Here is a 125,590-nt window from a genome sequence, read left to right as displayed (position 1 = left end):
CAATTTTGTGGGGATTGCCTGAGGAAGTGGAAGGTGCTGGATGGAGGGGGGCAAAGGGAGAAACATCAAAACAACTGTAATAGCATAATTAATAAAATATAATTAAAAAATTTCTGTATGCAACTTTTAACTTTCATAGGAGTGGTTAATATTTACATGTGCTTTTATTCATATGGAGGAAAAAATTGGTTTACCTATTTGTACTTTAGTGACTGCAGTTTGCCAGTAAGTCAAGACCCAAGAAATCAGCCCTTCTCTTCTTGTGGACCTTTCTGAAATAACACTTCTCCTTGATTTGTTAATTACATCATTGTCTGACCTGCCTCTGAATGGCATTCCTTCCTGCTTCTGAGCTTTGTTGTTATGCTAGACAAGGGAGAGAAGATTATTCAGCAGGGCTGTGTGGATAATTGTGGGAGGCAAGGGAACCATTGATTAAAAAGGGGGTGGGAAGGGCATATGGTGATGTCAAGGATGGAGCTACCATGATGAATCTAAAATTACAATGCCAAAAATATCATTGATCTGTTCTTCTCTCACTCCTATCTTCTTTGATGTATGTTTATTGTTAGGAAAGGTCAGAATGGATTTCCTCTTCTTGAGCCTTACTCTGTGGTGGTAATGAGAATATAAAAAGAAGGCAAGAAAAAAGAAATATGCTTTTTAGAAAAAGGATCAGCATTTTGCCAGTGTTAAAACTTGATATCCCAGATGTTCTCTACTTTATAGTGTTTAGAGTTAGTTTATCACAATGTCATGATCTTTGTTCACCATGATATCATATCACTTTCCATAAATTTCACCTATATATTTTGAAGGAAAAATATAAAAATTGTATCTTCCCATTCTCACCATAAAAATTGTAACTATATGTGGTGATGGATTGTTAACTAAGTTCTGGTAATCATTTAACAAAATATGTATAGTAAGTCATTAAGTTGCCTACCTTCAACTTACATGATGTTCTCTATCAACTATGTCTCAATAAAGCTGGAAAAATTAGATCTTATTAAAATGGTTTTAACAGACTTTATTCATACCCTAATTTCAAATAGCAAAGATATTGTTTAGAAAAAACTTCTTGCTGATATTGAAGATGCCCATCCTAGTGGAGATACATTAGAGTATCGGTTCCATTTTAAAAGATAATGGCCTTCAAGTTACAAAATTATAATATTATTGTCATCCTGGAAACTGATGAGACAAAGATGTTACAACTAAGGAATTAAAGACTGAAGTTTTTTGTTTATTTTTTAATTTCTTGATTTACTCTAAATGAAGCTTTGAAATAGTGGGGAAAAGAACAGAATTTGTCTTTTATCACATGAGGCACAATGATGCACAGTATTTTTCTTTTTCTTTTCTTTTTAATATGCTTTATTGATTATGCTGTTACAGTTGTCCCAATTTCTTTTCCCTTTGTTCCCCTCCACCCAGTGACCCCCCCCTCCCTCCAGTTGTTCTCGCCCCCTTAGTCCATGCCCATTGGTTGTGCATATAGTTCTTCTAAACCTCTTCCTGTCTACTCCACTGCCTCCTACTATGCTTCTTAATTCCTGTACCATCTCCCTCCCTTTCCCCACTTCTCCCTCCCTGCTGACCTCCCCCCATAATGTTCCCCGTACCTATAATTCTTTTTCCAACTCTCGTTGCCTACTTAGTTTGCCTTTGTTTCAGTTCCCTAGCTTCTGTTGTTTGTTGTTGTGATACAGTTTTCATTTTAATGTTCATAGTTTTGATCCTCTTTCTCCTAGTCAAGTCCCTTCAACATTTCATATAACAGTGGTTTGGATATGATGGACTCCTTCAGTTTTACTTTGTCCTGGAAGCACTTTCTCTGCCTTTCTATTCTGAATGACAGCTTCACTGGATAGAGTAATAGTGGTTGTAGGTTTTTGTTTTTCATTACTTTGAATATTTCTTGCAAGTCCCTTCTTGCATGCAGAGTTTCTTTTGAGAAATCAGCTGATAGTCTTATTGGAACCCCTTTGTACATAATTCTCTTCTTCTCTCTTGCTGCTTTTAAGATTCTCTGTTTCTCCTTAATTTTTGACATTTTGCTCATAATGCATCTTGGTGTGGTTCTCCCTGGGTCCAGGTTTTTTGGAACTCTCTGTGCTTCCTGGACCTGTAAGTCTACTTCCCTCCCCAAGTTAGGGAAGTTCTGCTTCATTATTTTTTCACATAACTTTTCAATTTCTAATTCTTCTTCACCTTCTGGCAACCAACCCTATGATTCGGATGTTGGCCCACTTATAGCTGTCCCATAGGTTTCTGAGACTCTCCTCATTTTCCTCACGTTTCATTTCCTCTTTCTGAACTGGTTGACTGTTTGTTCCTTCCCTATGTTTCAATTTGTTGATTTGATCCCTGGTTTTCTTTCCCTCACCACTAGTTTAGTATGTGTTTTCATTCATTTCAGCAGTACTAGCCTTCATTCCTTCCCTGTCTTGTTTAAGATCTGCTTTTAGGTCTGTAAGCATTTTTATAATCAAAGCTCTGAACTGTGCCTCAGAAAGATTTCCTATCTGCTGCTTAGTTAGAGTAGATATTTGCTCTCTGGTCAGTTGCGTCACCGGGATCTCTATCATAATCTATGCCATCCTGACAGTTTTGTGTTTTCCTTTGCTTCCTGGGTGGCGCTGTCACACTTCCTACGCTATAGGGGGTAGAACCCTGTCCACTCGTCACAACCAAGCGACCCTCTCACCACGCTGTGGCATTTTCTGTGGGGGTGGGGGTTCAAGATGGATTCCTGCCATTCACTCTCTGCTGAGAGACCAGGAGGCTCCTCCTCCATCCTCACCCACTCTGGGCCTTACAGTCCAAGGCAATGGGGGGGGGGGTCTGACTTCCCCAGCATTGGAATCGCTAGCTGATGGGTTTGGTCTGCAGCGGGGGTGTTCCTCAGGCACTTCTCACCTCCCCTTAAATACAGGTGTCTGTGCTTACTGCTGTCTTGCCACCATCGTTGCTGCTGCCGCTGCCAGCACAGCTTGACCTCTCCACCCCGGTTTCGCCACTCCTACTCATTCAGATGAGCACCACTTCTTTATAACTTCATTATGTTGGACTTCCATTTATTTTCTGGAACTTCTGGTTATTTCTGGTTTTGTGGTAGTTGTATTCCTTCTTAGTTGTGGAGGCAGATGGAGCATGTCAGTCTAGGCCTCCATCTTGGCTGGATGTCTCCTGTGTGTCAACAGTATTTTTCAACAATGCTGCTATTTCACAAAGCCTGTGTAGGTGAAGATTTACTTCTATCACATCTAAGAATTAAGCATTTCTTGGGTTTGTTTATTTTAGAGAGTAGTTTCCAATCTATTTTATTTTTTTTAAGTAATGACAGTGTTTCTTATGTGTGATGCCATGTATTTACTCATTGGCCTTGAGCACGGTTCTTTTTAAAAATAATGAAATAGATATAAAATATGCTTGAGTAATTGCATTTCTCTGATTACTAGTGAGGCTATGTGTCCATTTGTTCTTGCCCTCTCTGCACAGATATTTGAACTGTTTTTCTGATATTATTGGATGTGCACAGGATCATCTAGTCCTTGAATGACCAGAGAGTGGATCAAAGGTGTGACTAGAACCACAACACTGACCAGTATGGAGGTCTGTCATAAGTCCTCGCCTCACTTAACACCAGCCAGCTGATCTACCTTTCATTCCATACTGTATTTAGGTTAGAACTAAAGCAAATGGTTGAAGAATGTCTGCACCCTTCTAGACTCAGTGAGTATGCAAGTCAGCAATAGCTTCTGTTGAGAACATAATCCAACAGCTAAATAAATCATTGTATTAGGCAGAAGTGCCAGCATCAATACAATGCTAATTTTCAGATTGTGTTGAGTGGAAGCTGGTTGCCTGACATGTCATTCTTTATTGATATTGTGAGAGCTTTCCTAATAACGTCTTTGGATCATTGTTTCTTTCTGCTCTACTAGAATATTGCCTTCCTAAGAATCTCTCATTATGCAAGGCAACACTTAAGCTGTACCTTCCCACCACCTACCCTTCCTGAAAAGGTAGCTTCCTCTTGTAGTCATGCATTTGAATCTGTTATTCCAGCTACCTCACAGGGATGACTCATTGTCTTACATGGGCATGTAAACATTTTGAGAGTATCTGTGTATCTCCCCTTCTGTTTTGTTCCTTGTTCTTGAGTAACTCTTAACTTTCATAGCAGAGCCTGGAACTAAGACCTCACTACAGACCAGTTGGATTTTTACATACATTAATGTTCTGTTACATGAGTAATAGCCAATTGATTCATTTTGGCATCTTTCTATTTCTCTTAGTCTTTTTTATTGTGCTTTACCAACTTACCTAAGTTTTAAAGTTTTTGCAGAAGGTTGAAAAATTCCTAATTAACTAGATAAGTATCCTAATAAAACATAATCCTTTGGAACCATGTTATCTTTTTGTGTAATGGAATAGCTACTATGATTTTATGTAGTGAAACAGGCATAAATACATTAGTTAAAACTACTTTGAATGTTGGCTCTCCCACTCTCTGTATTTTCGGAGCAGATTGCTTTTTCAGGCAAATTTTCTTATACATCCTTTGCTTCCAACACCGCTTCTGAAGTATTCCTTTCTTTGACAGCTCCAATGAAAATATGAGGGGGGAAAGTGGCCTTCCTGGTTTTCCCTATCAGATAGTACTTGCTTCTCATATAATGAACATTTTTAGAGCAAGAGACACTCAGAGTAGATGGAACTGCTGATTCCCCTTTCCTGGTAATTTAGTGCAAAATTAGATGCGTTAGAATGGTTTTCTTCCTTGCTTGCTCCAGCCATTCTGTCCTATTATGTGATTATAGTTAAGCAGGTGATAATTTTACAACTTGGGTGAAGTCTGACCCTCCTCACCCCACCCCAATTTTATCACCTACTTGAGAAAGTTAAAATCTGAAGGCAGCTGTCTTCTTCTTTCCTTCCTTCTTCCCTCCCTTCCTTCCTTCTTTTTTTCCTTTTTTCCTTTTTTCCTTTCTTGCATTCACTGCCAAAAATTATTTTCTCACTGGGTTCCTCATGCCCAGTAAGATGTATCACATTTGTAATAATGGTAAAAGTAATTATAATCATTCTGTTTTAAATCAAGCAGTAGAGTAGAACATTGAAATGATTTTCTCATTGTAGTTAAAATGTGAAATATGAGGCAAAACAAGTTGAGTGAGAATGACTTAAGGGCTCTCTGGAAGGAAGACTTTTCTGCCAACTGGAGGGAAGTGGTGAATTGTCACTGTACCTATGAGCCACATGGTCTTGTGAAAGGGTCAGGAGGAGTTGTGAGTGAGTTGCCAGTCTTCCTGTGTGTAGCCCCTCTGAATCTCATGGCATTTATTAGTAATCTGTGTAGGATGTGAGTTTCTACTATTGGTAGTTTCAGTTGTGGCAACTGGTGAATTTTAACAAGACATAAATGAAGAAACACCAGGACACTGTGGAGCCAGCCATTCTCAAACATCTCAAGTGCGGGAGAATTCAGGATTCTCCTGATTATTGCTTGAAGTGCTCAATTTCTTTTTCTTTTTCTTTTTTTTAGTATATTTTATTGATTATGTTGTTATAGTAGTTCCAATTTTATTCCCTTTTGCTATCTTTTGTCCAGTACCCCACTTCCCTCCAGCAATCCCACCCCCCTTAGTTCATGTTCATGGGTCATGCATATAAGTTCTTTGACTTCACCCTTTCCTATATTATTCTTAACATCCCCTTGTCTATTTTGTACCAACCGGTTATGCTTCTTAGTCTCTGCACCATTTCCCCATTTCTCCCCCTTCCCCCTCCCAGCTGATAACCCTCCAGATGATCCCCATACCTATGATTCTGTTCCTATTCTGGTTTGCTTAGCTGGATTTTGTTTTTATTTTTTAGATTCAGTTGTTGATAGTTGTGAGTTTGTTGTCATTTTAGTGTTCATAGTTTTGATCTTCTTTTTCTTAATAAGTCTCTTTGACATTTCATATAATAATGGCTTGGTGATGATGAACTCCTTTAGCTTCACCTTGTCTGGAAAGCACTTCATCTGCCCTTCCTTTCTAAATGATAGCTTTGCTGTATAGAGTAATCTTGGTTGTAGGTTGCTTTTCATCACATGGTATACTGCTTGCCAGTCTCTTCCTGCCTGCAAAGTGTCCTCTGAGAAATCAGCTGATAGTCCTATAGGCAACCCCTGGTAGGCAACTCTCCGTCTCTCTCTTTCTGTCCCCAGAACTCTGTCTCTATCTTTCACCTTTGGCATCTTAGTCATGATGCGTCCTCGTGTGCTCCGCTCTGGGTCCAGCTTGCCCGGGATCCTCCGTGCTTTCTGGACTTATATGTCCATCTCCTTCACAAAATTTGGGAAGTTTTCCTCATTTTTTTCAATTCTTGCTTCCTCATTCTGCACTGGTTGACTGTTTTTTTCTTCCTTATGTTCCAAATCATTGATTTGAACCCCGGTTTCCTTCCCTTCACCATTGGTTTTGTGTGGATTTTCCTTCGTTTCACTTAGCATAGCCTTCACTTCTTCCCTTATGTGTTTACCATACTCAAGCACGTCTGTCAAGCCTGTGAGCATTTTTATCACCAGTGTTTTAAATTCTGTGTCTGTTAGGTTGGCTATCTCCTTGTCACTTAGTTCTCCCACTAGAACCTTGATCCGTTTCCCCTTTTGGGCCATACTTCTCTGTCTCCTCATTCTGACAGGCTCCTGTGTTTGTTGGTCTCCGCATCCCAGGTAGAGCTGTTGCTCCTGTTATGTTGTAAGGGGTGGAATCTTAGGGATTCATCAGTACAGGGCGACCTGTTTCACCACATTATGGTGCTGTATGTGGGGGAGGGGTCTGACAGGGAACAATGCCACCTGCCCAGCACTCGCCTCTTTTTCAGGCACCTCTCCCACTTCCACACCAGACTGGCGCCCCTCTAGCTGCTGCCCTGGCCATTGTTCCCAGAGTGGGTGGATCTGTGGACATTCTAGGACCATGGGGGCCCTTGAAACGAGTGGACTCTGCTGAGTCCAGCAGTTTCTCCCTCCACCCCAACCCCCACTGGTCTGCACAGTCAGAAGCAATGAGGCTTGATTTTCTCCGGTGTTCAGACCATGAACTGTGAGGTCCAGTGTGTAGCTGGGAACGCTCCCCAGGTGTCCCTCCTGACTTTTTTAGATGTGTTACTCTACTTTCCACTGGCCTGCCACTGCTGCCGCTACCATGCCTTGTCCTCTCCACCCCGGCTCCATCCCTCCTACCTGTCTGGATGAGTATTTCTTCTTTATATCTTTGTTTGCTGGACTTACATGTAGTCTGATTTTCTGGAAATTCTGGTTGTTTCTAGTTTTGAGTAGTTGTATTCCTTCTTAGTTGTGGAGGGAGACATAGTGTGTCTTTCTATGCCTGCATCTTGGCCGGAAGTCTGAAGTGCTTAATTTCTAATGTATCAATGGTGAAAGGATTTTTTGTTTGATATTCTTTTTTCATGAAATGCCTACCATGTGTCATTCAGTTTTAAAATACTCACTATTGATTTTACCCAGAGTGAAAACCAAAGTGCTGTTTTTCAAACTGTGCCTGGTGAAGCCTTCAGCCTCTGTGATGGTGCTGGAGAGGGTCAACGGCACTGAGACTGGGCCTCCCAGCGTTGTTTCAAGCAGATCTTGTCTGCCTTTATCTTTTATACAGCAGTGTTTACTCAAGCTTTTGTTTTCATAAAATTCCATTGCTTTAAAAACATTTGGAAGCCATCACTTTAGGGAACTGGTGTTATTGTACTCAGAAAAATAAATCACTTCTTTTTGAAGAATTATTTTAGATTGTTCATATTTCGAAGAGGTGAAATATTGACTTCTTTCCTCTCTCTCACTGAGTCATAAGTACTGCTCTGATTGGAATGCTTGGAATTTTTTAAAAACAAAACAGATCTTTGTTTTATAAAAAGTTTTGTCATGAAATATTTATATATAAATATAATTTTAAAATTTATATATATTTTAAACCATTTTATTGAGGTATGATTGACAGACAAAAAGCTATACGTATTTAATGTATGCAACTTGATGAGTTTGGAGATAAGTATACACTCGTGGAACAACATAATGCCTGTCGTTAAGAATACTGTCGTGTATACTTAAAAATTTACTAAGAGGGTAGATTTTATATTCAGTGTTCTTATGACATACCCAAAATAATGACAAAGAATGCACAAGGAAACTTTTAGAGATGATGGATATATTTATATTTTTATAACTTTGATTTCAAACTGTAGGCATGTAACTCACAAACCAAGGAGTAAAAACATAAGTATATGGTAAGAGACAAGGTTATGTTTCAGATGGCCTCGAGTAACACAATTTCTAGGTCTGCCTTCCAAAGAAGACTATTCCTAAGATACACCTTCTAAAAGGTATTCAATTATGTCTACATTTTTGAGAACATTAAAAATTTGGCCTGTTTAATGTCTCCTTCAGAAAAATAATGTAGGTTGAAACTGAGAATAATTGACTTTCTTGAAGAATACCTAGATCTCTTACTGAAGAGTTTCTGCTCAGCAAAAGAAAACATCAGCAAGATGAAAAGGAAACCAACCATATGGGAAAACATATTTGCCAATGACATCACAGACAGGGGACTGATTTCCAAAATATATAAAGAGCTGATACGACTCAACATCAAGAAAACAAACAACCCAATTAAAAAATGGGCAAGGGACCTGAACAAACACTTCTCCGAAGAGGACATACAGAAGGTCCATAGACACATGAAAAAATGCTCAACATCATTAGCCATCAGGGAGATGCAAATAAAAACCACAATGAGATACCATTTTACACCAGTCAGAATGGCCATCATCAACAAATCAACAAGCAACAAGTGCTGGCGAGGATGTGGAGAAACGGGAACCCTACTGCACTGTTGGTGGGAATACAGACTGGTGCAGCCACTATGGAAAACAGTATGGAATTACCTCAAAAGATTAAAAATGGAACTGCCTTTTGAACCAGCGACTCCACTACTAGGATTATACCCGAAGAATCTTGAAACACCAATTCAAAAGAACTTATGCACTCCTATGTTCATTGCAGCACTGTTTACAATAGCTAAGTGCTGGGAACAACCTAAGTGCCCATCTGTAGATGAGTGGATCAAAAAACTGTGATACATTTACACAATGGAATACTATGTAGCAGAAAGAAAGAAGGAACTCCTGCCATTTGCAACAACATGGATGGAACTAGAGAGAATTATGCTTAGTGAAATAAGCCAGGCAAAGAAAGAAAAATACCATATGATATCACCTAATACAGGAAACTAAAGAACAACACAAACAAAAGAACTTAATAGAACAAAGAGCAGAATAGCAGTCAATAGGGGGAGGGGAGAGGGAGAGAAGGGGGATAAGTAAGGGAAGGGTTTAATTAAAGAGCCTGTATAAAAGACTCATGGACATGGACAACGGGGAGGGATATGATTGCGGGAGAGGGGGTGGGTTGGGTGGGGGAGAGAAATTAGGGGAAAAGGGGACAACTGTAATTGAAAAACCAAAATAAAAAAAAAAAAAAGAATACCTAGATCTCTTATTAGGTAGAAACAGCAAGACTTATCTATTCACAGCAGCTTTCCTCAGATGGACTCAGAAGTATAATTGACATTTATGGTGTGGAATGGTTCTGGCCTGTATCATTTCCCATCTTTCCCGCTTAGGAAGCATATACAGGCTACATTTCTTCTTGTTGTTTGACTTTGACTTTGACTTGGGATTTATCTTTTTTAGGGGGGAAGATAATTCACAATATGTTGTGTGAACAGTATAAGGAAAACAGAGATGAGAAGACAGCAGTTGGGGAAGATTGATGAGCCTCTGTGTGCTTTGGGGAGTCTTGGAGAAACAAATGGGTGATAGTTTTCTAAGCATAAACTGGGAGGAGAGGAGAGGTAAAATTATTCATTTTTACCCCTAATTTACCTGAAGGATAATTTTTTTAAACTTCAAAATCCTGAATGATATACAGGTTGATTTGAATTTAATTTGCTCTTGAATGATAACTCATAGTTAATCAAATAAGAACACTGTGTCTTGAACCTTATTGGCACTCTCCCAAGAGGTATCCTATTGGAAGCCAGTTGTTGGTTAGCATCCTGTTTTTGACCATGTCTTCTACTACTGCTCACAGAGTAGGGAAAAATCTGGAATAATTCATGTTACTAGAGTTAGTAACTTGACAATTTCTGGTATGACATTGAGAAAGTGCAGTTACATATCATAGATTTTTTTCTTTCCAACTGATTTAATTTGGTTTTCCCTCCATTGTTTTAATACTTTTTTACCTATATATTGAGACTTAAGCAACTGTGGGGCCATGTAGCAAATGCTGATCATGTAATTTCTTTTGCCTCAAAATTGGGAAGAAAAATTCTGGTTCTCATAGGGAGAAAAGGTATTTACAATGATTTCTATAGGAAAATTTATTAGAATTTGCCATATTCTTTTTAAAAATGTAAGAACTTTGGGATATTGCTTATATTTAATCAGAATGTGAATTTTCTTGATATGAGATATGAGTAAGCTGTGAATATACAGGAAGATTATTTTTACATTTATTTTACCTCTTTTAAAGATATTCTGAATAAAAACAATCTAGTGGAAGGACTTTAGTTATAATTTTTATTTTTCAGTGTAGAAATATTCTTTCCTATGATATGCTCTCTACAGAGACAAATTTTATTTTTGTACAGTTTTAGTGTACTTATCATAGCTGTGGTCACGGACTTCACATTTCTCTCTCTCCCTCCACCTTCCTACTTCCCTCTCTGCCTACTTCATCCCACTACATAATATTCACTTGTGACGTGGCTCTGGTGTAATGGAGCAGGTACTGGGCTTGGCCCCAGAAGATGGAGGTTTGAGTTTTGCTCTGCCATATCCAAACTCTGAGAACTTTGGCAGATTACTTAACTTTCTAGGACCTCAACTCATCTCTAAAATAAGGAAAATAATTCTTATGGTTGCAAAAGAAAAATGAAATATCATACACGAAGGAACATAATACTAACACCTACTGAAAATTTTATTTGAGTAAAATATACATAAGAGTTTCAGCCATTTTAAGTGTATCATTGAGTGGCATTAAATATATTTACAGTGTTGTACGACCATCACATTATCCATTTCCAGAACTTCTCCAGCATCCTAAACAGAAATTCTGTAGTCATTAAATAATCATTCTCCATTTCCCTCTCCTCCAGCTCTTGGTAACCACTTTCCTACTTTTTGTCTGTATAGATTTGACTGCTATCGATATTTCACATAAATAGAATCATATACCATTTGCCCTTTTGTCTCTGGCTTATTTCATTTAACATAATGTCATCAGGGTTCATCCATGTTGTAGTTTATCTCAGAGTTTAAGTCCTTTTTAAGGCTGAATAATACTCCATTTTATATTTATATTCTATTTGGTTTATCCATTTCATTCATTGATGAACATTTGGATTGTTTCCACCTTCTAGCTAATGTGAAAAATGCTGCTGTGAACATTGGTGTGCAAGTATCTATTTGAATCCCTTCTTTCAGTGTTTTTTTGGATATACATCTAGAAGTGAAATTGCTGAATCATACAGTAGTTCTTTGTTTAACATTTTTGGTGACATCCTGTTTTTAAATATTTTTTGAATCTAGTGAATTGATTGTAGTCGTGTGACTCCTAAATAGAATGTTTGTTCACAGTGGTTATTTTATTCCCATAGTTTATATGACATGAGTCAGGACAGTGAGGTCACCTTAAATTTCAGGACTCTAGGAACACCTTACCAAGGTGGCAAGCTCTCTAGCCCATGGTTTTCAGAAATGTATTCACTGTATGCTTAGAGATCATTGAGGGTGAGGATTTAATCTGTTCGTTTCCAAATGTGTTGGTTAAACATTAGTTGTTTCAATGACTATAATATTTTCTGCTTTGCACTTTTCTGCAGGGATTAAGGAAACTAAGGAGGCTGAAGGTGGATGGGCTCAGTTGGTAGGCTGCATTATCTCACCATGACTGCTGAAAATTCAACACCTGGAGACCTGGCTCTGTCTCCTCTTGTCACTTGCAAACTCTGCCTGAGTGAACAGTCTTTGGACAAGATGACCACACTCCAGGAATGCCGGTGCATCTTTTGCACAGCTGTAAGTTTTCCTTGATGCTTTCATCATGAGAAAATACAGAGGGAAGAACTGTAAAGGTATAAGATACATTTTGGTGGCTTACTGAGAAGCCCAGTTTGCTACAATATGATCCTACTTTGGAGAGTAATTCCACATTTGGATTTGTTTCTGAATATTATCTTGAATGATAAATTCTGTATGTATACTGGTTTTTAGGAAGAGTGTACTTGGTGTGTAATTATTTGTTGGATAAGCGGAGCTTTTCTGTTCTTAAAGTTCTAGCTAAGAAACTAAATAGAGACATTTTTAACATGCTTTAGTTAACTATCATCAGTAAGAAGCTCATGGGCTATTTTGAATGATGGAGAAATCAGGTAGGGATTTACTGAATTTTCTTTCATATACTTGCTCATCTCCTACAAGGCACAAAGTACAACTGTTTTACTTTGTTATATCTCCTTTTCTTTTTTGAAATTTTCACAATTTGCTAAAGGTTGCTTATCCCTCATAATAGAGAAACACTATAACTCTGCAGGTGTGGGCTCGCCTCTTTCAGTTTGACCCTTGGTATCAATGCTGGTTACCTTCATTGCATGTTTCCCTGAAGATTAGTAGGTTAAGGTATAGAACTAGGAAAAGGATTGATGACTTCTAAGTGACTACAGCAGTATGAGCCCAGGTGACCTTATTCAATTTTTCATTTATTCAAACATTTTTTGAGCTTCTACTATATGCCAAGCACTATGCTGAATGCTGGGAATATAAAAATGAATAAAATACTTTCCACAGGGAAGATAGACACATTGAAGGAGCTCCACTAGAGTCTGGTGAAATCAGGGATGGCTAAACATGGCATACCATAAGAGCACCCACTTGGGGCTGGGAAGGTGGGAGGGACCTCCGGTGGTAGTGATCTCTGAGCTGAGGCTTTTAACAAGAGCTTACAGTAGGATCCAAGATAGCAGAGGAGTAAGTGGAAGCTACACTAAACTCCTCCCAGGAACAATCAGGAATTATAACTAAATTGTAGAGAAATCATCCAGAATAATCAGCTGAACACTAGCTGAAGAGAAGCCTTATAACCACGGACAGACAGAAGAAACCACTTTACCATAACGTGACAGGTAGGAAGTGTGGAGACGCAAGAGGGTTGTCTGGGCTCCCATAGATGGAAGCTGAAGATCTGGAGGGATATTTCAGTAGCTGGGGCGGGTGAGGGTTCCCTCTGAGAAGTGTGGTGTCTAAACCCCAAGCTGGGCTCCCCAGCCTATAGCACTAGAGCCAGAAAGAAACCCAGATAACATCCAGCTGTGAAAAGCAGCAGGATTTCTGTCTGCCAGGGAGAGATGGCCAGAGATGTGGAGAGCCTTTTAAAGGGCCAATGCATAAAATTTCGTTTGCAGCCACTTACCCTTGGTCTGGCAGAAGGAGGGCAGTGTGAACTAGAGACATTTGAGGGGAGTCTGAGGTTGATGGCTATGGGGAGAGAACTGAAGGAATAGCTGCCAGGATCCCTGTACTGAGTCATCTCCCATACTGCAGGAGCCATCTTTCTCAGACAGACCACTCCCCCTCCAAGTGCCATCAGCCTGAGGGGAAGCAATAGCCCTGACCACAGGAATTACTCTGCCCCACCCTGGCTGCTGATTACAGCTTGATTAGGTTAACAACTGATCAGTTTAATGACTCATTAGTTTAACAACTAAGGTAGGAAATGCAAAGAGGCAGCCAAATGGGAAGACAAAGAAACAGACCCCAAATGAAAGAACGAGTGAATTCTCCAGAACTACATAAAATGGAGGCAAGCAATTCATCAGATAGAGAGTTAGAGTAGTGATTATAAGGAAACTCAACAACATGCAAAAAGACATATAAACTGTAAAAAAGGACAAGTCAGAAATAAAGAATGCAATATTGGAAATAAAGAATACACTGGAAGGGATAAACAGTAGGTTAAATGAAGCAGATGATCGAATAAGTGTTTTGGAAAATAAGGTAGAAAAAAAACACCCAGGCAGAGCAGCAAAAGGAAAGAATTTTAAAAAATGAGGAGAGCTTAAGAAACATTTTGAAGCACATGAAGTGTAACAACATTCATATCCTGGGGATACCAAAAGAGGAAGAGAGTGAGCAAGGCATTGAGAACTTATTTGAAGAAATAATGACCAAAAACTTTCCTAATCTGGTGAAGGAAAAAGTCACACAAGTCCAGGAAGCTCAGAGAGTTCCAAATAAGTTGGACCCAAAGAGCTCTATACCAAGATACATCATAATTAAAATGACAAGCCTTAAAGACAAGGAGATAATCCTGACAAGCTACAAGAGAAAAACAGGTAGCTACAAGGGAGCACCAATTAGAGTGGCATCTGATTACCCAACAGAAACATTTCAGGCCAGAAAGGAGTGGCGTGAAATATTCCAGGTGATGAAAAACAAGGACATACAACCACAGCTACTTTACCCAGCAAGGCTATCATTTAAAATCAAAGGAGAAATAAGGAGCTTCCAAGACAAGAAAAACCTAAAGGGGGTTTGTTAACACTGAACCAGTACTGCAACAAATGGTAAAGGGCTTGCTTTAAGAAGAAGGAGGGAAAAAAAAGAAAGAAAAAAGAAACAGAGGAAAACAATCTAACAATAAAATAGCACTACATATGTATCGTATCAATAATCATCTTAAATACAAATGGCTTATGCTGCAACCAAAAGGCAGGGGGTAGCTCAATCGGTAAGAAAACAAGCCCCATATATATGCTGCCTCCAAGAGACCCATCTCATATTGAAAGATACACACAGACTAAGAGTAAAGGTTTGGAAAAAGATATTTCATACAAAGGGAAAAGAAAAAAAAAGCTGGGATGGCAGTACTTATATTTGATAAAATAGATGTTAAAACCAAGGCTATAGTAAGAGACAAAGAAGGGCACTACATAATGATAAAGGGAACACTCCAAAAAGAGGACATAACTCTAGTAAACATTTACACACCCAACATAGGAGCACCTAAATATGTAAAACAAATACTGATGGATATAAAGGGAAATTTCAATAGAAATAGTCACAGTTGGGGATTTTAACACCCTATTGACATCAATGGATAGATCTTCCAGGCAGAAAATCAACAAGGAGACAGCAGCCTTAAATGACACACTAGATCAATTGGAATTTCTTGATATCTTCAGAGCATTTCACGCCAAAGCAGTAGAATGTATACATACATTTCAAGTGCTCATGGAATGGTTTATAGGATAGACCACATATTAGGATATAAAACAAGCCTCATATATTTAAGAAGGTTGAGCTGGTTCTTCGAAAAGTTAAACAAAGTTGACAAATCATTAACCAGACTTATCAAGGAAAAAAGAGAAAGTACCCAAATAAATAAAATCAGAAATGAAAGAGGAGAAATAACAACTGACACCAAAGAAATACAAAGGATTGTAAGAAAATACCATGAACAGTTATATGCCAACAAACTGTACAACCTGAGCAAAAATGGATAAACTCCTAGAAACATACAATCTTCCAAAAATAAATCAGGAAGAATCAGAGAATCTGAATAGACAGATTATACCTAGTGAAATTGAAGCAGTAATCAAAAAACTTCCAAAAAACAAAAGCCCTGGATCAGATGGTTTCACATGTCAGTTTTACCAAACATTCTGAGAACTAACACCTCTCCTTCTCAAACTATTTCATAAAATTCAAGAGGAGAGAAGGCTCCCACACTCATTTTATGAGGCCAGCATTATCCTAATTCTAGAACCAATTAAAGACACTATGAAAAAAGATAATTATAGGCCAGTATCCCTGATGAACATAGATGCTAAAATCTTCAACAATATATTTGCAAACCAAATATAGCGATGCATCAAAAAGATCATACACCATGATCAAGTGGGATTTATTGTGGGAATGCAAGATTGGTACAACATTCATAAATCAATAAATGTGATTCACCACATAAACAAAATAAAGGATAAAAACCACATAATCGTATCAATAGATGCAGAAAAATTTTTTAATAAAATCCAGCACCCATTTATGATCAAAACTCAGCAAAAAGGGAATAGAGAGAACATACCTAAACATAATGAAGACCATGTATGACAAACCCACTGCCAGCACTATACTCAACAGACAAAAACTACAAATATTCCTTTTGAGATTGGGAACAAGACAGGAAGTCCACTCTCACCACTCTTATTCAACAGAGTACTGGAAGTCCTAGCCACAGCAATCAGACAACAAGAAGTAAAAGGCATCCAAATTGGAAAGGAAGAAGTAAAGCTGTCTTTATTTGCATATGACATGATACTATACACAGAGAAACCCAAAGATTCCACCAAGAAATTACTAAAACTTATAAAGGAATTCAGTAACATAGCCAGATACAAAATTAATATCCAGAAATTAGTTGCATTTTTATATCCCAATAACAAACTAACAGAAAGGGAAATTAATGGTCCCATTCACAATTGCTACAAAAAGAATAAAATACCTAGGAATAAACCTAACCATGGATATAAAAGACCTGTACTTGGAAAATTATAAGACACTGAAGAAAGTGAAGAAGGTACAAATAAGTGGTAGCGCATACCATGTTTATGAATAGGAAGAATCCACACCATTAAAATGTCCATACTACCCAAAGAAATCTACAGATTCCTATCAAGATTCCAATGATGTATTTCACAGAACTAGAACAAATATTTCAAAAATTTATATGGAACCACAAAAGGCCCTGTATAGCAACAGCAATCCTGAAAAAGAAGAACAAAGTTGGAGGAATCACGCTACCTAACATCAAACTATACTATAAGGCCGTAGTAATCAAAACAGTCTGGTACTTGCATAAAAAGAGACACATGGGTCAATGGAACAGAATAGAGAGCCCAGAAATAAGCCGACACCTTTATAGTCAATTAATATTTGACAGAAGCAGCAAGCACATACAGTGGGCTAAGGATAGTTTATTCAATAAATGATGTTGGGGAAATTGGACAGATATATTCAGAAAAATGAAACTAGATTACCTTCTTACACCATACATAAGAATAAATTCAAAATGGATCAAAGACTTAAATGTTAGATCAGAAACCATAAAAATTCTAGAAGAAAACATAAGACATTGCTTGTAGAAATTTTTTATTGGATATATTTCCCCAGGCAAGGAGAAACAAAAGAGAAAAAAAAATGACTACATCAAACTAAAAAGTTTTGCACAGCAAAGGAAATCAACAAAATAAAAAGACAACCCATTGAATGGGAAAACATATTCACTGATACCTTTGATAAGGGGTTAATATCCAAAATTATAAAGTACTTACAAAACTCAACACCAGAAAAAATGAACAACACAATTAAAAAATAGGCAAAGGACCTGTATAGACATTTCTCTGAAGAGGACATACAGATGGCCAATCATATGAAAAGATGCTCAATTTCACTAAGCATCAGAGAAATGCAAATTAAAACCACGATGAGATGCAATCTCCACCTGTCAGAATGGCTATCATCAATAAATCAACAAACTATATAAGTAGTGGTGAGGATGTGGAGAAAGGGGAACCCTTTTGCACTGTTGGTGGGAATGCAGATTGGTGCAGCCACTGTGGAATGCAGTATGGAGATACCTCAAAAAATTAAAAATGTATCTGCCTTTTGACCTAGCAATCCCACTTTGGGAATATATCAAAGGAACCCAAAACACTACTCGAAGGGACATAAGCACCCCTACATTCATTGCAGCATTATTTACAATTGCCATGATATGAAAGCAGCCCAAGTGTCCATCAGTAGATGAGTGGATAAAACAACTATTGGACTATTACACAATGGAATTTTACTTGGCTATAAAAAAGAAGAAAATTTTACCCTTTGCAACAGTATGGATGGACCTACAGAACATTGTGCTAAGTGAAATAAGCCAGTCAGAGAAAGACAAATACCATATGATTTCACTCATATATGGAACCTAATGGGCAAACTGAATTAACATGCAAAACAGACAGACTCATAGATGGAGAGCAGATGACAGGTAGTGGCGCTGGGAGGTTAAGGGGTGGAGGGATTGAGCAAAAAGGAAAAAAGGCTCATGGATAATAACAGTGTGGTGATTGCGGGGGGGGGAGGTGGGGCATAAGGGGACTAAATGGTAGTGGAAAAAATACAATAAAGATTAAATTTAAAAAACCCAAGAAAACAAGAGATTACAGACTGATGCCCATGGACCACATTTGGCCCCAATACTTTTTGTTGTTGTTGTTGGATTGAGAAATTTAAAATAACAAATTTTATAAATTTTTCATGAAAAAATGAAAAAGTAGTAAGATACAGCTACTCTGGACCTTTGTTCATAGGCCCAGGAATAGATGATTCTTCCTTCCTTTATGTTTGTGTCTCTTTCCTATATACGAGTATAACTGAGTCAACAGCACTTGAAAACTACGGATGGGTTGGCGAAGAGTCAGACAGGAAGAGTGCTGGCATCTGAGAAATTCTGATGCCTAGATTCAGTATTTACCATTTATCTTTCCTTTGGTAGGCCTTGTATGAGCATACTGTTAATATTATACAGTCAGTACAGTAATCACCAGACAAATGAGGGTTTAATGCCCTGACTCTGTGAAGGACATTGAATAGTTTAGTTATAGTGATCAGTGGCTAAAACAAGGGGAATGATGAGAAAGGAATCATTTAGGAAGTAGAAGCATTTCTAAAGAGGCATGTTTATTACCAATGTTAACTAAGCATTTTTTTTTTAACAGACAAATTAAGGTGAAATAAAGCTTATTCCATATTTCTTTGTTGATTTAATCAATGCAGCACATTTTCAAGCTAATTTTACCAATTTTCTTTAAAAACTTTTGTTGTTGTTGGAGAGTTAGGGTAGGGAGAAGCCTTGGAATGACTTTTAGGTAAAAAGGAAAGTGACTGAAATCCTTTTCATGTGTTTTGAACTCTAGGATCCAAAGATGGCAAAGAATAGTATTGTTTGTTCATTTATTCAACAAAAATCTAGTGAGCAGCATCTGTATGCCAGGAACTGTTCTAGGCCCCAGGATTGATCAGTAAAAGAAACAAAACCAAGTAGAGATCCTTCCTGTTATCAGAGCAAGTTATAAATAAACAATAAACATAATGAATAGGTAAGTTATAGTATTGGGTGATAAGGGCTTAGAAAAGAAGCCTAGTAGGAAGTGAGGAATGTGGGGCAAGGGGATGTTACAGTTCCTGCTGGTTCTTGCTCATCTTGTCAGTGTGTGTTGCTTTATAGGAAGTGAGGAAATGGTCTTGTCATCACAGGGCAGCTTGAATTTCCTTTGGTCTTGCTTTGTTTCTGAATGCTGTGCTTCAAGAATGATTATTTCTCTGACTTTTCCACAGATGTTTCAGACCCTTGCTAATCCTTGAAACAAATGAGTCAGAAGCAATGTTTGGTTAAAGGCAGGATGGAAATTTTTGTCCAGGTATTACTGATTTTCAAAAGCAGGGTATGGGATTCAGTTTTTGCTATGAGATGTAATAGTGCAGAATTCAAGTTTGTGTATTAGTGCTGGGTAAAGAGTACAAAAGCAAGGTTGTATTTCATATTCAGAAGGAACTGACACTGTCATATTGTTCAGTAGATTTAGTTCCCAATTAAAAACAGCACAACTGCTTCTTGTATCTCCTTCAGCAATTTAGAGGTAGGAGTGAGTACAGTTAGATCTTTGTGTCATCTAGGTTCATACTTCCTTATTGTTGGGGAGTGCTCAAGAGCAGAAAATCAAATGGCTTGGTATTTTTGGTAACCCTCCAACTTTGGAACTTCTTGTACCTATGAACATTGGAACTTTTTGTACCTATAAACATTAACCTTGCCTGGCTTCCTGATACCCCATTTTCTATGATCAGCTAAAATAGTAAGCTGCATGTGTTTGATTACGTTAGTGTCTATAAATTTGCAATTGATACCAAACTCACCTGAAATACTACTACTTTTATTGTTGGAGCTTTTATTTCTTCTTTTAAAAGAATGATTTAAAAATGTGTCTAATCTTCCCAGATGTTAATCTGCACTCAAATTAAAGAGATCAAATGTGTTTTCAAGGCTGAAAAGGAATTTGTGACTAAATTGTGCCATATATTACTAATTTCCAACTTTATTTTATTTTTTAAGTATAATTTATTGATTATGTTGTTTCAGTAGTTCCAATTATTTTCCCCTTTGCTCCCCTGTGCGTAGTAACCTCCTTCCCTCCAGCAACACCCCCCCCCCAATTAGTTCATGTCCATGGATCATGCATATAAGTTCTTTGGCTTCACCCTTTCCTATATTATTCTTAACTTCTCCCTGTCTAATTTGTACCAACTGATCATGCTTCTTAATCCCTGAACCATTTCCCCATTTCTCCCCCTTCCCCCACCCAGCTGATAACCCTCCAAATGATCCCCATACCTATGATTCTGTTCCTATTCTGGTTTGCTAATTGGATTTTTTTATTTTTTAGATTCAGTTTTTGATGGTTGTGAGTTTGTTGTCATTTTAGTGTTCATAGCTATGATCTTCTTCTTCTTAAATAAAGTTCCTTTAACATTTCATATAATAATGGCTTAGTTATAATGAACTCTTTTAGCTTTACCTTGTCTGGGAAGCACTTCATCTGCCCTTCCATTCTAATGATAGCTTTGCTGGATAGAGTCATCTTGGTAGTAGGTCCTTCCTTTTCATCACATTGAATACTGCTTGCCAGTCTCTTCTTGCCTGCAAACTGTCTTTTGAGACATCAGCTGATAGTCCTATAGGCACCCCTTTGTAGGCAACTCTCTGCTTCTTTCTTGCTGCTTTTAGGATTCCCTCTTTATCTTTCACCTTTGGCATTTTAATTAGGATGTGTCTTGGTGTGGTCCTCATTGGGTCCAGCTCGCCCGGGACTCTCCATGCTTACTGGACTTGTATGTCTATTTCCTTCGCAAAATTTGGGAAGTTTTCCTCCATAATTTTTTTACATAAGTTTTTATTTTCTTGCTCTTCCTCTTCTCCTTCTGGAATCCCTATGATTTGGATGTTGGCACGTTTAAAGTTGTCCCAGAGGTTCCCAAGCCTCTCCTCATTTTTTTCAGTTCTTGTTTCTTCGTTCTGTACTGGTTGACTGTTTCTTTCTTCCTTATGTTCCAAATTATTGATTTGAACCCCAGTTTTCTTTCCTTCACCATTCCTTTTGTGTGGATTTTCCTTCGTTTCACTTAGCATAGCCTTCACTTCTTCCCTTATGCATTTGCCTTACTCAAGCATATCTGTCAAGCCTGTGAGCATCTTTATCACAAGTGTTTGGAATTCTGCATCTGTTAGGTTGTCTATCTCCTCATCTGTTAGGTTGGCTATTTCCTCATCACTTAGTTCTCCCACTGGAACCTTGACCCATTCCCGCTTTTGGGCCATACTTTTCTGTCTCCTCATCTTGACAGGCTCCTGTGTTTGTTTGCCTCTGTGTCTTAGGCAGAGCTGGAGTCACTCCTGTTATGTTTTAAGGGGCAGAGCCTTAGGGATTCATCAGTACAGGGAGACCTGTTTCACCACGTTGTGGCGCTGTATGTATGGGAGGGGTCTGACAGGGAACAATGTCGCTTGCCCAGCACTCACCCCTTTTCCAGGCACTTCTCCCACTTCTGTATGGGACTGGTGCCTCTCTAGCTGTTGCCCTGGCCATTGTTCCCAGAGTGGGTAGGTCTGAGGACGTTCTAGGACTGTGGGGGCCCTTGAAACAAGCGGACTCTGCTGAGAGATCGGCAGTTTCTTCTTCCGCCCCAACCCCCACTGGTTTGCACAGTCAGAAGCAACAAGGCTTGATTTTCCTCGGCGCTGGGACCATGAGCTGTGCGGTCTGGTCAGGAGCTGGGAATTCTCCCCAGGTGTCCCTCCTGACTTTAAACTGCGTGACTGCATTTTCCGCCAGCCTGCCGCGGCTGCCACTGCGGCTGCTGCCGCTACCACCACACCACGTCCCCTCCGCCCTGGCTCTGCCCCTCCTACCTGTCTGGATGAGTATTTTTTCTTTATATCTTTGTTTGCTGGACTTCCATGCAGTTTGATTTTCTGGAACTTCTGGTTGTTTCTAGTTTTGAGGTAACTGTATTTCTTCTTAGCTGTGGAGGGAGACGCAGCGTGCCTGTCTACACCTCCATCTTGGCCGGAAGTCTGATTTCCAACTTTAAATATGATTGGATGACATCTCTCAATTATTAGTTGGGAAAGACCATGTATTTAAAATGGTTTCATTAAGATAGTCCCTCTCTTCCCTTCATTAGGGAAATGTCCAAACATAATGGTCCTCCTGCTAGGTATGGTGCTATACTTCAATATTTTCATAGATTTACTCAAGCTTTTTATACATTCAGTACTAGTCCTGTTTTCCCTAAGATGTATCCCTGAATATTTGTTGTTAGGTTATAGTCTTCTCATTTCCAAGATCAGTGTGCTCTGGGATTACAGAATAGACAGATGTGGAGTGTCTGACTGGACCACTGGATGTTAGCCAGCTCATCCCCTGTCTTTAGGGAGACCTGGCTATTAAATAGACATCCCCTAACCTGTGTGGTCCATGAACCTGAAGCTCTGTTCAACAGAGATATTCCTTGAATAGTGTTCCATGTGTAAATTAATTTGTGTAAATTAATTTGAAAAATGGTATGTTCTCTTTTCCTCTCTTGGAGGGACCTAATGTATATTTGCATTGTAGGGGCTCTGTGAAATAGTGTGATTAAGGGGAAAGCAAGGGGACCCTGTTTAATTTCTTCTGAAGCATTTCCATTTGATCGTACCACCGTTTTTTTAGTGGAATACCTATTAACTTCCCTATAACTAGAGCTCTGAAGAATGCTGCTTGAAATTATTCTATGTTGGTAATTCTTGATTTAAGTGACCTCTAGAGAAAAGACTGTGATGAACATTGCTTTAAATAATTCATCAATGTATTGAGTTTATTTTTAAAGGGAACATAGCACATTCTAATTGTGAAGAAGGTTTTTGTTAAACTGTTTGCTTAGCTTAACTATACAGAAGAAAGTGTAGTATAAAGCGAGGGAAGCCGAATTTGCATGGCAAAAATGGGCATAGCTCTCACTAGCATCACTGAAGTTACAAGTCATTAGGTGTATTTTGAAGCCACAGAAGTTAATATTTGGGAGTTTTGGAGAGAGGTGTTACAAAATTACTTGTTTTTGTATTTGAAGGTTTTTGTAATTTCTCAGAGATGTTAGTCTACTAACTAATGATATACAAACAGTCTCTCTCTCTCCCTCTCTCTCCTATTTAAAAAACCCAAATATGAAAATTCAGATTTTCCTCTTCCGGTTTCTGCAACACACTTTTTTTCAGATAATACCACACAATTATAATTCAAGTGAAAGAAAAATTCACAAAAGCCAGTTATCAAAGGAGGGCAAATTTGTGGGTTTGCTCCCTTGTGAGCAATATTTGCCTCTTAGATTTATTTTGGAAGCTATTTCTGTCAGCCGTGAATTAAAGAATAAAGAAAACACAGTTGTTTCTTGTTTTTATAACCCAGATAATTTCACCTGAAAAGAGTTGGTATGTTGGGCATGGCCTATTTACCTTCCAGATTAAAGACAGGATGTGCTGAGCAAAAAGAAAATAAAGTCCAGCCATATTCTTGCCTTTTTCCATTACATTTTGTTGGCTCAAAGTAGTTAGAACTCCTTTTACTATTCATTTCTCTGAGCCAAATGGATTTTCCAATGTTTAAAAAAGTGAGAGGAAATATAAAACATTTCAGACCAAGCCCTTCTTTTCCTTGGGGCCTGTTGGGTGACCTTTAAGAAAAGCCCATATATGGCCTGGGAGACATTTCAGTTTGGGAGGATTAGCACTGCGTGCGTGCTGTGCATGCATGCGTGTATTTGTGTATGCATGGGCACACTTCTGCACTCACGTGGTTGGTAACTTTCAAATGAAGCAAAGAATCTGCAGTGGTTTGTTTCTGGATACTGATATCTGTATTAGGAGAAAGAAATGCCAGTTTTCTCCTTCCACCTCCATCTTCTCTCCCAGTGCAGCATGATGATTAAGAGTGCAGATACAGAGCTAGGAAGACCCAGGTTCAAGTTCAGCCTTGATCATTTAATGGTGTTCCACTTTAGGTAAAATCTTTGGCTTTTCTGAACCATTGTTTTGTCACCTGTAGGATGGGACGAGGGGAGGGATGATGATACCTATCTCAGAGTGTTGAATGAGGCATCAAATAAGAATTCCAGTAAAGTAACTAGCTCTGTGCCAGGACCCTAGTAAATGGCTTTGTTATTCTTTTCTTTCCTAAGTTCTGTCAGGATACTGAACTGTTCTGTTTTCAAAAATGTTTTAGAGAAAGAAAATCCTATAAAAATCTTGTCTGGCTTCTTCATTAGCTTTTATAACAAGGAAGTTATATAGGTGGTTTCAACCTTACTACTATTCTGAAATACTTGCAAGCTAGCGATTAGTATAGAGAGAATTTCTCCGTGAGAGACTAATGGTTGGGTGTTTCAACTGAAGATCTTGAAGTTGGGTTTACAGAAAAAAAGCACAATTTTGGAAGTGAATAGATGAGCACATTTCTGATTATACGTAAAAGACTTAAGAGCTGTTTAGCCCCAATAAGAATTTAATAATATAATTGCTTGTTGGCTTGATATGTTTGGTCTAGTATCATTGCGTTCTGTTTTTGTTGTTGTTGTTGTGTTTTTTTAATTGATAACTCTCTGTAACTGCAAGAAATAATTGAGGCATTTCACTCCAGCGATGTCACAGAATAATTCCTTTCTCTTCTGGTCATGTGACCTATCAACCTGTCCCAAAGCTTTAAAATTCTCTTTATTCCCATGTCTTCTAGTCCTGTTAAACAGACAGAAGTGAATCCTGCCTCTCTTATTCTGTTGGCTTCTGGTACTAAAATATACTGGCTTACAAGGTTAGCCTTGTGCTTTCCTTGGGTGATCAACATTGAGTCAGTGAATTTATCTTTCTCTTTGTTTATTTGTAAATGACTGTTATATTCATGGATCACACGTGTTGAGTTTTAATACAATGCTATGATGGCTTTGTGTTTATTAGTGAAGTCACTGGTTTAAAATACAAAATCTGACACTCTATTTTTCCATTGGTGATTGAGCTTCTGCAGGTCAGATAGCTTCTGAGAAACAGGAGCAAATTATAAGAGCATGAGAAATGGATTAGAGATGAGTCAAGGAGGAGCTGGCTTCCTGGACCTATGATCTCATCCATGCCTAATGCTCACCACTTATTCAAGGAAAGTGGTGAAAGGTGGTGAGAGAGGAAAAGAGCAGCAAAAGAAAACCATGCTTTTAAGGCCAGATGACTTTGTCATAGCATCATAGTCCTAGAACTGGAAGAGACCTTAGCTCTTCTAGTCCCCCCAACCTTTCTAATGAAAGAAGGCCTTTTCCTGGATGCCGGTATGGTTTGGCATTTAAGAGAATGGGCATCAGATCTGGTTGCCTGGGCTGCATTTATTAACAAATATTTATCATGCTGTGTGTAGTTCTGATGGTTAAGATATAGTGGTGAACAATTGGATCGAGGCCTGGTCTTCATATAGCTCAAATTTTAGTGCAAGGCATGGATATTAACAAGTAAATACAGAAGTCAGATGATATATACTCTGAGGAAAAACAAAACCAAGGGAGGGGAACAGTGTGGTGGTCCTCGGTTAGGGGTGTGCATAGTGTGTTCAGAGCAACGAGGCCAGTGTGAATGAGTGCATATGTGTGTGTGGGGGTGTGCCCTGGGGTAGCAGTAGGAAATGAAGTCAGAGAGGTAGTGGTATTGGTGTGTAGGCCTTGCAGACAATGGTAAGAATTCAGGCTTTAGTTTGATATGAGAACAGAAGCCTTTGGAGAGTTTTGACCCACAAAGTGACATTATCTAACGTTGTTTTAAGTGGATCACTGTATTAGTAAGGGTTCTCCAGAGAAAGTGATCCAATAGGCTTTGTATTTCCAATATGAGGTATGTAAGTACATACATAAAGGAATTGGCTCACACATTTGTGGAAGTGAAGTCGCACAATCTGCTGTTTGCAAGTGGGAGACTCAGGAAAACCAACGGTGTAGTTCCAATCCAAGTCCTAAGGCCTAAGGATGAGGAGAACCACTGGTGTAAGTTCCAGTCTGAAGGTGGAAGACCAGTGTCCCAGCTCGTACAGTCAGGTAGAGAGTGAATTCTCCCTTCCTTGCCTTTTTGTTCTATTCATGTCCTCAACTGATTGGATGAGGCCCACCCACATGGGGTGGACGAAGTCTGCCTTACTCAGTCCACTGATTCAAACACTAGTCTCATCTGGAAACATCCTCACAGACACACCTAGAAATGTGAAATCAAGTATCTGGGCATCCCGTGTCCTGCTCAAGTTGACATCTAAAATTAACCATCACAATCACCCTGGCTGTTCCATAGAGAATGAACTAAGAGGAAAAGGGTGAAAGCAAGGAGACGAGTTAGTAGGTTAAGTATAATAATTCAAGCCAGAGATGATAGTGGATTGAACTAGCAGGTGATAGCTGTTAATGTCTTTGGATAGTCTAAGTCCTTATTTTATTTCTTAAAAAAAAAAAATAAAATAAAAAAAAAAAATATATATATATATATATATATATATATATTTATTTATTTATTTATTTATAGAGAAAGGAGAAGGGCAGGGGGAGAAAGAGAGGGAGAGAAACATCAATATGTGGTTGCCTCTTGTACATCCTCAACTGGGGACCTGGCCCACAGCCCAGGCAAGTGCCCTGACTGGGAATCGAACCAGCAGCCCTTTGGTTCGCAGGCTGGTGCTCAATCCACTGAGTCACACCAGCCAGGACTAGTCTTCATTTTCTTTTATGTAAGATAAGGTTAATAATAAATCAATGCATATATAGAGAAGATTGCAGTAGATAATCTAGATAAAGCACTTAATACCTGGAATACAACTGGCATGTATCCCTCTACTGGTTGTAGTGCAATCATCTAGATTTTGCTTGAAAACTTTGAGGATGGGACATCCCGTAACACTGGTTATTCAGTTACTGGAAACTCTAATTCTGAGCTATCTATTCTTCTACATTCATTTGAAACATTTCTGTGTCACTCCTACTATTAGTACTAGTTCTCTCTAGAACAAAATTGGTTGAAATCTAATTTTTTCTACCCATTAGCTCTGTATTATTTGACTTAAGATCATCTTTCTGTTAGAGGGCAAGGAAAAGAGGACCATTAAAAATTCTCCAACAATGCTTCATCCAATGTGGGAATATTAATAAATAGAATTTTATTCCTCCACTCTTTGCGCCTTTTGTTGACACAATTCTTTTGGAACAAGCTTCATTTGTACAATGTTCTTGACCTTGATCATAGGTTGAACAAGTACCTCAAGATTTTCTATATTCTCTTAGAAAAGCATTTGATATCAGGGTAAGAAGTGTGGTAGTATAATAAGGAACATGATTTAATTTAAATATTTTTCTCAAAGAAGGTTATAAAAAGATGGCATGTTGGTATTCTGTGTTCGTGTATTCTGAAGACTTTTTTTGAAGCATATGTTGCTTTTAATTCAGTTCTTCAAACTGTTTATCAGAATGTGATAGGCTTGCCAAACATGCAAACCATAACCAGAAAGCAGGCAACAGTTGGTATACAACAAGAGAACTTTCCCTTACATCCACTGAATGAATCACCAAACTTTAGCTATTTATTTTTTTGAAGTTGCACTTCCATTTTAATTTCCTCTAAGTCTATTTCTGTCTTGGTTCTGATTCTGCTCTTCCATTTGGTAGTATAATGTAGCAGCCACTGTGCTGACTCTGTATGTAATGCATAGCCAGACTGGCTCTCGTGTGGGAAGCAGACCCTCTGATAGAGGAAGTGCTGGGTGCTAGGGGAGCATATGGGAATCCACTTACCATAGACTTGCAGAAGTCAGCGAAGATTACTGGGGGGCTAAGACCAAACGCTGAATAGGAGATTGCTTGATGGTGGTGTTGGTGGAGTTGTGGATAGTAAAAGTACAACAGGGAGGAAGGGCAGCCACACGTGAAGGCACAGAACCGAGGAAGGGTGACCTACTGAGGAACCGGACTGAAGGACATCCCTGGAACATATTGCTGGAAGTGTGGGTGTGCGTGGGCATGAGCCTGGAGAGGCAAGCAGAGACTAGATGGAGGGTCTTGTGTGTGATGTTAAATGGCATCATGGAGCCACTGGAAGGCTTTATTTGGGAGTCAATAGGAGAATGGCTTTGGCATAGGGTGGAGAATGGTCTGAAAGTGGGCAAAGCTGGAATAGGATGAAGGAATTGGGGTGGTGAGGCTCCAGGAACAACACCCTCATCAACATATGCTTTATTTGTTATTGTCGACTGCAGTTTTGAGGTCTGGAATATTTAAATTATTTTCATGTCTCCAATTTCTCCTCCTTTCCATTTAGATACTAATGTCAGATTTCTTAAAAATATTTCTGTCAAAATGCCACTACTATTATTAAGGACTCATGTGTTCCTGTTTGAATCATATTCCTTAATGCTGACATTCACATTGCTCTATGAGCTGTCTGTCGCATGATCTTTATCCAGATCATCTCCTGCTACCCTACATGTGAGGTATCTCATACCTTCATTGCTTTCCTTCTTTCTGGAAAGCTACTCTTTTCTTTCCTTTTTACTCCACCTGCTCAATTCCTAAGGATGCCTCATTGCCTGGTCAAGGCAAACCACCATTCATTCAACAAATACTTATTTTGACAGGCAGAATACTAATGAGGGGGGGGGATTGGGGGATTTATTGGTGAAAAACTCAAACATCATTCTTACCCTGGTGGCATTGGCTATCCTTGTGTAAAATTATCATCTATTCTCTGAAAGTATTTAGCATTTAAAATCTAATTAAATATATTTTATACAATTATCTTTATTGCCATATATTCTAGCTGTTTACATAAATTCGTTTTATTTTTCCCCACATAGAGAGCAAAACCCAGGAAAGCATTAGGCATCACTAATGATCATTGTTCTCATAATAATAGCAACAGCATTTAACTTATTTAATGGGAGGTATTGTTTTAGGCATATTTACTCATTTCATCCTATAATGACCCAAATGGGTCATTCAAGAGTATCCCTGTTTTAAAGACCATTTAGTAGATATACAGTAGTCACTCATTTACTTAATATAACAATTTTTTGGATTTGTATGTTCATGTTTTGAGGCCCACTCAGCCATCCCAAGAAAACCATTCACCTATTGTCAATTTCCAAGAGTACTTGGGGCAGTCAGGGGGGACCATACCAGAACCAGAGAGAGCTACTCCAGTTAACTTCTGCTACATCTACAAAGTTTGCGCTGATTTAAGGGTGGGGTGCATAGGGTTTTAGTTCCTCTGTTTATCTCTTTGCAAGTCAAAGGAAGCCAATAGGCCAATGAAGGTCCCAAGAGAAGAGTCAGAAAGAAAGGCTACATGGCTCAATCCTCTCTTTAGTCCTAGACTGAGACTTTAGCTAAATACAAAGTTTTTGGTGACCAATTTCATGTACGTGAATGGAGGTAGAGAATTTAATTAGAAATATAGGGAAACCTCTCTCATTTATATTCCTCCCTCCTATCCCTTGTTTCCTTGCTTCTTTTTAAAGACTAATTTTTAATTATAAATGTAATACATACTGGTTTTAAAACAACATAAAAGAAAAAGTCTCCAAAGTATTGATGATATAAACAGTTCACCTGTACCCCCTTCCAGACTCTTTCTCTGTGTATAAATAAACAGAGACATATGGATGGATATGTATTTACACACAACATGTAATAGAGAAGTGAGATCTTTATGTATAGATACTACTTTTTAAGTCTAGTTTTACAAACTTAGTGTATTGTGGACATGTTTCTGTGTAAGCATATACAGACCTACCTCCCCTGCCTTCCTTTTTTAAGGGTTGTGTAGTGTTCTGTGGCATGGCTGTATCAACATTTATTTAACTAAGCCCCTCCTAATCAGTGGACTGTTACCAGTTTTTGCTATTAAAAATGCAAATGTTTGTACTTCTATAAATGTGAAAATACATTTCTGTAGGATCAATTTCTAGAAATGGAATTCCCTAATCAAAAGTTGTGTTCGTTTTAAATTGATAGGTGTTGCCGAATTGCTTTCCCACAACTGTCGTGTCCTTTTAGCATTCTCACCAATAGCGTGGGGAAGTCCCCTTTGACACTCTGGGTATTTGCAAATTTTTCATCTTCTCTAATCTGGTATGTGAATAGAACATATCTCATTGTTTAATCAATGCTTCCTTTTTTAACGAGGAAGCAAATTACAGCAAAACAAACTCATCTCATGACTCTTTATCTTTAATGCAATATATGCTATGTCCAGTGCCCGTACAGTTTCAGCTGATTTTACATGTCAGTGTTCACAGTACTGTCAAGTTAGAAAAGCAGGCCACATCTTAAAAAGTATATTACGCATAGGAGAGTGAACGAATGAAAAAATAATGCTCATAATGGTGGTCTTAAGGCTGTGTGAGATGACAAATAGGGAAAGGAACTTTAAAAAAAATTTAGATAAGTGGAAGCCAAAAAGATTGTGAGCTAACTAGAAAATTTGGTTAATTCTAAAACCCCATTTTTTAAATAATTAAGTTCATCAAGGATTGGTAATGTTGTAGATTCCAGATATGCACAGCACCTCTTGGAATCAGGCTAGACACAGTCAATGCCTCATTTCCATGGAAATAAATAGCTCTGTGTTAACTAAAAGCCTCAATGGTTTTGAATCATTTCCCATTCCCAATAAGGAGGTCTTTTTGGTTGTGCCCTTCTGAAAAGTATCTGTGAGTTATTAGCCACATGAATGTAGGGTTTTTATTGAATTTCTTTGACCTTAGTTTGTTCATTTATTTTTAAAAAATCAAGGAAGGACAAGTAAGAGTATGTGAGTACCTACCATGTAATATGTATTATGCACGAGTACTACTATTTTTCCTCTTACCCTTACCGTCCAGTTTACAGATAAGGAAACCAATGCAAAATTAAGTTACTTGCCCAAGATGCCCTTAATTCCTACATTATAAGGTTGTTTGAATGAAATAAGAACAGCCTCTGTGAAATATGTAATATACTGCCTAATTACATGTTCCCTACATTTTTATTTGTTAGCATGAACACTGGATGAGCCTCATATGAGGTTTTTATGATCCTTCCTATAGTTTCTCACTCTTCACAATGGCCTGTATAATGCAGACTAACAACTGGTTTTTAATTACATAAATGTTTAGTCAATTCAAAGAAGATGTCAAGAGGAGCTAGTTAAAATTTCAAGGTGTTTTCCAGAGACCAGAGAGTATGTAGTCCAAATATACTAGTGGCCATATCCCAGACTGAAGGGATTGAGCAGTGTGCCATGAACTTTCAACTATGTGACTTCAGGCAAATTCCTGATAAAACCAAGGGCTGAGAGATTAAGAGTTCTGCATTCCACACCTGGAAGTTCCCAGTGAGCTTTGCATATATTCAGATGTAGAAACTGAAGCCAAGGTTCAAGCCCAGACCTCCTGGTTCAAAGACTGGTGCTGTCTCACTGCCTACAAGCGTCATGTTAGTGGCAGCTACTGGCGTTCACAAAAGGACCTCAGTCTCACAGTTGTTTTCAAGGAGTCTTGTGTGCAGATGGTAATTACTAAATGGGTGACTAAAGCACACGGATCTTTACAGCGACTGGAAAGAACATTTTATAACTGTCATATCTGCTTTTCCTAGGTAGTGAGGTAGATACAGATTGTGTTAATATGGAATGGTGTCTGATCTTCGAAAAACTATGGTTTATGGTGTTGATAACATTTAGAAGGAAAAAAGTTACATTTTCAAGCCGCGAAGATCTCTATCTGTGTTTTGGTTCATCTCTCAGGAGATTCTGATGCACTGGTCTAGGGTATTTTTAGAGCACTGTATTGGTGAAGCACAAATGAATTACTGTCATGTGCTGTGAAAGACATATGCCCCCTGTCTCTTCTGTGACCACTGACACACATTTCTGAAACAACTGTCATATAGCTTTGACTCAAGATCTTTGCCTTGATAGTCTAATTTGCTATAATATGGTGCCAACTCACAACATTTGGAAAGTGGCAGTTCCAGGACAGTAACTAGGTTAGATTTTAACAAGACAGTCAAGAGCAGTCTCAGATATATAAGCCTGTGGATTTGCTAAAAGAAAGAAAAGGAAGACTGGTTCAAATTATGGCAATTAAAATGAAAAAAAAAAAAAAAAAAAGTAAGCACTGCATACAAACCCTCCTGATTTCTAGAAAATTGCTTTTTAGAAAATTTCAAAAACATTTACATTTTTTTCAGTATAAAGCATTGAGGGGAAATTATGAAGTACGGAATAGTTGCAGTCATGTTCCATCTAAATTATAACTAGAAAGATATTCTGATTTTGCTATGAAGTAATTGAGTTAAAGCATTTCAAATTAATTTTGAATAAAACAAGATTTCTCATATTCAGTGTAGTGACTCTTCATCATTGTTTAACTTCTTCTGCTTTTTCAGGGCTCACATTTCTTATTGTAATCAATTTTCTTTTGTAAATTCAGTCAAGGAGGAAGTTTGCTTAAGGCTTATGTCTGTTCTTGACTCATGGACGTGGACAACAATACGAGATGAATTGTGGGAGCAGGGGCTGGCCTGGGCGGAAGAAGGCAGCGGGAAAACCTGGGACGACTGTAATCGAATAACTATTAAAAAAAAAAAAAGACACGTCTATTCTAAACTGACGATACTTGGTTCCTAACCATAACTCCATGTGGAGAAGCAATATCCTCTTCAGGAAACAAACAGCATTACTGTTGTCTAATGGTCATTGATGTGAACTATTTTCATGCTGGCTTTATAGGTTATATACTGTAGGGAAAAAATATAGTTAATTATGAGTTAGCTTTATTCTCTCATTTATATAGTGTAAATAGTCTTTAAAATTTCAAAAATTTAGATAATCATTAATCAGTGTTGCTACCATTACTTTTAATTAATAAGATTTTATTTCACTATATTTTATTTAAACCCTAGCTTATGTACTAATACAGAAAATAGGGTTTTATATAAAATACACAGATACTTTTTGCTTTAAGGATCATTAAAATCTGAGATTTAGTGGTGTATTTTTTTTTATATTTTATATTTTAAAAATTGTTTAACAATTTGTCATGACAATTTTTCAAATACACAATGAAGGGGAAATAATTTTAACAATGATTCTCTATATTCCTACCTCTTCTTAGATTCTAACATTAATTTTTTTTACTCTACTTGCCTTATTACACATCTATCCATCCATTTATCTTTCTATCCTTTGAATGGTGTAGTTTTAATAATACTCACTGTGAATTCTCTAGTAAAATGTTAAGTGCTACATTCTCTAGGGTGTTTGCTTGGATTAGTGAATGGTCATATTTTATGCAGGTAATTTACATAATCCTACATCATGGCTGAAAGAATTTCCTGACCCTTTATGAATTTGGGGTTTGAGGTTTGTTCCATTCTTGTTGCTGAAACCTTATGTGTGTTCTGAGAATCAGAAGAGCTGCCTGAGCATTCAAAGAGGGACTCTTCAGGTGCGCAGGAGGAGGAGGAAGGAAGTGATAAATGACCTCAGTCCAGTTTAATCTGGTGTGTGCTTCTTATTGCCAGCCCTGGGCCTGTTGGCAGGCGCCTCTGGGCCAGTTGAAGGCTGGCAGTTCTGAGGTCTGATGTTTTTTTGGAGGAAGTGGAAGGGTGTAAACTTGGCAAGCCTTTTTAAGTTTTCTTTCTCCTGAAACCGTCAGTTGCTTTTCTGAGTAGACTGTGTGGCACTATAGCAGCTGGCACAGGTGGATTTCTTTGGAATTGTATACGAATTAAGAATTGGGGCCTCCAAGAAAGGCAGCAAAGGGAGGACAAAAGGAAAAGCCTCTGAAAGGTCAGTTGAAGGGTTACTCAACTCGGTAACTATGGTGTCAGAAGATCTTCCCAATGCTAGTGCCTGCTCCCTGCTGTGATTGAAATGTTCTTCTAGTTTAGCAGATTTAATTAGCTTTATTGTGGGCACTGGACAAGGCTGAAACATTTCCAATGGATTTCTCTTCAGAACTATTTCTGTCACTAAGTTTCTTAATTTAGTTGTTACATGATCACTTGAGATAAAGATAGAAGTGTTTGATCACCCTTGCGTGGTGGGAACTGGAGTACTTTTGAGTGGGGCCCAGATTTAATTTCCCATATTGAATGACTGTTCTCAAACTTACAAGGTGGATCTGGTACCCTTATCTAGAAAAAGTAATGGCACTACTTCGGGTCAAGTATTTAAAGGATCTCAATCAGAACTTTAAATTTTGCCTATATAATTTCCTCCTTAAACTTCCTTTACTCTTTCTTCCAGAACTAACTGAATAATATATTCTCTATGGAAACATTGGTTAGAAAGGAAACCTTCATTTCTATGGATGTTATGCTTCTGAATATTACAAAATGACTTAAAGTCAGTGATGATGGATACATCTCCCTTGATTAGACTGGAGGGCACTGATGGTACTGAACTAGTGATCTCAGACCTGGTTGCACATTGGAATCATTTTGAGAATTTAAAAATACTGATGCCAGTTCAACAAGGTTGCAGGATGCAAAATCAGTATACAAAACTGACTTAAATTTCTATACACAAGCAAATAATAATATGATGTCGTTAAGACAACAATTTCATTTACAATAGTATCAAAAGTACTTACGAATAAATTTAACAAGAGGACACTTTAAGAACTACATAACGTTGTTGAAAGAAGTGTATGTGTTACCAGGCAAAAGGGGGCTCATTCACATGGCACTTTGGTGTAAGACCCAACAATTAGTGTTGAGGAAAACAGGTCTTTATTTACAGTATTCCAACCTGTGGTGGGGGTGGGTAGGTGGGGGGCACAGGCTGGGAGCACTCCTGCTCGGAGCCCTGTTCTCCCACAAGACCCAGCACTTCCCTTGCTCCCCAAAAGGCTATAAGCCAAAAACATGCCCAGAAGTTCCCCATTCTTTATCTGTAAGCTCTCTCCTTCAGGATCTGGGGTACGATGTCCATATAACAGTCCATATAATAGTCCAGGAAAACATGTGCCGTGTTGCACTGTATTAGGGTGAAGTCCAGGAAGGCACAAGTCCTAAGAGAGTCCTTTCTGCATGTCCCAAGTTCCAAGAGTCCAGAGAGAGTCCAGGTCTGCAAGGCGAAGTCCTCCGCAGCCTCTGAGTCAGCTGGAACTCGCATGATCAAAGCAGCAGCATGCCTACTTTCCTATTAGCCCAGGCCGCATGGTCCTCTCCCATGGTGGACCAGCTCTTCCACAAAGCTGCCTAGCTGCTACATTTTGACTTTCTCTTTTACACACCAGACCTCATGGCAGGCTGGTGCGGTCCCTCTGCAGTCTTTTCAAATTGCACGGCCCAGCGCGCCACATGGTTGCCACCTTTTGTTCTGCCTGGCTCCTTTCCTTCTTTCAGACTGCACGGCTCTCTCTTTTCCTTTCAAAACTGCATGACTCTCCCTACCTCCTTTCAAACTGCGTGGCTCTCTGCGAAAAATGGCTGCTGCCTTATTTTTAAATCCTGACTGGGGCCTGTGATGCAGTGAATAGGGTGACCAATCGTGACCACCTGCAGGAATCTCATCCAGGACCCCTAAGCTTTTTTGTCACCATTATATGACCAAAATCCCTCCCATCTCCTTGGAGGGGTGGAACAGCCATATCCATTTGCATAACTAATAAAGTAGCTACCTGCAATAGATACGCAAAGTACCTTTAAAAACTGCACTGTCTCCCCTTCCTGCATCCCCAAAACCATGGGCTGTGGGGACTTTTGGGGACCGCTATTACATATGGAGAAGGTGCTGTGACTGATCAAATGTGTCAAAAGTAAGGATCAGTCCTACTTCAGTTTCTTGGTACTATTGATTGACATTTTGGCCAAATAATTCTTTGCTGTGGAGCTGTCTTACGCAGTGGAAGATGTTTAGAAGCATCTCTGATCTCTACCCACTAGAAGCCAATAGCGGGAGAGCTGGCATACTCTAAATATACAAATCCATAAAGTTATTGGTGAAAATAAAAGAAGTGTCTTATATTTTACAGGAAAAAACTAAATGGACTTTTTGGCCAACCCAATACAACTGAGGCCTAGTTGTCATCTCCAGGGAGGAAAGGCCAGGGGAGCGGAGGTTACCCTGTGGGTGAGGTCCTTGTTTTTCCCTCTACCAGGCACTGGGGCCTTGCTGGGCCTCCCACTGTCTTCCACCCTGGTGACCATCTGCACCAGGCTGTAAATTTCTTGGCCATTGTGTTCAACTGTCTTTCCCAGTTTCCCTATTCCACTTGCCAAGGCATTTTCCTTGCTTCTCACTATTCTGCCTCAATGCCACTATCTATTTGGAGACAGCATTAGATCCCACAAGTAAGGTTCAGTCCTACAAGATCTGCTCCGTCCCCACTTCCAATGGCAGTCACAAGCCCAGGTTGTTAACCAATGGGCTGTCAGTCAAAGGCTCCCACTGCCCCTGCCTTGGCTTGGATTAATTTCCTAGAGCAGCTCACAGAACTCAGAGAAACATTTTATGTACTAGATCACTGGTTTATTATAAAAGTATATAACACAGGAACATCCAGGTGGAAGAGGTGCATAGGTCAAAGCATGGGGAAGGGTGTGGAGCTTCCATTCTCTCTCCAGGTGCACCATTCTCCTCAAATCTCCCTGTGTTCACGAAACAGGAAGTTCTATGAGCCATGTCCCTTTGGGTTTTTATAGAGGCTTTATTACATAGACATGGGCAACAGCAGACCCTCCATATCACCCTGCCCAGGCTCTGTAGCTTCAGCGTCATCGCAAGATGTCGATTCAACACGGGAGGAGACAGATACCATGTCACTCCCGAGTCGGACTGCACAGCCATTCTCGACGGTGCAGATAGACTCTTAAGAAGCTACACCATCGTCTCTCGAGACGGACGGCTGCCGATTACATAGACATGTCTGATTAAATTATTGGCCATTGATGATCAGTTCAACCTCCAGCCCCTCTCCCCTCCCAAGCATTCCCAGGGTGAGAATGACTATTCCAACCCTCTAATGACAGGTTTGGTTCCCCTGGCAACCAGCCCCCACTTTGGTAGCCTGGGGCATTTCAAAAGTTACTTTGTTAACTTAACAAAAGGCACTTCTATATCTTTGACCACTTAGGAAATTCCAAGGGTTTTAGAAGCTTCCTGCTAAAAGTGGGAACAAAGACCAAATATGTATTTCTAATTATAAATTGCAGTATCACAGTTGCCCTTCCCAATAGTGTGCCATAGTTTCCAGTGTTTCTTGTCCATAAAAACATCTGTCTTACATCCTTTTCTCAGGACACTGCCCTCTGCTAGGGAAATGGCCTATCTAACCTCCGAATTAAGTCCTCCTGCCATAATTACATGTGAATGGTAATAGGATCATTCTAAAAGCAAGGTGCTAATTAAAGCAATCTAAAGGCTGAAATTTCTGGGGATGTTGACAGGGAGAATGAGAAGACGTACGATTTGGGGGAGCACATAATTATATATACCTCATTTTTGAATCCTAATTATAGTAAGTACAGTCATGGAAGGATTTTAAGCAGGTGAAAAGCATCAAATTTAGATTTTTTAAAATTTTGTTTTGCCTGAAGTGTGGAGAATTAATTAGAAAGAGGCAAAAAAAGATGTAGCAGGACCAGTGAATGGGCTAAGGCAGAAGCCCAGCTAATAGGGAGCCCCAGGTGGCCTAGGGTCGTGGCAGAAGAGATGGAGATGAACAGTCCTAATTAGTCTTTAGGAAAGGGATTAATAGGATTTGGGGATTTATTAAGTTGTGCAATAATACGTTTTGTAGAACCTTCTACATAGTTTTCTGGGATCCATCAAAGAACAAGGCAAGGTCCCTGTCCTAGCTGAAGTTCTAGGGGGGCAACAGGCAATACACAAGTAATATTAGGTAGTGGTAAGTGCTATGAAGAAAAATAAAACCAGGTGAGGAAGCTGATAAAGGAAGGAAAGTTGGCCTCTTTAGCCAGGGAAGGCCTATCTCAGTTTGACCTGTTGAAGAAATAGTGCGAAGGCTCATATTCCCAGAGTAAGGGAGAATAGTGGAAATGAACCCACAATAGTAGCTAGTAGTTAGAAAATTTAGGCCATTGTGAGCCATGGTAAGAAGTTTGAGAGGCACTCTAAATGAGATGCACATTCATTGGAAATTTTGAGCAGGAGAATAAGATATGATTTATATTTTTAAAAGATGTATATATTGCCCTGGCTGGGTAGCTCAGTTGGTTAGTGTTGTCCAGTACACCAAGCTAGCAGGTATGATCCCTGGTCAGGGCACATTAAAAGATCAACCAATGAATGCACAAATATTTCTCTCTTTCTACCCCCCTTCTTCTCTCTCATCCTCTCTCTCTAAAATTAATAAATAAAAGATGTGTATAAAGAGCACCCTGGCTACTGTGTGGAATATAAGCCAAGACCAGTGAGGAAACTATTGCAAGCGTCCTTGAAACAGTTGGTGATGATTTGAACTGCAGTGGGAGTGGTGAGAAGTGATTAGATTTGGGGCATGTTTTGTTTGTGGAGTTTGAGGAAAAGAAGAATCAAGGATGATGGATTTGTTTGTTTATTTATTTGCTAAGCAACTGGGTAATTGGTTCCATTTATGCCTCCCCCTAGAATCTGGGAAATACATTCTCTGCATTACAGAGCAGAGCAGGGAAATGGTTATATCTAGTCAATGAGGTGACCAAAAAGTGCAAAAGGAGAGGAGGGTTTGGATACCATCCTGCAATTACAGCATTTACCGGTTAGAGGAAAATTAAAGAGGTTGAGAAGGAATGTCCAGAGAGGAAGGGATGGAATGAAAATCAGAGACGTGTGGAATTCTGAAGGCAAGGGAAGAGAAAATTTCAAGAAAGTGGGTATGGTTAAGTGTGGCTGAAAGGTCAGGAAGGAAGAATATGTGTATTGGGTTCAGTGAGGTGGAGGTTACTGGCATCTTTGGAGAGCCACTACAGTTCAGTTGTAAGGGTGGGGCCATGATGGCATTGGAAGGAGTAAGGGCAGACAACTCTTTTAAATATTTGATGATGAAGAGGAGAGGAATGAAGAGTGAGTATCTAGCCAGGAAGAAGAGTAAGGGAGGGCTGTGCTTCTTGGCAGTTTTTATTATTTTTCTTTAGGATAGTTTTGGACATATTTAACTGCTGAAGAAGGACTCAGTAGATAGAGAAAAATTTCAAGATGCAAGAAAGACAATAGATAATCAATTGGGTAAATATCCTGGGAGGCAGGAGGAAATGGGAACTAGATAATAGGGGACTTGGCACTGGAAGGCAGAGTTGGGTCTTATGTGTCAAAGGAGGGGAGGGAGGAAAGCTGCAGGTGGAGTGGGTTTATATGATTCAGTGGTTGGAGCTGAAGGACTTTTCCACAAAGCTGGTAAGTGGGAGATTCAGGCTTCCAGCTCCCACAGAGTCTCCACCATGTGCCAGATCCTGTGGTAGAAAAAGGAATAAGATATGATCCAGACCCGGAAAGAACTCCTGGGTTATTGGGGAAGCAGCCTAGTGCACAGTCACCTGCAATGCAGGGTGATAAACACTGCACTGTTGACATGTATGACATACTTAATGGTTAACATCTGGTGTTACCTAAGTTGATGATGGAAATGTTGGAAAGTAGGGAGGAAGAGCTGAGTCTTCTGGAGAATTGGAGGAGGGGTATGTGATTGTATAGTTTATAAAATTCTCTTTGCATAGTTTGGTATTTTGATAAATCTCCAAGGGAAAATGTTGTACAACTGGCTGCACTGCCGCTGAGAATCACAGGGTTCTCCTCCTTTTCTTGGGTTTATCGAGTTTTCTTTTGAATGGGAAAACAATTGGAACCCCAATCCTGAGCTGTTTTAAAATTACTTTTATTATAGTCTCACTTAAATGTAATACAAGGTACAAGCACATTTAGACTTCTGTCTCTTAAATGAGAACATCAGAATAAGTGTCTAAGCTGCATGTTAACTAACACTGTAGACCAACAATATTTAAGTTAACATTAATGTGATGGATGATGTTTAGTTTCCACAAAATCACTTTTTACAGTTAGGCTCAGAGTTTGGTGTGTTCCAGTGAACAAGTGGTACTTTAGTGATCTGGCCACTTTTCCGTGTTGGAATCACTGAAAATCTAACTCCTTGAGGTGGGTCAAAGTATGCTTATAAAATATTAAATAAAATGGATAAAAACCTTGCTATGGAGAACTCATGGGCTCCCAAGAATACATGCTTGTACCCAGTTTGAAAAGTACTGTGCTGGCCGTGCTGTGAGAACAGATGGGCTGGGCGTTGTGCCAGACTGGGGGACAAGACAGGAAAGCCTTTCTGAATAAGAGACGCTTAAGGAGGAGGACTACAAAACTAAGGTTTGCCTATCAATCCCGTGATGTCCTGTGAGGTTGGCAAGGGGGTATTAAGGTGATGTCCATTGCTAGTAATACCATATTTGTGAAAAGCCAAGGTTTCTGAAAAGGGTTTTACAATAAAAAGTTTAGGACCATACTATATACCAGGAAACAATTTACCATCTAGCTATAGATTATTGATTTATTTGAATTTTTAAAAACCATTGTGTATTTCCAAACCAGGATGCTGTTGGTGTGTTAAAAGGCATTTGAATTATGAGAGAAGTTCCATCCTGAGTTTATTAATAATTTAATTCAATAGCATCCAACAAAGAAGGCTTTATTCTTGGATCATGTATAGAGATCATAGTCCGAACTGGAATAAACAAAATATTGGCCTAAATATAAGATGTTATTTAGAACACTCTTGAGACACTATGATGTAATTGTGTACTGAGACAGAGAAGTGTTAGTCTACATTTTATTAAATATTCACTTTAGTGTATAGCACTGTGCCAGGAAGATATAAAACAAACTTTTAAACTCAAGGTACTTTCCCTCTCATCACCTTCCTCTCCATCTATGACTGAGTTAGGAATGAGAAACCCAAGGTCAGTAGTTCACCAACTCAGCTTCAATCCATGTAGTCTGCCAGTCTTTCTTGGACCTCAGAACCCCAGCATCTGCATCCAGAAGCAGCCAAGAGCCTGGGGATCAATTTAAACTTTCAGCTAATGGTACATATTACCTCCTTCCTCCCAAAAGTACATAGTCTCCTCTTACCTCCCAACCCCACCTTCATGAGACTAATTTCTGGGGGTCATATCTGTTAGGGGACTTTCTTCTGCATGCCTGCCTATACTTCAGAAACATCTATTCTATGTTTTGCATACCTCTTTTCACTTTTCACTGTATTTTCATGTGTTAACCCTCATGAGGGACTGACCATTTCCCTGAGAGCAGGCTTGGCAGGCGATGTTGCTTCATTTCATTATTAAGAGTGCTGTAACTGGAGATATTAATGACTTTCCTAAGATGCCAAGGAAAACTTTAGAGCTTGTTCTTCAATTTTAATTGTTATAATCCAGTTCCCTTGACTATTTATTGTAATGTGTTTTTTTTTTTCTTAGAGAAAAATTTTTAAGAAAGGTATAATCTAGTGACAGAGAATGAAACTTTATAGTGTATATATATATGTGCATATCTATATACATGTATATTATTCTTGGATATATCTATTAGGAGCTTTGTCTAAATGTTGTAGGCCTTTTTGCCCTGTCCAGCTAATAGATGAGAACACCTATGAAAAATGCCCTTTGGTACATTGGAAAATAGCGCTCTTCAAAGGAGTCTAGGAGAAACCTCTTTCTGAGAGGTTCCATAATACATAATTTATAGACTCTCAGGGCTGGAAGAGACCATGTAAGTCATCTAGTTCACCAGGTGTTTAGTGGGTAAATCCTTGGTTGGATCCCATTTGAATCCTTGAGGGTTCTGAAATGATTTTGAGGAACAATCCTTATTATACATAATGCTTCATGGCCTAAAAATTGTTATATTCTACCAAACTAATTGAGATGTTGACTCTCCAAAAGAAAAGTTGTTTCTTTCTTTAGTCACCAGGATATTTGAAATATTCTATTTGTAACATTTCCCTTAGGATATATTAGCTGTTATGAAAATTGCATATTTAGACGTTTGTTTAATGTTATTGTTTATTGGATCAATATGACTAAACGATGTTGTTCTTTTTCTCTTTCTGGGTTCCTCTGTCTTTATTTACAAGCTAGACACCAGTTTCTCTCAGAATTGTTAACCATTTACTTATGTCTTGGTTCGTATGATACGTAGAGGGGTTCATGTGAAAGTTTTCAGGCTTTTTTGTGCCTTAGAGGTTTGAAGAAGAGAGGGCAAGTTTGAGATTAAAATTTTAGTGCAAGCTAATAGAAGACATATAATAAATGAAAGGTACTTGAAAATATAATAAGAAGCAATAACTAGAGCTAGTTGTTTTCCCTATTTGCCTTTAAATGGAAATGCAAGCCCATAGGGATGGAGCGTCAATACCTGTGCTAGAGCATTACTTAGCAACTTGCACTTACAAATCTCTTTCTTGAAACAGTGTTTCTTAGAATTAAAAAAAAGGGGGGGTATATAAAGATGTATATAATTACACCCTGTTGCTGGTGTGTACAGCTATAACTTCTCTCCTAAAATTGTGGGTCATGCAATATTATGGCCAGGAGAGTACGTGTGGGAAGCTTAAAATTTCATTGGATTTATGTATTGTGGTTGCAGTGTACATAAGAACATGACATTAGCAAATAGAACATTCAGCATAATCCCTTGGAAAAGCTTAAATTCACCTTTACAAACTTGCAATATAAGTGGAAATGAATTTTCGTTTAGTGCCTATAAACACTCACATAGTCTTTTTAGTTCCTATTTAATTCTAAGCTTTATGTATAGACCCAAACAGCTCTAAGGAGAGGCTTGGTGAGAGTTGTGTAGGATGTTCTGTTACAAATATCTGTCCGTCTGTGGAGCTTCTCTCCCAGAAGTGGCGTCACTGGTCCCCTGCAAGGAGTGGAAAAAAGGATAATCTGAAAAGGTCAGAGGGGTAAGTTTTTCATGGAAAGTCTAAGACAGGTGAAGTAGAGTAGAAATATGACCAAATAATCCTATAATTTGCAAATTTCCAAAGGGCTTCCATATACAAAATTTCAGGCTTGTGCTTGTGTGGGTGGGTGTTTTAAACCCTGTTAAGTAACCATAACAGGTATTATTGTCCCCATTTTAAAAATTAAGGGAAGCAAGTCTGGGTCATAGTTTATGCAATTTTCCCATTGTCACCTGACAAAGTGGTGCTGGGGCTGGAGCCCAGATATTAGGATTTGATGTTCATTTTCTCAGACACTTTCCCCTTGAGCCTAGACACCATACGTTTTCAGTCTTTCTACTTAACTTTCGAGTGACAGCTGGAGAGATCAAGGCAGTACTACTGGAAACTGGGTGGCAGGTGGAAGGCTGAGAAGTCCTTGAGAGCAGAGTTGGGTGGACAGGCCTTCACATGGCTTATTCACGTGTGCCTTGCTATGGCACCTTTTGTGAGCCACCTTTGCTGTTTCCCTCAAGGTTTGCTGCCCATTGAAATTCTTCCCCATATTTCCTTGCTGCTGCTCTCTCCTCCTCACCACTCTTTCTGGTACTGGAGACCATGTCTGGCACAGGAACTCCCGGCAAGAGTGATTGTTCACCTTTCTCTGGAAAAGGAAGGTGAAAGTTAAAATGTGGTATATAAATTGTAGTCAATTGTAAGGGAAGAGTGACTTAAGAAGACCCCTGCTCCCAGGTTTCTTTTATTCTCCAATTCATATTAATCATCTTTTATTCCCCAGTTCACACTGAACTATGGGCACTTTTCTGTGTCTTTAAACATCATTTGAAAATATTTTTTCATGATTCATCAGATTTTCGTTGCATGAATTTAGCACAATTTGTTTATGTGGTCTTTTATTTTGGATATTTAGGTTATTTTCTAGTTCTTTTTTTTTTTTTTTCCCCTATAATGAGCATCATAGAAAAAAATGGACTCCTTAGAGAACAGAATTGGAATTATTAAGTATTTGAAGATATGCAAATCTGGTTTAAATGGTTTGCCCTTGTCATTGATTCGTTAGTACATTGTGGCAGTAATTTCAGTCAGATGAATACATGATTATGTTTTCTGAAATACAATTTTGATATCAGTTTTATTTTCAGATGGGGAGAATGAATAAAGATGCTAAATGAAAGGAATAAATTTTACAATTATGTCATCAATATCCTTACCATAAAATTTACTTAGTAGTTAGGCTTTTATAAAAGGTTGCTGCAACAGCAATATTTTTTTTTCATTTCTTTACATATTTTCTTTTTTTAAAGTATGTTTTTCTGATTATGCTGTTATAGGTGTCCCAGTTTTTTTCCCTTTGCCTCCCTCTTCCCGGTCCCCCTTCCCTCTAGCAATCACTGCTGTTAGTGCATGTCTTTGTGTCGTGCATGTAAGTTCTTTGGTTTCATCTTTTCCTGTGCTATTCTTAACATTCCCCTGTCTATTTTGTATCTACCAAACATGCTTCTTGATCCCTGCATGATTTCCCCCTTTCTCCCTCTTCCCCCTCCCAGCTGATAATCCTCAAAATGATCCCCATGCCTATGATTCTGTTCCTATTCTGGTTGTTTGCTTAGTTTGTTTTTGTTTTTATTTTTAGGTTGTCATTGATAGTTCTGAGTTTGTTGTCATTTTACTGTTCATAGTGTTGATCTTCTTTTTCTTAAATAACTTCCTTTAACATTTCATATAATAATGGCTTGGTGATGATGAACTCCTTTAGCTTTACCTTGTCTGGGAAACACTTTATCTGCCCTTACATTCTAAATAATAGCTTTGCTGGACAGAGTAATCTTGGTTGTAGGTCCTTGCTTTTCATCACTTTGAATACGTCTTTTCTGTCCCTTCTCGCCGCAAAGTTTCTTTTGAGAAACCAGCTAATAGTCTTATGGGAACTCTTTTATAGGTAACTCTCTTCTTTCTCTTGTTGCTTTTAAGATTCTCTCTTTATCTTTAATCTTTGGCATTTTAATTATGATGTGTCTTGGTGTGGTCCTCTTTGGGTCCAACTTGTTTGGGACTCTCCATGCTTCCTGGACTTGTATGTCTGTTTCCTTCACAAAATCAGGCAAATTTTCTTTCATTATTTTTTCACGTAAGTTTTCAAGTTCTTGCTGTTCCTCTTCTCCTTCTGGCACCTCTGTGATTTGCATGTTGGTACATTTAAAGTTGTCCAGAGGTTCCTAATCCTCTTCTCATTTTTGTGTTTGTTTGGTTTTTGTTTGTTTGTTTTTTTGCATTCTTATTTCTGATCCTGGTGAATGTTTATTTCTTCTTTTGTTCTAAATTATTTATTTGAATCCTGACTTCCTTCCCTTCACTGTTTTTTTCTTTTTTCCTGTAAATTGTTCTTTATTTCAATTCGTGTATTCTTCATTTCTCACTGGATCTTTTTTATGCTGTTGAGATCCTCACTAAGTTTCTTTAGCATCCTTATAACCAGTGCTTTGAACTCTGCATCAGATAGATAGCTTGTTTAGCTCTTTTTCTGGAGTTTTGATCTGTTCTGTTATTTGGGCCATGTTTCTTTGTCTCCTCGTTTTGACAGCCTCACTGTGTTTGTTTCTATGTATCAGGTACAGCTGCTTTGATTCTGTGTCTTGATAGTGTGGCCTAATGTAGTAGGTGTCCTGTAGGGTCCAGTGGCACAGCATCCTCTATCACCCAAGCTGGGTACTCAAGGTGCACCCTTTGTGTGGGCTGAGTACACTCTTCTCTTGTAGTTGAGTCTTGCTTGCTGTTGGCAGATCAATGGGAGGGATTTACCCAGGCCTGTCAGCTGCAAGGACTGGCTGTGACCCCTGACCACCAACCTCAGCCCTCTGTGGAGGATCAGCTGTGCAGGGGCTAGGTGGTGGTGCTCCCCCATGGTCTGTAGCTGTCCACTGGATGCACAGGCTCTGGGGTTTCCTGGATGGTGCAGGTCAAGGTCAGCCCTCACCTGTGTTTTGCCCGGGGCACCTGCCTGAGCTATAAAGCAATCTTAGATGGCTGCTACTTGTACTGGGCCTGGAGATTCCCAGGCAAAGCCAAGCTGTGAATCTAAGCTGGGTACTTTGCTGCTATTGCCAGGCCTGGAGCTCACTGAGGCCAGCTGTTGCTTATTTGAATTGTCCCACAGCAATATTTTTAATGTAGCAGGTTGATACCCAAATGTATAAATTAAAAGATCCAAATATTATTATAAATAATGATCACTTTGTAAGAGTCATTAATTAATTGACTAGCTATGTATTTTTGGGGTATCTTCCTCAAACATTAAGCTTGATTTTTTTCCATCATGCACATAGAAAAGAGCTTACCAGTTATGAGCAAATTAGTAGAAATTGAAAAGCCAACTTATAGTTTTCTTAAGAGCTTTATCTTCTGAAACTAAGGCCTTCAATTTCCTGTGGGCATGTGGGATAGGTTAGGAGGGAGGAAGTAGGATAACTGATTTCCGTAATGGTATCAGTTCCTCTCCTACCTTCTAAATCTGACTCACATCTTTACTCACTGCCCAAGAATTCAGGTGCAGCAGGCAATGAGTAGATCAAGTTTGTCCTTAGTATTTAAAAAATATACATTTTATTTATTTGTTATAGAGAGGGGAAGGGAGAGAGAAAATGAGGGAGAGAAACTTTGATTTGAAAAAGGATCATAGATCAGTTGCCTCTTGTATGTGCCCCAACCAGGGGTGAAACCTACAACCCAGGTAAATGTCCTCCTGGGGAAACTAACCAGCACCTTTCTCGCTCTGCGGAACAGCGCCCAACCAGCTGAGCCACACCAGTCAGCACTGTCCTTAGTGCTCTTCCTCGTCTCTTCTCTGGGTTTCCTTTTTCCTATGAGTTTCTTTATTACCCAGGTTCTACTCAAACCTCATCATAGCCTTCAGTAAAGACCCGTAGTTTTGGACAGGTCTTATTCTCCCTAATTGTTTTTGATAATTATCTCTCCCAGGTGTATTTGCTGTTAAGGGTGTTCCTGGATAAGTCCGTGCCTTAATTCCATTTTGTTTCCGTTTGGCTAGCTCAGCACAAGGGTCATAGTTCTACTAGGAAAACTTTGAGGGAGAGGACCACTATATAAAAATTAAACTGGGAATTCACATGTTTTTTCAGAAAAAATAGAAAGAAGGATTTTGCCACTAGTGCAAGAGAGTGTTTGGTTTTTTCCCAATCTGTAGTGGATAAAATGTGAGCATAGAGGAATTTGACTTGCTGCCTTGAATAAACTCAGTATTCTTAGAATCAAGTCATACAAAATTGCCCGTCTCTGCATTCTTCCCAAAGTGATGGCTTTTAGTATTCACACTTGTGATAACTTATGCATCCTCAGTACAAGAGCCCCAGGACTGCCAAGTGAGGAAGAAGAGGCAGTGGTGGTTTTGTAACCTTTGTGCTACTGTAATATGGTGGATAATAGTCTTTTTTCTTCTTAACTTCTAGTGCTTGAAACAGTACATGCAGCTGGCAATCCGGGACGGATGTGGGTCTCCCATCGCTTGCCCTGACATGGTGTGCCGAAACAATGGGACCCTGCAGGAAGCTGAGGTATGGATGAGTGCTGTGATCTTCCTCTCTTTCGTCTTGGCATTATTGCTTAGGATCTTGACTATGCTTCCCCAGTAGGGAGTCTGGAAACAAAAGATGGAGGTTAACTTTTTAAAGGAGTACTTCATTGCTACACACCTTTGGATTTTTTAAAAAATATTTTATTTATTTATTTTTAGAGAGAGGGGAAGAGAGGGAGAGAGGGAAAGAAACATCAATGTGTGGTTGCCTCTCATGCACCCCCAACTGGAGGCCCTGCCCGCAACCCGGGTATGTGCCCTGACTAAGAATCGAACCTGTGAGCCTTTGGTTCACAGGCCGGTACTCAATACACTGAGCCACACCAGCCAGGGCTGGATTCTTTATATAAACCGTTAAAGTTGCTATTTACCTCAGTTCTACTTATAAATGCTATCTGAAATTAAATTTACTAAATGTGAGGTTTGGAGGCTGAATAGTGTGTGGTCTTATGAACTTCCATACTTCTGAGATAAACAGATAACAGATTAGCCACAATTTTAGACAGACCATAAACTAGTATTTGGGTCTATGAAGGTAGCCTGAGTTGAACCATTTCCAAAGAGCAGAGAAAGGCCTTTCATTTGATCTTTATCAGGCATCAGAAATATCTTTTTTTTTCAGTAACTTTTTTCATCATTTTCTTAAGACGATAGCTTTTCTTTGTTTCTTCAATCCCTGAGCAGTAGCTTGCCCTTCAGTCTGCTTTTAATCTTCAGAGCCTGCTCATGGTAAATCAGAAGATAACCAACTCTTGTCCATTCATAGGGAGTTGGTGTCTCAGAGAGGCCCCAAGAAACCAATGAAATAATTTGTTTATTCAGCAAACACAGCACACCTGCTGTACATCAGGCACTCTTCTGGTGCTTTCATAGCCAGTACATATACTATTTAATCCTTCCAACAAATGTATAAAACCGAGGCCCAGAGGGTTTAAATAATTTGCCCCAAAGTGCATATTTTAAGAAGAAGACGAGTTAGAAATCTAATGCAGTTTTTTCTGACCATCACAGTTATATGGCTTTGAGAGTGAAACTAGGTAGACAGATAGAATGTGTGATAAAGGACTTGCCCACTGGAAGCTGAATAGACCACATGTGTGTATAGATTATGTATATATGTATGGATTATGTATGTGAGTGAATATATTTGTATGTGTGTGTTTATACATGCTTTGTTTACAGATACATATACTCTTAAATATAATTTTTTGCTTTAAGCAAAGCAGTCAGAAAGATGTTACAGACCACTTCTAACCGATGTGCCTCTGGATGTTCTGTGTTCAGCTTATGGAATATCACCTAAGTGGTACAAGTGAGCTTCCAGTATTTTTTAGGGAAGGATCAAAGGAATACATAATGATTTTGAAGTGATTCATTTTAGAGCAAAACATGAAATAATTAATTTTTAAAATAAAAATATAATATTCAATATGTAAAGGTGTGTTGAGAAATATTGCTTTTGTGTGAGTAATGGGCAGAAGGAAATTAAAGTGGGGAAAGATTAGGTTAGTCACCAAGAATACTGTTGATCTATGCAACCCAGAAATAGTTTTTAAAATGAGATTCAGGTATTCAGGAGTATGTTTCTCTGCATAATCCTTCCAAGAAAGATGCTTCCTTTTTGACTTCTGATGTTTGATCAGTGAACATGTGTTTATTAAGAGTGCACATTTGTGCAGGCCGGGGTACAGAGGTGAGTAAGACAGGCCTGGTGCTCTGTCCTCATGGTAGCTTCTGATCTAACAGAGAGACATAAACTGATTATAAAAGTGAAAAGCATAACATGGAGTCAGTAGCAAGAGCTGTGTCTTATAAGAAATCTTAATTCAAGTATGCAAAACTTATTAAACATAAATGAATGTATGGTTTGGTGAAGCTTTAAAAACAAGCCTTTGTGCCCTGGCTGGTGTAGCTCAGTGGATTGAGTGCAGGCCTGTGAACCAGGGTGTCACTGGTTTGATTCCCAGTCAGGGCACATGCCTGGGCTACAGGCCAGGTTCCTCATTGGGGGTGTGTGAAGGGCAACCACGCTTTCATGTTTCTCTCCCTCTATTTCTCTCTCCCTTCCCCTCTTTCTAAAAATAAAATAAAAAATATATATTTAAAAAAAAAAATAAGCCTTTGTAATTAATCAGTTTTATATTCTACACCTGTGCTATCTGATCCAGTAGCCACTAGCTTCATGTGGCTATTTACAATTAAATTAATAAAAATTAAATAAAATAAAAAATCCATTCATTTGGTTGCACTAATCACATTTCAAGAACTCAGTAGCCACACATGGCTTGTGACTCCCAGATTGGACAACACAGAATAGAACATTTTCATCACAGCAGAAAGGTCAGTTGCATAGTGAGTGTTGTCCTAGACTTTTTTATGTGAGTAGTGACCATTAGCCATTGACACTTTGGATATCAAATCTTAGAGCTAATATGTTCAGACAAGTGAGGGAAGGCCATCGTTAGTCTTACAGTTCTCTATAACAGAGCTTACTAACTTTACTGTTCTTCTTAGTGTAGACATTTTCTTTTTGTGTTCCCTGCAGCCATCCTCTCCTTTTGAATCCTTACCCTTTCCCCGCTGCACCCATTCTCACTCCACTTTCCTAGTTCTCATTCCATTTATGCAGTTTTATCAAACAATTTTACTTGTAGGCTGTATTAAAACCAAGCAAACCTGTGGTGGTTCTTAAAAATGACAAAAGGATATTTGAAAAAAACACCAAAAACCTGGTATTTGTTAAATTCTCCCAAGTCTGTTTCCCATTAGATGAGTAAGAAGTACACCGGAGTGTTACTGTACCTTTCTGTACATATTGGGCTTGCTAGGAACCTGACTGAAGATGGGCAGGAATATATCACAATCATGTCTTAACCAACTTGCCATATATTTTTCAGAGTTAAAAAACAAAACAAAACTGTGATGGTGGTGGTGGTAATTGTCTCTCATTTTGAACTGAGAAATGAATAAAAGATTATGATGGAGATATTGGTGGCTTCCTTAGTTTCTATGGGACTATTCCTTTCAAAGCAAATACCACATGCACACATGAACTTGAGCTGTACCTCCTTCCTTTCTGACTTGCTTTACATCCAGCTTTCCTCCTATATAGTTATTATTATAATATAGAGCTCTTAACCTAAATATTATTGAATATATCACAATGGGGCTTATCCATATTATGCTTGACTGGATTCTATCTCCATGAGTATTTTTTCTGCCTTTTAAAAAAATGTTGAAAAAAGTGGGACAACTGTAATACAAAAAAATAAGTAAATTTTCAAAAATTTTGAATTCTATAGGTAATACATGACTGTACTTTGCTTATTAAAAATAATTCTGGTTAAGGCTTAAGTTCCCTTTGTCTTGCTGTTATTTATGTTATAATATATGGTTCTTCATAATTTATTGTCTTTTAAAATGCTTGTAATTATAACATTTCTTCATCTTCAAAGGATACAAGGAATTCAAGCTCTTGCCTCCGAATGCTTCCCTGCGTGGGTCTAGTTCACACCATTGGCTGGTGCTCTGTCTTCTGCAGGCTTAGGTCCTGCCTGCCTCCACATTGGCTCAGCTGTGGCTCTGCCTCATTTATCAGGAATAGCTTCATCAGAAAAGCATTTGATGCCCAGTTGCAGTACTATTTTGCTCATGTAGGAAACAGTGGAAAAGGCAGCTAGCTTCCCCTTCAATGTCAGGGATGCTGCGGGGAGGATGTGCCTACGGAGGATTTGTGCCTCTGGAGGTGCTCACTGGAGCCAGGGAAAAGTAAAGCTTTCCTCCCTTGTGTCATTTGGTACTTTCAGCTGTTGCTCTGTGGGGTTTTTCTGATATACTTGATCCAGGGATCTTGTCCAACATGCAATTATGAAAGGCAGGACACAGATGGTTTGTTCTGATAGCATTACTTTAGTCAAGGCCTTTGCGTGGAGTTAGTACATCTGGGCCGTGTAAACTTCGAGTGCTGGGCACATAACTCATTTTGGTAGTACCTACTCGAATGGCTGGAGAAACTGAACTTCATCTCGCTGCCAGCTGGCAGTGGAAAGTAGGGAACAGCTTCTCGCCCACCAATCTGCCTTTCAAGCCCTGAGGCATGGAAGTGACCAGCTTGCCCTTTATTGCTGGTGCCACAGTGCGCCCCAGAGGAAGGATGGGTGCAGCTGGTCTTGCCAAGAATGGGGCTTTGGAATTCTATAGGAAGGGATTTAGGATGGAGTACTCTAAGCTTCTTCTTTAACTAAGGCAAATGTAAGAAGACCAGGCAGCAGTGGGCTGAACATGTCATGTAGCAGTGCACAGAGGCGTAGCCCTTTTGCCCTAGGTGAGCTGAGGGAGAAAAGGCGGGCGAAGATGTGGGAAGCCATACTGATATCTCTGTCGAAGGGGTGAAAAAAGAATAGCAAATGCAGCCCTCTGCAGGGAACTATGAAGGTTCCTGGCCCTGCAATTCCAGGTCTCCCCCGTCCTTCACTTTTCCGGTGGCCCTGCCATCTGGCTCTCAGACATTCATGTTCTCTTTGTTTCTTCAACCAGGATTTGATACGTAGTATATAGGTAAGGAGGTGAGCTTGGTTTATTATACTCAGGTGAATGGGTAAATGTGCCATTTTTCTTTTTCTGTTAAAAAAATACAGTTCTTATTTTCTGCGTTGAGATGGGAGACGTTCTTAGTTTCTGTATTATTGTGATAAGTCACTTATCCATGAGACTAGTACTATTTCTCTTGCCAGTATTTTTGCAAGTCATAGCACCTCAAGATCTGCCAAAACCTTGACATGCTGTAATGATCTACTAGAGGTCAGTTCCATCTCCAGATATAGTCATCTGTTGTATTTCATGCCCAGCCTAGTTCTTTATTAATTTTTAAAAGCAACTGTAACAGAGGTATGATTTGAAGGGCCAAACCTAAGTGAAGTCTGGGGTGTTTTTTCCCTTCTCTCTTGGCTTTCCAGAACTGAGGGGAAGTACTTTCCTGGACTCAGTCCCTCGCCTCTGTGTTTGAACCATTTCACTTTCCTAACAAAAAGAAAATATATGTTGTATTTATCCGTATTTCTTATGGGCACACATACCACTTTCAGAATAAACGCTTCTGTAGCAAGCAGGCTCCACTATCTGCCTCCTTTATTTCTGTAGTGTTTGCAGGGCTAGGTGTTTTGTTTTTTTTTTGTTGTTGTTGTTTTTTTTAAATCCTTACCTGAGGACATTTTTTCATTGCTTTTAGAGAGAGAGGAAGGGGAAGAGAGAAACACTGATGCAAGAGAGTACCATCAATTGGTTGCCTCTCATATACACCCAGACCAGCAATTGTACATGCACTAGGGATCAATCTGCAACTTAGGTATATGCCCTGACCAGGAATCAAACCCACAACCTTTGAGGTTACAGGATGATGCTCCAACCAACTGAACCACACCAGCCAGGGCTGGGCTAGTTTCAATGTAGGTGATGAGGTTTGCTCAGATACTATGGTCATAGTTAATAATGGTAAACGGAGTGTGCCTCATTTTTCATTTCTTCTCACTTTTCATTTCTTTTCATTTGTGAATGTATCCAGTTTACTGTTATGTATAGCACTTAAAGTACCCGGCACACACAGGTAAATGAGATCTGTCCGGAAAAAGTCTAGCCATTGTTAATATAACAAGAACTGTTTTGTGTGACATCTATGTAACCTAGTAGCTAAGGAGAGTGGACTGCAATGTGACTGTGTGAACAATGGCAACTTCACTGTACTAGTGAGTGGGGGCTATAGACACTGTTGAGTGAGCATGTGTACTGTGTGGCTGTCGCATTCAAAATGACTGAGTAGAGCAACGAATTTGCATCATATTTTGCATTAAGCTTGAATATTCCTCAGCTGAAACTATTCAGATGGTTCAGAAGGCCACAGCTATGGACAAGTGGTGATTGGCAGCTTCATCCCAAAAATGGGCCCACTCATGCCCCACATCTAATGCATAGTATTTTGGCTAAACATGAAATCACCCAGGTGACTCAGCCCCCCTCCAGTCCAGATTTGGTGCCATGTGACTTCTGGCTTTTCCCAAAACTAAAATCATCTTTGAAAGGGCATAGATTTCATACTGTCAATGAGATTCAGGAAAATTTGATGGGACAGCTGATGGTGATTGGGAGAACTGTGTGAAGTCCCAAAGTGTCTACTTTGAAGGGAACTGAGGCATCATTGTCCTATATACAATGTTTCTTGTATCTTGAATCTTCTTCAATAAATGTCTCTATTTTTCATATTACATGGCTGGATACTTTCTGAACAGACCTTGTATTCTAACTTCCCTGGTTATGTTCCACTATAGGAGGAGTAGAATGAAAAGTGGAGATGTTCAGCAGAGTAGTAACTGGGTGCTTAATACGTATCTCCAGGTTCTTTTTTTTTTTCCTTAAATCCTCACCTGAGGACATTTTGTCATTGCTTATTTTTTCTTTACAGAGAGGGGAAGTGGGGAGTGGGGGGAGAGAGAGAGAGAAACATCAGTGTGAGGGAGAAACATCAACTGGTTGCCTTCTTATATGTGCCCCGGCCAGGGATTGAACCCACAACCCAGGCATGTGCCCTGACCAGGAATCGAACCTGCGACTTATTGGTCCCAGGATGACACTCCAACCAACTGAGTCACCTGGCCAGGGCCCCAAGTTTGTTTTTAAGGTCATTTTCATTGTTGATGCTATTACCCATGTTTCCATTTTTCCCCCCTTTGGCCACCTCCACCCAGCCCCACCCCTCTTTCCCAGGTTCATGGTGATTGTAGGGAGTCAGTAAATTTTTGTCGTTATTGTTCTGATATTATTGCTGTTCTTTTATTAAAATGAAACTGAATTTCTTTTTTCTTTGAATTAACTTATTTTCTTTTTGGAAAGAATTTCTGGAATGACGAGAAAGAAGTGTGGTCTTTCATGCTTAGATTGGAGGAGATAGAAATTTTTGTTTAACAGGTAGATTAGTACAAATTTCAAAGGAGAAATAGCAAAATATAACTTTAAGTTAAGGGTTTTTTTAGTAGTTAATCTGAGGGAAGTGGTCTCTTGATAGATGAGTGGGTACTTAAATATCTTTGTTTCTACTGCTTGAAGATGGATTTGGTCATAATGGATTGGAACCCAGTAAGTAAAATAGATGTCAATAGTCCATATTGACCTAAATAAATAAATGAATAAACAAATAAATGGGGAAGAAGGGACAGCCCTTCCTTATAGTAGAATTCTAATGAACAAATAGAGATGGATATAGAAAATCATCGATATAAGAATTAGTGGGCAAAGGTATGATTAGAAACAGGATATTTGCAGAATCTCCAAATTTCTCTCTACAAGATTACAAAGGGTGGAGCAACCTGGCAGATACTACCTTAACTAGGTTAGAAAGTTAACCAGTAATGAGACAGGTTGTCATCATTTACCTCCCGATGGCCCAATTTCAGTTCTGTGATGTTCTTGCCAAAAGTGCACAATCTCAAACTAATCATGAGAAAACATCAAACAGACCCAGATTGGAGAGCATTGTACAAAATAACTGATCTGGACTCTTTAGACATGTCAAGGTCATGAAAGGCAAACACAGAATGAGGAACTGCCCCAGAGTAGAGAAGGCTGAGGAGACAAGGGAACTGAACGCAAGGTGATGTCTTGAACCAGATCTGGAGTGAAAAGGAGGACATTGTGGGTCAACTTGTGAAATTTGAATAAGGTCTGAAGACTATTTAATTATTTTATATCAATGAAAATTTCATTATTTTAATAACGGTGGTTGTGTAAGGTGTTAATATTAGAAGTTGGGGGAATGGCATTAGGGAACTCCATCTAATTGTTGCAGCTTTTTGTGAGTCTGAAATGATTTCAAAATAAAAAAGTTAAAAAGGAACATTCTGGTATGATTGAATGATTTGGAATTTCTTTGTTGGCAGGAAGAGGATAATTATATACCATAAGATACCTCTCATATGTAATCTCTTATTCTCTGGGATTTTCGTTTTCACAATTAATTTTAGAGGCCTTCTGATTTCCTGTAAATTTTTTTTTTTTTTTAAGGAGTAGCCCTTTAACCTGTTGCCTGATGGAGCCTTCAATAACCATCCTAAAGCATTTATTTCAATTTTACAATTGTGAAAGACCTTGAGCAATAGCAGCATAGTTCCAAATGGCAGTGGAATGGGAATTTAATACTTCGGTTCATGTTTTTCTTTTTTTTAAATCTAATTCAGCTTTCTCTCATCGAAAGCCAAAGTATGATAGCAACATTTCAGAAAATTATCTGTAATCTTTGAAATCCAACAAATGATAAGATCTTTTTTTTAAAAAAAGATTTATGTCTATTAGTTGTCTCCCCACTCATTTAAGTTCTTTAAGGGCAGCTTATGTGTCCCTTTGTTCATTTGCATCCGCAGGCATCCAGCCAGTGCTTTACCCATAATAAGCTGTCAACAAGTCTCTGGAGAAGATGCAAGTCTAAGTGGTGGGGGTGGGGAAGAGAATGGTATTCTTGGAGGCTTCTCTTTATTCCAGAGGTACCAAACAGAGGGAAAGTGATAGATACACCTAACATTTTGTGATCACAAATTTCAATAGAGAAATTGATTTACCATACAGACCTTTTAACTGAAAAAATAATAAATAGGAGATTCAAAGTAGAATGAAAGGCAAAAAATGTTAGAGACATCTGACTTTCCTGTTGGCAGCAATATGTCCTCTATTGAAAATTTAACGTTAAATGTCCATCTCTACTATTGTTGGCTTTTTGCTGTATTGATCTCTTGTCATGGTTCACATTAGCATTCATCTGTATCTAAAATATTTATCTCCCATTTGCTTTATCTCTTTTTTAAAAGATTTTAAATTTATTTTTTAGAACAAGGGGAAGGGAGGGAGAGAAACATGGATATGTGAGAGAAACTGATTGGCTGCCTCTCTCATGTCCCCAACTGGGGACCTGGCCCGCAACCCAGGCATGTGCCCTGAATCAAACTGGTGACCTTTCAGTTCGCAGGCTGGCACTCAACCCACTGAACCACCCCAACCAAGGCTTGCTTTGTCTTTTATAAACTCTTATTTGGCTTAGCTGTTGTATAAATTGCTTGTCATTGGAAAACATCAGACTTTTTAGGGGTTGATTTTGAGGGGTTTGAAGAAGGTCTTCATCTGTCCAGAAACAATTTTAGATGGTGTAAGAAAAGTACAGAACTGTCCTGTAGAATAAAAAACCTCAAATAGCTTTTTTGAGGGGTGGGGGAAGGTGTTAAAAATTGATTGCTAGAATATCACTAAGGTCTCTTGACCCAGATGATATCTTCTCCCAAGTCACCTTGACCCAAAAGTTGAAGCAGTATTAGATTATTTGTACTCCACCTGAATAAATCAATGACTAAGTCAGGAACTGAACTCTGATTCCATAATGCTTCCCATACCTTCTGTCTCCAAATGCATTTTATTTGAGGTGTCTTTGTCTTTTAGGAAAGATGTCCAGGTAGTATTATAACAGATGAAAAAACAACAACAACAACAACAACAACAAAAACTGGCTTTCAGTAGAATAAACCCTACTTTTAAAAAATTATGTTAAAATATACGTAACATAAAATTAACCATGATTTTTAATACTGATTGCTAAGGAGGTTTTATATAAGGTGCCAGATGTTTTCATTTTCCCCCAAGCTTGAGAGAAAGGTTATAATTAAATTATGTTTTACTACACTTTACTTGAAATGGAGAAGGCAGAACTTGCCTCTTTTGTGGTTCTTCATATATTTAATTTCATTCATTGGCAAAATAAATTTTTTTTTGTGAGGGGGAGGATTGGATTTGAATACCTTCTTAAATGTATTATATTTGTTAAGTACATTTTAGCTGCCTTAGTTTTTCTTTTTTTTATACTCCAGTTTTCTCAAAGCACACTTCTTTCCCTTACTTGCAAGAACTTCCACCTAGATATGTTTTATACCAAAACATATACAATGTTTTAGAATCAAAATTACCAAGGTGTGTCCTTTATCAACTTGTTGAATGTCTGAAAGCCTAATATTAAATTCTTTGATTTTTCTTAATTGTAAATCTTTTAAACAATTTCAATATACTTACATGTTGACATCAGTGGAATTATTATTTTTTAGAATGCCAGCTTAAGAACAGTTAGCTTTGCCTGCATCTGACTTTGAAATGCAGCTTAAAAATGATTAATCTGAAATGTCATTTGGTTAGGTGTGAATTATTGTTTATGAACCTTTGGTTTACATTGCCATCTGAAGTGGGAATGGGAGTTTAGCCACAAAAAATATCAGAGGCATTTCTTTTCTATTAGTACATGGACGGTAATGCATGATTACCAAGGGCCCCTTGAAGCTGTTTTTGTCAGAAGATAATGATTTTTACTTTGCTTAGAAGGTACCTACCATTCCCTAAGTATCAAATGAAGTTTTAATAATTCCTGAGGCATATCTACCTGACCTTAGTATTTAAGGGTTCTAAAGCCAGAACTATAATCTTTAAAAAATTTCTCAAATGAATCAAGAGAGAAAAAGAGCATTTTTCATATATGCACACAAATAATTTGGGAAGTCTAAATATTTCGTAGTCTGGTCTTAGTAGCCACTGATCAAAGAATAGAAGGTGATCAGTGAGTTCTGTAACAGGTGTCTTGAACAACTCCTAACCATGGCAGATGATGGGGGCGATTCGGGGATTGCTGCTTGTGTTACTGCATTAACAGTGCAGAGACAAAGAGGTTTGCAAACAATTTGTGTAGAGAAGATGCAGTAAGCCAAACAAGGAGAGACTGTAAGAAAAAAACAAAACAAAAACGCTGGTGGCTTGGGCCTCATGGTGACTGAAATCTCATCTTTATAATGTGTCTGGTTTTCAGATTGCCTGTTTGGTACCTGTGGATCAGTTTCAGCTTTATCAGCGGTTAAAATTTGAACGAGGTATGTATGCACTCTTCTTTATATCCCAGGGGTGAATGCGGTTTTTACACGTGTCGTCTTTCCACCAACCTGCGTGCAAGATTAAGGCAGCTGTGGGCTGTCAACAAAGCCACAAGGGTGCTCAGAAGGGGGAAAACTAATTGCAACATACAATTTCAACTTTCTGAGCCTCAGCCAGAAAAAATACAGACTAGCAAAAAATAAAACTTCCCTTATATTGGCTGTTTTGTATTTTTAATTTGGCTCATGTGAGAGAGGTTCTGCAGAAGTTGGATAGTTTCACAATAACAGAACTATTACAAAAGAAAAGTAACCCTGAGAATGGGCTTTACTTCCAGTTTTCATACTCCTGAAGATCACTCTTAAAACTTTAATCAGCTCAAACATTTTTACCGCTTGTTATAATATTTACCGTTTGTTCTTTTGGCATTGCCTTTGTCATTATACTGATGGCTGAGTGTATCATTTTAATGAGATTTACAATGTTTTGGATTAATTTTCTTTCTGACTTTGGACTTGGGATAATTTATATCGCTTTTCTAGTTATCCTGCCTTTTGGTCTGTAGGAATTATATTTTTAACTTCTTTTGGCTTCTCATAGATCTTTTTTAGGAGCCTTTTCTTCCTGTCATACCCTAACGTTCTTGAACGAAATGGTCTGTTTCTTTGTTATCTGCGAATTGGAGAAAGAAATTATTTCCTCTAGACCTTTTAGGACTGGTGTAGTCTCATTGAGTATATAAAATAAACTAACCTAGCATGAACATGCAGTTTTCTGATTGCTGTCTTTTTTATCTGGATTAATAAAGGCTAGAGATGGGGGCGGGGTGGACGTTTATCATGTCTCAGTAAGTTTAGTAAATGTGATTTACCTTCATTTCATTTAATTTTTGCAACACTCTGACATGTAATTCTTACATGAAGAAAGAAGGAGAACCATGCAGAGCATGAAGGGGTTAAGAGTAGGAATATTTACTTGCAGGGGAGTCACAGGATGACATTCACTACCACGGACCAAGATCTGGCTCAGTCTCATAGGCTCGTATTTTTCAGCAAGCCCAAAGCAGTTTCATCTCTCAAGGGTGGGTCATTTAACTAAATTTATAGTACAATATTGATAGAGTAAGGTAGAATTTACTAAAACAATTCTTGGGCTAGACTATTTAAAGATGCCAATGAGGCTAAGAGGTAGAATGTTGTTGAACATAGAATCAGAACCAGTGAAGTCAGAGGAATTTTAGATTTCCTGATGAAGACATAGCCAGATGTATCTTGTCCTAGGGCTTCTGAACTAACTAGAGAAATTACTGATGGGTAGTTTATATTAACCCACCCTAATCTGTCTACTTGGGATGATTAGATTGATGGGATGATTAGATTGAGCATTATAACATCAGATGATGGTGCATTGGATGTGACAGCCAAAGATGACAGATCCTGGGGTCAAACCTCTGCCCAGCCATTCTCCCAGTTTATTCCAATATCCCCCACTATAAAAATAAATGACTGTTGGAAAAGAGACATTTGAAGTATTCACCCACAGACGGACGTGGTTGGTAGTGAGTGCCATGACTTTGGACCTCTTGAGTGGACAAGGTAAAAGATTTTCAGGCTTATGTGGTGAGACCTGTATAGTCAACAGTGCTCCTTAGCAGCCAGGGCTCAGCACTCCTTTGCCCCATATATACCTCTCTCCTCCCACCAACCACCTCCTCCGCTGCCCCATCTTTTAGGCCTTATTACTCATTGTTTACATTTTAGGAACATAGCTTATTAGCTAAAATACCTTTTTGTAATTACACAAATTCTAATAGTACCAGGAATTATAAAGCTTTCTATAGGTGATGTTCATGGATGAATATTAAAGTTTCAGTTTATTTAAAAGAGCAGAGGCAGGATGGACAGAGGAGGGCAAAGTGGGGAGGGGGGTTGGGACAACTGTAATAGAATAACAATAAAAAATGATTAAAAAAAAAAAGAAAGAGCAGTGGCTAGGGCCTGGGTGGGAATGCAGGCTTGACCACTTACTAGACGTATGACCTGGAGCAAGTTCCTTAATTTCTGCACCTCAGTTTCCTCATCTTTAAAATGGGGTTTAAAATGTCCCTACACCGTGGGGTTGGGACAAGGATTAGGTAAATTCATACATGTAAAGCACTTTCTGTGAATGCGTCCTGTGTTTTAGTGTTCAAAATATTAACAGCTCTTGGTAATAAAAATACTAATAACTTCAAAGTACCATCTTTTACAATAAAGAATCCTCAGTGATCTTCTTTTTCCTTTTTCTTGAGACAAGGTAATCATAACATTCTCTGGGAAATATACCCGTATTGAAATAGATATTGCAATTTTTTGTCAGTGGGATTAGAACACAGAAACTAATTGACCACATCCATCTTTTCTTTACTTCCCTTTTTTTTGGTGTACATTCTATGGGTTTGAGCAAATTTATAATGATATGTATAAATCATTATAGATAAACTATGTAGCCTTCTCTGTTTGGCTTCCTTCACTTAGAATATGCATTTCACTGCCACATATATCTTTACAGTAGAAATAGCCTTGCTATAGATGAGGTACGCATGAAAAATCATTGGCCAAGACTCTCACAGTTTGTTTTGTGACTGCAACTTTTTAATGTTCTTGTAGTGTTCATCTCTATTTGTGATTGGCTTATTTCTTCATTAGATATGATAATGTTTTTGATTTGGTTACAGTCAAGTTGGGTAGGCTTTGGAGCCAGACTGTCTTTTATAGGTGGTCTTGTATATCTCTGCTTTGATGCATTATAAGGTGACCACATAGTCTTACTCATACATGGCATTTATTTATTTTTCACAAGTTCTCTGTAAATGCCCTACAATAGATTCCCATGAATTGACAATTGATTTTATTATTCCTTTTTTATAGACACAGAAACTTAAAATTGGAGAGGTTGAAATTTGCCTAGGATCACATAGACTGTGTCTAAGTTTCTTCATCTATCAAAATTTTTTAAATTCTATAATTTTTTATTGGGGTAAATATATATAATGTAAAATTTACTATTTCACTCATTTTAGGTGTACAATTCAGTGTCATTGAAACATTCACAATGTTGTACAACCATCACCACCATCTATTTATAAAACTTTTATTACTATAGGTAGAAGCTGTAACCATTAAATATTAACTTCTCACTCCCCTCTGATCCAAGCCCATGGTAACCTCTAATCTTTCTGTCCCTATGAGTTTTCCTAGTCTAGATAATTCATATAAGTGGAATCATACAATAAGCCTAAAATTCCTTTTGTCTCTGGCTTATTTCACTCATGAATGTTTTGAGAGTTCATCCATGTTGTACCATATGTTAGAACATCATTTTATTTTGTGCTCAATAACATTCCATTGTATGGACATACACATTCATTGTTGATGGACACGTGGGTTGTTCACACATTTTAGCTATTGTGAATAATGCTGCAATGAACATTGGGGCACAAGCATATGTTTGAATCCTCTTTCAATTCTTTTGAGTATATAGCTATGACTGGAATTTCTGGGACATGTGGTAATTCTGTGTTTAGTTTTTGAGTAACTGTCAAACTGCAAAAATCTAAGTTAATTATAAATTTAGACATTTTAATTATTTTAAAGTATGGAAGTATGTTCAATTTATAAGTACATGTGCTAAATCCTGTGACCATTTGGTTCATCTCCCTCATTTCATAACAAAAGGAATCTCAGACCCAGAGACATTTTGATCTTAGGTGATTTTGGAAGGGAATTTGTAATCATGTAATTCCTCATTATCACCCATTATAAGTAATTTTATTAGAAAAAATAGACATTTCAAGTAAGATTAAATTTATTTTAATACAGTGCTATATAATGCAATTTACTTGATCGGGGTACTTTAAGTTGTATACCTCATTGTTACATAGTAGACTACATATTCACCTCAAATTCAAGACTTACTAGCTTGTAGACTTTGAGCGTTGTGCCACGAAAACATTTTATGTGAAACTGTTTTGAAGAGGATCTTGGGATACAGTAAATACAATCTTATAAATGGGTTAAATGACCAAGTAGCAGAAAATAACACTCATTGGCTGGGCTCTGAGATAGAATTGTAGAGACTGTTGTTGCTCTGACAAATTGCAGAATCAGATTAGTGGCAGCCCTATATCTTAGTTATAAAAATTATTGTTAGTTTTGCCCAATTCTTATTGATTACCAAGTTCTTTTTTGTTATTAGTTTGTCACTCAGTGTTTTTTAATTATCCTCTGCTTTATGTTGCATACATAATAAGCTTGCCCTTTATGTCCTTGTTTTCATCTAAGTCTTTGTGAGGAAGAAAATCTGTTGAATAAGAACGGGCCCAAATGATCCCTGTTTATACAAAACACAGACACGCTATTTAGAATTGATTGGTTATTCTATGAATATACTCTGCATTCATCTATGACTTTCATTGGCTACTGCTGTGTGTGTGGCTTACCTACTTTCTGAGTCAGTCTTCCAATATTCACAAAGATAAGGGACCATTAAGTCTGGCATGTGTTAGTGATTACTGCTTTCCTTTCTGCTGGTTCTCAGTCATGTGCCTGTTGATTAATGCTGGAATTTTGTTTTACTCTTGTTTCCAGAATCTACTTTTTCAAAACAATTTTTCAAAAATTTGGTTAAGATTATCCACCTCTAGTCCTTAACCCCATTTTTTAATTTTTGAGACCCTGTTTTATTTACTTTAACTGCAAGTTGCTTCAGTTCCTTGGTAGGGTAACATGTCTGTTCCTGGTTAGTTGTATCATCATGTAGTGATTAAAAACACATACAAACGTTTTAAGTGGCATAGTGTTCTTCATAAATACATGAAGTAAAATAGGAATTTCTTTTCCTGTTATCTGCTAATCTTTCCATATTCACTCCTGTATTCAATATATCTACTTTTTTTATGCACTGAATATTTGTTATACACTAAGTGCTAAGTGCAGGTCCAAATGCTGGTTTCATCTTTCTTTGGAAGTCCTTTCGTTCTCAGCATTTTTCACAACCATCCTTTCATTTTAAGTCTTAACATTTATGATATGGCACTTCAAGTTTCATCTCACTCTTTTATTTGTCTTGGGTGAAATGCTTCCACCCCATCTTTTGTGTCTGATCACTAAGGTTTTGTCTCATCAGAGCTCCCTGTGTGGGTTTTTGGTGTCTTCTTCTTCTTCTTCTTTTTTTTTTTTTTTTTTTTTTTTTTTGTGAGACTGTGGTTCTTAATGACCTTATTGGTACTTCAGGTATTTTTGTTTTTAACATCTCCCCTCTCTCATTAGCCATCTTTCTTTTCATAGTTGCTGATCACAAGCCTGTTCTGTGTGTGTGTGTGTGTGTGTGTGTGTGTGTGTTTTCTTTTTTGAGCTTGCTTTTCAGGTGTTTTGTGGTAAGTGAATGATTAAGTCTAGGGTTTTCTTCCTAAGCTATTCTGCGCTTTTGGATGATAACCCTTTCTCCTCAGCTTCTCACTTCCTTTACCATCCAGTTCTTTCTTGGTGATCAGTTTTAAATCTAAAAGTTCCCTCTAGATGTTTCTTTTTTCCTTTGAAAAACAAAAATATCAGTAGGCAAAGACATTTATCAGCATGGAGGACAAAATTTCTAAAGGGGACTCGAATGAGAGGCACAATTTCAAGTGTTCACCACTTCCTCTGTCTACTTCCATTTCCTCATCTGTAAAATGGGGCTAAAATGGGATGACTATCATAGGGTGGTTGTGGAGGATGAGTCAATATTTGTGTGTTGGCCACAGTGTAGATTAAGTAACTTATTCCTGCTATTGTTGTTGTTGTTGTTAATCATTACCACCACTAAATCTTACCTTTTCCCCAGCTTTCTGAACTAAACTAAGAAAGCATCTTCCAGAATCTAGATCCTACCTTGGACTGAGTGTATAGCACAATATAACTTCTGTTTTCTTTACAACTTAGTCCAAATCTTTTTCAGCATATTTCCATCCTTGTTGTCCTAGATTCTAGAGTTATAAAGAAACTTGATAATCAATAAAATTCCCTTACAGCACCCTATCATATCCATTTTCTTCCTACGGTATACTTTTACTATAAGCATGAATCCACTTTCTCTGACTGCCTCCAAGATCATGACTTGCTGAGAAAATGTAGTCAAAGTTACTGCTTTGAAGAGAAAATGTTCCCATGGTGATAGTGGAAATTGAAATATGTTTAGTAGGACGATTATATTTTGACATAGAGAATGGTATTCTAGGAGTAATAAAGGCCTGATCCCAACATATACTCACTAACCCCATTGTGCAAACTTCTAACTTCCGTGCTACTAATAAAACAGTGTTAGGCTAGATAAACTAAAAGAGTGTTTCCAAGTTTGAAATTCTGTGGTTCTCTTCAGCTGTCTTGAGAGGAATCCCTCTGCTGATGCCCACATCTGTGTAAGTGTATTTCCTATAGCAGATGTTAATTCTGATCAGCTTAATTTAATTGCGTTTTAACTGTCTTCAGAAGACCTTTGTTCTTTGAGATATCAGGAAGCAAATTAACTTTGGCACGATTAAAAATGAAGTGGGTCATCAAAGTTAAAAGTTTGATTTATTTTAGCAGATAATTAAATTAGCTTGGGTGCAATAATAAAAATACAATAATAAAAATTCATGTGATACCTTATTGGGCACAGCTTCACAATGGTTGAGGATGACAGAGAAACCACACATGTGAGTTGAGAGAATATACTGCAAAATAAGAAACAAACTCCGCATAAGTGATACTGATAGTTCCAGGTGGGAAAACCAACGGTCCTTGAGTTCAGTTTTTGAAAACTGAAAATGGTCATCAGTTTCAGATATGGTCTTTAGGTCTCATGGAGGTTTTATTTTCTTAGAATGTTTCTACTTCCTAATAATTTTCAGAATACAGAATTTTATAAAAAACAGTTTAAATATTGTTTTCTGCCATACAGATATTACATGAACAAGCAGAGTCTTAAGATAAAATAGTCAGTGGGCTTTACTTCAGTAATCAGTTCTCATTTTCATAAGTATATCTCAGTGCAAATCTGAATTTGTCTTATCTCTGGTGTAAGTACGTTACAACTAATCACTTTTAAGTTGTGGTCATATTAAAGTGTTCTGGATGCTGTTAGTTGGGGGTTGATTTACACAGATTCCTGGTTTCTCTTTTTTTAGATTTCTGAACTTTTCCCCATCTCAATGATGAAGCTTGCATCATTGCCAATGTAGAAGAAATTAGTTAAATGTACATTAGTTCATTTTTCCCCAACTTTGGAAAATAAACATCAAGGGGGAAAAACTAGACTTTAAATGTTTTGGATAAATGTACATTTTGTTTGCTAGGCCCAAAGCCAGGAGGTAGAATTGAATTCAGCATAATAAGAAGTGTTTTGAAAATACCCCATTAATCCAATGGAACACCCTTTCCCCTCAACCTGCTCTCAGATTTTTGGCATGGATGTGAGAGTAGGGAGAAGACAGCTCTTGCACATGCTCAGTGATCTGGACACTACCCGGTGTCCATCAGTCTGTTCCCTTTGGTTTGGGTTTTGTGAAGTCTTGTTAGCTGCCAGGGCTGGCCATGTCTGATGCCCCTTCAGCATTTTCTTCCTTTTCTACTAATCTGGCCTATAGGACCCTCTTGTAGAACACAGTGTTACCTGAGGTATGTAAAGCAAAATTATACTGTTGGTGGCATATTAGAACTATAATAATTAAAAATAAATAGAACAGGAACTTCTGGCCAAGATGGCAGCCTCGACAGATGCGCTGGGTCTCCCTCCACAGCTGGGAGGGAGTGCAACTGCCTCAAGGCTGGGGATGGCCAGAGGTTCCAGAGGATCAGACTGCATGGCGGTCCAACAAACGAAGATATAAAGAAGAAATACTCATCCAGACAGGTAGGAGAAGCGGAGAGGACGCAGTGTGGTGGCAGCAGCAGGAGCAGCAGCGGCGGCGGCAGTGGCAGTGGTGGAACGCGCAGTCACACATTTTAAAAAGTAGAGAGGGACACCTGGGGAGTGTTCCCAGCTCCTGACCAGACCCCAGAGCTCACTGCCCTAGTACCAGGGAAAATCGAGCCTCATTGCTTCTGACTGTGCAAACCAGTGGGTGTTGGGGTGGAGGAAGAAACTTCTGGTCTCTCAGCAGAGTCCGCTTGGTTAAAGGGCCCCCATAGTCCTAGAACATCCGCAGATCCACCCACTCTGGGAATGACGGCCAGGGCAGCAGCTAAAGGGGCACCAGTTCCATACAGAAGTGGGAGAAGTGCCTGGAAAGGGTGCAAGTGCTGAGCAAGCAGCATTGTTCCCTCCCCCACATACAATGCCACAACATGGTGAAACAGGTCATCCTGTACTGATGAATACCTAAGGCTCCATCACTTAAAACCTAACACGAGCAACAACTCTACCTAAGAAACAGAGGCAAACAAACACAGGAGCCTGTCAAGATGAGGAGACAGAGAAGTATGGCCCAAAAGGGGGAGCGGATCAAGGTTCCAGTGGGAGAACTAAGTGACAAGGAGATATCCAGCCTAACAGACGAGGCAGAATTCCAAACACTTGTGATAAAGATGCTCACAGGCTTGACAGATATGCTTGAGTATGGCAAACGCATAAGGGAAGAAGTGAAGGCTATGCTAAGTGAAACGAAGGAAAATCCACACAAAACCAATGGTGAAGGGAAGGAAACCGGGGTTCAAATCAGTGATTTGTAATATAAGGAAGAAAAAATCAGTCAACCAGTACAGAATGAGGAAACAAGAATTGAAAAAAAAGAGGAGAGCCTTAGGAACCTCTGGGACAACTTTAAATGTGCCAACATCTGAATCATAAGGGTGCCAGAAGGAGAAGAGGAAGAGCAAGAAATTGAACGCTTATGTGAAAAAATAATGAAGAAAAACTTCCCAAATTTGGTGAAGGAAATAGACATACAAGTCCAGGAATCACAGAGAGTCCCAAACAAGCTAGACTCAAAGAGGACCACACCAAGACACATCATAATTAAAATGCCTAAGGTTCAAGATGAAGAGAGAATCTTAAAAGCAGTAAGAGAAAAGCAGAGAGTTACCTACAAAGCGGTGCCTATAAGACTATTAGCTGATTTCTCAAAAGACACTTTGCAGGCAAGAAGGGACGCAAGAAGTATTCAATGTGATGAAAAGCAAGGACCTACAACCAAGATTACTCTATCAAGCAAAGCTATCATTTAGAATGGAAGGGCAGATGAAGTGCTTCCCAACAAGGTAAAGCTAAAAGAGTTCATTATCACAAAGCCATTATTATATGAAATATTAAAGGGACTTGTTTAAGAAAAAGAAGATCAAAACTATGAACACTAAAATGACTACAAACTCACAACTATCAATAACTCAATCTAGAAAGTACAAACAAAATCCAACTAAGCAAACCAGAGTAGGAACAGAATCATAGGTAAGGGGATCATTTGGAGGGTTATCAACTGGGAGGGGGAAGGGGGAGAAATGGGGAAATGGTGTGGGGATTAGGAAGCATAATTGTCTGGTACAAATTAGACAGGGGGATGTTAAGAATAGTATAGGAAAGGGTGAAGCCAAAGAACTTATATGAATGACCCATGGACAGGAACTAAGGGGGGCGGGATTGCTGGGGGAAGCAGGGTACTGGGCGGAGGGCAACAAAGGGGAAATTTTGGGACTACTGTAACAACATAATAAAATATACTTAAAAAATAAAATAAACAGAACAACTCTTTTAGCATTTATTGACTTATAACTGCTCCTCTTTGGGTGGGGCTGAAGGGTAATCTGAAGGACAAATGCCTTTTCTGTGTGATCTGGCCAGACTTGTCTGTCTGAATTCTTGTTCAGTTGGGGAAAGCTCTTCTCCAAGAGACTCCACGGTGCCCTAAAAAATATTCTCTGGGTAGTTGTTTCTGTTCTCTGGAAATATCTGTATAAAAGACGGAACAATAGGGAATCTTACCATTAATGCTACCACTATCTTTATTACCAAAAGGAATTTATCTACAGATGTAATTTTTAACTCTTTCATTATGTCATTTCTTTATTTAATGACATTTACTACATTCCAGGCATAATTCTATGTCCATGTTTGTCAACTGGGATGACTGTATCCAACTGCATTTCTACAAGAAAATCTTGACAATTTTGCCTTCAAAATGTGCTCCACATTTTCAGTACTTCCACTTCTAACATATAATCCAGTGTATCACCTTGGGTTGGATCACTACAATAGCCTCCTAATGGACCTCTCTGCTGCTACTTTGTGCCATTACCATCTATTCTTTCTACAATAGCCAGAGTAATCTCAAAACATGAGAATCCTACCATGGCCCTCCCCTCAATGGCTTCTTATCACACTTAGGCCTTATCATCACAATCTGTGATGGGGCCCTTGACTGCTATTCCCAAATAATCTACCATGACTCTCCCTCTGCTATTTATCTCCTGGTAAAGTTGGACTGCTTTATTACTTATGTAAATCTCTCTCTCTCTCTCTCTTTTTTTTTTTTTTTTTTTTTTTGCATTATTTGGACAAAAGTGGGGAAGCATTCAAATCAGAACCATGCATGAGTTGGCTGCTTATTCGTGGTTCTAACATATAGACTTACATTTATCATCAGACTTTGAAAAACCTGTGACTTAGAATGGGTACCAAGTAGATATTTGATCTGGGAGTCCTCAGCTCTAAGGTATACACCAGCCTTCATTTCTTTGGGTGTAGAATTTGTGAAACAGTTATAAGAGTTTGGATGAAAACATAAATGGTATGGAAATACAAGGTAAGACCTCAAAACATATGTGTGTGACTGTCGCCTTGACTTTCTAACCAGCCTGTTCCAAAGTTTTAGGGATCTTAACAGTCCATCTCTCTTAGGGTCTCAGGATCTATGAATCATAGGTTTCCCTTTTCTGATTATATTTGGTCCATCATTCTCCAATTCCTGTCCCCCAGAATTAAAGAAGAAAATATGTTTAAGGATGCTCTTTTTGAATGAAAACCTAAAATCATACATCCAATTGTTACATTTTCTAGGTGAGACATTAAAGGAGACAGCATTGCCTGGAACATTTCAGGCTTTGTCCCCCTGATACTGAATTTGAAAAATTATTACCCTTAAAACTAAGCTCATATGTAATACTTTCATTTCCTTTTTGCACTACCCCTTGGGTTTCTTTGCCTATTGGGTGGAAATTTTCAAGAATCACAGACCTTAGGAGATTTAAAACTAGAATCTTAGCAGTTCAAAATTTGCAAAATACAGGATGGGCCTAAAATAGGTTTACAGTGGTTCGTATGGAAACTAATACAATAGCTAATAAATAAAAATATAAGAATAAACTCTGTGTTTCACATACTCACAACTATAAACCTACTTTTATCCCACCCTGTATATTGGTTCAGAGAAAAAGGTGCTGTTTTACTCCTCAAATAATGTCATTTTTCACATCATAGGCTCCCTTGAAGGTCATATTATATGATAAGAACATGGGTCAGTTGTTGTATAAAAAATGGAACACTGAACAAGATCTGTAAACATTTGAATAGAGAGTCATCCACCACCACCCCCAAGCCTTTGTTCTTTTCTTCATGCCACATGGATCTAGCCAATGATATACCTGACAAAACTGACATATTATGGCCTGTGAAAGTTCCTACCTTTTGTTTTAGGGTATGTGGCTTTTTTACAAATGTCTCTAAGTGACATAGTGGTAGGGAAGCATAAGATCCAAATTGACAGCTTATCTAACTTTTTGGCTAAGCCATACCAGACACTGTTTGATCCCTAAGTTATTTGATTATTCCTTGTTTTTAAAATAATTTCTTTCTAAATAGCAGAGGAAACCTCACTATCTAGTGTCAGTGCCTGGAAGGACAAAATCTTTTGTGAATTTCTTTTTCTTTTTCTTTGGTAGATTCTTCATGTCCAATTTCCTCCAGGATAGTACCCAAAATAATTATAGAAAGGACTTGACATTTTTGTATATTTTGAGTGCTTAAAAGAAAGAAATATCTCAAAAGAGCTGCAAATTTTGGTTAATGTAAACACTGCTTATTTGTTTATAAGGGCATTAATGGCCTATTCCATTAGTACCTACTCTGAAAAATGTGGCAGGGCTGAGTGACTTTGTAGGTTTGGATCCACTGTGAAGAAATCACCACCCTTGGTTGTACTGAACTTCCGTAAATGTTAGCTTGCAGAAGAGAATAAATAAAGAGGAGAAAGCCTCAACTTTGAATGGAAGACAGATAGACCATCACATTTTCTTTCTTTACGCTTTAGAAGTTCACCTGGACCCCTACCGAACGTGGTGTCCCGTCGCAGACTGTCAGACAGTGTGCCCCGTTGCAGCAAGTGATCCAGGACAGCCGTTGCTGGTGGAGTGCCCTTCCTGCCACCTGAAGTTCTGCTCATGCTGCAAGGATGCCTGGCATCCCGAGGTCTCCTGCAGAGACAGTCAGCCTATCATTTTGCCAACAGAACATGGGTAAGAAGAAAAATGTGGTATTTGGGATTATTCACCAGTTTTCTCAGAAACATGAAATATGTTGCTTGGAGAAGGAATTATCTTGTGATGGAATTTAGCGATTTGTTATTTCCCTGCAGCACTTTGTTAACAAAGAATAAGCCAGAAAGCATCTCTAGGGGGGTTTTAGTTATATACCCCAGAGAGTCTTTCAGATACAGCCGAGATTAGAGTTTGTGTAAGTCTTGATTTCTCTTTAGTTAAAAGAGTCACATGGTCCTCTGGTTCTCAGTTGGAAGTCATAGCTTGTCCACAGCCATTTGCTTGGGTACCATACCCGTCAGCTGTTGACATACCTTGTTCTTTCTGCTTGCAGAGTGTGCAGCAATTATTTTCTTACCTAACTAAATTTTTAGCTCATGAGGTGTGCCAATCATATCAGAGAGAATATAGCAGTAGAAACAACATCTCTTTAGTGTGGTACAGTGCTGAATTCATAGGTACTAGAGAAAAAGAGCTTATCTCTCAATTCTTAATGCTTTGAAAGGATGGTGCCGAGGTTGAGATTTTGTTATGATGAGAAGCAATTAAATTTGTGCCTTTCATTAGGGAGGGTTTTTATGGCAGCAGCAGGGCCCAGAGTGAGAGACCTTTGTGTTTGATCTCTTGCTTTGCCTGAGGCCATGGCTGTTCTGCATCAGCAAGAACAGAAATACCAGTGTTGGCTTAGTCACCCAGTGCACTCAGCGTGTGTAGAATCATTCTCAGGAACAGTAATTTACCTGGCTATGATTCTGTGCTTGAATCTCAGACCAAACAAACCAAGAGGAAAAACAGATCCAATGCACGTGGCAGGCCTGTGTCCTTTTAGCCAGTACCTCCTACATTTTCACTGCCACTTCAGCAAGGTCCCCGGGCATCACAAGACAATGTAAAGATCCCAGGGAGAGAAGGACTGAGTTCTGACATTGTCACTTTGCATCCCTGTGACCTCATGCAAGTCACTCAGCCCTAGGGGATCTCTATTTGAAAAAAAGAGGGGAGCTAATTAAAATAGTAACTATCCCACTGCTATGTAAGGTTATTGGAAAGTACCAAATTCTATCATAGTTTTTACAACACTGTGAAGGGGAAGTCTCTGTTGGCTGGTGTTTTTGATGAACGGTAGCTAAGTGCAACCCAGTACTATGGTTCACCTAGCCTTCCTCTCATCCCACTTTTCCCGCTTATTGTCTGTCCCTCTGGGCTGTGACCCGTATTGGCCTATCCATCTGTTTGGAATAGGTCTTTTCAATGACATTGGGCATTTACTTTAATGTATTGATTATTGATTCCCCCCGGCCTCCTCCATTTGTTTATTTGAACAGATCATTAGATGGATTATCTGTGCTCCATTAGATCCTGAGCTAGTTTTCCTGCTGTATAACAGACTTCTTGAACTTTTTATTTAGGTGTGTGTGCTCAGGGAATGAGATACTACTTTGGCAAAACAATGAATTAAATCAGCTGTGGAAAAAATGATTATATAATTCACTCAAAGCCAAAGATAAATAAATTAAGCTTTTTTTTGGTTCTGAGTTATCTGAGTAACTAATAATCACCGTCTCTCCTGTTTTTAGCCCCACCCTTTTCCCTGGGGCTGAATGAAGCACAGATGACAGAGTTCCCGACCTACCCCTCAGGAGCCATAGGCATTCCATTGGCGACCTTAAGATTGAGTCTGGAAGAGCATTATTTAACTATTAATTGTATTCAGAACACTCTTAGCACAGCTCTGGTTAGTGTACACCCTTGTGGTTCTAGCTTTAAAAAGGAAAGAATTCAAGCAGCATTCTCCATCCTCACTGCATCATTTCTCATCCGCTTTGCTCCTAGGACCCTCTTTGGAACAGATGCAGACGCCCCCATCAAGCAGTGCCCAGTCTGCCGGGTCTATATCGAACGCAACGAAGGCTGTGCTCAGATGATGTGCAAGAACTGCAAGCACACGTTTTGCTGGTACTGTCTCCAGAACCTGGACGTAAGTTCCATGTGGAAGACGCTTCTCGAGTCGCCTTTCTCCATACTGTGCCCATGTCCTACAGGCTTTCCTTTCAAAATATTCAGCCTGTTTTGTCCTGCCAAAGAATTTATTTTTCTTAATGAGACTTCCTGAGACTGTTACTTTAGATATCTGTAAAACCTCTCTTTGATTCCCTTAGGTGTGTCACCTTAGCTTAAAGGCAAGCATTTGTTTTAGGGACATTTCCTGCTTTGGGGGCATTGTCTCATTCTATTATGTAAAGGACTGTTAGCTATTAGTTTTCTGTTGCTCTTGTAACAAATGACCACAAACTTTTAGCTTAGAATGACAATTTTATTATCTTTAGCTCTGTATCTTAGAAGTCTAACGTGGATCTCACTGGGTTAAAATCAAGGTGTCCTCAGGACTGTATTTTTTTTTTCCCCTGGAGGCTTTAGGGGAGAATCCATTTCTTGGTATTTTCCTGCTTCTTGAGGCTGCCTGCATTCCTTGGCTTGTGGCCTCTTTATCTTCAAAGGCAGCAGCATCACATCTCTCTGACCCTTCTTTCATAGTCATAGCTTCCAGAGCCATTCCCTCTGACCACAGCCCAGAAAGCTTCTCTGAGATTAGATTGGGCCCATCTGGGTGTGAGAAACACTCACAATAAAAACCCTGGGACACAAGACTTCAGTAGAAATCGAGGCGTTGCTTATTCACAGGTCTGCAGAGCTGGACACACAGCCAAGGCATGTGTGCCAAAGCAGAAAAAGCAAACTGGTTTTATACTAATGCTAGTAGCCCCCATACCTCCATCTTCCCCTTTTGTCTCTTACTGGATACCGAGGAGTTACAATCTAACACAATTAACTAAGGGTAAGGGTAATTTAGTGAGGGGTCTGTTTCCAGCTCTCCCTTGCCCTGTGTTTGGGTTTGGTGATAAAGCTGTCCCTAGCTCTCCTTTGAAGAGTCCACTTGTGTTTGGATGTGGTGATAAACCTATCTCTGGCTCTCCTTTGAAGAGTCCCAGAGTCCCTGTGTTTGAGTTGAATATCTTCCCCCTTTGATCTTAGAGACATTTGTGATGAGCTTCGGAATGTTCTTTCCTGACTTGTATGCTGATATTTTCTTTTGCTTTACTGTTGACTCAGAGACCAACCCCCTAATTCAAGATTCAGTTACATTTGTCCTTTGCTGTTAATTATTTTCTATTGGTTTGACCCAGTTTCTTTGTACCTTAAATGGGCAATACAAGAGAATCTCCTCTATCTCGAGGTCTTAGTTTAATCACACTTCTAACCTCCCTTTTGCCATGTAATGTAGTATTGTCACAAGCTCTGGGGAAAAACCATGGGCATCTTTAAGGAAGCGATTATCCTGCCTACCACAATTAGGTTATTTTCCTCTTTATGAACTTAAAGAAAAGAGCCGTTCAAATCAGTGGTGTCTCTCAAATAACTGCCTCATTTATTGGCATGACAGAGTTATTGCTACTGTTTTGTCAGGGTTCTCTTCTAGACAAAGAGGTCTCTGGTCTCATTGTTCCTTTTCCTAACCATTCATGAAACACGTCTTCCCTAATTCAGGTGTAGTTTCATTCAGTCCTGTGCTAGGGCTAATGGTAACCTCAGAGTTAAAAGGTGGTGTGAAGGGTTTTTGAGAATTCATTCTTCTGTTTTCAGTTATAATGTTTTAAAGTTTGAGGTAGCCTAAGTTGTTTATAGATATTCCCTATTTTGGCAATTTGGACCTATAAAATATGTCCATATCAGTGTAAGCCCTCAGTCATGGTTGGGTGATCATTCTTTCCTCAGCTTTCCATTTTAATTGCTCAGTTTCCTTCAAGTCAGTAAGTGAGTCTTGTAGTGCTTTAGTATCACACACAGCTGGGGAGTGAGTGTGCATCTAACATGGGATGCATACTGGCCGCCATGGGCCTGGTTTTTAACTCAAAATTCGATAACTTGTCTAGGCTGACATCTATGAGTAAGAATCTTAATCAGTTTTATGTCAGTGTTTCAAGAAGAAGTATAAATTGGGGAGAAGAATATTGACATTTTAGACTCTAGAAGCTTAGCAGCTCAGGCTGAAAGAAATGTTTTCATTCTTTTAAAAAATTCTATTATAACCCTTGAATTACAATTATGTTTGATAGTTGAGATATCTCATAATTCTAAATGAGTAGTATTCTAGATGAGAATTTGACAGATTGTACACCCCACATGCTTTACTAATGGAAGAAATCTTTTTTCGTTTTCTTTCAGGTTTAACCAGAATATCAGTTAGGTTCAGATCCACAAGCAGGCTGAGCCCATGAGGTTCTCTTTAGGAAGCGAGAGTGTAAGGGATACATATGTGCACCAGAGCCCTCCATACCCTGACCGAAATGTGTTTGTGGTATGGAGTTGCAAAGAACATACTGTACTGTCACTTGTACTGTTCTGGGACTCGAGATGAAATGGGACAGATGTTAGTTGACTGGATACACAGCATCTTTTTCTGGTCATTGTTTTCTGAGACCTCATTTTCTTGGTTTTAGCCAGGGGCATTGGGTTGTTGGTAATGACATTTTTCTATAGACAAGTGTTCTGTGTCAGATGATGGTGTTGATCCTTGTTTATAGGAAAGTTTTAAGGCATGAATCTAGGAGAAAGGTAATTGTCCAAAAGCCAGGCCCGAGATAGACACCAAAAGAGTGATTCTGAGTTTTTCTCAGGCATTGAGTATGTTCCTGCTTTGAACCCCATCCCTGCTATTTCAGAGGATGAGGTATTCTTTTTGAGGGGGCATGGTAAATGCTTTTTAAACCCAGCTTTTAAATGGCATCTACCTATAGCCTGTAAACAAATACAGTACACATGTAAGTAAGAGGCCCTTAGATTAGAATTAATGGAAAAACTAAAGAGACCTTTGTACACTGGCACCTCACAACTGAATGCCAGGGGGCCATGTTAGAGTCAGAGTTCAATGAAAAACCAGAAGGACTATAGCTCAACTCCACCTGCTGGGATGAATTTCAAGGCGGATAATTTTTCCACTTAATAGATTGGGTTATAGCAAGGCAACAGTGTAGTTGTTATATTCACAGATTGGCTGAAATAGTAGAAATAAGTGTCTCTTCTGGGTGTCTCCCTCCCTGTTACTGTAATTAGTAAGATATGTTAGATTACAGGTGGTTACAAAGATAAGATTATTCATAGAGTAATAAATGTCTACAGTTAACAGAGCACAAACTTATAAAATTTGCCTTTTTCCATAATGTGCAGAGTATCATAAGTATGTTCAAGAGATATAGTCAACGGACTTCAGTGGTAAGAGAGAATTTGCAAAGAAAAAACAGTCAAGAACAAAACCCAGAGCAGGAAGCTGAATACAGATAAGAACATACAAAAGACAGAATCATAATTCTTCTCTGATTATCCCACATAATAGATACCCACAGTTAGTTTACCGCCTTTTATGTATCTTAAAAATTAACACTTTGTTACCTGTGTACAAACTTTTGAAAAGATGCATCATAATCATGAGACAAGCAAAAATTGATTAACTTAATAGTAGCACTAAAATCAATGAAACTGGTAACATTTTGTGTACTTTCATATATACTTTTGCGCATGAGGTCTTATAATGTCCCTAAAACATTTTGAAAGGAGTTCTTAAAATTCCCACAAAAATCTATTTTATAGTCATTTCAGATATAAAGGAAAAAAGGCCCAAACTAGAAAATAAAAGTCAAAATCTCACAAAGTGACTGAAAATCCATGAATATATGTGATATTCATACGTTCCCTTAATGCTTTATCAAGTGCTATGTGAGGTAATTGCAATGCTATCCTGAAACCAGTCTCATTAAGGAGGTGCAGCAATGCTATTGTAATTCTAGAATTAAAAGCACTTATTCCATATAATGTGCGTTTCAGCGAGGTTGACATTTACTTGATTGGACTTGTCGGTGTCACCCTGAAGTTTTATCAAAGCTTCAGGACAAACCTGAACTTCAAAAGTTCAGAACTAATAATGCCACAAACAGTTATTCCTTCCAATTTCTTACAGGGAGTAAAGGATATACTTGAGCTGTCCTAAGGCCACTTCAGCCTAGAACAGTATTGCCTGGAAACGTTGGCACGTTCCCTTGCCAAAAAGATCTCCATGAAAACCTAAGGTGTTTGGGACTCACTAGGTCAAATAAACAGGTTCCACTGGCATACTAGCATACATTTTACACCTTCAAGACACAGCTTTTCCCAAACTCACTTGACCTTGCCAAAGAACACCCAGAACCACCACTGGGTCCCAGGACACTAGTTTTTTATGGAACACAGTTTGAGAAATGCTGTTCTAAAGTAAATAGTCTAAAGTAGTGATTCTAAAATCATAGTGAACATCAGAAACACATGGAACGCGTGTTAAAGTGTAGATACCATACCCTACTTCAGAGGTTTGCATTTGTAAGCCACTCCAAGTGAAGCTGGTGGAGGGAGGACTTTGAGTGGTGTTCATCTAGACAACGCCCCACACAAATCTCAGCTGCAGGAGGCCCTCCTATGGCCTCTGGAAAGGTGGGATTTGCCACAGTCAGCTGCTCAGATTAACCCAATGACATCTGAGAAGGTTCCAGGGCACCTTGGGGGGGGGGGGAGGGGAGTACTTGACTTGACTCCTGGCTCTGCCTCTCCTCACCAGGTGACCAGGCAAAATGACTGCATCTTAAGAGAGGAATAATAGCAGTTCTGTCTCAGGGGATCTGTGAAGCATAAAAGAAACTACCTAACAAAAAACCATCATACAAGTGTTATTAATCAGAAGAATGTGTCAGTCACAGCAGGAAAATCCCAGATGAGTTTTCTGTCTTCTGCCACTGCTGAGCCTTTAAGAAAGCACATTCTGGCAGCTAATGAAAAAAAAGACGCTAAAAAACAAAGAAAACTGCAGTGAGAGGGAGATACATAGTGGGTTAATTAATTTAAAAGATCTGATTGTTCAAAAAAAATCAACTCACAAAGCCCTTAATTATGCTGGCTCTGAGACAGTGTTTCAAAGTTACAGTCTGTTGATCTTTGAACACACTCCCTCTTCTATTCTATCATGTTTTTCATGCTGGTTAAATTTTAACATCAAGAGAATGTGAAAAAAATTCCTCCACTCAAATACATATGAATCAGATCTAAAAAATTTAGCTGAGATAGTTCCAATCTTATAAGCTAGCACCGTGGGAGGATAAGGTGTTCTTAATCTTCTGCCTTGGGAACGCTGGCTATTTGTGCCCTTCAGTTATCTTTTCTCTCTCCTCTGACTTCAACTTCTGCTCACCACTCTCTAGTCTCTCACTTATCCATGCATTCAGCTGTGTCCGGTTTAAAAATGAGTAACACTTTCCTCAAGCCTCCGTATTTCCCTTACTGCCCTTCTGTTTCTCTCCTCCCTCTTGCAGCCAATCCTCCATAAAGCACAACCACCTGTAGCTATTGACACACACTTACCTCCAGTCATTGCCACGTGCTCTGGTTGCCACTTCGTCACTCCTGACTGTGTTCTTCCAAGGCTTCAAGTGATTTCTTTTGGGTAAAATCCAGGGGACACGTAAATCCTCATCTTCCCTAGATTCTCTGCTGCCTTTGACATCTGAATCACCTCCATTTCAGTGACTCCATCTCTTCAGGTTTCCCTTTTATATTTCTGGCCATTTCTCATTTTCTTTCCCAAGCTCCTCCTTGACCCGTTCTTATGTCTGGGTTCAACAGCTTGTTTGCCTCTCCCTAGGATCTCATTTACTTTTCTGTTTTTTTCTACCCCATGTATGCTGATCCCCAAGCCTTTCCCCCAAATCCACATATATGTAACCAGCTGCCTTCTGAACAGTACTGCTTGGATGTTTTAAGTATCTCTCAAGTTCAGTTTGTCCAAACTGTGGTCATCACTTCCCAACAAAATCCATCTCTGTGTTGTCATTTCTCTCAGCAAAGCCATTACCTTCTGCCCAGTGACTTTCCCCTAACCTGCGATCTCTCCCTATTTCCCCACCTGGTTAGTTACCTTCTTAATACCTCATGGCTGTATTTTCCTCTTCTCCATCTCCACCACTGGCATTGTATCACCTTGTTGACTACAGCTACCTTCTAGCTACCTCACTCATGGTCCTCTCATTCCATATCATACCTCAAAGGTAATTGGCCAGGCCATTAACCTCTTTTAGACTCAGTTAAGAGTTTCATTGATTAGGATATGTTTCCACTTGGTGATATATAAAATTACTGAGATATAATCTAAATTTTTTGGGGGGGGTAGCACATAGCTGATGGGCTTGTAATTCCTAGAAGCTGTTATTAATATCACCAGAAAGAGCCTTTGCTTCCGGTAAGGTGACCTGATGTGGTTAATATCCATCTCCTAATTCAAAATGTTTACCAAAACCTTACTCTTTGTTTTTCAGAGTGACATTTTCCTCAGACATTATGACAAAGGGCCATGTAGGAATAAGCTTGGCCATTCAAGAGCCTCAGTGATATGGAACCGAACACAGGTACCCTGACCTTAAAAGGAGCATGAGATAAACCAGACATACGATGGCTTAAAATGCCTGCCTATTCATACTCCTTACCCATTCTAGCCTGGGAGGTTCTGGGAGTTCTGGGGCAGGGCTGGGGAAGAGTAATGGACCAATTGCCTGGAGTTAATTGATGAGCACAAGACTTCTGCACATATTATCAGTGACTTGCAGATTGAGGGCAGATGCTCTTTCCTCCTGGGGAAAAAAAAAAAGGTAGAAGGACTTTCCTAAAGCCCTTTGCGGCATATTTGCTATGAAAGGCAGTGCTCTAAAACCCGATAAGCCCTTGCTGGGGCTTAGATCCTTCTGTACATGCCATTGTGTGTTTATGTGACAGGTTCAAAGGGAGTCCTGGTTTATTTTTAATAGTGTCTCATATTTATTGAAAGCCATGTTCCTTTTGAAGAAGTCAGTGTTAATAGCCTAGTAATTATTATTAACATCCCTATGAGACTGTTGAGGAAACTCAGGTAGAGAGAGAGAGCCAACACCAACATTTCAAGATTATGTTGAGCTTGTGCCAGAGCCTGAGTTAGCATTTGGTTTGTTCTCACCTTTGATATAGTCTTTGGTGTTGTCCTGGTTTATTCAGTTCAGACCGTTGTTGGGGACCAGATAAAAGGTCCCATAATTGTGACTGTTTTATGTGCCTGAGATGGTATCTTAGTCAGTTCAGGCTGCTATACCAAATTACCATAGACTGGGTGGCTTAAACAACAGAAATTTACTTCTCACGGTTCCGGAGACTGGAAGTTCAAGATCAGGGTGCCAGGAGGGTTGGGGTTGGGTTCTGGGCTTGCTGGTTTACAGATGGCCATCTCCTCATTGTGTCTCACATAGCAGAGGAAGTAAGCTCTCTGGTGTCTCTCCTTATGAGGGCACTAATCCCCTCAGGAGGGGTCCACATTAACATACTGGGAATTAGGGTTTCAACATGAATTTTTTGGTGGGGGGAAGCACATAGTTGATGGTATAGTGTACATATAGGAAGATTTAACTGCTAAAATAGTTTTGTTTTTCCTAAACTTCCAGGTAGTTGGGATTCTTGTGGGGTTGGGCATCATTGCCTTGGTGACCTCACCCCTGCTACTTCTGGCTTCCCCGTGTATAATCTGTTGTGTCTGCAAGTCCTGTCGGGGCAAGAAGAAAAGGCACGACCCATCCACAACCTAAAGATCTCTGTCTCTGTGTCCGTGTGCCACCCATGTCTTATACATACAAGACAACACAGTGATAAAGCCCCACTTAGTGAACTCACCTCCTTTTTCTTGCCAAATTTTGGAAGTGCCTCTGTGTCCAGACTTTGAACTTGCCTGCCCGCCTGTGGCATCAGAAAAAGCCAAGCACTGGTGTGCATGTTCCTGTGTAAAGAGAATCGGGTTCTGCAGTCCAAGTTGTGTCTGTGGAGCATATCAGAAGCTTCGGGTTCCTGGGAAGGAACTAACACGTCATCATTTTATCATCTGAAGGATCCCACTGGACTCTTCAACTTCCAGCCAGATTCAAGGAGCCTGAGTGGACGTTCAGTATAATAAAGGTGTTGTCATGGTTGGCAATATACATGATCATTGAGAAGCTACAGTCTGCTCTGTGTTGATTTGACTACCATGGGAAATGTGGGGGAAAACCCATGGATAAGACTCTTTCAGGGAAAATTCTCATAAGAGTGATAAAGCAGGCTGCTTATCTTAGGAGTCCACGTGGTGGCTCTGCCTCTGCCAGCTACTGGGTTTGCTTTCCCAGCATTCCCGCAGCGACTTGGCAGAAACACAATGGGTTTCTCCTTGTGTGATCTCAGCTTCAAGCAGGAAAAACGTCTGTGCAGAGGAAGTTGTCCCTTCCCAGTAAAAGGGTTTCGGCATATAAAACAATATGGTCTAATTTAGTTTCTCTCTTGGCAAGTGTAAGTTTTTTAAAGTGATAAACTCTTCTCTTACAGCCAGTAGCTGCTGTTACAAGCTTGTTTTACTTGAAGGATTTGGGTGCAGTGGCAGAGGTTCAAAACCTTCATCATAGATAACAGGGACCTCTCTTAGCTCTGTGTTTGTGCACCCTACAGATGTAGAAGTAGACCTAAAAGTACACACCAAGAGTGAGTATTAAAAGCCCTTAGGTGCATCCAGACCCCATATAACTTGCCTTCTACCTAGAATTTCTATCCATTGGGCATGCCTTGATATAAATACAAAATAATAGTGTGTATTATTATACATAATAGTACACAAAATAAATGTTTATATAAAAGCCAGTCTATATTTCCCTCTGTGACTGTTTATTATAAATCAACCTAAAGATTTTTTGCATATTATGTATGTAAATTTTGGTTGCAAATTCTTAACTTACCCAAGTATAGACTCATAAACATAACTGTTTTAAAATAATAGTACTATCATCTCAGTTTGTAAAAACACTGATTGATAATCACATTATTTATGTATTTTTCAAACACAATTCAGAGCAGCTGTCTTCTCAGCAGAGTTTAGTATTTGTTAGGGCAATCTGAATTCTGTATGTACAAGGCACTGATAAAACAACAAAAATATATCAGAAATAAAATGTAAAAGCTTTATATATATTCAGTAGTTTGGATTTGTATCACCTCATTGGGACTTATTTTTCCATTATACCATTAGTCAGATTTTGAATAAACGGGTTTTGAAAAGACAGTGACTTTTTCTCTAATGACAGGATGACATAATTGCCATTAGTAATGTAGCCTGGTGCCTCATGAGAACTATATTAAGTGTTAACAGAGGTCTCTCCTTGAAGCCAGGGATACCACATAAGGAACTTTCAGGACCTATGATATGTTCTGAGATAACTGGATAACTAGATTATTAAATTGCTGCTATCCTGGACCTATTATTAAAGAATAATGCTTTGCCTATATAGTGGAATGTATCCTATGTGGGGATGTGTATATTTAAGGAACTTTAATTCACATACACACATACATATATGTGTGTGTGTATATATATGTATATATTACTTTTGGCCATGTATATTTTTATTTACAGTTTGTATGGAACATCAATGAGAACTCTGGGAACACTTCTGAATGGCAGCCAACCAAAAACATTTTAAATCATTTGTTAGAAATTTCTCAATATTGTGTCTTTATTTTCCTTCAAAACTCAAACGAAAAATATCAATACTCTATCAATGTATTTCATATTAGTATAAATATAAGTGTATGTATATATGAATAATTTGCCTTGTCTTACACTGCCTTATCATAGTTAAAGGCATTTGTAACTGCTCAGGGGATCACCGGAACTCAACCGAATTGAATTTTTGTATCAAGAATGTCAATAGTTGCAATGTACTACTCAGTGAACTCTTCAACCTTGGTTCCACAAAGAATCTTAAAACAGCGGCTGATTTCAAGTTACCTAAAGGCTGTGTTATTGAAGGTGAGGAGATCCTGAATCTGGAGTAAAAGTGGAAGAAAACATCTATGTTATTTCCTTGGAAAAATAAATGGAAGAAACTTGCCTTCTCACAGAGATACTATTATAATAGAATTCACGCCTTTTCTTTTGTGTAGAATAAGTAGTAGGGGTTGTTTGTTAAACAGATTTAAAATAACTGGGTTTAAGTTCTTAAATTTTGCAAAGTTCCTGGAAAATGGTGACTTATTCCTTGAAGAGCTAAATAAGTTGGCCTGTGTGAGATTGTCAGAATCAACAGGACAGACTGGTAGGTGAAACCCAAGTATATATCTGATGCATCAAAGGCGGAGATGTAAACTGATCAAGAGAACTTGTGTATACTGGAGAGAGCTGACAACTTTGCTAACAGGGACTGATGTTATCATTTTGGATAATTGGCCAGTGAAAGGGTTTATTTAACCTTGTCTTCTCCCTCTGTCACTTTATCCTTTCCTGCTAATTCTAATTCTGTACTAGGAAGAAATCTGGGTCTACATCATGATGTTTGGATATTGCGGCAAAACCTTTTTGTGTTTGGAGTGGGGCAGTATAGTCCATTTGAAATAGGAATTTAAAAATCCTTCACCAAAATTGTAATCTGGGTGTAATGGCTTACCATCCGGAAACACTCGTGGATGTAATGGTATAACATTTAGCCATCGCCCCTAGGAATTTTTCTGTTGTTCTTAGGTAGGGAGGTGAGGAGGAGGTCGTATGGAAGCAAACTTTAGAATCTTAGGCATCCTGTTTGTTCATGCCATGGGTGTTTGTTCTGGACTTGAAATCTCTCTTTTGAAGGAGGTCTTTGATAAATGAATAATTCACAGTGTGAATTTTCTTGTAGCCTGCATCACAAAAATGTTACCCATCCAAGTCTGAAAAATCTAAATGCTTATTTGGATGTAAATCACTGTTTCTTGGAACCCCAAATTTGTCTCTTGAAACTTACTCAGTATCTAAATATGTGAATATTACTTTAGCCTCCCCTAAAAGTGCTTCTAAAAGACAATGTTCATGAATGGATGCCTTTATGTGTATAGATCATTTACATATATGTGGCTCCAGAGACAATTTCAGTCAGAATGCCTTAGATGAGTGATGTTTTAAAGCTGTCACAACAGATATCTATAGGCTATTGCATCTTATGTTGATTCATGATCCAGAAAGTTTTGTTATGTATTTAAGCAGTTGCTGTCATAGTATATTTTTTCAATTATTTGAGAGAAAAATAGCTGTTTTAGTCTCTCTAGTCCCAATAAATGTGGAGCAGGAAATTAATTGTGTTAACTCTTGTTGTGCTGTATGTTTTTAGACATGTTCAATTTTATCATCTAGGAGCCAACCAAGTGCACTATTAAATCCTAGGGTCAGAATGAACAAAAAGTACCCAAATCTGCAGTGCCACTTATGGAAGTAACTCTCACAATCTTGTTTCTTCAAAGAAATGGGAGCAAATGTAATGCCTTCACTTGCTGCAGACTTTCTTGTTGTATGTGTGATACTCTGTGCTGCCAGGGCACCAGCATTGATTGTTTTCTAGAGAAATAACCAATAATTTAGGCCTTTGATTATTCTAATAAAAATGCTCCCAGACATCAAAGTCATTAGTTCTGTAAAACAAGGATTAGACTACATGCTCTCTCAGGTCAGTTCTAACCTTCCTAAAGTTTATGAGAGGAATGTGTTCCCTTGTTATAATTTTTTTTTTTAAGATTTACATTTGAGTGTTACCTTAAGCTCATTTCCATTTGATTAGTATTCAAGACAGGACTTCTCTAAAGTTGAGTGCCAGAAGTTGGTTAACAACTAGAACTTGTGTTTCTGCACAACTGAAAGCTCACATTCATATACTGGTGCTGATGCCTTTTTATTAAATATTATATGCTTCTACTATACCTCAGTACAAAGGTTTATAACTGACTTATGAATTGAAATTTTACTTTCTAATCCTTCAGTTTTGAGGAAATCAGTGATGTCATTTAAAAACATTTTGGATTATGGTTTCTTAATTTGCTTAATCATCTCCTAGAATGCCAACATTATTTCATTTTTAAAGTGTGTTTATTGTTTGCTAAACTTGAATTTGCATTCCCAAAGAATTTTTGAATGAATCCTCTTATACAGAAGATTTTAGTCAATGCCTGACCAGCAGACTCATTGCAATTATAATTAGGGTTTTCTGTAATTCAGTTATTTCCATTTGTTAGATTGTAACAACTGTAATGTTTTTAATATATTTTTACATATGCTTTTTAAAGAACTTTGAGAACAGTTCTATAAGTGGAACAGATCTTTTTCACAGAGAAAGCAGTGGTTTTGTGTTGATGTCTTGCCAAGGGTCACACTATGATGAGTGGCAGCCAGAAAAAGAATGCCAGACTGCTTGAAAGTACTTGAATGCTCTACATTCGTCAGTAGTTCTGAGCCTGCCTTCAGTCCCGTATCTATGAGTCCCAAGAGAATGTACTTCCCTCTCATTTATTTGCATCAGGGAAAGTATGTATAAGAGAATAATTTATTATTCTGAATAATCACTTTGACTCTGTGTTTTGGTCTGTCTGACAGTGTGCCTAGGGCAGATGACTACTCCTGAGATCAAACCCAGGCAGTCCCTGGGTCTCAGCCAGAGAAGGGCAGGAGATGGAAGGTGATTCATTAACTAACTGTATCTGACTTGCTAATATTGGAACTAGAATTATACTTTCTTCAAATGCCAAAATATTTGCTTCTTCCACACATATACAAAGTACATTCTCACAGGTTCCTTTTAATGTTTACAATCCAAACTCAAAGCAACTGTTAATACAGATCCAAACCCTTTCCAATTAATGTTACCAGCTTGTACTCTTGTACTCTGATGTGTATTTCTGCCCTTTCATCAAATATATATATATATATATATATATATATAGAAGTCAACCAAGTGACAGTTTCAACAGCAAGAAATGAGGCTTTAAATAATTAACTTACAGAATGAATTTCTTATGTATAAGAAGTATATAATTTCTTATATATATATAATTTCTTATATATATATGAAATTCATTCTGAAAGTTTTATTATTTCTGTTTCTATGTTTTTCAATTTTATCAGTTCCTTTTTTGTATGTTAAAATAGAATTTAGGCTTTTTATGAGAAGGAAATTAAGTCTAACGTTAGCCACTTTATTTTTTAGTTCCTTAACGATCAAGCATGATTTGGATGGTATATTTTCTTTTTGGAAGAGTGTATCGTTGGTTAACATTAAAGCTATTGAGCATATTCACATAAAATGAACATGAAGGTTTTCTTGAGGTTATGTGACTTCTGATTATTGATCAACCTGGCCTTGTTTTTTAAATCCAAGCTAGTTTGTTTAACTAAAAGCAAACAAGTCCAGAAATCCACACACCACCCTGCATGGTGTGTCCCAGATTCCAGCTTGGCCCTGGGACTTTGGCACCAGAAGGGCATGTGAACGTAGTGTTGGGAGAGGGTTGGCAAATCTCGTGTCACACTGGGCATAGAACAAGCAGGCAGCCTCCTCTGTTCTCGCCGCCCTCTGGGGGCAGGGAGGTAGGCGGGGGCAGACACCAGCTTGCAAGAAGGTGACTTCAGTTCCACGCTTGACTTTGCTCTTGACTGGCGGTGTGGTCCAAGGCCAGCCATTTATCATACAACATCATTTCATCCGTCTTAGCTCTGGCTTAGAAGGAGCGGATGAGATCACAGATGCCAAAGTACTCCTAAGTGTTGTTTGTTAGGAGGTGGAGGAGGGGGAGCATTTGGTACTGTAGGACATTGTGCTGTGTGTGCTGTGGCTGTGAGTGTGGGTGATGAATTTTCAGCCAGACACTGATCCCAAAGAAGAGGGGGCTTACAGATTTCAAACTTGTAAAAGTGTGTTGAGAGTGGAATGACCTCAGTAAATAAATTGTCTTTTTATATTTAAAATGCCTATTGTTTTTTTATGAAGCAGTATTTCACAAATAAATATTTAGCTCATTTTTATGCTCAATTAAAATGGAGGGTATATGGAGAGAAAAAGGCAGAATTCATATCAGCACAATGACACGTGGGGAGGCAGAGGTATATTATAGACTTGCATTTGCAAGATGCCATATGGTGTGTGCAAAGTACATTCACATTTCATTTTGCTTTTAAAAGTACTCTAGAAAGTAGATGTTCATGTACTCCTCCCCCAATTTACAATGGGCAATGAGATTCAGGGGCTAGGTGACATGGCACAAGGTCGTACCATGGGTTAGTAGCAAAGCCAGAATTAGAACCTACATGTTGCATGAACATTGTTTTAATTTTTTTTGAAGTGGTTTAAAACACATTTATTAACCTCAGTTTCTGTGCATCAGAACTTTGGCCCCTTTTATCCTTGTTCTTATTCCTGCCTTGGCCTGAGAGCCTTTCCAGCTTCTTCCAACAAACTCCTCCTAGTCCATCTCCTCCAGGAAGCCAGCCCCTCCTGACCTCTCAGGCAGGGTAGCTTGTTATTCCCTGCTCCCATGGCTCTTTTCTTGGCTGGGCTTTCTGCTCAGGGTCTCACTGGGCTAAAGATCAAGTTGTTGGCTAGGTGTGTTCTCATTTGGGGCTCAGGGTTCTCATCCAAGTTCACTGGCTGTGGGCAGAATTCAGTTCCTTCTCCCACCTTCCAAGTGGTCCCTTTATCTGCAAGCCACATAGTCTGTCTCCTGTTTCAGTTCTCTGACTTCCTCTTCTGCCACATCTCTCCAACCTCTATAATTTTAAATTTAAAATGGCAAATGGGAACATGTTTATGATTGTCATTTTCAACAGGAAATTTAACTTTTTGCTCTTCTGTTTCCTTGCCCTGTGAAGCCAGTCTGCAGATGTGATAGCATCATGTAGAAGAAATTACAAACTCAGGGAAGAAGGAAAAACAATATCGAGCTTCCTGTGAGGGAACCTTTGATCTAAAGTTTCAATTGAGCCTGCCATGGCTAAGGTGTTAGCAGCAACCCTGCTTCTGGCCAGCATCCTTGGGAGGGCCACTTGGTCTTTGCATGAGGCTAATTTTCCCAAATGGACTTAGAATAAAACCTGATCTCATTTTTTCATTTAAGTTTTCTAGTATTTTTAAAATTTTATTTTTAATTACAGTTGACATACATTATATTACTTTCAGGTGTACAACATAGTGGTTAGACAATTATATACCTTGTCAAGTGCTGATCTCATTATTAACAAACTTAGAAGATTCAGGATTGGATTGAATCTCATGTTGGATCCAGGAAGGACAACTTTCAAGAGCTGGTTTCAAGTACAGGATGGCGTTTCTTCTCAAGTCTGACTAATACAGCAATGGATTTTAGTTAAACTGTTTTTGCCTGTTATGAGAGGCCTGCACCAAAAGCCAAGGTCATGTGATAGTGCCTTGTGGCTTTGGACAATTTATCTTTGTCTCAGTTTTATCATCTGGAAAATTGGAAGTGATTGTTTTCTTGATCCAATTCAAATCTAACCTTCTGTGTAAGATGGGAAAAGATCACCAGCACCCACAATGCACCCAAATACCCAAGAATAGTTAGCTCAAGGGAAATTCTTATTAGGCAAGCAATTGGTAATTGCCTGAATAATCTTCCATTTGTTAAATTATGGGTAATTCCAGGAGCATGTGAAATACATTACCAGTTTATTTAAAATAAACAAATTCAAAGAACAATAGTTGAACTTCTTGGTTTGTTTACAGCTCTTGATGGCTATAAAAGATTTACAACAAGTTGCTTGGGGAATTTCCAGGGATATGTTTTCTCTTGTACTTATGTTAAAAACATCAGAACCTTAGTATCCTTATTTAAAACACACAATGGATTATTCTGAGTATGTCAGTCTAAGGAGTCTTTTTAACATTTAATTACTTGTTATAGATTAAATTTTCTTTCTGAAATAAAGTTAATTGTTACGGCAATTCAAGTATGTTTATGTGTTAATAGATGGTATATAGGATTACCATGTATTATTTGAAATCCACAAGAAGCTGTTCACACAGATAATTGCTCCCACTTCTGACAAAATGTTTCTGCTTAGGGTTTTTAACATTTGACAGAAGAAGCATTTAATTTTGGGTGGTGATACTAAAATTCATTTCTAGTATTTCTGTCTGACATCACAAATCATAACCAAGGAAGTAAAACAAAGACTTGAAAAAAATTTTCAGTCTTAATTTCTATTACCCATTTTAATTTAAAACATGTATTTTGATTGAATCTTAAAATGGAAATGATGGGGGGGAAAATGATTGTATTCTTTCCCTATTACCCATTCAGGGTGTTCCTACAAATGTTTCCACATAAACATTCTCAACTGGTGTAGGAACATGATTTCACCCTTGGAAGGAAGAAAAGTTGACCCAGAAGCATTGCTGAACTGCTGAGGACTAGAAACTTACTTGACATTTCCTGTTTTATTTTCTTATTTTGTCGTTAAAATTTACCTAAAAATTATAATTCCATATTATATTGATTTCATTTTAAAGATAACATTGTAAATTACATAAGTAAAATGAACTTCTTAAAGAAGCTTGTCCCCTGTAGTCCCCACAATGTAGCCTTGGGGTGCTCCTAAGCCTGTTTGAGAGGCATGCATGGGCTTGTAGCTGAACACGCTGAAAAAGGTAAGTCTATTACGTTACCATTCTCATTGTGAAGCATGTATTTAGTGCCCTCTTCATATAAACAAACGTGTGGCAATGAGTTGCCTAAAGTCGCTTGATGGAGTTTAGGGGAAGGAACACAGTAGGTCTAGGAAGGTAACTAGCCATACCAGGTCATATTTGAGAAATGCCTCGCGAATGGGATGAGGAGGAGGAGAGACAAGGCTGGAACTTTTTGGTTAAGGGTTTGCAGAGATGGTACCAGATCAGGGCTTTGAAAGATAGTTGTGATTGTGATTACAAAGAAGGAGACAAAAGCATTACAGAGAGGGGACATGATGAGATCAAAGTGGTTTGGGGAGCGATGAAGAGCCTAATTAAGGTGAAATGAAAGACTTACAGAGCATAGAAAAGCCAGAAAAGGTTGAGGGGAGAGAGACCCATGGCTTCCAGGCTCAGGAGCTGGTAGAGAGCCATTTAAGGTTCTGAGCTTGAGGGAAGATATGTGCAAAGGGTAAGTTTTAGGAGGTTGATCTGACAGCAGTGGGTTGGTTGAATTTTAAGGGAGAATGCTGGAAGTAGCGTGACCAGTTAGGGGACTGATGCATTATTTAATGAAGGCCTAGTCCAGAGTAGCTTCTGCAGAGAAAGGGGGAGAGGGGGGCAGCGGGGAGAGCAAATGAAAGAGAATACATGTATACATGTATGTAAATCACAAGCCTTTTGGTAGTTATGTCACCTACAGAATAAATGCTTCCTAAAAGTATCCCATTACACATTTGTTTTCTTTCTTAAACATATTGCTCTACAATTGCTATTAGTTTTTACCCAGAAGCAGGTAAGAAAGGGTTTTGTTACGGTGAGGCTTACTCATAGGTCTTACCTTTAAATCATTTCTGGAACAAAGCAGAGAATAAATAAAATTACTCATAGGGCATGATGAGAGCCAGATTGAATGCAGAAAACCTGTGTGGGAGATGTGGTTTTTTTTTTTAAATAATGTTAGTTAATTCTTAGGAAAGTAGAGGGCACAGGAGTGTTGTCTTATATTAATGAATTCATAGTATTTATGAAATGCTTTCAACCCAACTACCTTCTCTTTTGGGGGAGAGCCAGGAGCACTGAAGTACATAACCAATTTAACAAAGACCGGAAACGGAGTTGAGTTCTGAAAGTGCTTTGAGGAAGTTAATTGACCATGTTGTTTTCATTTACTTTGGAGAGGAATTCCCTTTGAAAGTGAAACAAGGTGTGTCTTTCCGCTTACTTAGCTGCCACTGGGTCTAATAAGATAAACTGATGTAATCTTATGTTATATACTTCCGCTTTGTATATGAAGAAGTAAAGCTTGTAACAATATCACTTAAGTCAGTGATTCTATGTTATAATTTATGATTAACCCATTCTCATTAGAATATTCTTTTGCCCTTTGCCTATGGAAACCATTTGCTCTGTAAATCTGACACTGTAGGAGGCCTGCTTAATACAATGGAACACAGACACCAGGAACAAGAGAGGAGGAACACTGAATTCTGGGCAATCTGGCTTTCTGTTAAACAAGGCCCATTAATTTAGGAGGAAATAAGGAATAGCTGCATGTAATGATCAGAAACCAACAAGCAAGGTCTTCCGTCTAAAAAATAGTAGAAGGAGAGCTCAGCACCCCCATAGTTCTTGCATGCTGATCAACTGATACTAAGGCAGGAACAGTGAACCTTGGAGAAAAGGTTTGAGAATTTCCCTAAGTTCTTCCATAGATATTGGCATATGCAAATATTTCTCTCTCAATTCTGTTAATGCCTTTGTTGTATTGAGAGGGTGAATAATTGAGTCACATAGAGAAGTCTTTTATAATTAAAAACAATAATCACAGAATGATGCTTTTATCTGGTTTTGCCTCAGTTTCTTTTAAAAAATTCCACTTGAGGATAAATTTATTTATGAGAGAGAGAGAGAGAGAGAGAGATCAGTTGCCCCTATAGGCATCCCAACCAGGGATCAAACCTGCAACCTTTTGGTGTATGGACCGATGCTCCAACCAACTGAGCCACCCAACCAAGGTCCTCAGTTGATTCTTTTTTTTTTAAATAATTTATTTGTTTATTTATTTTATTTTTAGAGAGAGGGGAAAGAAGAAAGAGAGGGAGAGAAATATCACTGTGTGGTTGCCTCTCACTTGCGCCCCGAACTGGGGACCTGACATGCAACCTAGTCATGTGCCCTGGCTGGGAATTGAAACAGCGACACTTGGCTCGCAGGCCGATGCTCAATCCGCTGAGCCACAGCAGCCAGGTCTCAGTTGATTCTTAATAGCCAGATATTTGTCTGTTTTCTTAGTATTTTCAAACAATGAGCTCTTGGATTTATTAATCTTAGTTTACTTTCTAATTCATTAATTTAAAAAATATTTATTATTTTTCCTTCTGCTTTGTTTAGTATTTTAAAAATTGTCCTTCTTTACTTCTTGGATTGAATGCATCACTGACTTTTATTCTTTCTCGTTTAGTTGTAAGAGCATTTAAAATTATGACTTTTCCTTTCAATATGACTTTGATAGCATGTAAAGAACTTTAATAAATAGCATTGTCAATGTTAGTTTTTCTACAAAATAGTCACCATATTGATTTTTATTTTCACTTAATGAATGTGTTTAGATAGGTTTCAGTTCTTAGGTGTATTTTCTCTTTTAAAAATATGATAAGTTTCTAGGTTGGTTTGTTTTTGCATTGGGGGTCACATAGCCTTTACAATTTCTACTTTGGGGAATTTTCTGAGAACTTTTTTGTGTAAAGAAAATGAGGAGATATTCCAAAAACAAGTATTTTCTCTGGAGAGAACAAGTTTATTAATTTATATTTCAGCTTTATAGAGGTATAATTGATGAATAAAATTGTAAGATTTTAAAGTGTATATTGTGCATGGGTTTATTTCTGGACTTTCTATTCTGTTCCATTGATCTGTGTATCTGTTTCTATGCCAACATACTGTTTTCATTATTAAAGCTGTATATAGTTTGATTACAAAGTATAATTCCTCCAGCTTTGTTTTTCTTTCTCAAGAATGCTTTGTCTATTTGGAGATTTTTGTGGTCCCATACAAATTTTAGACTTTTTCTTTATTTCTATTTAAAATACAACTGTAATTTTAATAGGGATTGCATGAATTTATAGGTCGCTTTGGGTAGTATGGACATTTTAACAATACTAAATTTTATAATCTATAGACATGGAATATCTTTCCATTTATTTTTCTTTTTAATTTGGTTTATCAATGTCTTATAGATTTTAGTGTACACATCTTTCACCTCCTTGGTTAACTTGATTCCTAGATTTTTATTCTTTTTTTGATAATATTGTTAATGGGATTGTTTTCTTTTTCTTTTCTTAGATATTTTGTTGTAAGTCTATAGAAACACAACTGATTTCTGTTGATTTTGTATCCTGCAATTTTACAGAATATGTTGACTAGTTTCAACAGTGTTTTTTGGTGGAATTGGTAGGTTTTAAAATATTTATAATGTCATTTGCAAATAGAGACAGTTTTACTTTTTTCTTTCCAATTTGGGTGCCTTTTATTTCTTTTTCTTGCCTAATTGCTTTTGCTAGAACTTCCAGTACTATGTTTTCTTATTCCTGATCTTAGAGGAAGAGCTTTCAGCTTTTAACCATTGTGTATTATGCTAGCTGTGGGTATGTCATATATGGTCTTTATTATGTTTAGATATGTTCTCTCCATACCCACGTCATTGAGGGATTTTTAAAATCATGAATGCATGTTAGATTTTGTCAAATGCTTTATCAAGATGATCATATGATTTTTGTCCTTCATTTTATTAACATGGTATATAGCACATTGATTTATGGGTGTTGAACTATCCTTGCATCCTTGTAATAAATCTCATTTGATCATAGTGTATGATCTTTTTAATGTATTGTTGTATTCAATTTCCTAATATATTATTAAGGATTTTTACATCTATGTTAATTAGTCATATTGGTTTGTAAATTTCTTTTCTTATAGGGTCCTTGTCTGGTGTTGGTATCTAGGCAATACTGGTCACACAAAATGGGTCTGGAAGTTTTCCCTCTTCTTTGATTTTTCTTGGAAGAGTTTGAGAAGGATTGTTATTAATCCTTCTTTAAATGATTGGTAGCATTCACCAGTGAAGCCATCTAATTCTGGACTTCTGTTTATTGGGATGTTTTTGATTACTGACTCAATCTCCTTTCTCATTATTGATCTACTCAGATTTTATACTCATTCATGACTCAGTCCTAGTAGTTGTATGTTTCAAGAAATTACCCATTTCCTCTAGGTTGTCCTATTTTTTTTTTTTTTTTGGTGTATAATTATTTATAGTTGTCTCATGATTCTTTGTATTTGTGTGCAATCAGTTATGATGTCTCCTCTTTCATTTCTAATTTTATTTATTACTGTTCTCTTTGTTTCTTGGCAAGTGTAGCTAAAGTTTTGTCTAGTTTTTTTTTTAATAGCTCTTAATTTTATTCATCTTTTCTCTTGTCTTTTTAGTTTATGTTTCATTTATTTCTGCTCTAATCTTTGTAATGTCCATACTTCTACTTATATCAGTGAGGGAAAGATGGAAGTGGAGAATCTGCAGTTGGCAACTTGATTAAAGGTGTTTTCTTTAATAAATATAGGGGCTAAGCCATTGCTGTCTTAGAATAGGAAATATGGCAGTCTTAGAGAAGAAACAGAGTGGCGTTTATGCTGAAAGAACCATTGTAACCAAAGAGCAATTCAATAATGATCAATTCTAATAATGAAAGCACATTCTAGAAACAGTAACCCAGCTGAGGCTGACAGGACAGGGTCCAAAACTGTAGAATTGAGTCTAACCTTTTTCTTCGGCATGGTCTCCAATGCTTATGAAATTCTCTGGGAATATGTATGAATCCAGTAACAGTAGGGATATTGAAAGACATTTCAGCAGTGATATATAATCAGAAGAATTAATACTTACCACATAATCTTTTTTTTTCCATAGCAGTGATGATAAAAATTATAATTGATAACATTGAATGCCCACTATGAACTGGATACTTTGGCATTACTATTTAAAATAGTTTTTGCCACTACTTACAAGGTGTAAATTATAATCATTTTTAATGAAAGAACCAAGTCTTATAAAGTTCAGGTAACTTGATATGGTAAATACAGACCAGGTTTTGAATGTGGGTATAAGCTCTGTAAAGGCAGATATCATAGCTGTCTCGTTCATTTGGTACCTCTAGTGCCTTGAAACAGTGTCTTTCACATAATAGGTGAATGAATAAATCCCATATCTGAATGCTTTCCACTATCTTCTTATTTCATATTAAGATTAATTAGGAGTTTTAGTTCTCTATAGCAGATTATTCCAAGGGGTTCAGAGAGCTGGAAGATATTAAATGACTGTAGCAATCTTTGACTGGTGAGCTGGAGGTCTGTGTAGGATGGGCAACTGGCTATGACTAGTATAAATTAGATATAAATAGTGACAGACCTATAGAAGTAAACCATTAAATGATTCGTCCTTCTGTTTAAAAGATTTAATATAGGAATCTTTAACCTGAGAAGTATAGAGCCCAAGGAGTTCCCTGGGAGGTCCTCAGAAATTTGTCAATACTGAAATTTTATGCCAACTTGTGTAGTGTGTGTATTTTTCTGGAAAGAGGTTTTCATAAATTTCAAGGGTCTATGACACTAAAAAAATGAGTGTTCAATGGCACATTTATCATTTAAATTCTGATGGTTAGTGTTGAAGTTAGAAACAAGCATTCTTTTAGTAGCTTTTTATTAAAAGGGAAAATTTCGTTTTTTTCTACAAATAATGGATTTAAGAGTGTTTTTAGGTATAGCTGAAATTTCTGAGCTTAAGGCTGGGACGTATTTCCTACTGAAAAGCCTGTGTCACTCATTCCATCAAAGCCCAGAAGAGAATATTAATTAATTTCCATCAAATTTGGAGACAGGGTGAAAATAAGTTGGTCTCTCCTTCTGACCACACAAGCTGCTAGCTGCCCTGAATGCTCTTTCTTGTTCCTTCATGTTGTGGGTCCAAACTAGATAATTAAGGTTTTCTAGAGGTTTTCTGTAAATAAGCTCGTGAGCATTTACCTGTTTCTAACCAAAACCCACAGATCTGACTGTTTAATTTTGGCAATCAAAGTCCCAGGCCACCAGCAAGTTTGCCTTGGCTTTGGTCTGTAATGTGTATGACACTATATTTTTTGGCTGCATTAACGCAGGCTGCCAATTAGATCCAAATGTGTCAGACAGCCTTGGAGAGGATACTAGTGGCCAAGTTTCCATTAGTGGTTACTGCTGATTGATGCCTGAAGCGTTCTGTTCATGTGCAAATAGAAGCCTATTCTCATCTTTAATCTTGGGGTTGGGAGTTGAGGTAATGGGGAGGAGAAAGTCCCAGAACACAATTAGATCTCTTTGTATCTCTCAACTTTTGTTTTTCTTTTAACACAGGAAAGACTGAAAATTGTAGGAGCTAGTGATTCTCTTGTTCAACCTAGGGGTGTACTTGTCACCTTCTCAGGTATAGAGGATGAAAGGAGAAGGAAAGAATGCCACATTTATTGAAGAACAGCTCTGTGCCTGCAATGGTGTTAGATTCTTTCACCCATGACCTTATTTGATAGTCTAACAATTAGAAAATATGAGTTAGCATTCTGCATCCTGTTGAAGAAATCATGGTTCAGAGATGAAGAATGTGTTCTATATTGTGTACATTTTAAATGGCAAAACAAATTCACACAGATATGTGTTGGATTGAACTGTCTGTGCTATTTCTACTTCACTGTACCATAACGTGAACGATTATGGTGTTAATCCCTCTGGTACCTGAAAAGAGGTCCGAGAAAGCCTGGAGTTGCACAATGGAAATGTAAGTCACCAGACACCAACATAGAAAAAATAAGACCAGAGACCTAATTTCTAGTTTTCAGCTTTGCATTAATATTTAGAAATGGGCTATGTTTATTTTTCTCTTCTAGTTGTAGGATATAGTTTCTTGAAATCAGATCATTGTTCTGAGGAGTAAACTGAACCTGGGGAAAGAATGAAGGGGATAAAAAAAATAAAACTTTCTTCCTTGTTAATGAGTCATATTGTCTACACTTGGGTTTTCACTGATGTCAGCTGACCTGGATTTTGCACATCCTTCAAGGAGGATCCTGACTATGGTATAGAGAGCCTGCATCTCATTTTTGGTACCAGTTAATTCTGGAAACAAAATACCTATTAAATTTAGTGTATGTTTAAAAACATTTTTTCTTTCTTATTTTCAAAGAGTATGTAATTTGATACTTGTGACTGTGTTACACAAGAGTTCGTGAAATATATACTTCACTACAGCTTTTCGGGGAAGGGAGGTTTATTGCAACCAGAACTTTTAGATGTGGTGAACGGCCTAAAGCAGGGGTTGGCACCCTTTTTCTATAAAATGCCATATAGTAAATATTTCAATCTTGCAGGCCATATGGTCTCTGTGGCAACTACTCAACTCTGCTGTGGTACTGTGAGAACAGCCATAGACAGTATGTAAACAAATATGCACAGCTCTGTTCCAATAAAACTTTATTTACAAAAATAGGGAAAGGGCCAGATTTGGTGGTCTGTGAGTTGTAGTTTGCCAAATCCTAGCCTAGAAGATATCTCAGGTTTTTCGGATGTAAATGACACTTACTGCCAAGCACACAGTAAGTGCTCAATAAAAATTTTTTAACTAACTGAATGCAGTATGAAGGAACAGAACTCTTTTGTTATGATCTGAATTCATGTGTTGAAATTCATACATCGGAAACCTAATGTCCAAGGTGATGGTATTAGGAGGTGGGGCCTTTGTGAGCTCTGCCCTCAAGATTGAAATTAGTGCCTTTATAAAAGTGACCCTGGAGAGCTAGATTTCCAGTTTTCCCAGGTGAGGACACAGTGAGAAGTTGGCACTTGGAAACTTGGAAGAGAGCTTTCACTAGAACCCAACCGTGCTGGCACCTTGATCTTAGATCTCTTCTTTCTTTTTTTTAAAAAATGTAATCTTTATTGTATTGATTCCATTACCATTTAGTCCCCGTATACCCCCCAGCAATCACCACACTGCTGTCCCTGTCCATGAGTCCTTTTTCCTTTTTGCACAGTCCCTCCACTCCCTAACTGACCCCCACTAGCTGTCATCTGCTGTCCACCTATGAGTCTGCCTCTGTTTTGCTTGTGAGTTCAGTTTGTTCACTAGATTCCACATATGAGTGAAATCATATGGTATTTGTCTTTCTCTGACTGGATTATTTCACTTAGCATAATGTTTCCATGTCTATCCATACTGTTGCAAAGGGTAAAAATTTCTTCTTGTGTAAATGTTCCATAGTTATTTTATCCACCCATCTACTGATGGACACTTGGGCTGCTTCCATATCTTGGCAATTGTAAATAACACTGCAATGAACATAGGGTGCTTATGTTCTTCTGAATTAGTGGTTTGTGTTCCTTTGGATATATTTCAGAAGTGGGATCACTGGTTCAAAAGGCAATTCCATTTTCAGTTTTTTGAGGTAATTCCATACTGTTTTCCATAGTGGCTGCACCAGTCTGCATTCCCACCAGCAGTGCACTATGGTTCCCTTTTTCTCCACATCCTCGCCAGCACTTGTTGTTTGTTGATTTGTTGATGATGGCCATTCTGACTGGTGTAAAATGGTATCTCATTGTGGTTTTTATTTGCATTTCTTTGATGATTAGTGCTAGTCTCCAGAACAGTGAGAAATAAGTGCACTTGTTTATCAGCTACCCAGTCTGTGGCATTTTTTTATAGCAGCCCAAACAGAGTACGGCATCTTTCCAGACTTTATTATTATCGATTGTGTCATAAATTAAGAAAGGAGTTGGTAGGAATAGAATTAATGCATAGATAGAAAAATAAAGCATGAGAAATGAGGATCCCAACAAGTGACAGCCAAATTTTTATTTAGAATTCAAGTTTCTTGATTCTATTTTATGAATTTACTGAACCCTTTTGGTTTTTAAAACTATTTTATTATTTATTCTAAGCAAAGCTGCTTCTTTCAGAGAGAATCCTATTAATTTTGGCTGTATCAGATAAGGTGCTCTGTAACAAGAGATGGGAAACCCAAGTTGAACAGGTTTAATCCTTTGAGTGCCAACGTTGCTGTGAGCGATGCTGATGAATTTTCCCAAAAGTGCCAGCATCTTTTCTCAATGGCTATAAATGTAAATAACAATGGAATAATTCGTATTTTATGTTTTGTTCTCTCTTTTTTGTACCTCAGGTTATATATTGATATAACTTTTTCTCATGTTGATCCAAATTTCGAATTATGCATGGCACTCAAAGAGTTAAACAATACAGGGCACTTTTTTGCTGATGAAATGGAAAAGCCTAGATACAGAGTGGGCTCCAGACAGGCTTGACTCAATCACTCAAAGTTACGGAAAACCCAGTGCCTTTCTTTCCCTTTTTTGTTCTCACTGCCACTTGGTCATCTTGACTATCAGATCCCACCCTGTGGGACACCCCTTAAGGTTTTCTTGCCTGGGGATGATCAAATGGAGAAAATAAACTTCTCCTCAAACTTCTACTGACTTTGGCCAATTAAAGAAACAGAACATAGGCCAGGAAGGACTAACATGCATCCTGGTTTGGGCACAGGAAATGGAATGAAATTAGCCACGTCAATTGAATATTTGGTGGTCTTCAGAACTGGAAACGAACCAGGGTACAGAGGCATTCTAGAGAAAAAACACCTTTGGAGGCAGGCAAGAGCCTGGAGGGTTTGCTGAGCCCAAAGCCATGTAGGACCACTGCAGTCTAGGGAGAAGGTAGCACATAAGGATGGATGAACAGGGAGTGAAGGGCTAAATCCGAAAGCCACCTGAAGTAGTCAGTTTTTATCTCAGAGATGCGTCGGGTACTGCTGAAGAATTTTGAGCAAGGGAGCAATAAGATCAGACATGAGTGTTAGGAAGATTACTCTGACAGCTTTGTGGAAAGGCGTTCAGGGAGAAGCAGGGAGCGAAGCAGCGAACCTAATACGATCAGCTGGATGTGGCACAGCAGCGGCAGGATGGAGGAGAGGGGAGAGGACCAGAGCCATTTAGGTAGGATCAACCCACTATTGATTATGGGCTATGGGGTATAGAGGAAGTGAAGCAACCAGAATGACTTCTGGGCTTCTATTTCAGCAGCTGGGTGTGTAGCAGGCCCACATACTCAGATGGATAAATAAACTATCTTCGGGCCTTTGCTTTTGAGGACATGTAAGTGGGAGTCTGAGATGCACTGTGTAATTTTCCAGACATATTGAATGAGGAGAACCTGAATAGGTATGACAATCCCCACACAGTTTTTAGTTGCTCAGGTCAGGGTGGGGTCTCTGCAAGGGTCTATGCCCAGTCGAGAGCCTTGGTTCCTACTATTGCTGTGAAGTACAGAGCACTGGATGGAACTAGAAGGGGCTAAAGAGCCCCTTGGCTACACAGCCTGTTCAAATATCCACTAGGTGGAATCGTTATCAGGGTAACTGGTCTTTCTGTCTAATTTCCTCTGGTTGCTCTTGCTAATGGAACATGTTCTAATGGTTAAAGCCACTGTCAGCCCAGAAGGGAAAAATGTCTCTCTTTTGCTTTTGTAAAGAGCCTGACAGAAGAATTTGCTGTATGCAAATGCCTGAGGCATCCTCATGGTGAGGGTCTTGAGGGGGCAGCCCAGAGCCCTGTGTCCACCAGTGACTCAACCAGGCCTCACAAAGAGCATTCTCCAAACCTGCTAGGAGAAAAAGAGAATTGAGAGGTGCCTTGTCATTGTGATGGCTGTGGGAAGACGTCAGACACTTTGTTTCAGCCATTGCAAAAGGGCTCTCAGCAGTGCTTCCTGGGGAACATCGGGTGTTAAACTGGTGACAGTAGCAGCCACTCGTCCAGCCGGCAAGTGACCAGAGGAAGGGTAGACATGCAAAGACAGCTGTGTGAGCGGTTGTGACTGTGCAAAACACCCTCTCCTTCTTCAGGGTCTCAGCTCAGCCTGCCTCCAAAGACCTGAGTGGCAGGAGTTATGGGTGGGAGGCAATCGAATATATACCCAGTGGCCCTCAACCTTTTAGGCACCAGGGACTGCTTTCGTGGAAGACAATTTTTCCACAAACTGGGGTAGGGGGGATGGTTTCAGAATGATTCAAGCGCATTACATCAAGCTCACCTCCTGCTGTGCGGCCCTGTTCCTAACAGGCTTGTACTGGTACCAGTCTGTGGCCCCGAGGTAGGGGATCCCTGGAATATATGATGAATTCTTTAGATAGAAAATGCTTTGAGATTACGATAAAATGGATCTTAAATTGCAACGCAGTGTCATTCTCACTTGAGATCCAGGAAGCTTTTGGAAGCTCCGGTCTCTGAGTGAGCTGCTTTTCAGGTAAAACCAGTCCTCCAGCCATCTGTGAACACGTGGTTGCAACTCCAGGCAAGCAGGTGGGTGCAGCCTGCGGACAGACGCACAGTGCCGACTGGTTCAGAAAGCGTTTCAGTCTTCTCTCTAGCTTCCCTTCTCTGTTTCTTTCTTGTCTATTAAGATGCTCTCTCTGGATATGATGGCAAAGAAAGAAGTCTTTGGGACTTGGTTTTAGGCACAAATGAACAACTAAAGTGTTAAGGAGCACTCTGATCAAGACAATTCAACAACTTATGTTGGCTGTTCATGATGAGCCAGGCATGTGTAGCAGATAAAGGTCAGGTCAGGGCTGATGCATCCACACTCTCAGGTGCTCATTGTCTATGGCAACGGGGGGCCGGGCGGGGGCGTGGGCGGTGGTGGTGGATCTTTTCAAGTAATTGGTACACGTGTCAGAAAAGGTATAAACAAACTGGCAGGTAATGCAAAAACAAACAGAAGTATTCTTACAAGAAACAGGGGGAAGGTTTCAGGAAACAACTGACATGGAGAAACACAAAGACTATGAGAATATTGTTGTTGTTGATGAGGAACTAGAAGATTCTGAGCGGGAATGTCCCTGCACAAACTCTGCCAGGGTAGGTGACACATCAGGGCGCCACCTATCATTAACTGCTTCCCTCAGGGTATAGGAACTTGGGAAAGTTGCTCTTTCATAGTTAGGAAAGCTTAACCCTGACTGAGAGTCTGGGACAGCGGCCGGTCCTCACTGGGTGGGTGTCCAGAGGAACAGATGAAAGACAAAGGCTTCTGACATTTCAGAATTAAATGGATCACCCAGAAAAGGAGAAGAGTAGAGTTTTTCATGGTCTTTTTTTCTTAGTTAATATTTATTGAGAGTCCTTCCTGCAGCTGTGGAAACTCCCCGATGGCAAGGAATGCGGAGTCAGATGAAGGAGATACAGAAGTTGCTTTTTATTGCTTGAAATATGAAGCCGATGTTTTTCAGAGACCCTGAATGTGCTAAAACCATTCACCTAACAAAGCATTTTTCTTAGGCCTCTACTCTGCTCTACAAGAGCAATAGCAGTCCTTGTATTTCAGATATCCTTTGAGATATCTGTTTCTGAAAACTTGAGTAAATTTTACACTCACCTCATTTTGATTCAGTGACTGCTTCTCGAGAAGACTGTGTTGGACTGTTAGGTAACATTTTCAGGGTTGACGAAGCGTCTCCTAAGAAAAGTGGGAAAATGCAGAGGGGATCCCACAAACCCTAGAGAAGGGGAAGTGGGGGTGGGGAGAGGGGTGTATAGACAGGGCAGGCAGTCACATTTGCTGAATATCTTTATCCACCCGGCACTATGCTAGGTGCTTTGTAGGGAATAATTTACTTAGTCCTCAGACTTCTGGATGAAGTGGGTAGTAACGCGATAGAGGTTAAGTAACTTGCACCGGGCCCATCTACTCAGAAATGATGCAGCCATGACTCATGAGCCAGGATCCAGGGCTTATACCACCCTACCTGGTTATTGCTCTATCAGGAAACAAACAATGCTGTTCTTTCATTGTGCTCATCCCAGGAAAGGAGAAAGTATGACCTGCTACTCCACCAGTATCCTTGCTAAGGCTGGGGTAAAACTTTCCAACTTTTCTGTTTACCACTGTAGTAAGAAATACACATGCCAGGAAAACCTAGTAGAGTTTTATATATTAATTTCAAAAGTTCATGAAGCAATTCTTATATTTACTAAGTGCCCTGTTGTTCTATTGAAGTAACCTGTACTATTCATTCAATTAAAAAAAAAATGCTGGTTTCAACCCTCCCTTTGGGGGTGGCCTGCATAGTGAAAGCACTCATTGGGTGTAACAAAACTGAAAAGATTTGTTTGTAGCTTTGGACAGAAATTTAACAACCTTTCTTTTTTGCATACACTCCTCTGGCTAAGGATGTGATGTTACCCTTTTATGACTTATTTTTCCCATAAAAGCTGTATGGTTTTAGTGTTCATAAAAGAAATAGGTAAAACTATTTACTTATCTCCAAGAGCCTTTCACTCTAACTTGTGTGTAGGGTCACACCCCAGGAGCCAGTCCTCACTCTAGGGGAGTTTTAAATAGGAGAAACTTGATTATGTCTGCTTTTTCAAATTATTTTCTTTGCTGGTGTGGTTCAGTTGGTTGGGCATTGTCCCGCAGACCAAAGCCAATTCCATTCCTGGTTGGGCCACATGCCTGGGTTGCAGGTTCAGTCCCGATCAGGGTGAATACAGAGGACCACTGATTGGTTATTTCTCTCTCATGCATCGATGTTTCTCTCCCTCACTTTCTCCCTGCCCCAACCATCTAAAAAATAAATAAATAAACTTTAAAAAGTAAAATAAAATGATTTTCTTTGTCTAGGTCATGTATTGAGATTCTTCCTTATGACTCTACCTGTGAGTAAATAGAACTTTTAAAACAGCACTTTCTCACATTAACCATTGAAATTTTGCTAGATTTGTGGTTTCAAACACATAATGTTTGAGAGGACTGAAGAGAGGTTGGTGGTGTTTGGTGAGGTGAGCTTTTTGATTCCATCCACACTGAGAAGCTCCCATCTGAGGATCATGTGGCCAGATTTGTGGGAAGTAACCTACAGGAATAATCTTTTGGAAGGTGTGCTATAAAGTGCTAGACAAATAGGAGCAATTATTGTTATTGGGTGTGATGCTGAAGGAGACCATAGTTCTTTATCCTGTTCATAAAAGATGGTGTACCTTTCCTTGACACAAGTGGGACCTGTGATAAATTGTTGCACATCTGACCACAAAAATGGTTGCTTTTTACTTGACCAATAAATCAAATGCATATTGATTCCCTATTATATGCTAAGTATAGTGTCAGGCTTTGTGGGGGCTTAAAACAAAAGAGATGGGGGTCTCTGCACATAAGGTGCTTAAAATTGATCTTCAAAGAGAAGCAAAATTAAAAAAACAAAACAAAATGTGAAAAGTCCTTTATGACATGTATCTCAGTGGTAAATAGTGTGCTGCAGATCACAAGAGCAAAGCCAAAGGGCCAGCTCAGTCAGAGGAGCTCAGACCGCCCCGCGGTCTGGGAAGACACCTCCATGTTGGAAATTAGAGAGAACAATGAGGAGGCAGCAGAAGTGTGTTTATTTGGCAAACTCTACTCAGTAACCTGAGACCCTTGGGATTGTTGACTTGCTTTGTGATATTGATTAAACTCAGGCTACAAGACATCCCATGTACTAACTATATCACTCACCTAAAGCCTTAGTAAAGAATTTAACTGAAGGACTGTGAGTTTGGAGTCTTGGTGTATTAGTCAACTTGGGCTGTCACGACAAAATGCTGTAGGCTGGGTGGCTCAAACAGTAGAAATTTATATTTATATTTCTCACAGTTTCAGAGGCTGGAAAGTTCAAGGTAAAGGTGCTGGCAAGGTAGGTTTTGTTCTGAGGCTTCTTCTCTTGGCTTGTAGGCTACTGTCATCTCACATGACCTCTTCTTTGAGAGATCTCTTGTCTCTCTTATAAAGACATTAATTCCATCATGGGAGCCTTACCCTCATCACCTCACCTAAACCTAATTATCTCTCCATATAATGTCATATTGAGGATCAGGGCTTGGACATATACATTTTGAGGGGACACAGACATTCAGTCCATAATACCTGGTATGCTCAAGTTCTGTGGTGAAAGGGAGAGAGAAAAAAGCATAAGAGAGCTTTCATCTCTTTTGCCATCTGTGAGCTTTGCTATAGACGGAATGCATTCTAAATACTCTGTTCCTATCACTTGATGTGTTCATTTCTTTCAAGACCACACTGATTTTAACATTTTTGTCATAGTTGAAATCGCAGCTCTGAATGTTAAATTGGAAGGCTGCCATAGTGCTGTGCACCACATTATGTGTTGAGTATTAAGGCCTTGAGAAATGTGCACTCTGTTAGGCAAATCATAAAACTCACCTATCGGCTTTCGTAATTAATCTAACGTATGGATAGTAGAGAGGTTACTGCTTGGTTCCTTACGAAATGATTACCTATTCCTGACTTAATGATAGCTAAAAGTTATTGGCATTTTTTCCCCGCTCCTTTGGTTCTGTCACTCAGTATTTTCAATGATATCTTCCATTTGAGCCTTCTCCTTTGCCTCTTCTCCCTGGCTCAGAAAGACAGCAATAAAGTAGCCATGAATTGTTTGTCTCTTTATTTTTCTGACTCTGTTCCAGGAAGAGCCATGTTTGGTACATTCAGTTTAAGATAAGTAGGGCGGGTCTGTATTTAAGTGTTTATTAAGAAATTTTCGGACTTCCGGCCAAGATGGAGGCTTAGACGGACACGCTAGGTCTCCCTCTACAACTAGAGAGGAATACAACTACTTCAAAACAAAGGATAACTAGAAATTCCAGAAAATAAAACTACACGGAAGCCCAACATATGAAGTTATAAACCAGCGGTGCCATTTGGGCAGGTAAGAGTTAAAGAGGGCAGCGCTGTTTGCGGTCGCACCTGGGACAGCGGCAGGGCGGCGAAAAATCCCGGCTGCAGTCAAGCCCCTGGCAGTGCGCGACCCCAGCGCTGGGGAGAGCGGCCACCACATCGCCTTGAACAGTGAGGCCCAGGGGGGCGGGAGGACGGATCCCAGTCTCCTAGCTGAATAACTGTGTGAATCCATCTTGGACCCCCGCCCCCAAAGAAAGCACCACAGGGCTGCGAAATAGGTCGCGGACAGGCGCCGGTCGCTGAATTGTGACGCGTACACAGGCACTGCCCCCGACAGCCGGCCCAAGAAAACAAAACGCATCTGTCAAAATGAGGCAGACAACTATAGAAATCCCGGTGGCGCAGCTCACCAGGCAACAGATGGAGAACCTGACAGATGAACAGATAAGAAACCTGTCAGAGGCTCAGTTCTGGGCCATCGTTATCAGGTGGCTTACAGAATTCACAAAAGAGCAGGAAAAAGATAAGAAAGAAGCGAAAAAATTTCATAACGAAAGGAACAAAACCACATACGAGACAGATGGTGAGGAAAAAAAAATCCAGAGTTCATTTCAACAAACTGGAATATGGAGAAGGAACAAGCAGTCAACCAATGCAGAGAGAGGAAATGGGAAGCAACAATGAGAGGATCAGAAACCTCTGGGACAGCTATAAAAGGCCCAACATAAGAATCATTGGTTTGCCAGAGAGTGAGGAAGATGAACTAGAACTTGAAAAATTGAGTAAAAATATAATAAAGGAGAACTTCCCAGACTTGGGGAAGGGAATAGACTTGCAGGTCCAGGAAGCAAGGAGAGTTCCCAAGAGACTGGACCCAGGGAGAACCACCCCAAGACACATTATAATCAAAATGTCAAAAATTAAAGATAAAGAGAGAATCTTAAAAGCAGCAAGAGAGAAGAAAAGAATTATGTACAAAGGGGTCCCAATTAGACTATCAGCTGACTTCTCAAGGGAGACCCTACAGGCAAGAAGGGACTGGCAAGAAATATTCAAAGTAATGAAAATCCAAAACCTACAACCACGAATACTCTATCCAGCGAAATTGTCATTCAGAATAGAAGGACAGAGAAAGTGTTTCCAGGACAAAATAAAACTGAAAGAGTTCATTAGATCCAAACCACTGTTATATGAGATGTTAAAGGGACTGGTTTAAAAAACAGAAGCTAGGGAAATGAAACAAAGGCAAACTAAACAGGCAACAAGAGTGGAAAAGGAACTGTGGGTACGGGAAGCATATTGGGGGGAGGTCAACAGGGAGGGGGAGTGGGGAGAGGGAGGGAGATGATATAGGAATTGGGGATCACGGTAGGAGGGAATGGAATAGACGGAGAGAGGTTGGGAGGAACTGTATGCACAACTAATGGACATAATCTAAAAGGGGGGGACAACTGGAGGGAGGGGGGCCACCGGGTGGAGGGGAGCAGAGGGAAGGGAAATTGGCACAAATGTAATATTTTAATCAATAAAACACATTAAATCTGAAAAAAAAAAAAAAAAGAAATTTTCAAGGAGAACAGATTGTGGGGTGCCGAATGGGGTAAATGCCCTCTGAGCCAGTGTCAGGAGAGGCTCCTGTTTTGCTGGGCGAAGCAACATTTGGGCTGTGGGAAAAAAATCCCACAACCTCAATAAAGAGCCATGGCCACTGAGCTTCTGAGGCTTTTCTTCCAAGTAAAGCATGCTCCTGGGCAAATTCCAAGTAGGGTGACTATTTTTTCAACATTAATCTTTCTTGGCAACATTCACTTTCTCAAAACACTTTGCCAAGGTTGCCCATTAAAGCAAGTCTATCCTCTGGATGACCCAACCTAAATTACATCACTCAAGATATCACAGAAGGTGATTACATGGAATCACAGAAACTTGTGGATGGAGGAACTTCAGGGATTATTAGTCCAAAGTTCTTTATTTCCGGTAAGGAAAGCAATGCCCACTAGGGTGTGTCTTGCATCAGTCAGTGGAAGAGTTGGCTTTATATGTAGATCTCCTGTCCCCAACTCAATTCACTGTCCTGCTCACTATGACCCAGCTTGGAAAGTCTATGCATGTACATATATATTTTTTTGTGGTTGAGATAGACTTCCTTTGAGGATTGCTTGATTTATAAAATGCTGGGACTTTTATAAGTTCATAGTCAATGTTGGCATGAATTTCACCTCTTTAGCAGAGCAAGTAGCAGATCTAGAGGTGATAAATAATGTTTAAAAAATATGCTGGGATAAAATCTCTTAAGTCAACAAAACTAAGGCCATGTTTTGTTCAGAGCTCTGAATTTTGTTGTTAATTCATTATTGGAACATCACCTTTGTCTAGGCAGTTTTCATGGGCAGTTGTATGAAGAGGTGTCCTGTCTTCAGGCATTGTGATAACTCTGGGTGATGGTGGGGTTGGGTGGGTGGGTACAGCATTTGGCAGGAAGGAAGACGTGCATAATGTAGCCAGGGAGGAATCGGTACTTTTGTCAGGAAACCTATTCCTTCTCCATCATTCTATTGTTATTGAAATATAGTACATTTTACATCTTAAAGTTTCTTTCTTTTTTAACTCTTTTATTAAATTTTAAATAATTTATTTATTTATTTTTTTAATTGTTTACTTTTATTTTTAGAGAGAGGGGAAAGGAGAAAGAGAGGGAGAGAAACATCACTGTATGGTTGCCTCTCACTCACACCCCCAACTGGGGACCTTATGTGCAACCTAGTCATGTGCCCTGACTGGGAATTGAACCAGCGACACTTGGCTCGCATGCCGACGCTCAATCCACTGAGCCACAGCAGCCAGGGCTTAAGGTTTCTTTTAATAAGGAAAATAAAGATTAATTAAGAGTACATTTTATCACAGGTTGGGTATTTACAAAAGGTCTTTTGACAAGAAGCCAGGAGACCAAGTAGCTTCAGCGGTGCCACTAAGAAGCCAAGATCATCCAACAAGTAACAACTCTTGGGCCTGGGTTTCTTTATTAGTGTCATGAAGAGGTAAATCACTTCACTGAACGAAATAAGTCAGTCAGAAAAAGTTAAGAACCATATGATTTCACTCATATGTGGAATATACTGTAAAACTGAAACTCATTGACACAGACAACAGCAGAGTGGTTACCAGAGGCGAGGGCGGGGGCGGGTAGTAAAGGGTAAAAGGAGTCAGACGTGAGGTGACGGAAGATGATCTGACTTTGGGTAGTGCACACAATGAGATATACAGATCATGTATCATAGAAATCTACACTTGAAACCTATATAACCTTATTAATCAATGCCATCCCCAATAAATTTAATTTAAAAATATATGCAAGAAAATTTTTAAAAATGTGAATCTGATGACTTCTTGAGTTATCCTGTAGTTTCCAAATTTTAGGTCATCCCTCATGGCAAATACTCTGTTCCCAAAACCATTCTGATTTGATTGTGTACTCTGCCAAACAGTGCAACAAATACTAATACATACAGTCCAAAATTGTCAAGTTTATTCACTAACACCTGGAAAGTCTTGAGTAGGAGGCTGCTTTCCTTCTTCTATCAAAAACTGATTAGAAATATTCTGCAATCTGAGGGTGAATGGGATGTCCAGAAGGCATGTTGCTCAAAGAATTCTTTCATCTTCGGTCTTAAGTGCTTTGTTATGATAAAAGTACCCAGTTAAGTGTCTGGTACTGCACAGCTTCCCCAGGAGTGTGTGTATATACATACATAAATATAAATATATACATATACATATATGTATAAATACGCACACATATTAATGCATATATGCACATCTATCTATCTATATAACTAAGTTGGTTAAAAAAGATCATGGTCTATGAACTTACTCTGTGCCAAGTTAAACCTTCAGTAGATCCTAAGAATGATAGCTATTTTATTTAGGAAAAACCTGAATGGGCTATTTTGGTTAAAAAAAAAAAAAATTATTCCTCCTGAAATGAACTAGAGAAAATGGAGTCCAAAGTGCTAAATTGCTTTGTGTAATAAAACTGAGAGAACGTGAGTTTTCTTGGGTTGTATCTTGGTAGAAAGGTCATGAGGATTCTTGGCACAATGGGAAAAGGAATGATGTTGGAATACAGCAACATAGAAAATTGTTGATGATTAAGGAAAAAAACGGCTAGTGGGAATCTCCTGTGGAGGACTGAGAAACTGCCAGAAAAATGATGCTTAATACCCAATGATAAGTTTTTCTTCAGGGCTGCAAACTTCTTATATTAAACCTCAACTTTTAGCAAAAATTTGTTCCCTGAAGTAGTGGTGATAGAATTGTTTTGGGTATTGAAAGGAGGTGGGAAGGTAGTGGCCAGAGGTGAGGGGTTGGGATGAAGAAACCGGTGAGCATCTGCAAGAAGCAAGATGGTAAGTGAGACAGAGAAACCAGCAACAGCAGGACGTTGCAGTGAGACGAGCCAGGAGAGCATGCTTCCTGGACTCCTCAAAAATTTTGGGGGGGTGATAGGATTTCTCACCATATTTACACGGCGGCTTGAGTCATTTTATTTAAATATTAGTGAAAAAGGTGATGCCTGAATAGCTGGTAAACTTGGGAACATTTGGATTAAAGAAATGGGATATGTGCACACACAAAACGTGCAAAATTATCTGGCATCAAGGGGCACATTGAATAACATTGTGTACTTCCATACCAAGTCCAAGGTTGCATATTAAAGTCCTACATGGAGCTTTAAAAAATTACTTTGCCCCGTCCACCCCAAAACACTTGCTTCTCTTGGTCAGGGTGAAGCCCAGGTATTGATAGTTTTAAAAAGATCCTCAGTTGATTCCTGATATGCAGGTAGTATTGAGAATAATAGACCAAACAGCAAAAGTAATTCTATAATTCTTAAATTTATAAAACATTAAAAGTTTATATCCCAAACTGTGCACTACATATGTTTCACAATGAAGAAATATGCTAGGTGCAGGGTGATATGGATATGTCATTAAACTTGAGTCTAGTTTTGATTCAAACCAGTACAATGTATTGGAAGTTTAATTTCCTCACCTGTCAAAATAGGACTAATAATAGTACCTGCCCAATCTACTTCATAACTTAGGAGTGAAACAATATAGTAATAGATGCAAACATTTTTGATAAAGGTAGAAGGTTTTATAGAACTGTAGGATATTATTTTTCCTTTTGTAGCCCGATTTAGTCACACTCATGAGGGACCTTGTATGTATATATGTATACAGTATACACAGAAACATACACATTGGACCCTTAAATAATTTCAGGAGTTAGGGGCGCTGATCCTGCAAGTTCAAAAATCCATGCATAACTTTTGACCCCCTTACAGGTGACCCTTTGTATCCACAGATTCAACCAACCTGGGATGGAAAACAGTATTTTTAACCCATGGTTGGGAATCTGCAGTTGGGAAAGTGAAAACACTGGTTTTGATTCCATGTTGATTGAATTTGCAGATGCAAAACATGGAAATAGGAAGGGCAGACTGTATTTATTGAGAAAATACCACTGTATCAGTGGACCAGAGCAGCTCAAACCCCTCTTGTGCCAGGGTCAGCGGTATAAATATATGTACACACATATGCACAAATATGTATATTAATATCTGTTATCCACTGGGCCTTTGGAAGCAAGGGTGTGCGGGGGCTGCACTAGGTCCTGCAGAGAAACCACTCAGGTTTTGTTAAGTCCCGGGCTGACAGCACCCACAGCCTCACCTTTGCACTGACAAGGCTTCCTGATATGTTTTTAAGGTAATCAGCTGAGCTTCAGGCCTCCTCTCTTTCTCCCCTTGGATGCCTTCTGTGGACTTCCTCTTCAGCTAGGAGATCCATCACAGAGGGTGGCGTGGAGGGTGTGTGCCTGGAGACCCATGGCCGCTCTCCCAGATTTCAGATGGGACACAGAAGAGTTCCTAGAGGGGCCACTGACAGGAATGCACCCTCAGAAGATGGGTCACTCTTCTCCATAGCTCTCTTGGATTCGTCTTAACCTCTGTTTACCTTGTTCTCTGTGTTGAAACACTCAGGACTGAAAGGTGCTTCATTCCTGATTTTCGGGCAGGGATTCTCTTCCCAGGCCTTGGGCTCTCCCCAGTGGGAAGGGTGCCAGCTCTCACGGAGGCGTGCCTTGGTGCGTGTCAAGAGGGGCCTGTGCAGCTCTGCTGCTAGCCAAAAAGGAAGCCCCATAGAACCGTCATGGGAGGAAAGGGTGTTGTTGGGTGTACTGTGAAGTCATAGTATGGGGTTTTAGTAAAAATGCAAAAAGTTTGTGGTGGTTCCCCTCTTTTACAACAGCCTGGAGAACACTTTCCACACTGGCCATCCTCAGGGAGGTTTAAAGAAATCTGGAATCCAGAACATGGTTTTACTGCCCCAATTTCTTCAGACAACTCTTCTTTTCTCCCCTAGCTCACAGTTTCTCAAGGTACCCAAGCTACAAGGTTGAATCTGGATATGAGAATGGTACTCTGGGTGTTGTTCAGCTCGGGGTAGAATTTATCTTAAATACTTAAGGGACTCAGTTATAACCATGGCAAGGTGCTGAGACCATATTCTATATTTGCTCTCTTTCCCATCCCCAATAATAGCAAGTGCTGGCTGTAGATATGATCTGCCTTTGGTCCCACGGGAAGTCTGTGGGCCTGGATGTGTAGATGTGGCCCAGTATCATTCTGTTCTTCAGGCTCCTGTTCCACAGCTTCCAGAACAGTCCTTGGGCTGCCAGGATTCACGGTTCTACCTTTAAGTCTGAATTCTCCTGCCAGCCCTGTGACCTCAGGCAATTCACTGCATCTCATTTTCCTCCTTTTACCTGTTAGATGGAAACACTGGTTTATTATAAAGTCATGCAAAGATTTGAAGTATTATTGCTAAGTTCTGGTGCTTATATGGAGGCTAGTTTGATTTCTGTTGAGTATGTGTGTAAGGGTGGTGGTGGTGGTGGGGAGATAACCTCAACACTGAGTTTAGGGTCAGGTAGAAAGACCCTCTAAATTTAAAAGCGTGGTTGCTGAGGGGCATAGAGCAAAGGAAAGAGAATAGTAGGTACATTTCAGAACATGGTTAGTTGTGTAGACCAGAGGGAAGGAGGAAAAGGTGGCTGGGTCTTCTATTAAAAGCTAAGAGTGATGTCTTTTCTGGAAGAAAGAGTTGGTAACAAAGTCTCTCCCCACACAGGGCCTCACATTTAACCATTAGAGATTTATTTCTTTGGATGAACCACTGTCCTTTCGTTACCATTCTCATTTAAAAAATAGATGCTTCTGGAACAAGTAACATGTTAAGCTATTTACTTATTCATTTGTTTGTTTGTTTATTTATTCTGCCTGGATAAAAGTGATGGCATAGGATTATCTGCGGAGGAAAAGTGAAATCACAATATGGAAGAAGAGGGAGACTTTAGAGAATCTTTTCGCCATTTTGCTTAGCCTTCATTTTCATTTGGAGTTTGCTGAGAGGACTAAGAATGAGTGTGCCGGGGATTCTGCATGAGACTGGAATTAAGTCAGGGGTGATAATTTAACCAGAGAGCAGGGGGAGCAAATCCCTGGTGTCCAGAAACTGAATAACACTTCTGTTCCTTCACTGTATGCCATTGAGAGCGTGTTGGCCCAGCTCAGTGGAAACCCTGCATTCCTGGGCAGAGCACCTCCTGCCTTCCGCAGAGACACTGCTTTTCCCTCCTCAGTCTGTGTTGCCTGAGGACAAGCTCTGATCTCAGGGGAAATGTGTGCTAATGCTAATTAATGATAACCCATCACAATTTACAAACAGCGTTGCAATTCATTTTGATGTTCAGGAAAGCTGGATGAAACTGACTCTAGTATGCGAGGAAATGAGAACTTAGGAGTTGCTTGGAAAAAAGCAAGAAGTTGCCTCAAAGTCACATTGCTGGTCCTCTGCATTAAATCTGACAGGTGACAATGATAATGGTAGGTGCTTCTTTTCTTAGAATATCATTTATTTTTGTTGCTTTTGCTCTTCTCTGAGAATGATAACTATGAGGGCAAATTTGAGGCTCTATGCATGAAATGCTGACTCGGTGAGAAAGGAGCCGTAAGCCAAGGATGCCTTTGCCGTTACTCTCATGCAGCGGTTTCCTGGTGCCATCTAGTGTTCCTTTGAAATAATGGTGGGGGAATGGCTCTTGGTTAGCAAATTGTCTCCAATGTGATCAGAGTTGTGTTTTTCTCAAACTGGTGTCTGTGGGTCATTATATTTATTGCCAGAGGTTTGTGAGAATTGTGCTCTTTAAAACTTGCCTTCTCCCAAAGATACTTTAGGAGGAAAAAGCTGATGAACAAATTCCTAGCATGTTGTGCTACAAACTACACCCTGAACGGCTGCATAGTAACAGGGCTACAGGGGCCCCGATTGGTGTGGCTCAGTGGGTGGGGCATTGCCCCACGAAAGGAAAGGGAGCCGGTTCAACTTCAATGCTTCTCTCCCTCTCTATCTCCCTCTCTCTAAACATAAATAAAATCTTAAAAAAATAAAACAGAGAAAGAACAATAATTAACAGATGCTGAGTCCTTTGAGGATAGTGACCAAATTGGTCATCTTCATACCACTAGGCTAGCAAACACCTGCACAGATAAATACACATTCAATCCAGCATGGGTGGTGCAATTTCAGGCACTGTGGCATCTGGATGAGGGTGATATATAATCTGCTGGCCAGCAGTCTTTTCAGTGAGCAAGATATGAAATTCTTTGATTATTTCTATGCAGACAGGCTGTCTGAGCATGGGGGACATATAACTTTAAGAGACAAATCCCAGCCTGGTCCTTTTGTAGAAACAAGGCTGGATTTTGTAGCAGTGTCTGTTAATGTTCAATCTAACATTCACATGGAAAGGCTCATGTTTTGAGACTTTCTGTTAGGAAATGGGAGTCAATCTAAAGAGGCAGTATCTACAGGCCTAAAATAAGAGTGATGATACTTCATTTCTGTTTCATTTTTACATTTACTTTTAGCTACAGCTGTGTGCATGAAAATGTATGTGAGTCAAAATATGCTTTCACAAGTAACTAGTTAAATGAAACTATGGTTGATTATCTGGAAAAGCGAAAAATCATTTTTCAAAGTAAATAATCACTGTTCAACTTGATAATCTATGAGTTGAGCAAGACGAAGGGCTTCTGTTGTTACTTACATGTTACAGGTAGGTTTAAGGGATCATAGAAATTCATTTGGTCCTTGAGCAAGAAATGGATTGGTTTGTAGATCTGTATTAAGGCAAAAAATGTGTGTCCTTTATTTACAAAATTATAAATCATAAACAGGTTTTCAGATAAAGCTTCCAAAATCTCTTAAACCCATGATGGAATTAAATAATGGAAACAAACAAACAAACAAAAAACAACTATAACTTAACTCTTTGAGTGCCAATGTCTCTGTGAGCGACACTGACAAATTTTCCCAAAAGTGCCAGCGTTGTTCCCAGTGACTCTTTTTTCAATGGCTATAAATGTAAATAACAATGGGATAATTCATATTTTATGTTTTGTTCTCTTTTTGTATCTCAGGTTATATATTGATACAATTTTTTCTCTTGTTGATCCAAATTTTTAATTACGCATGGCACTCAAAGGGTTAAACAAGTAAAAATAATACTGCTAAAATATTCAAAATTATAAAGATAATTAAAAATTCAACAGAAATATATTTTTAGTTATTCTTAAGATGTTTGAGTAGATGCAGTGTTAGAGAAACACGAAGAAGAAAAAGACTTGTGTCAAGCTTGACAGACTCCAAGAATTGGAGATGTTGGTGGCATTAATTCTTGTATCTAAGTCAATCAAAATGTGTACCTTTCTTCTGTTTGAATAGACCTATACTAGTTTTTACTTAGCAACTTTGGTCATTTTTCTTCTAAGGATTGAAGAGAGGGAGGAAGAAGAGTGATTTTCTGGACTTCTGGGCTTAGTTGGTAAAATTTAGACGATAGAGATGGAGGAATAGAGTCAGTAACAAATATTGGTTATGAAAGTGAGTATCTTGAAGTTAGCAACAGGCTTCTAAATAGACAAACTGAGAAAATCAACTCACAAGAGTTTGAACAACTTCCCCAGTTCCCAAAGGACAGGAATCTGTCTGCTGGTTTTCATGTTGGTAGACAATTATGTATGTCAAAAGGAGAGTAGTATTTGCATGTTTAATGACTTTTGCAAAGCATTTGAAAAGTTGTTGTTGTTTTTCATGTAGTGACATGATAATGTCTGGGAAAGGAATTTCAATTCAAGAATTCTCTTTAAAATCAAAATCTCACCTCTCTCCCCACTCTCCCTATAAGAATTGCTGGTTTGATTTCTGTACCAGTGAAGAAAGAGCCCAGCTTGGGCTTCTGAGGGTGACATTCCATAAAATCCCATGACAACGAAGCTTTTCACAACAAGTATCCAGCTGGTTTTCTGTCTCAATACATGTCAAACAGGCAGACAGCTGTGAATCATCAAGTACACATTGGGGTCATGTGGGAGATAATCTTTATAAAGATAAAAAATGAGTTTGAGTGTGTATTGATTTCTTCACTTTAGTGTGGGATAAAGAAGCTCTGTCAAGTAATGCAGTAGGTCCTTAAAGCGGGCCAAGGACCAGCAGCGACCAGTGTTACCTGACAGGGACCAGGCCCGCATCCGGTTTGCCTCAGGCTGGTCTGTAGTGTGTGGGTTCTTGACTTTATGCAGGAATGATTTCACAATACAAGTCCAGGTGATTTTGAGAGCACATTTATTAAAGCTGGGAACAGTGACATAAAGGAAGGACTTGGGGTAGAAGAAGCAATAGAAGAGCCTAGGTGGAGCTCAGCTTTGGCTCCCTAGAAACTTTATGGGAAAGAAGTGAGCCAAAGCAGGGCTGCTGTTAGAAGTCAGAAGAAAAGGGGGCCTTGAAGACAGGATCAGGGGGTAAGCCCTTATGACCCGCTGCTCTCTGCAAGTCTCCTGTGGACCCTTAGAGTTTAGGAGAAAGAAAGTTAAAAGTTTATGCCCGGGAACAGGCATGGGTGTGCTCTAGAGCCAGCCTGCACTGGTTATCCTTTGTCTTGAGGATTTTTATCTCCTGTGCTCAGGTATCCTAAGGGAGATGGGGGTGGGGGTGGGGGCGGTGGTTCTTAACAGAATATTCATTAGTTTTCAGTCATGTCCTTCAATATGTTGATTCATCAAATGAGTGTATAGGGCAGTTTGGGATCATTCTCCATTCAGTATCACTGCTTTGTTTTTATTTTGGGTTTGTTTGGCTCTAGTTGGGTTTTTGTTATTTGTTCCTCTGACTTCATCTGTCCTTGGGTTTGGCTGGTGCGAGTGGCACTACGTAATTGGGTCTCTGTTCTGTATCTCTGTGACCAGGGTGATTTAAGCTATTTATTCTCTGGTTAGAGAGGAAAGGTATAAACCACTTGTCCTTAAGTGTCCTTGGTTAGGGAAGATAAAGTCTTGGGATTCACTAGCTGTCTGTAAGGCGTTCAGTTTTTTTTTTTTGGGGGGGGGGAGCCTTGTTTAGTTATCTTGTCCTAGTTTCCCCATTCCACTTGCCCAAGAATTTTCCTAGTTTCTTACTATCCTGTCTCGCAAGTAATGCTCTGGAAACTTGCTAGAAATTAAGTTCTCGTGCCCCACCTCAGACCATCTGAATTGGAAACAGTGGATGTAGGAATCAGTAATCTGTGTTATAATTAGTCCCTCAGGTGATTGTGATGCATGTTCAAGTTTAAGAATGACAAAGTAGTGTGTGCATGAGGTTGGGGAACTTAAAGGAGTAGGCTAGGGAGAGAAACTGGTTCAGGCTAACTCCTTTCAAAACACCAACATCATCATATGGCTGAAAGAGGTTTGGGAGGGACATTAAGGATGGTCTTCCTCAGGGTTAGGAAATGAACTGAACACAGCCCGAGGGACAGTGGAAAGGGATGGGGGCAGTACTCCTGATTTTTCTCTTGGGGTTGTGCTTTCAGCTGTGCTGACCTAGCTATGTGTTGCCAGTGAAAAATTCCAACTGAAACCCAACTCAAAAAAGAAATTTTTTGATCCAGGTTCTTACAAAATCCAGACTACTGGTTTCAGGTGTGGCAGATTCAGGACCTCAATCATAATCATTAGGTGTCTTTTCTTTAGGGTTGGCTTCATGTTTTAGGCCAGCTCTCTCCAAAATTCAGAAAAGAGGATTCCTAGAATCTTGACATGATCCTTATAGATAAGGTTTTCAGGGAAAAAGAGCAAGCTTTCATAAGCATTTAGAAGCCCAGGAGAGAGTTTCTTTATTTCATAGTTTAGCTTGGATGCTTATTCCAGGCTCTGTGACCAGGGATGCACTGCTCTGGTTGGCCAGGCCCAAGTCATGTGCCAGTTTGGAGCTTGAGGGGTGCGGCCAGCCCCATTACAAGCCACAGGCGTTGCAAAGCAGAGAAGGGGAAGAAAGGCTGAGTAGGCAAGTACACAAAGGCCCCTTCAGTGAGTTGTCTAAACTTGTTTGTTAAAATGGAAGTAGTAATAGGTACAGGGCATGTTCTGAGAGTAAGAGAAAACTTCTACTATTATTTGTTTGATGCGTACCAAGGTGCTTTTGTAAGCATTTTACATTCACCAACTTGTCTAATCTTAAAAATAACCCTAGAGAATAGACGCCATTATTACCTTCATTTTACAGACAAGGAAATGCAGGCACAGACAGATTAGATGACTTGCCCACAGCCACATGACTCTTAAATTGGTGGAGACAAGAGTTACCCAGGCTCTCCAAATCAAGATGCTCTTAGTCATCACATGATACTGCCTACTGAGAAAGCACTGGGCAAAGTTAGTGCAGTAGATGTTGTGGTGAACTGCCCAAGCCTCCTTCCGGTGCCAGGGCACTCATTCACTCATTTCCACAGCTGCTGCAAGTGTTGGCTGCTATTGTTATTAGTCCCTAGCCAGGTCCTCTCTGTCCTTGGGGATAGGCTGCATGCCATAACTGGGTGACAGAGGAACGAGTTTAGAGTCCTGTCCTGGCCTCTGTAGAGCCTGCCCAGTTCCAGAGCTCCCTGTTGGACCAGTTGAGGTATTCCTCTGCCAAATGCTGCTTCCCTCGTTCTGTTACAATGTTGTTCCACAGAGCATTCCCAATAGAATTTCTTCCTGCACACACATCTCATCTCAGAGTCAGGTTCCCAGAAAACCTGACTCAAGGCAGCTAATTGTTGTTCTTCATCTTTGCGTCTCTCACCAAGCCTAGCATAATGAAACCACTGAGATACTCCAAAATGAATGAATGAAGGAGATACATAGGCACTTTTCTGGAAATGTTAAGATGAGACATAATTGACCCCATCCTGTCCCTGATGTAGGGACCCAAAAGTACATGAAATATCCACTTAAAGTTCCTGCTTAAAGGTCACTCTATTAACAGAGCCTTTTCTTATCATGTGATATTGAATTCCACACCCCTCCTTATACTCTATCACTCTCAATTCCTCTTAGTCTGCTTTGTTTTCTTATCACCAGAACTAGCCCCCCTCCCCTTTCTGGTTCTGTCTACTGTGTGTCTTGTCTATTTACCTGTCCATGGAATGATTGGTCAATCGATCAATGGATGGATGGATAGAAATATTTAGATGTAGATCTTTTTCTCTCTATTTCTCTTCACATCCATGCCTCTCTGTCTTTCTCATGTATTTCTCCTCTTGCCCCAAACGGAATGTAAGCTCCATGAGAGAAAGAATTCTATTTTGCTTACTGCTTTATCCTTAGTGCCTATATTAGACTCTGGTTCACAGTGGGTGTTCATTAAATATCTGTTAAATAAATGAAAGATGAAACAATCATACTAAATACAGAAAGGAGGCAAAAAGGCAGCTCACAGAAGGAATGAACTGAAGGCCCAGAGAACATCAGCAGCAACCCAGGTGCCACAACACAGGGCTCAAGTGACAGCTGTGTCCTGCACAGCATGCCTGCCCCTTCCTGGCAAAGGCTTGTACCCTGATCTGTTCCTCTAGACCTCTTTCTAATAGGCAGCCTTACCTCTGTTAGTCCAAGGTGTGTGACCCTTTCAGCCTTCGATTTTTTAAAATCTGAAAATGGAAATTCCATGGTCCTTACCTGCTAGGGACTAAATATGACACCTTGAATGAAGGAGAGTCATGCACAGAGTCATGCTCCGTAAGTACAGTCTCTTACTGGTTGCGGTACTTGTGGCAGTATTAGGAGATGTATGATTTGTTGGGAGGTTTTATAGAAAGGATTTATGCTCTGGACCCGAGACTGGACAAGATAATGGCTCGGCCTTTTGTTAATTCTAAGTCTGTAGCTTGAGGTAACAATATTAGTGGAGACTAGTTTTCTTTTTCTTTTTTTAACCAGAGCGAAGTTCACTCTTTGTTTTGATCTGCAAAGGGTATTTTTCCTTAGAAACATATACAGGCAATTTTACAATACAGCAGAGTGCAATGGTCAATAGGAACTTCTGAATTCTATCAGTTAGATTCAATTTTTGTTTCTACAACACATTAGCTGAGATATTGGGTGATTTTGTAACCACCCTCTGCCTTGATTTCTTCTGTAAAATGGGGATAATATAAAAGGGGCTAGGTCTACTATGCTCAGTTTTTCTTAGACTTCATAGATACCTGGGCCATCACATAGCCTGGTCATATCATAACTGTCATGTTACTGCCCATCTATTATTGTCATGTCCTTAGACAATAAAACAAGATGGCACCAATAGGGTTATAAATCAGGACACTTAGAACTGGATAGTAGAGCCAGCTGATGTGGCTAACCAATGTTAGTTTTTACAATTATATAAAGCATTTATTTAGATTTCACAGTGACAGATAGGCCTTCTGCAACCTGGCAGGATCTCTCTTTTGTCACCAGCCTGAGCTCATATCTATCAGAAACTGAGGAAAGTTGAGAATTCTCCCTCCTTTAGCATCTCCCCAGCTTGATTTTCTCTATGGACACTTGCTGGAAATGTTTTCTTTGAGCTTTGTAGTAAGCCACAGTCTTTAAGATTCATGTGTCCCACGCAGCCATTTGTTGGACCACCTCAGTTCTTGGTAGTTCTTATCTCTTGTACCACCTTTTTCTCAGCCTCCTGATTGGTGAGTGTCAATCTTCTGAGCCATGTACAGCACAATGGGTAGAGTTATTATGTTTCCAAAGCAAGAATCTGACTCTACTCTCTTTCTGCTTGTCTTACAAATCTGTAAGATGGGCAAAGGGACCTTTCTCTATGAGAACCTGATCTTCAGCACATTTGCCATCAGACCCAGCTTCTTTACCAGTACCTGACATCATTTAAGAAAATAACCTTGACTGCAGGTCTGGCTGTCTGTATTTTAAGGAGAAGATACAAGAAGGAAGTACAGTCTTGACCTTGGAGCTCTGTTTTTCTTTGATGTTTTGAAAGGAGATTAAATATTAGCCATCAATGAAGCTTGCCATTTGGGTTAATAAACTTTGTGACCTAGGTTAGATTTGTGAAGAGTGAAAGTGAGGGAGGAAGGAATATTGATTTCCTAATTTCTAGCACTTTGAGGTATACAATTTTTTTTTTTTTTCCATTTTAGAAGTGATGAGACAAACACGTTGGTGAAATGATTTATTGAGCGGTAAGGCTAACTTTTAATATGGGTGTTTCTTGGAAGGAGAAAAATATTCTGGATCTTCAAAATTCTAATTGGCCTTTTACTTATCTTGAGGCCAGTGGTATTTCTCCCACCTCTTCCACATATATCTGGCTAGTGATGGCAGCTGTGAATATGCAGATGTAAATAAGAGGAGGGATCCCTGGATCCAAGGGGCTGTGAGTGGATCCCACCCCCCTTTAACAATTCAGGATCTGCAACTCTCTATATGGTGTTCCTCTTTTTCTTAAGAAATTTGTGGGATCTCATGGAACCAGAACTTTTTTCAAAGGTGAATTGATTCAGAGTCATTTAGTTTGTGATGTGTTTGCAGGCAATACTTGAGTAGTGGAAGTATTTTTTAAAAAGAGCAGCAGTGTCTCCAAAGGGTGATATTATTTCAGGAGGTTAGTGAAGATTTTTCATGCATTCCAGAGCTGGGGAGCAGCAGGGCACTGCCATTTGCTTTTAGAGCCTGCCTGTCGCTGCTGTCTAGGTCACACTGTCCTTGCCATCTCTCAATGCCCATCAAAATAGTGCACAAATAACAAAGAGTGCAGTTGCTTGACTAATCCCTGCTGCACTCTGTTTTTTTTTGGATAAGTTACAGAGGCTGCTTTGACTTACTCTGGTGCAGCAAAATAACCTCCATTCTCCAGTAATTATACCATGTGAGGAGAAGGCAAGGATTTGTGGTAGATAATATCAAAGCTGAATTGAGAGCATTATTAAAGAAAATTAATTATTTGTAGGCTCTCCTTCATTTCCTTTTCTCTGGACTAGCATGATTTCTTCTAAAATCTTTCTATATAGCCATTTCAGTATTTAGACACAAATTTCCTCTTGGTATTCAACTATATGTTAAGCATTTGCTACTTATAATCTTCATAGTATTTATAAGATCTTTTAAATTAGTCTTTTCATTAAACACATATTTTATTTTATTTTTTAAGTATGTTTTATTGATTATGCTCTTAATGTTGTCCCAAATTTTTTCACTTTGCTTGCTCCTCTCCACCCAGTACCCCTCTTCCCTCCATCAGTCCCACTCCCCTTAGTTCATGTCCATGGGTCATGCCTGTATGTTCTTTGGCTTTTCCCTTTTATATACTATTCTTAACATCCTCCTTTTATTTTGTACCAACCAATTATACTTCTTAATCCCTGCACCTTTTCCTCATTTCTCCCCCTTCCCTCTCCCAGCTGATAACCCTCCAAATGATCCCTATACCTATGATTCTGATCCTATCCTGGTTTGCTTAGTTGGATTTTGTTTTTGTTTTTTAGATTCAGTTGTTAATACTTGTGAGTTTGTTGTTATTTTAATGTTCATAGTTTTGATCTTTTTTTTCTTAAATAAGTCCCTTTGACATTTCATATAATAATGGCTTGGTGATGATGAGCTCCTTTAGCTTTACCTTGTCTGGGAAGAACTTGATCTGCCCTTCCATTCTAAATGATAGCTTTGCTGGATAGAGTCATCTTGGTTGTAGGTCCTTGCTTTTAATCACTTTGAATATTTCTTGCCAGTCCTTTCTTGCTTGCAAAGTTTCTTTTAAGAGATTAACTGGTAGTCTTATAGATACCCTTTTGTAGGTAACTCTCTGCTTTTCTCTTGCTGCTTTTAAGATTTTCTCTTTATCGTTAACCTTTGGCATTTTAATTATGACGTGTCTTGTTGTGGTCCTCTTTGGGTCTAGCTTGTTTGGGACTCTCTGTGCTTCATGGACTTGTATGCCTATTTCCTTCACAAAAATTAGGGAAGTTTTCCTTCATTATTTTTTCAAAGAAGTTTTCAACTTTTTGCTCTTCCTCTTCTCCTTCTGGCACCCCTATGATTCAGATGTTGGCACATTTAAAGTTGTCCCAGAGGTTCCTAATCCTCTCCTCATTTTTTTTCAATTCTTGTTTTCTCATTCTGTACTGGTTGACTGTTTATTTCTCCCTTATGTTCTAAGTTGCTGATTTGAATGCTGGCTTCCTTCCCTTCACCATTGGTTTTGTGTGGATTTTCCTTTGTTTCACTTAGCATTGCCTTCATTTCTTCTCTTATACATTTGTTGTACTTAATCTTGTCTGTTAAGTCCGTGAGCATCATTATCACCAGTGTTTTGAACTCTACATCTGTTAGGCTGGCGTCCTCTCCATTCTGACCTCACCCCTCCTACCTCTCTGGATGAGTATTGCTTCTTTATATCTTTGTTTGTTGGATTTCCATGCAGTTCAATTTTCTGGTAGTTCTGGTTGTTTTTAGTTTTGAGGTAGTTGTTTTTCTTCTTATTGTTGTGGTGAATGGTGAAGTGTGTCTAGCTATGCCTCCATCTTGGCTGGAAGTACAGTAAACACTTATTTTAAAGACAATATTTTGTTATAAAGGAATTACAGTATTCCCTCACTCATCGCGGATATTACATTCTAGACCCCCCCTGTGATAGGTGAAAATCTGCAAAGTAGGAATCTTACATTTATTTTAGTATTTATATATATTTTAAGGCTTTATAAACCCTTCCCACACACTTATAAACCATTCCCAGTCCCTTACTAACCTTCCCCACTCCTTATTAACCTTTTCCACACTTTTATAAACACTACTTTTGTTCTTAAACATATTCTATACTCTTAAACCTATGTAACTTTAACAACATACATATACAGTACCTCAAAATCTGTTAATATAGTGAAAAATCCACAATAAGTAATTAAATATAATATTTTTAAAAATCCCACGGTATAGTGAGGTCGCAATAAGTGAACCATGATATAGAGAGGGACTACTGTATATGATTATTATGGAAAAGTTGGACCATAACAAAATTACAAAAAAGAAAATAAAAGCACACAAAATTCTAATACCCATAGATAATGGTGAAAAGGAGTGAAAAATTAAGACTTAAATATATATTAAAATAAATAGATAATATATATTTATATGCATCTGTGAAACCATCAGCAAAATCAAGTTGATGAGTGTAATTATCATTTGCAAAAATTCCCTCACACCCCTCTGCTACCCTCAGGCAACCATTGCTTTCTGTCAGTGTAAAATAGTTTGCAGTTTTGAGCATTTTATGTAAATGGCATCTTGATTTTTTTTTATTCTTTCACTCAGTAATTATTTCTAGATTCCTCTATGTTGTTGTTGTATTTATAGTTCATTCCTCTATATTACCCCTGGCTGGTTTGGCTCAGTGGATTGAGCGTCGGCCTGCGAGCTAAGTGTCGCTGGTTCGATCTTCCAGTCAGGGCACATCAGAGAAGGAAAACTCTGACTCCAAAAAACCTCCGCTGCCTTGCGGCATACCTCTTCAGGGGAAAGGCTAAGGGAGTAAACCCCGACAGAAAATCCGGAGCCGCAGTCCCTAAGGCGGTTTGACGTTGTAGTCAACACCGGCAACTCCTGCGGCGCACCTGAAGCCAAGCTGTATTGACTCCGTCTTTCCCTTGGACCCTTCAGCTGCGAAGAGAGGGGGGGTCTGCTGCATGGGCAACAGCAGACCCTCCATATCACCCTGCCCAGGCTCTGTAGCTTCAGCTTCACTGGAGAGGACACTCCAGCGTCATCACAAGATGTCGATTCAACACGGGAGGAGACAGATACCGTGTCACTCCCGAGTCGGACTGCACAGCCATTCTCGGCGGTGCAGATAGACTCTCAAGAAGCTACACCATCGTCTCTCGAGACGGACGGCTGCCGACGATTCCACTGTAAGAATATACCACAATTTTTGTCTATTTACCTATTTTTTTTATTTTTTATTTTTTTTTTTTATTTTGGTTTTTCAATTACAGTTGTCCCCTTTTCCCCTAATTTCTCTCCCCCACCCAACCCACCCCCTTTCCCGCAATCATATCCCTCCCCGTTGTCCATGTCCATGAGTCTTTTATATGGGTTCTTTGACTAATCCCTTCCCTTACTTATCCCCCTTCTCTCCCTATTTACCTATTGATGGGACATTTAGTTGGTTTCTAGTTTTTTGTTATTACAAGTCAAGCTGCTATGAACATTCATGTATGTCTTTGTGGGATATGTGATTTCATTTCTTGGATAAATACCTAGGAGTAGAATGGCTGGGTCATATAGTAAGCCTATGTTTACTTTTTTAGCAACCGTTTTCCAAAGAGGTTAAAATAGTTTACATTTCAACTAGTAGTATATGAGATCTCCAGTTCTTCCACATTATTGAAAACACTCAGTATTGTCAGTCTTTTAAATTCTAGCCATTCTAATGGGTGTGCCCTGGTATCTCATGGGATATTGT

At 39.0% G+C, this 125,590-nt stretch overlaps 1 protein-coding gene across 2 annotated transcripts; it reads left to right on the top strand.

Moving 5' to 3' along the window:
* The first annotated feature begins 11,991 nt into the window (after positions 1 to 11,991).
* RNF144B (ring finger protein 144B) lies at positions 11,992 to 83,308 on the top strand. 2 transcript variants are annotated; one of them, XM_090269776.1, is made up of 7 exons: positions 11,992 to 12,156; positions 47,708 to 47,812; positions 58,706 to 58,766; positions 71,066 to 71,270; positions 73,125 to 73,269; positions 79,682 to 79,771; positions 80,831 to 83,308. In XM_090269776.1, the coding sequence occupies exons 1-7, from the start codon at positions 11,992 to 11,994 to the stop codon at positions 80,969 to 80,971; spliced, it is 912 nt and encodes a 303-aa protein (XP_090125902.1). In that variant the 3' UTR covers positions 80,972 to 83,308. The 2 variants fall into 2 exon arrangements, with proteins under 2 accessions (XP_090125902.1, XP_090125903.1); XM_090269777.1 differs by lacking the exon at positions 11,992 to 12,156 and adding an exon at positions 33,955 to 34,114.
* Positions 83,309 to 125,590: the final 42,282 nt, after the last annotated feature.

The sequence above is a fragment of the Furipterus horrens genome, unplaced genomic scaffold (genome assembly GCF_987537825.1).
Source record: "Furipterus horrens unplaced genomic scaffold, mFurHor1.1.pri manual_scaffold_3, whole genome shotgun sequence".
In the NCBI taxonomy this organism is placed as follows: domain Eukaryota; kingdom Metazoa; phylum Chordata; class Mammalia; order Chiroptera; family Furipteridae; genus Furipterus; species Furipterus horrens.
This window is presented reverse-complemented; position numbering and strand designations above follow the sequence as displayed.

Bases quoted from the DNA above. Each gene is read 5' to 3' on its own strand.
- RNF144B (XM_090269776.1), top strand. From the start codon at position 11,992: ATGGGCTCAGTTGGTAGGCTGCATTATCTCACCATGACTGCTGAAAAT. The intron at 58,767-71,065 runs GTATGTATGCAC...TTTACGCTTTAG, and splicing joins GCGGTTAAAATTTGAACGAG to AAGTTCACCTGGACCCCTAC. The intron at 73,270-79,681 runs GTAAGTTCCATG...TTTGTTTTTCAG, and splicing joins ACTGTCTCCAGAACCTGGAC to AGTGACATTTTCCTCAGACA.